At 42.4% G+C, this 144,179-nt stretch overlaps 2 protein-coding genes and 1 long non-coding RNA gene across 3 annotated transcripts; 1 reads left to right on the top strand and 2 right to left on the bottom strand.

The window, feature by feature from the left end:
• Positions 1–75,993: 75,993 nt before the first annotated feature.
• Positions 75,994–110,795, bottom strand: LOC141789323 (meprin A subunit beta-like). Its single transcript, XM_074668702.1, has 15 exons — positions 110,748–110,795; positions 110,642–110,669; positions 110,126–110,176; positions 110,001–110,044; positions 108,200–108,278; positions 107,999–108,116; positions 106,623–106,801; positions 106,322–106,540; positions 103,151–103,300; positions 100,131–100,346; positions 99,784–100,040; positions 95,096–95,306; positions 94,818–94,994; positions 94,497–94,744; positions 75,994–76,260 (listed from the first exon to the last, which is right to left on the bottom strand). The coding sequence occupies exons 1-15, from the start codon at positions 110,793–110,795 to the stop codon at positions 75,994–75,996; spliced, it is 2,292 nt and encodes a 763-aa protein (XP_074524803.1).
• An 8,081-nt stretch (positions 110,796–118,876) lies between these two features.
• On the bottom strand, positions 118,877–131,052 carry s100p (S100 calcium binding protein P). Its single transcript, XM_074668713.1, has 5 exons — positions 130,943–131,052; positions 125,968–126,075; positions 122,351–122,521; positions 121,158–121,353; positions 118,877–119,336 (listed from the first exon to the last, which is right to left on the bottom strand). The coding sequence occupies exons 1-5, from the start codon at positions 131,008–131,010 to the stop codon at positions 119,052–119,054; spliced, it is 828 nt and encodes a 275-aa protein (XP_074524814.1). The 5' UTR covers positions 131,011–131,052; the 3' UTR covers positions 118,877–119,051.
• Positions 119,502–121,196, top strand: LOC141789337 (uncharacterized). Its single transcript, XR_012598199.1, has 4 exons — positions 119,502–119,546; positions 119,621–119,686; positions 119,757–119,842; positions 121,118–121,196. It is a non-coding gene; the product is annotated as an uncharacterized LOC141789337 (long non-coding RNA).
• Positions 131,053–144,179: the final 13,127 nt, after the last annotated feature.

Genomic DNA, 144,179 nt, shown 5'->3' with positions numbered 1-144,179 from the left:
TGGGGCTCAAATAAATTTAGCAGAAGATTTCCCTTCCTAGAATCAAGGCATGGCATTAGTAAACCCAGCTATGGTACCCTTTGAAGGGTTAACCAAGACTCCCTAAACCCAATCTGTTGCAGTTGAAGGACTTCAGGGTTGGATGCCAAAAATGACTTTTCCCTCAAATCCAACAGGTGCAACAGCCCCTCCCTTGCCTCCACCACCACCACCACCTTCGCCCAAGTCAGACAGGTATCATAAACACCTTAACATATTGACTATTGCAATGGGGCTCAAATAAATTTAGCAGAAGATTTCCCTTTCTGGAATCAAGGCATGGCATTAGTAAACCTAGCTATGGTACCCTTTGAAGGGTTAACCAAGACTCCCTAAACCCAATCTGTTGCAGTTGAAGGACTTCAGGGTTGGATGCCAAAAATGACTTTTCCCTCAAATCCAACAAGTGCAACAGCCCCTCCCTTGCCTCCACCACCACCTCCACCACCACCTTCGCCCAAGTCAGACAGGTATCATAAACACCTGAACATATTGACTATTGCAATGGGGCTCAAATAAATTTAGCAGAAGATTTGCCTTTCTGGAATCAAGGCATGGCATTAGTAAACCCAGCTATGGTACCCTTTGAAGGGGTAACCAAGACTCCCTAAACCCAATCTGTTGCAGTTGAAGGACTTCAGGGTTGGATGCCAAAAATGACTTTTCCCTCAAATCCAACAAGTGCAACAGCCCCTCCCTTGCCTCCACCACCACCTCCACCACCACCTTCGCCCAAGTCAGACAGGTATCATAAACACCTGAACATATTGACTATTGCAATGGGGCTCAAATAAATTTAGCAGAAGATTTGCCTTTCTGGAATCAAGGCATTGCATTAGTAAACCCAGCTATGGTACCCTTTAAAGGGTTAACCAAGACTCCCTAAACCCAATCTGTTGCAGTTGTAGGACTTCAGGGTTGGATGCCAAAAATGACTTTTCCCTCAAATCCAACAAGTGCAACAGCCCCTCCCTTGCCTCCACCACCACCTCCACCACCACCTTCGCCCAAGTCAGACAGGTATCATAAACACCTGAACATATTGACTATTGCAATGGGGCTCAAATAAATTTAGCAGAAGATTTCCCTTTCTGGAATCAAGGCATGGCATTAGTAAACCCAGCTATGGTACCCTTTGAAGGGTTAACCAAGACTCCCGAAACCCAATCTGTTGCAGTTGAAGTACTTCAGGGTTGGATGCCAAAAATGACTTTTCCCTCAAATCCAACAAGTGCAACAGCCCCTCCCTTGCCTCCACCACCACCTCCACCACCACCTTCGCCCAAGTCAGACAGGTATCATAAACACCTGAACATATTGACTATTGCAATGGGGCTCAAATAAATTTAGCAGAAGATTTCCCTTTCTGGAATCAAGGCATGGCATTAGTAAACCCAGATATGGTACCCTTTGAAGGGTTAACCAAGACTCTCTAAACCCAATCTGTTGCAGTTGAAGGACTTCAGGGTTGGATGCCAAAAATGACTTTTCCCTCAAATCCAACAAGTGCAACAGCCCCTCCCTTGCCTCCACCACCACCTCCACCACCACCACCACCTTCGCCCAAGTCAGACAGGTATCATAAACACCTTAACATATTGACTATTGCAATGGGGCTCAAATAAATTTAGCAGAAGATTTCCCTTTCTGGAATCAAGGCATGGCATTAGTAAACCCAGCTATGGTACCCTTTGAAGGGTTAACCAAGACTCCCTAAACCCAATCTGTTGCAGTTGAAGGACTTCAGGGTTGGATGCCAAAAATGACTTTTCCCTCAAATCCAACAAGTGCAACAGCCCCTCCCTTGCCTCCACCACCACCTCCACCACCACCTTCGCCCAAGTCAGACAGGTATCATAAACACCTGAACATATTGACTATTGCAATGGGGCTCAAATAAATTTAGCAGAAGATTTCCCTTTCTGGAATCAAGGCATGGCATTAGTAAACCCAGCTATGGTACCCTTTGAAGGGTTAACCAAGACTCCCTAAACCCAATCTGTTGCAGTTGAAGGACTTCAGGGTTGGATGCCAAAAATGACTTTTCCCTCAAATCCAACAAGTGCAACAGCCCCTCCCTCTCCTCCACCACCACCTCCACCACCACCACCACCTTCGCCCAAGTCAGACAGGTATCATAAACACCTGAACATATTGACTATTGCAATGGGGCTCAAATAAATTTAGCAGAAGATTTGCCTTTCTGGAATCAAGGCATGGCATTAGTAAACCTAGCTATGGTACCCTTTGAAGGGTTAACCAAGACTCCCTAAACCCAATCTGTTGCAGTTGAAGGACTTCAGGGTTGGATGCCAAAAATGACTTTTCCCTCAAATCCAACAAGTGCAACAGCCCCTCCCTTGCCTCCACCACCACCTCCACCACCACCTTCGCCCAAGTCAGACAGGTATCATAAACACCTGAACATATTGACTATTGCAATGGGGCTCAAATAAATTTAGCAGAAGATTTGCCTTTCTGGAATCAAGGCATGGCATTAGTAAACCCAGCTATGGTACCCTTTGAAGGGTTAACCAAGACTCCCTAAACCCAATCTGTTGCAGTTGAAGGACTTCAGGGTTGGATGCCAAAAATGACTTTTCCCTCAAATCCAACAAGTGCAACAGCCCCTCCCTTGCCTCCACCACCACCTCCACCACCACCTTCGCCCAAGTCAGACAGGTATCATAAACACCTGAACATATTGACTATTGCAATGGGGCTCAAATAAATTTAGCAGAAGATTTGCCTTTCTAGAATCAAGGCATGGCATTAGTAAACCCAGCTATGGTACCCTTTGAAGGGTTAACCAAGACTCCCTAAACCCAATCTGTTGCAGTTGAAGGACTTCAGGGTTGGATGCCAAAAATGACTTTTCCCTCAAATCCAACAAGTGCAACAGCCCCTCCCTTGCCTCCACCACCACCTCCACCACCACCACCACCTTCGCCCAAGTCAGACAGGTATCATAAACACCTTAACATATTGACTATTGCAATGGGGCTCAAATAAATTTAGCAGAAGATTTGCCTTTCTGGAATCAAGGCATAGCATTAGTAAACCCAGCTATGGTACCCTTTGAAGGGTTAACCAAGACTCCCTAAACCCAATCTGTTGCAGTTGAAGGACTTCAGGGTTGGATGCCAAAAATGACTTTTCCCTCAAATCCAACAAGTGCAACAGCCCCTCCCTTAGCTCCAGCACCACCTCCACCACCACCTTCGCCCAAGTCAGACAGGTATCATAAACACCTGAACATATTGACTATTGCAATGGGGCTCAAATAAATTTAGCAGAAGATTTGCCTTTCTGGAATCAAGGCATGGCATTAGTAAACCTAGCTATGGTACCCTTTGAAGGGTTAACCAAGACTCCCTAAACCCAATCTGTTGCAGTTGAAGGACTTCAGGGTTGGATGCCAAAAATGACTTTTCCCTCAAATCCAACAAGTGCAACAGCCCCTCCCTTGCCTCCACCACCACCACCACCACCACCTTCGCCCAAGTCAGACAGGTATCATAAACACCTGAACATATTGACTATTGCAATGGGCCTCAAAAAAATTTAGCAGAAGATTTGCCTTTCTGGAATCAAGGCATGGCATTAGTAAACCCAGCTATAGTACCCTTTGAAGGGTTAACCAAGACTCCCTAAACCCAATATGTTGAGGTTGAAGGACTTCAGGGTTGGATGCCAAAAATGACTTTTCCCTCAAATCCAACAAGTGCAACAGCCCCTCCCTTGCCTCCACCACCACCTCCACCATCACCTTCACCCAAGTCAGACAGGTATCATAAACACCTGAACATATTGACTATTGCAATGGGGCTCAAATAAATTTAGCAGAAGATTTGCCTTTCTGGAATCAAGGCATGGCATTAGTAAACCCAGCTATGGTACCCTTTGAAGGGTTAACCAAGACTCCCTAAACCCAATCTGTTGAAGTTGAAGGACTTCAGGGTTGGATGCCAAAAATGACTTTTCCCTCAAATCCAACAAGTGCAACAGCCCCTTCCTTGCCTCCACCACCACCTCCACCATCACCTTCGCCCAAGTCAGACAGGTATCATAAACACCTGAACATATTGACTATTGCAATGGGGCTCAAATAAATTTAGCAGAAGATTTGCCTTTCTGGAATCAAGGCATGGCATTAGTAAACCCAGCTATGGTACCCTTTGAAGGGTTAACCAAGACTCCCTAAACCCAATCTGTTGAAGTTGAAGGACTTCAGGGTTGGATGCCAAAAATGACTTTTCCCTCAAATCCAACAAGTGCAACAGCCCCTCCCTCTCCACCACCACCACCTCCACCACCACCACCACCTTCGCCCAAGTCAGACAGGTATCATAAACACCTGAACATATTGACTATTGCAATGGGGCTCAAATAAATTTAGCAGAAGATTTGCCTTTCTGGAATCAAGGCATGGCATTAGTAAACCTAGCTATGGTACCCTTTGAAGGGTTAACCAAGACTCCCTAAACCCAATCTGTTGCAGTTGAAGGACTTCAGGGTTGGATGCCAAAAATGACTTTTCCCTCAAATCCAACAAGTGCAACAGCCCCTCCCTTGCCTCCACCACCACCTCCACCACCACCTTCGCCCAAGTCAGACAGGTATCATAAACACCTGAACATATTGACTATTGCAATGGGGCTCAAATAAATTTAGCAGAAGATTTGCCTTTCTGGAATCAAGGCATGGCATTAGTAAACCTAGCTATGGTACCCTTTGAAGGGTTAACCAAGACTCCCTAAACCCAATCTGTTGCAGTTGAAGGACTTCAGGGTTGGATGCCAAAAATGACTTTTCCCTCAAATCCAACAAGTGCAACAGCCCCTCCCTTGCCTCCACCACCACCTCCACCACCACCTTCGCCCAAGTCAGACAGGTATCATAAACAACTGAACATATTGACTATTGCAGTGGGGCTCAAATAAATTTAGGAAAAGATTTGCCTTTCTGGAATCAAGGCATGGCATTAGTAAACCCAGCTATGGTACCCTTTGAAGGGTTAACCAAGACTCCCTAAACCCAATCTGTTGCAGTTGAAGGACTTCAGGGTTGGATGCCAAAAATGACTTTTCCCTCAAATCCAACAAGTGCAACAGCCCCTCCCTTGCCTCCACCACCACCTCCACCATCACCTTCGCCCAAGTCAGACAGGTATCATAAACACCTGAACATATTGACTATTGCAATGGGGCTCAAATAAATTTAGCAGAAGATTTGCCTTTCTGGAATCAAGGCATGGCATTAGTAAACCCAGCTATGGTACCCTTTGAAGGGTTAACCAAGACTCCCTAAACCCAATCTGTTGCAGTTGAAGGACTTCAGGGTTGGATGCCAAAAATGACTTTTCCCTCAAATCCAACAAGTGCAACAGCCCCTCCCTCTCCTCCACCACCACCTCCACCACCACCACCACCTTCGCCCAAGTCAGACAGGTATCATAAACACCTGAACATATTGACTATTGCAATGGGGCTCAAATAAATTTAGCAGAAGATTTGCCTTTCTGGAATCAAGGCATGGCATTAGTAAACCCAGCTATGGTACCCTTTGAAGGGTTAACCAAGACTCCCTAAACCCAATCTGTTGCAGTTGAAGGACTTCAGGGTTGGATGCCAAAAATGACTTTTCCCTCAAATCCAACAAGTGCAACAGCCCCTCCCTCTCCTCCACCACCACCTCCACCACCACCACCACCTTCGCCCAAGTCAGACAGGTATCATAAACACCTGAACATATTGACTATTGCAATGGGGCTCAAATAAATTTAGCAGAAGATTTGCCTTTCTGGAATCAAGGCATGGCATTAGTAAACCTAGCTATGGTACCCTTTGAAGGGTTAACCAAGACTCCCTAAACCCAATCTGTTGCAGTTGAAGGACTTCAGGGTTGGATGCCAAAAATGACTTTTCCCTCAAATCCAACAAGTGCAACAGCCCCTCCCTTGCCTCCACCACCACCTCCACCACCACCTTCGCCCAAGTCAGACAGGTATCATAAACACCTGAACATATTGACTATTGCAATGGGGCTCAAATAAATTTAGCAGAAGATTTGCCTTTCTGGAATCAAGGCATGGCATTAGTAAACCCAGCTATGGTACCCTTTGAAGGGTTAACCAAGACTCCCTAAACCCAATCTGTTGCAGTTGAAGGACTTCAGGGTTGGATGCCAAAAATGACTTTTCCCTCAAATCCAACAAGTGCAACAGCCCCTCCCTTGCCTCCACCACCACCTCCACCACCACCTTCGCCCAAGTCAGACAGGTTTCATAAACAACTGAACATATTGACTATTGCAGTGGGGCTCAAATAAATTTAGGAAAAGATTTGCCTTTCTGGAATCAAGGCATGGCATTAGTAAACCCAGCTATGGTACCCTTTGAAGGGTTAACCAAGACTCCCTAAACCCAATCTGTTGCAGTTGAAGGACTTCAGGGTTGGATGCCAAAAATGACTTTTCCCTCAAATCCAACAAGTGCAACAGCCCCTCCCTTGCCTCCACCACCACCTCCACCACCACCTTCGCCCAAGTCAGACAGGTATCATAAACACCTGAACATATTGACTATTGCAATGGGGCTCAAATAAATTTAGCAGAAGATTTGCCTTTCTAGAATCAAGGCATGGCATTAGTAAACCCAGCTATGGTACCCTTTGAAGGGTTAACCAAGACTCCCTAAACCCAATCTGTTGCAGTTGAAGGACTTCAGGGTTGGATGCCAAAAATGACTTTTCCCTCAAATCCAACAAGTGCAACAGCCCCTCCCTTGCCTCCACCACCACCTCCACCACCACCACCACCTTCGCCCAAGTCAGACAGGTATCATAAACACCTTAACATATTGACTATTGCAATGGGGCTCAAATAAATTTAGCAGAAGATTTGCCTTTCTGGAATCAAGGCATGGCATTAGTAAACCCAGCTATGGTACCCTTTGAAGGGTTAACCAAGACTCCCTAAACCCAATCTGTTGCAGTTGAAGGACTTCAGGGTTGGATGCCAAAAATGACTTTTCCCTCAAATCCAACAAGTGCAACAGCCCCTCCCTTAGCTCCAGCACCACCTCCACCACCACCTTCGCCCAAGTCAGACAGGTATCATAAACACCTGAACATATTGACTATTGCAATGGGGCTCAAATAAATTTAGCAGAAGATTTGCCTTTCTGGAATCAAGGCATGGCATTAGTAAACCTAGCTATGGTACCCTTTGAAGGGTTAACCAAGACTCCCTAAACCCAATCTGTTGCAGTTGAAGGACTTCAGGGTTGGATGCCAAAAATGACTTTTCCCTCAAATCCAACAAGTGCAACAGCCCCTCCCTTGCCTCCACCACCACCTCCACCACCACCTTCGCCCAAGTCAGACAGGTATCATAAACACCTGAACATATTGACTATTGCAATGGGGCTCAAATAAATTTAGCAGAAGATTTGCCTTTCTGGAATCAAGGCATGGCATTAGTAAACCCAGCAATGGTACCCTTTGAAGGGTTAACCAAGACTCCCTAAACCCAATCTGTTGCAGTTGAAGGACTTCAGGGTTGGATGCCAAAAATGACTTTTCCCTCAAATCCAACAAGTGCAACAGCCCCTCCCTTGCCTCCACCACCACCTCCACCACCACCACCACCTTCGCCCAAGTCAGACAGGTATCATAAACACCTGAACATATTGACTATTGCAGTGGGGCTCAAATAAATTTAGCAAAAGATTTGCCTTTCTGGAATCAAGGCATGGCATTAGTAAACCCAGCTATGGTACCCTTTGAAGGGTTAACCAAGACTCCCTAAACCCAATCTGTTGCAGTTGAAGGACTTCAGGGTTGGATGCCAAAAATGACTTTTCCCTCAAATCCAACAAGTGCAACAGCCCCTCCCTTGCCTCCACCACCACCTCCACCACCACCTTCGCCCAAGTCAGACAGGTATCATAAACACCTGAACATATTGACTATTGCAATGGGGCTCAAATAAATTTAGCAGAAGATTTCCCTTCCTAGAATCAAGGCATGGCATTAGTAAACCCAGCTATGGTACCCTTTGAAGGGTTAACCAAGACTCCCTAAACCCAATCTGTTGCAGTTGAAGGACTTCAGGGTTGGATGCCAAAAATGACTTTTCCCTCAAATCCAACAAGTGCAACAGCCCCTCCCTTGCCTCCACCACCACCACCACCTTCGCCCAAGTCAGACAGGTATCATAAACACCTGAACATATTGACTATTGCAATGGGGCTCAAATAAATTTAGCAGAAGATTTGCCTTTCTGGAATCAAGGCATGGCATTAGTAAACCCAGCTATGGTACCCTTTGAAGGGTTAACCAAGACTCCCTAAACCCAATCTGTTGAAGTTGAAGGACTTCAGGGTTGGATGCCAAAAATGACTTTTCCCTCAAATCCAACAAGTGCAACAGCCCCTCCCTTGCCTCCACCACCACCTCCACCACCTCCACCACCTTCGCCCAAGTCAGACAGGTATCATAAACACCTTAACATATTGACTATTGCAATGGGGCTCAAATAAATTTAGCAGAAGATTTGCCTTTCTGGAATCAAGGCATGGCATTAGTAAACCCAGCTATGGTACCCTTTGAAGGGTTAACCAAGACTCCCTAAACCCAATCTGTTGCAGTTGAAGGACTTCAGGGTTGGATGCCAAAAATGACTTTTCCCTCAAATCCAACAAGTGCAACAGCACCTCCCTTGCCTCCACCACCACCTCCACCACCACCACCACCTTCGCCCAAGTCAGACAGGTATCATAAACACCTGAACATATTGACTATTGCAATGGGGCTCAAATAAATTTAGCAGAAGATTTGCCTTTCTGGAATCAAGGCATGGCATTAGTAAACCCAGCTATGGTACCCTTTGAAGGGTTAACCAAGACTCCCTAAACCCAATCTGTTGCAGTTGAAGGACTTCAGGGTTGGATGCCAAAAATGACTTTTCCCTCAAATCCAACAAGTGCAACAGCCCCTCCCTTGCCTCCACCACCACCTCCACCACCACCTTCGCCCAAGTCAGACAGGTATCATAAACACCTGAACATATTGACTATTGCAATGGGGCTCAAATAAATTTAGCAGAAGATTTGCCTTTCTGGAATCAAGGCATGGCATTAGTAAACCCAGCTATGGTACCCTTTGAAGGGTTAACCAAGACTCCCTAAACCCAATCTGTTGCAGTTGAAGGACTTCAGGGTTGGATGCCAAAAATGACTTTTCCCTCAAATCCAACAAGTGCAACAGCCCCTCCCTTGCCTCCACCACCACCTCCACCACCACCTTCGCCCAAGTCAGACAGGTATCGTAAACACCTGAACATATTGACTATTGCAATGGGGCTCAAATAAATTTAGCAGAAGATTTCCCTTTCTGGAATCAAGGCATGGCATTAGTAAACCCAGCTATGGTACCCTTTGAAGGGTTAACCAAGACTCCCTAAACCCAATCTGTTGCAGTTGAAGGACTTCAGGGTTGGATGCCAAAAATGACTTTTCCCTCAAATCCAACAAGTGCAACAGCCCCTCCCTTGCCTCCACCACCACCTCCACCACCACCTTCGCCCAAGTCAGACAGGTATCATAAACACCTGAACATATTGACTATTGCAATGGGGCTCAAATAAATTTAGCAGAAGATTTGCTTTTCTGGAATCAAGGCATGGCATTAGTAAACCTAGCTATGGTACCCTTTGAAGGGTTAACCAAGACTCCCTAAACCCAATCTGTTGCAGTTGAAGGATTTCAGGGTTGGATGCCAAAAATGACTTTTCCCTCAAATCCAACAAGTGCAACAGCCCCTCCCTTGCCTCCACCTCACCTCCACCACCACCACCACCTTCGCCCAAGTCAGACAGGTATCATAAACACCTGAACATATTGACTATTGCAATGGGGCTCAAATAAATTTAGCAGAAGATTTCCCTTTCTGGAATCAAGGCATGGCATTAGTAAACCCAGCTATGGTACCCTTTGAAGGGTTAACCAAGACTCCCTAAACCCAATCTGTTGCAGTTGAAGGACTTCAGGGTTGGATGCCAAAAATGACTTTCCCTCAAATCCAACAAGTGCAACAGCCCCTCCCTTGCCTCCACCACCACCTCCACCACCACCTTCGCCCAAGTCAGACAGGTATCATAAACACCTGAACATATTGACTATTGCAATGGGGCTCAAATAAATTTAGCAGAAGATTTCCCTTTCTGGAATCAAGGCATGGCATTAGTAAACCCAGCTATGGTACCCTTTGAAGAGTTAACCAAGACTCCCTAAACCCAATCTGTTGCAGTTGAAGGACTTCAGGGTTGGATGCCAAAAATGACTTTTCCCTCAAATCCAACAAGTGCAACAGCCCCTTCCTTGCCTCCACCACCACCTCCACCATCACCTTCGCCCAAGTCAGACAGGTATCATAAACACCTGAACATATTGACTATTGCAATGGGGCTCAAATAAATTTAGCAGAAGATTTGCCTTTCTGGAATCAAGGCATGGCATTAGTAAACCCAGCTATGGTACCCTTTGAAGGGTTAACCAAGACTCCCTAAACCCAATCTGTTGCAGTTGAAGGACTTCAGGGTTGGATGCCAAAAATGACTTTTCCCTCAAATCCAACAAGTGCAACAGCCCCTCCCTCTCCTCCACCACCACCTCCACCACCACCACCACCTTCGCCCAAGTCAGACAGGTATCATAAACACCTGAACATATTGACTATTGCAATGGGGCTCAAATAAATTTAGCAGAAGATTTGCCTTTCTGGAATCAAGGCATGGCATTAGTAAACCTAGCTATGGTACCCTTTGAAGGGTTAACCAAGACTCCCTAAACCCAATCTGTTGCAGTTGAAGGACTTCAGGGTTGGATGCCAAAAATGACTTTTCCCTCAAATCCAACAAGTGCAACAGCCCCTCCCTTGCCTCCACCACCACCTCCACCACCACCTTCGCCCAAGTCAGACAGGTATCATAAACACCTGAACATATTGACTATTGCAATGGGGCTCAAATAAATTTAGCAGAAGATTTGCCTTTCTGGAATCAAGGCATGGCATTAGTAAACCCAGCTATGGTACCCTTTGAAGGGTTAACCAAGACTCCCTAAACCCAATCTGTTGCAGTTGAAGGACTTCAGGGTTGGATGCCAAAAATGACTTTTCCCTCAAATCCAACAAGTGCAACAGCCCCTCCCTTGCCTCCACCACCACCTCCACCACCACCTTCGCCCAAGTCAGACAGGTATCATAAACAACTGAACATATTGACTATTGCAGTGGGGCTCAAATAAATTTAGGAAAAGATTTGCCTTTCTGGAATCAAGGCATGGCATTAGTAAACCCAGCTATGGTACCCTTTGAAGGGTTAACCAAGACTCCCTAAACCCAATCTGTTGCAGTTGAAGGACTTCAGGGTTGGATGCCAAAAATGACTTTTCCCTCAAATCCAACAAGTGCAACAGCCCCTCCCTTGCCTCCACCACCACCTCCACCACCTCCACCACCTTCGCCCAAGTCAGACAGGTATCATAAACACCTTAACATATTGACTATTGCAATGGGGCTCAAATAAATTTAGCAGAAGATTTGCCTTTCTGGAATCAAGGCATGGCATTAGTAAACCCAGCTATGGTACCCTTTGAAGGGTTAACCAAGACTCCCTAAACCCAATCTGTTGCAGTTGAAGGACTTCAGGGTTGGATGCCAAAAATGACTTTTCCCTCAAATCCAACAAGTGCAACAGCACCTCCCTTGCCTCCACCACCACCTCCACCACCACCACCACCTTTGCCCAAGTCAGACAGGTATCATAAACACCTGAACATATTGACTATTGCAATGGGGCTCAAATAAATTTAGCAGAAGATTTGCCTTTCTGGAATCAAGGCATGGCATTAGTAAACCCAGCTATGGTACCCTTTGAAGGGTTAACCAAGACTCCCTAAACCCAATCTGTTGAAGTTGAAGGACTTCAGGGTTGGATGCCAAAAATAACTTTTCCCTCAAATCCAACAAGTGCAACAGCCCCTCCCTTGCCTCCACCACCACCTCCACCATCACCTTCGCCCAAGTCAGACAGGTATCATAAACACCTGAACATATTGACTATTGCAATGGGGCTCAAATAAATTTAGCAGAAGATTTGCCTTTCTGGAATCAAGGCATGGCATTAGTAAACCTAGCTATGGTACCCTTTGAAGGGTTAACCAAGACTCCCTAAACCCAATCTGTTGCAGTTGAAGTACTTCAGGGTTGGATGCCAAAAATGACTTTTCCCTCAAATCCAACAAGTGCAACAGCCCCTCCCTTGCCTCCACCACCACCTCCACCACCACCTTCGCCCAAGTCAGACAGGTATCATAAAAACCTGAACATATTGACTATTGCAATGGGGCTCAAATAAATTTAGCAGAAGATTTCCCTTTCTGGAATCAAGGCATTGCATTAGTAAACCCAGCGATGGTACCCTTTGAAGGGTTAACCAAGACTCCCTAAACCCAATCTGTTGCAGTTGTAGGACTTCAGGGTTGGATGCCAAAAATGACTTTTCCCTCAAATCCAACAAGTGCAACAGCCCCTCCCTTGCCTCCACCACCACCTCCACCACCACCTTCGCCCAAGTCAGACAGGTATCATAAACACCTGAACATATTGACTATTGCAATGGGGCTCAAATAAATTTAGCAGAAGATTTCCCTTTCTGGAATCAAGGCATGGCATTAGTAAACCCAGCTATGGTACCCTTTGAAGGGTTAACCAAGACTCCCTAAACCCAATCTGTTGCAGTTGAAGGACTTCAGGGTTGGATGCCAAAAATGACTTTTCCCTCAAATCCAACAAGTGCAACAGCCCCTTCCTTGCCTCCACCACCACCTCCACCACCACCTTCACCCAAGTCAGACAGGTATCATAAACACCTGAACATATTGACTATTGCAATGGGGCTCAAATGAATTTAGCAGAAGATTTCCCTTTTTAGAATCAAGGCATGCCATTAGTAAACCCAGCTATGGTACCCTTTGAAGGGTTAACCAAGACTCCCTAAACCCAATCTGTTGCAGTTGAAGGACTTCAGGGTTGGATGCCAAAAATGACTTTTCCCTCAAATCCAACAAGTGCAACAGCCCCTCCCTTGCCTCCACCACCACCTCCACCACCTCCACCACCTTCGCCCAAGTCAGACAGGTATCATAAACACCTTAACATATTGACTATTGCAATGGGGCTCAAATAAATTTAGCAGAAGATTTCCCTTTCTGGAATCAAGGCATGGCATTAGTAAACCTAGCTATGGTACCCTTTGAAGGGTTAACCAAGACTCCCTAAACCCAATCTGTTGCAGTTGAAGGACTTCAGGGTTGGATGCCAAAAATGACTTTTCCCTCAAATCCAACAAGTGCAACAGCCCCTCCCTTGCCTCCACCACCACCTCCACCACCACCTTCGCCCAAGTCAGACAGGTATCATAAACACCTGAACATATTGACTATTGCAATGGGGCTCAAATAAATTTAGCAGAAGATTTGCCTTTCTGGAATCAAGGCATGGCATTAGTAAACCCAGCTATGGTACCCTTTGAAGGGTTAACCAAGACTCCCTAAACCCAATCTGTTGCAGTTGAAGGACTTCAGGGTTGGATGCCAAAAATGACTTTTCCCTCAAATCCAACAAGTGCAACAGCCCCTCCCTTGCCTCCACCACCACCTCCACCACCACCTTCGCCCAAGTCAGACAGGTATCATAAACACCTGAACATATTGACTATTGCAATGGGGCTCAAATAAATTTAGCAGAAGATTTCCCTTTCTGGAATCAAGGCATGGCATTAGTAAACCCAGCTATGGTACCCTTTGAAGGGTTAACCAAGACTCCCTAAACCCAATCTGTTGCAGTTGAAGGACTTCAGGGTTGGATGCCAAAAATGACTTTTCCCTCAAATCCAACAAGTGCAACAGCCCCTCCCTTGCCTCCACCACCACCTCCACCACCACCACCACCTTCGCCCAAGTCAGACAGGTATCATACACACCTGAACATATTGACTATTGCAATGGGGCTCAAATAAATTTAGCAGAAGATTTGCCTTTCTGGAATCAAGGCATGGCATTAGTAAACCTAGCTATGGTACCCTTTGAAGGGTTAACCAAGACTCCCTAAACCCAATCTGTTGCAGTTGAAGGACTTCAGGGTTGGATGCCAAAAATGACTTTTCCCTCAAATCCAACAAGTGCAACAGCCCCTCCCTTGCCTCCACCACCACCTCCACCACCACCTTCGCCCAAGTCAGACAGGTATCATAAACACCTGAACATATTGACTATTGCAATGGGGCTCAAATAAATTTAGCAGAAGATTTGCCTTTCTGGAATCAAGGCATGGCATTAGTAAACCCAGCTATGGTACCCTTTGAAGGGTTAACCAAGACTCCCTAAACCCAATCTGTTGCAGTTGAAGGACTTCAGGGTTGGATGCCAAAAATGACTTTTCCCTCAAATCCAACAAGTGCAACAGCCCCTTCCTTGCCTCCACCACCACCTCCACCACCACCTTCACCCAAGTCAGACAGGTATCATAAACACCTGAACATATTGACTATTGCAATGGGGCTCAAATGAATTTAGCAGAAGATTTCCCTTTCTGGAATCAAGGCATGGCATTAGTAAACCCAGCTATGGTACCCTTTGAAGGGTTAACCAAGACTCCCTAAACCCAATATGTTGCAGTTGAAGGACTTCAGGGTTGGATGCCAAAAATGACTTTTCCCTCAAATCCAACAAGTGCAACAGCCCCTCCCTTGCCTCCACCACCACCTCCACCACCACCTTCGCCCAAGTCAGACAGGTATCATAAACACCTGAACATATTGACTATTGCAATGGGGCTCAAATAAATTTAGCAAAAGATTTCCCTTTCTGGAATCAAGGCATGGCATTAGTAAACCCAGCTATGGTACCCTTTGAAGGGTTAACCAAGACTCCCTAAACCCAATCTGTTGCAGTTGAAGGATTTCAGGGTTGGATGCCAAAAATGACTTTTCCCTCAAATCCAACAAGTGCAACAGCCCCTCCCTTGCCTCCACCTCACCTCCACCACCACCACCACCTTCGCCCAAGTCAGACAGGTATCATAAACACCTGAACATATTGACTATTGCAATGGGGCTCAAATAAATTTAGCAGAAGATTTCCCTTTCTGGAATCAAGGCATGGCATTAGTAAACCCAGCTATGGTACCCTTTGAAGGGTTAACCAAGACTCCCTAAACCCAATCTGTTGCAGTTGAAGGACTTCAGGGTTGGATGCCAAAAATGACTTTTCCCTCAAATCCAACAAGTGCAACAGCCCCTCCCTTGCCTCCACCACCACCTCCACCACCACCTTCGCCCAAGTCAGACAGGTATCATAAACACCTGAACATATTGACTATTGCAATGGGGCTCAAATAAATTTAGCAGAAGATTTCCCTTTCTGGAATCAAGGCATGGCATTAGTAAACCCAGCTATGGTACCCTTTGAAGAGTTAACCAAGACTCCCTAAACCCAATCTGTTGCAGTTGAAGGACTTCAGGGTTGGATGCCAAAAATGACTTTTCCCTCAAATCCAACAAGTGCAACAGCCCCTTCCTTGCCTCCACCACCACCTCCACCATCACCTTCGCCCAAGTCAGACAGGTATCATAAACACCTGAACATATTGACTATTGCAATGGGGCTCAAATAAATTTAGCAGAAGATTTGCCTTTCTGGAATCAAGGCATGGCATTAGTAAACCCAGCTATGGTACCCTTTGAAGGGTTAACCAAGACTCCCTAAACCCAATCTGTTGCAGTTGAAGGACTTCAGGGTTGGATGCCAAAAATGACTTTTCCCTCAAATCCAACAAGTGCAACAGCCCCTCCCTCTCCTCCACCACCACCTCCACCACCACCACCACCTTCGCCCAAGTCAGACAGGTATCATAAACACCTGAACATATTGACTATTGCAATGGGGCTCAAATAAATTTAGCAGAAGATTTGCCTTTCTGGAATCAAGGCATGGCATTAGTAAACCTAGCTATGGTACCCTTTGAAGGGTTAACCAAGACTCCCTAAACCCAATCTGTTGCAGTTGAAGGACTTCAGGGTTGGATGCCAAAAATGACTTTTCCCTCAAATCCAACAAGTGCAACAGCCCCTCCCTTGCCTCCACCACCACCTCCACCACCACCTTCGCCCAAGTCAGACAGGTATCATAAACACCTGAACATATTGACTATTGCAATGGGGCTCAAATAAATTTAGCAGAAGATTTGCCTTTCTGGAATCAAGGCATGGCATTAGTAAACCCAGCTATGGTACCCTTTGAAGGGTTAACCAAGACTCCCTAAACCCAATCTGTTGCAGTTGAAGGACTTCAGGGTTGGATGCCAAAAATGACTTTTCCCTCAAATCCAACAAGTGCAACAGCCCCTCCCTTGCCTCCACCACCACCTCCACCACCACCTTCGCCCAAGTCAGACAGGTATCATAAACAACTGAACATATTGACTATTGCAGTGGGGCTCAAATAAATTTAGGAAAAGATTTGCCTTTCTGGAATCAAGGCATGGCATTAGTAAACCCAGCTATGGTACCCTTTGAAGGGTTAACCAAGACTCCCTAAACCCAATCTGTTGCAGTTGAAGGACTTCAGGGTTGGATGCCAAAAATGACTTTTCCCTCAAATCCAACAAGTGCAACAGCCCCTCCCTTGCCTCCACCACCACCTCCACCACCTCCACCACCTTCGCCCAAGTCAGACAGGTATCATAAACACCTTAACATATTGACTATTGCAATGGGGCTCAAATAAATTTAGCAGAAGATTTGCCTTTCTGGAATCAAGGCATGGCATTAGTAAACCCAGCTATGGTACCCTTTGAAGGGTTAACCAAGACTCCCTAAACCCAATCTGTTGCAGTTGAAGGACTTCAGGGTTGGATGCCAAAAATGACTTTTCCCTCAAATCCAACAAGTGCAACAGCACCTCCCTTGCCTCCACCACCACCTCCACCACCACCACCACCTTCGCCCAAGTCAGACAGGTATCATAAACACCTGAACATATTGACTATTGCAATGGGGCTCAAATAAATTTAGCAGAAGATTTGCCTTTCTGGAATCAAGGCATGGCATTAGTAAACCCAGCTATGGTACCCTTTGAAGGGTTAACCAAGACTCCCTAAACCCAATCTGTTGAAGTTGAAGGACTTCAGGGTTGGATGCCAAAAATAACTTTTCCCTCAAATCCAACAAGTGCAACAGCCCCTCCCTTGCCTCCACCACCACCTCCACCATCACCTTCGCCCAAGTCAGACAGGTATCATAAACACCTGAACATATTGACTATTGCAATGGGGCTCAAATAAATTTAGCAGAAGATTTGCCTTTCTGGAATCAAGGCATGGCATTAGTAAACCTAGCTATGGTACCCTTTGAAGGGTTAACCAAGACTCCCTAAACCCAATCTGTTGCAGTTGAAGTACTTCAGGGTTGGATGCCAAAAATGACTTTTCCCTCAAATCCAACAAGTGCAACAGCCCCTCCCTTGCCTCCACCACCACCTCCACCACCACCTTCGCCCAAGTCAGACAGGTATCATAAACACCTGAACATATTGACTATTGCAATGGGGCTCAAATAAATTTAGCAGAAGATTTCCCTTTCTGGAATCAAGGCATGGCATTAGTAAACCCAGCTATGGTACCCTTTGAAGGGTTAACCAAGACTCCCTAAACCCAATCTGTTGCAGTTGAAGGACTTCAGGGTTGGATGCCAAAAATGACTTTTCCCTCAAATCCAACAAGTGCAACAGCCCCTTCCTTGCCTCCACCACCACCTCCACCACCACCTTCACCCAAGTCAGACAGGTATCATAAACACCTGAACATATTGACTATTGCAATGGGGCTCAAATGAATTTAGCAGAAGATTTCCCTTTTTAGAATCAAGGCATGCCATTAGTAAACCCAGCTATGGTACCCTTTGAAGGGTTAACCAAGACTCCCTAAACCCAATCTGTTGCAGTTGAAGGACTTCAGGGTTGGATGCCAAAAATGACTTTTCCCTCAAATCCAACAAGTGCAACAGCCCCTCCCTTGCCTCCACCACCACCTCCACCACCTCCACCACCTTCGCCCAAGTCAGACAGGTATCATAAACACCTTAACATATTGACTATTGCAATGGGGCTCAAATAAATTTAGCAGAAGATTTCCCTTTCTGGAATCAAGGCATGGCATTAGTAAACCTAGCTATGGTACCCTTTGAAGGGTTAACCAAGACTCCCTAAACCCAATCTGTTGCAGTTGAAGGACTTCAGGGTTGGATGCCAAAAATGACTTTTCCCTCAAATCCAACAAGTGCAACAGCCCCTCCCTTGCCTCCACCACCACCTCCACCACCACCTTCGCCCAAGTCAGACAGGTATCATAAACACCTGAACATATTGACTATTGCAATGGGGCTCAAATAAATTTAGCAGAAGATTTGCCTTTCTGGAATCAAGGCATGGCATTAGTAAACCCAGCTATGGTACCCTTTGAAGGGTTAACCAAGACTCCCTAAACCCAATCTGTTGCAGTTGAAGGACTTCAGGGTTGGATGCCAAAAATGACTTTTCCCTCAAATCCAACAAGTGCAACAGCCCCTCCCTTGCCTCCACCACCACCTCCACCACCACCTTCGCCCAAGTCAGACAGGTATCATAAACACCTGAACATATTGACTATTGCAATGGGGCTCAAATAAATTTAGCAGAAGATTTCCCTTTCTGGAATCAAGGCATGGCATTAGTAAACCCAGCTATGGTACCCTTTGAAGGGTTAACCAAGACTCCCTAAACCCAATCTGTTGCAGTTGAAGGACTTCAGGGTTGGATGCCAAAAATGACTTTTCCCTCAAATCCAACAAGTGCAACAGCCCCTCCCTTGCCTCCACCACCACCTCCACCACCACCACCACCTTCGCCCAAGTCAGACAGGTATCATACACACCTGAACATATTGACTATTGCAATGGGGCTCAAATAAATTTAGCAGAAGATTTGCCTTTCTGGAATCAAGGCATGGCATTAGTAAACCTAGCTATGGTACCCTTTGAAGGGTTAACCAAGACTCCCTAAACCCAATCTGTTGCAGTTGAAGGACTTCAGGGTTGGATGCCAAAAATGACTTTTCCCTCAAATCCAACAAGTGCAACAGCCCCTCCCTTGCCTCCACCACCACCTCCACCACCACCTTCGCCCAAGTCAGACAGGTATCATAAACACCTGAACATATTGACTATTGCAATGGGGCTCAAATAAATTTAGCAGAAGATTTGCCTTTCTGGAATCAAGGCATGGCATTAGTAAACCCAGCTATGGTACCCTTTGAAGGGTTAACCAAGACTCCCTAAACCCAATCTGTTGCAGTTGAAGGACTTCAGGGTTGGATGCCAAAAATGACTTTTCCCTCAAATCCAACAAGTGCAACAGCCCCTTCCTTGCCTCCACCACCACCTCCACCACCACCTTCACCCAAGTCAGACAGGTATCATAAACACCTGAACATATTGACTATTGCAATGGGGCTCAAATGAATTTAGCAGAAGATTTCCCTTTCTGGAATCAAGGCATGGCATTAGTAAACCCAGCTATGGTACCCTTTGAAGGGTTAACCAAGACTCCCTAAACCCAATATGTTGCAGTTGAAGGACTTCAGGGTTGGATGCCAAAAATGACTTTTCCCTCAAATCCAACAAGTGCAACAGCCCCTCCCTTGCCTCCACCACCACCTCCACCACCACCTTCGCCCAAGTCAGACAGGTATCATAAACACCTGAACATATTGACTATTGCAATGGGGCTCAAATAAATTTAGCAAAAGATTTCCCTTTCTGGAATCAAGGCATGGCATTAGTAAACCCAGCTATGGTACCCTTTGAAGGGTTAACCAAGACTCCCTAAACCCAATCTGTTGCAGTTGAAGGATTTCAGGGTTGGATGCCAAAAATGACTTTTCCCTCAAATCCAACAAGTGCAACAGCCCCTCCCTTGCCTCCACCTCACCTCCACCACCACCACCACCTTCGCCCAAGTCAGACAGGTATCATAAACACCTGAACATATTGACTATTGCAATGGGGCTCAAATAAATTTAGCAGAAGATTTCCCTTTCTGGAATCAAGGCATGGCATTAGTAAACCCAGCTATGGTACCCTTTGAAGGGTTAACCAAGACTCCCTAAACCCAATCTGTTGCAGTTGAAGGACTTCAGGGTTGGATGCCAAAAATGACTTTCCCTCAAATCCAACAAGTGCAACAGCCCCTCCCTTGCCTCCACCACCACCTCCACCACCACCTTCGCCCAAGTCAGACAGGTATCATAAACACCTGAACATATTGACTATTGCAATGGGGCTCAAATAAATTTAGCAGAAGATTTCCCTTTCTGGAATCAAGGCATGGCATTAGTAAACCCAGCTATGGTACCCTTTGAAGAGTTAACCAAGACTCCCTAAACCCAATCTGTTGCAGTTGAAGGACTTCAGGGTTGGATGCCAAAAATGACTTTTCCCTCAAATCCAACAAGTGCAACAGCCCCTTCCTTGCCTCCACCACCACCTCCACCATCACCTTCGCCCAAGTCAGACAGGTATCATAAACACCTGAACATATTGACTATTGCAATGGGGCTCAAATAAATTTAGCAGAAGATTTGCCTTTCTGGAATCAAGGCATGGCATTAGTAAACCCAGCTATGGTACCCTTTGAAGGGTTAACCAAGACTCCCTAAACCCAATCTGTTGCAGTTGAAGGACTTCAGGGTTGGATGCCAAAAATGACTTTTCCCTCAAATCCAACAAGTGCAACAGCCCCTCCCTCTCCTCCACCACCACCTCCACCACCACCACCACCTTCGCCCAAGTCAGACAGGTATCATAAACACCTGAACATATTGACTATTGCAATGGGGCTCAAATAAATTTAGCAGAAGATTTGCCTTTCTGGAATCAAGGCATGGCATTAGTAAACCTAGCTATGGTACCCTTTGAAGGGTTAACCAAGACTCCCTAAACCCAATCTGTTGCAGTTGAAGGACTTCAGGGTTGGATGCCAAAAATGACTTTTCCCTCAAATCCAACAAGTGCAACAGCCCCTCCCTTGCCTCCACCACCACCTCCACCACCACCTTCGCCCAAGTCAGACAGGTATCATAAACACCTGAACATATTGACTATTGCAATGGGGCTCAAATAAATTTAGCAGAAGATTTGCCTTTCTGGAATCAAGGCATGGCATTAGTAAACCCAGCTATGGTACCCTTTGAAGGGTTAACCAAGACTCCCTAAACCCAATCTGTTGCAGTTGAAGGACTTCAGGGTTGGATGCCAAAAATGACTTTTCCCTCAAATCCAACAAGTGCAACAGCCCCTCCCTTGCCTCCACCACCACCTCCACCACCACCACCACCTTCGCCCAAGTCAGACAGGTATCATAAACACCTTAACATATTGACTATTGCAATGGGGCTCAAATAAATTTAGCAGAAGATTTGCCTTTCTGGAATCAAGGCATGGCATTAGTAAACCCAGCTATGGTACCCTTTGAAGGGTTAACCAAGACTCCCTAAACCCAATCTGTTGCAGTTGAAGGACTTCAGGGTTGGATGCCAAAAATGACTTTTCCCTCAAATCCAACAAGTGCAACAGCCCCTCCCTTGCCTCCACCACCACCTCCACCACCTCCACCACCTTCGCCCAAGTCAGACAGGTATCATAAACACCTTAACATATTGACTATTGCAATGGGGCTCAAATAAATTTAGCAGAAGATTTGCCTTTCTGGAATCAAGGCATGGCATTAGTAAACCCAGCTATGGTACCCTTTGAAGGGTTAACCAAGACTCCCTAAACCCAATCTGTTGCAGTTGAAGGACTTCAGGGTTGGATGCCAAAAATGACTTTTCCCTCAAATCCAACAAGTGCAACAGCACCTCCCTTGCCTCCACCACCACCTCCACCACCACCAGCACCTTCGCCCAAGTCAGACAGGTATCATAAACACCTGAACATATTGACTATTGCAATGGGGCTCAAATAAATTTAGCAGAAGATTTGCCTTTCTGGAATCAAGGCATGGCATTAGTAAACCCAGCTATGGTACCCTTTGAAGGGTTAACCAAGACTCCCTAAACCCAATCTGTTGAAGTTGAAGGACTTCAGGGTTGGATGCCAAAAATAACTTTTCCCTCAAATCCAACAAGTGCAACAGCCCCTCCCTTGCCTCCACCACCACCTCCACCATCACCTTCGCCCAAGTCAGACAGGTATCATAAACACCTGAACATATTGACTATTGCAATGGGGCTCAAATAAATTTAGCAGAAGATTTGCCTTTCTGGAATCAAGGCATGGCATTAGTAAACCTAGCTATGGTACCCTTTGAAGGGTTAACCAAGACTCCCTAAACCCAATCTGTTGCAGTTGAAGTACTTCAGGGTTGGATGCCAAAAATGACTTTTCCCTCAAATCCAACAAGTGCAACAGCCCCTCCCTTGCCTCCACCACCACCTCCACCACCACCTTCGCCCAAGTCAGACAGGTATCATAAAAACCTGAACATATTGACTATTGCAATGGGGCTCAAATAAATTTAGCAGAAGATTTCCCTTTCTGGAATCAAGGCATTGCATTAGTAAACCCAGCGATGGTACCCTTTGAAGGGTTAACCAAGACTCCCTAAACCCAATCTGTTGCAGTTGTAGGACTTCAGGGTTGGATGCCAAAAATGACTTTTCCCTCAAATCCAACAAGTGCAACAGCCCCTCCCTTGCCTCCACCACCACCTCCACCACCACCTTCGCCCAAGTCAGACAGGTATCATAAACACCTGAACATATTGACTATTGCAATGGGGCTCAAATAAATTTAGCAGAAGATTTCCCTTTCTAGAATCAAGGCATGGCATTAGTAAACCCAGCTATGGTACCCTTTGAAGGGTTAACCAAGACTCCCTAAACCCAATCTGTTGCAGTTGAAGGACTTCAGGGTTGGATGCCAAAAATGACTTTTCCCTCAAATCCAACAAGTGCAACAGCCCCTTCCTTGCCTCCACCACCACCTCCACCACCACCTTCACCCAAGTCAGACAGGTATCATAAACACCTGAACATATTGACTATTGCAATGGGGCTCAAATGAATTTAGCAGAAGATTTCCCTTTTTAGAATCAAGGCATGCCATTAGTAAACCCAGCTATGGTACCCTTTGAAGGGTTAACCAAGACTCCCTAAACCCAATCTGTTGCAGTTGAAGGACTTCAGGGTTGGATGCCAAAAATGACTTTTCCCTCAAATCCAACAAGTGCAACAGCCCCTCCCTTGCCTCCACCACCACCTCCACCACCTCCACCACCTTCGCCCAAGTCAGACAGGTATCATAAACACCTTAACATATTGACTATTGCAATGGGGCTCAAATAAATTTAGCAGAAGATTTCCCTTTCTGGAATCAAGGCATGGCATTAGTAAACCTAGCTATGGTACCCTTTGAAGGGTTAACCAAGACTCCCTAAACCCAATCTGTTGCAGTTGAAGGACTTCAGGGTTGGATGCCAAAAATGACTTTTCCCTCAAATCCAACAAGTGCAACAGCCCCTCCCTTGCCTCCACCACCACCTCCACCACCACCTTCGCCCAAGTCAGACAGGTATCATAAACACCTGAACATATTGACTATTGCAATGGGGCTCAAATAAATTTAGCAGAAGATTTGCCTTTCTGGAATCAAGGCATGGCATTAGTAAACCCAGCTATGGTACCCTTTGAAGGGTTAACCAAGACTCCCTAAACCCAATCTGTTGCAGTTGAAGGACTTCAGGGTTGGATGCCAAAAATGACTTTTCCCTCAAATCCAACAAGTGCAACAGCCCCTCCCTTGCCTCCACCACCACCTCCACCACCACCTTCGCCCAAGTCAGACAGGTATCATAAACACCTGAACATATTGACTATTGCAATGGGGCTCAAATAAATTTAGCAGAAGATTTGCCTTTCTGGAATCAAGGCATGGCATTAGTAAACCCAGCTATGGTACCCTTTGAAGGGTTAACCAAGACTCCCTAAACCCAATCTGTTGCAGTTGAAGGACTTCAGGGTTGGATGCCAAAAATGACTTTTCCCTCAAATCCAACAAGTGCAACAGCCCCTCCCTTGCCTCCACCACCACCTCCACCACCACCACCACCTTCGCCCAAGTCAGACAGGTATCATACACACCTGAACATATTGACTATTGCAATGGGGCTCAAATAAATTTAGCAGAAGATTTGCCTTTCTGGAATCAAGGCATGGCATTAGTAAACCTAGCTATGGTACCCTTTGAAGGGTTAACCAAGACTCCCTAAACCCAATCTGTTGCAGTTGAAGGACTTCAGGGTTGGATGCCAAAAATGACTTTTCCCTCAAATCCAACAAGTGCAACAGCCCCTCCCTTGCCTCCACCACCACCTCCACCACCACCTTCGCCCAAGTCAGACAGGTATCATAAACACCTGAACATATTGACTATTGCAATGGGGCTCAAATAAATTTAGCAGAAGATTTGCCTTTCTGGAATCAAGGCATGGCATTAGTAAACCCAGCTATGGTACCCTTTGAAGGGTTAACCAAGACTCCCTAAACCCAATCTGTTGCAGTTGAAGGACTTCAGGGTTGGATGCCAAAAATGACTTTTCCCTCAAATCCAACAAGTGCAACAGCCCCTTCCTTGCCTCCACCACCACCTCCACCACCACCTTCACCCAAGTCAGACAGGTATCATAAACACCTGAACATATTGACTATTGCAATGGGGCTCAAATGAATTTAGCAGAAGATTTCCCTTTCTGGAATCAAGGCATGGCATTAGTAAACCCAGCTATGGTACCCTTTGAAGGGTTAACCAAGACTCCCTAAACCCAATATGTTGCAGTTGAAGGACTTCAGGGTTGGATGCCAAAAATGACTTTTCCCTCAAATCCAACAAGTGCAACAGCCCCTCCCTTGCCTCCACCACCACCTCCACCACCACCTTCGCCCAAGTCAGACAGGTATCATAAACACCTGAACATATTGACTATTGCAATGGGGCTCAAATAAATTTAGCAAAAGATTTCCCTTTCTGGAATCAAGGCATGGCATTAGTAAACCCAGCTATGGTACCCTTTGAAGGGTTAACCAAGACTCCCTAAACCCAATCTGTTGCAGTTGAAGGATTTCAGGGTTGGATGCCAAAAATGACTTTTCCCTCAAATCCAACAAGTGCAACAGCCCCTCCCTTGCCTCCACCTCACCTCCACCACCACCACCACCTTTGCCCAAGTCAGACAGGTATCATAAACACCTGAACATATTGACTATTGCAATGGGGCTCAAATAAATTTAGCAGAAGATTTCCCTTTCTGGAATCAAGGCATGGCATTAGTAAACCCAGCTATGGTACCCTTTGAAGGGTTAACCAAGACTCCCTAAACCCAATCTGTTGCAGTTGAAGGACTTCAGGGTTGGATGCCAAAAATGACTTTCCCTCAAATCCAACAAGTGCAACAGCCCCTCCCTTGCCTCCACCACCACCACCACCACCACCTTCGCCCAAGTCAGACAGGTATCATAAACACCTGAACATATTGACTATTGCAATGGGGCTCAAAAAAATTTAGCAGAAGATTTGCCTTTCTGGAATCAAGGCATGGCATTAGTAAACCCAGCTATAGTACCCTTTGAAGGGTTAACCAAGACTCCCTAAACCCAATATGTTGAAGTTGAAGGACTTCAGGGTTGGATGCCAAAAATGACTTTTCCCTCAAATCCAACAAGTGCAACAGCCCCTCCCTTGCCTCCACCACCACCTCCACCATCACCTTCGCCCAAGTCAGACAGGTATCATAAACACCTGAACATATTGACTATTGCAATGGGGCTCAAATAAATTTAGCAGAAGATTTGCCTTTCTGGAATCAAGGCATGGCATTAGTAAACCCAGCTATGGTACCCTTTGAAGGGTTAACCAAGACTCCCTAAACCCAATCTGTTGAAGTTGAAGGACTTCAGGGTTGGATGCCAAAAATGACTTTTCCCTCAAATCCAACAAGTGCAACAGCCCCTTCCTTGCCTCCACCACCACCTCCACCATCACCTTCGCCCTAGTCAGACAGGTATCAAAAACACCTGAACATATTGACTATTGCAATGGGGCTCAAATAAATTTAGCAGAAGATTTGCCTTTCTGGAATCAAGGCATGGCATTAGTAAACCCAGCTATGGTACCCTTTGAAGGGTTAACCAAGACTCCCTAAACCCAATCTGTTGCAGTTGAAGGATTTCAGGGTTGGATGCCAAAAATGACTTTTCCCTCAAATCCAACAAGTGCAACAGCCCCTCCCTTGCCTCCACCTCACCTCCACCACCACCACCACCTTCGCCCAAGTCAGACAGGTATCATAAACACCTGAACATATTGACTATTGCAATGGGGCTCAAATAAATTTAGCAGAAGATTTCCCTTTCTGGAATCAAGGCATGGCATTAGTAAACCCAGCTATGGTACCCTTTGAAGGGTTAACCAAGACTCCCTAAACCCAATCTGTTGCAGTTGAAGGACTTCAGGGTTGGATGCCAAAAATGACTTTCCCTCAAATCCAACAAGTGCAACAGCCCCTCCCTTGCCTCCACCACCACCTCCACCACCACCTTCGCCCAAGTCAGACAGGTATCATAAACACCTGAACATATTGACTATTGCAATGGGGCTCAAATAAATTTAGCAGAAGATTTCCCTTTCTGGAATCAAGGCATGGCATTAGTAAACCCAGCTATGGTACCCTTTGAAGAGTTAACCAAGACTCCCTAAACCCAATCTGTTGCAGTTGAAGGACTTCAGGGTTGGATGCCAAAAATGACTTTTCCCTCAAATCCAACAAGTGCAACAGCCCCTCCCTTGCCTCCACCACCACCACCACCACCACCTTCGCCCAAGTCAGACAGGTATCATAAACACCTGAACATATTGACTATTGCAATGGGGCTCAAAAAAATTTAGCAGAAGATTTGCCTTTCTGGAATCAAGGCATGGCATTAGTAAACCCAGCTATAGTACCCTTTGAAGGGTTAACCAAGACTCCCTAAACCCAATATGTTGAAGTTGAAGGACTTCAGGGTTGGATGCCAAAAATGACTTTTCCCTCAAATCCAACAAGTGCAACAGCCCCTCCCTTGCCTCCACCACCACCTCCACCATCACCTTCGCCCAAGTCAGTCAGGTATCATAAACACCTGAACATATTGACTATTGCAATGGGGCTCAAATAAATTTAGCAGAAGATTTCCCTTTCTGGAATCAAGGCATGGCATTAGTAAACCCAGCTATGGTACCCTTTGAAGGGTTAACCAAGACTCCCTAAACCCAATCTGTTGAAGTTGAAGGACTTCAGGGTTGGATGCCAAAAATGACTTTTCCCTCAAATCCAACAAGTGCAACAGCCCCTTCCTTGCCTCCACCACCACCTCCACCATCACCTTCGCCCAAGTCAGACAGGTATCATAAACACCTGAACATATTGACTATTGCAATGGGGCTCAAATAAATTTAGCAGAAGATTTGCCTTTCTGGAATCAAGGCATGGCATTAGTAAACCCAGCTATGGTACCCTTTGAAGGGTTAACCAAGACTCCCTAAACCCAATATGTTGAAGTTGAAGGACTTCAGGGTTGGATGCCAAAAATGACTTTTCCCTCAAATCCAACAAGTGCAACAGCCCCTCCCTTAGCTCAACCACCACCTCCACCACCATCACCACCTTCACCCAAGTCAGACAGGTATCATAAACACCTGAACATATTGACTATTGCAATGGGGCTCAAATAAATTTAGCAGAAGATTTCCCTTTCTGGAATCACGGCATGGCATTAGTAAACCCAGCTATGGTACCCTTTGAAGGGTTAACCAAGACTCCCTAAACCCAATCTGTTGCAGTTGAAGGACTTCAGGGTTGGATGCCAAAAATGACTTTTCCCTCAAATCCAACAAGTGCAACAGCCCCTCCCTCTCCTCCACCACCACCTCCACCACCACCACCACCTTCGCCCAAGTCAGACAGGTATCATAAACACCTGAACATATTGACTATTGCAATGGGGCTCAAATAAATTTAGCAGAAGATTTGCCTTTCTGGAATCAAGGCATGGCATTAGTAAACCTAGCTATGGTACCCTTTGAAGGGTTAACCAAGACTCCCTAAACCCAATCTGTTGCAGTTGAAGGACTTCAGGGTTGGATGCCAAAAATGACTTTTCCCTCAAATCCAACAAGTGCAACAGCCCCTCCCTTGCCTCCACCACCACCTCCACCACCACCTTCGCCCAAGTCAGACAGGTATCATAAACACCTGAACATATTGACTATTGCAATGGGGCTCAAATAAATTTAGCAGAAGATTTCCCTTTCTGGAATCAAGGCATGGCATTAGTAAACCCAGATATGGTACCCTTTGAAGGGTTAACCAAGACTCCCTAAACCCAATCTGTTGCAGTTGAAGGACTTCAGGGTTGGATGCCAAAAATGACTTTTCCCTCAAATCCAACAAGTGCAACAGCCCCTCCCTTGCCTCCACCACCACCTCCACCACCACCACCACCTTCGCCCAAGTCAGACAGGTATCATACACACCTGAACATATTGACTATTGCAATGGGGCTCAAATAAATTTAGCAGAAGATTTGCCTTTCTGGAATCAAGGCATGGCATTAGTAAACCTAGCTATGGTACCCTTTGAAGGGTTAACCAAGACTCCATAAACCCAATCTGTTGCAGTTGAAGGACTTCAGGGTTGGATGCCAAAAATGACTTTTCCCTCAAATCCAACAAGTGCAACAGCCCCTCCCTTGCCTCCACCACCACCTCCACCACCACCACCACCTTCGCCCAAGTCAGACAGGTATCATAAACACCTGAACATATTGACTATTGCAATGGGGCTCAAATAAATTTAGCAGAAGATTTCCCTTTCTGGAATCAAGGCATGGCATTAGTAAACCCAGATATGGTACCCTTTGAAGGGTTAACCAAGACTCCCTAAACCCAATCTGTTGCAGTTGAAGGACTTCAGGGTTGGATGCCAAAAATGACTTTTCCCTCAAATCCAACAAGTGCAACAGCCCCTCCCTTGCCTCCACCACCACCTCCACCACCACCTTCGCCCAAGTCAGACAGGTATCATAAACACCTGAACATATTGACTATTGCAGTGGGGCTCAAATAAATTTAGCAAAAGATTTGCCTTTCTGGAATCAAGGCATGGCATTAGTAAACCCAGCTATGGTACCCTTTGAAGGGTTAACCAAGACTCCCTAAACCCAATCTGTTGCAGTTGAAGGACTTCAGGGTTGGATGCCAAAAATGACTTTTCCCTCAAATCCAACAAGTGCAACAGCCCCTCCCTTGCCTCCACCACCACCTCCACCACCACCTTCACCCAAGTCAGACAGGTATCATAAACACCTGAACATATTGACTATTGCAATGGGGCTCAAATAAATTTAGCAGAAGATTTCCCTTTCTAGAATCAAGGCATGGCATTAGTAAACCCAGCTATGGTACCCTTTAAAGGGTTAACCAAGACTCCCTAAACCCAATCTGTTGCAGTTGAAGGACTTCAGGGTTGGATGCCAAAAATGACTTTTCCCTCAAATCCAACAAGTGCAACAGCCCCTCCCTTGCCTCCACCACCACCTCCACCACCACCACCACTTTCGCCCAAGTCAGACAGGTATCATACACACCTGAACATATTGACTATTGCAATGGGGCTCAAATAAATTTAGCAGAAGATTTGCCTTTCTGGAATCAAGGCATGGCATTAGTAAACCTAGCTATGGTACCCTTTGAAGGGTTAACCAAGACTCCCTAAACCCAATCTGTTGCAGTTGAAGGACTTCAGGGTTGGATGCCAAAAATGACTTTTCCCTCAAATCCAACAAGTGCAACAGCCCCTCCCTTGCCTCCACCACCACCTCCACCACCACCTTCGCCCAAGTCAGACAGGTATCATAAACACCTGAACATATTGACTATTGCAGTGGGGCTCAAATAAATTTAGGAAAAGATTTGCCTTTCTGGAATCAAGGCATGGCATTAGTAAACCTAGCTATGGTACCCTTTGAAGGGTTAACCAAGACTCCCTAAACCCAATCTGTTGCAGTTGAAGGACTTCAGGGTTGGATGCCAAAAATCACTTTTCCCTCAAATCCAACAAGTGCAACAGCCCCTCCCTTGCCTCCACCACCACCTCCACCACCACCTTCGCCCAAGTCAGACAGGTATCATAAACACCTGAACATATTGACTATTGCAATGGGGCTCAAATAAATTTAGCAGAAGATTTCCCTTTCTGGAATCAAGGCATGGCATTAGTAAACCCAGATATGGTACCCTTTGAAGGGTTAACCAAGACTCCCTAAACCCAATCTGTTGCAGTTGAAGGACTTCAGGGTTGGATGCCAAAAATGACTTTTCCCTCAAATCCAACAAGTGCAACAGCCCCTCCCTTGCCTCCACCACCACCTCCACCACCACCACCACCTTCGCCCAAGTCAGACAGGTATCATACACACCTGAACATATTGACTTTTGCAATGGGGCTCAAATAAATTTAGCAGAAGATTTGCCTTTCTGGAATCAAGGCATGGCATTAGTAAACCTAGCTATGGTACCCTTTGAAGGGTTAACCAAGACTCCCTAAACCCAATCTGTTGCAGTTGAAGGACTTCAGGGTTGGATGCCAAAAATGACTTTTCCCTCAAATCCAACAAGTGCAACAGCCCCTCCCTTGCCTCCACCACCACCTCCACCACCACCTTCGCCCAAGTCAGACAGGTATCATAAACACCTGAACATATTGACTATTGCAATGGGGCTCAAATAAATTTAGCAGAAGATTTGCCTTTCTGGAATCAAGGCATGGCATTAGTAAACCCAGCTATGGTACCCTTTGAAGGGTTAACCAAGACTCCCTAAACCCAATCTGTTGCAGTTGAAGGACTTCAGGGTTGGATGCCAAAAATGACTTTTCCCTCAAATCCAACAAGTGCAACAGCCCCTCCCTTGCCTCCACCACCACCTCCACCACCACCTTCGCCCAAGTCAGACAGGTATCATAAACACCTGAACATATTGACTATTGCAATGGGGCTCAAATACATTTAGCAAAAGATTTCCCTTTCTGGAATCAAGGCATGGCATTAGTAAACCCAGCTATGGTACCCTTTGAAGGGTTAACCAAGACTCCCTAAACCCAATCTGTTGCAGTTGAAGGATTTCAGGGTTGGATGCCAAAAATGACTTTTCCCTCAAATCCAACAAGTGCAACAGCCCCTCCCTTGCCTCCACCTCACCTCCACCACCACCACCACCTTCGCCCAAGTCAGACAGGTATCATAAACACCTGAACATATTGACTATTGCAATGGGGCTCAAAAAAATTTAGCAGAAGATTTGCCTTTCTGGAATCAAGGCATGGCATTAGTAAACCCAGCTATAGTACCCTTTGAAGGGTTAACCAAGACTCCCTAAACCCAATATGTTGAAGTTCAAGGACTTCAGGGTTGGATGCCAAAAATGACTTTTCCCTCAAATCCAACAAGTGCAACAGCCCCTCCCTTGCCTCCACCACCACCTCCACCATCACCTTCGCCCAAGTCAGACAGGTATCATAAACACCTGAACATATTGACTATTGCAATGGGGCTCAAATAAATTTAGCAGAAGATTTGCCTTTCTGGAATCAAGGCATGGCATTAGTAAACCCAGCTATGGTACCCTTTGAAGGGTTAACCAAGACTCCCTAAACCCAATCTGTTGAAGTTGAAGGACTTCAGGGTTGGATGCCAAAAATGACTTTTCCCTCAAATCCAACAAGTGCAACAGCCCCTTCCTTGCCTCCACCACCACCTCCACCATCACCTTCGCCCAAGTCAGACAGGTATCATAAACACCTGAACATATTGACTATTGCAATGGGGCTCAAATAAATTTAGCAGAAGATTTGCCTTTCTGGAATCAAGGCATGGCATTAGTAAACCCAGCTATGGTACCCTTTGAAGGGTTAACCAAGACTCCCTAAACCCAATCTGTTGCAGTTGAAGGACTTCAGGGTTGGATGCCAAAAATGACTTTTCCCTCAAATCCAACAAGTGCAACAGCCCCTCCCTTGCCTCCACCACCACCTCCACCACCACCACCACCTTCGCCCAAGTCAGACAGGTATCATAAACACCTTAACATATTGACTATTGCAATGGGGCTCAAATAAATTTAGCAGAAGATTTGCCTTTCTGGAATCAAGGCATGGCATTAGTAAACCTAGCTATGGTACCCTTTGAAGGGTTAACCAAGACTCCCTAAACCCAATCTGTTGCAGTTGAAGGACTTCAGGGTTGGATGCCAAAAATGACTTTTCCCTCAAATCCAACAAGTGCAACAGCCCCTCCCTTGCCTCCACCACCACCTCCACCACCACCTTCGCCCAAGTCAGACAGGTATCATAAACACCTGAACATATTGACTATTGCAATGGGGCTCAAATAAATTTAGCAGAAGATTTGCCTTTCTGGAATCAAGGCATGGCATTAGTAAACCCAGCTATGGTACCCTTTGAAGGGTTAACCAAGACTCCCTAAACCCAATCTGTTGCAGTTGAAGGAATTCAGGGTTGGATGCCAAAAATGACTTTCCCTCAAATCTAACAAGTGCAACAGCCCCTCCCTTGCCTCCACCACCACCTCCACCACCACCTTCGCCCAAGTCAGACAGGTATCATAAACACCTGAACATATTGACTATTGCAATGGGGCTCAAATAAATTTAGCAGAAGATTTCCCTTTCTGGAATCAAGGCATGGCATTAGTAAACCCAGCTATGGTACCCTTTGAAGAGTTAACCAAGACTCCCTAAACCCAATCTGTTGCAGTTGAAGGACTTCAGGGTTGGATGCCAAAAATGACTTTTCCCTCAAATCCAACAAGTGCAACAGCCCCTCCCTTGCCTCCACCACCACCACCACCACCACCTTCGCCCAAGTCAGACAGGTATCATAAACACCTGAACATATTGACTATTCCAATGGGGCTCAAAAAAATTTAGCAGAAGATTTGCCTTTCTGGAATCAAGGCATGGCATTAGTAAACCCAGCTATGGTACCCTTTGAAGGGTTAACCAAGACTCCCTAAACCCAATCTGTTGCAGTTGAAGGACTTCAGGGTTGGATGCCAAAAATGACTTTTCCCTCAAATCCAACAAGTGCAACAGCCCCTCCCTTGCCTCCACCACCACCTCCACCACCACCACCACCTTCGCCCAAGTCAGACAGGTATCATAAACAACTGAACATATTGACTATTGCAATGGGGCTCAAATAAATTTAGCAGAAGATTTGCCTTTCTGGAATCAAGGCATGGCATTAGTAAACCCAGCTATGGTACCCTTTGAAGGGTTAACCAAGACTCCCTAAACCCAATCTGTTGCAGTTGAAGGACTTCAGGGTTGGATGCCAAAAATGACTTTTCCCTCAAATCCAACAAGTGCAAAAGCCCCTCCCTCTCCTCCACCACCACCTCCACCACCACCACCACCTCGCCCAAGTCAGACAGGTATCATAAACACCTGAACATATTGACTATTGCAATGGGGCTCAAATAAATTTAGCAGAAGATTTGCCTTTCTGGAATCAAGGCATGGCATTAGTAAACCTAGCTATGGTACCCTTTGAAGGGTTAACCAAGACTCCCTAAACCCAATCTGTTGCAGTTGAAGGACTTCAGGGTTGGATGCCAAAAATGACTTTTCCCTCAAATCCAACAAGTGCAACAGCCCCTCCCTTGCCTCCACCACCACCTCCACCACCACCTTCGCCCAAGTCAGACAGGTATCATAAACCCCTGAACATATTGACTATTGCAATGGGGCTCAAATAAATTTAGCAGAAGATTTGCCTTTCTGGAATCAAGGCATGGCATTAGTAAACCCAGCTATGGTACCCTTTGAAGGGTTAACCAAGACTCCCTAAACCCAATCTGTTGCAGTTGAAGGACTTCAGGGTTGGATGCCAAAAATGACTTTTCCCTCAAATCCAACAAGTGCAACAGCCCCTCCCTTGCCTCCACCACCACCTCCACCACCACCTTCGCCCAAGTCAGACAGGTATCATAAACAACTGAACATATTGACTATTGCAGTGGGGCTCAAATAAATTTAGGAAAAGATTTGCCTTTCTGGAATCAAGGCATGGCATTAGTAAACCCAGCTATGGTACCCTTTGAAGGGTTAACCAAGACTCCCTAAACCCAATCTGTTGCAGTTGAAGGACTTCAGGGTTGGATGCCAAAAATGACTTTTCCCTCAAATCCAACAAGTGCAACAGCCCCTCCCTTGCCTCCACCACCACCTCCACCACCACCTTCGCCCAAGTCAGACAGGTATCATAAACACCTGAACATATTGACTATTGCAATGGGGCTCAAATAAATTTAGAAAAGATTTGCCTTTCTAGAATCAAGGCATGGCATTAGTAAACCCAGCTATGGTACCCTTTGAAGGGTTAACCAAGACTCCCTAAACCCAATCTGTTGCAGTTGAAGGACTTCAGGGTTGGATGCCAAAAATGACTTTTCCCTCAAATCCAACAAGTGCAACAGCCCCTCCCTTGCCTCCACCACCACCTCCACCACCACCACCACCTTCGCCCAAGTCAGACAGGTATCATAAGCACCTGAACATATTGACTATTGCAATGGTGCTCAAATAAATTTAGCAGAAGATTTGCCTTTCTGGAATCAAGGCATGGCATTAGTAAACCCAGCTATGGTACCCTTTGAAGGGTTAACCAAGACTCCCTAAACCCAATCTGTTGCAGTTGAAGGACTTCAGGGTTGGATGCCAAAAATGACTTTTCCCTCAAATCCAACAAGTGCAACAGCCCCTCCCTTGCCTCCACCACCACCTCCACCACCACCTTCGCCCAAGTCAGACAGGTATCATAAACAACTGAACATATTGACTATTGCAGTGGGGCTCAAATAAATTTAGGAAAAGATTTGCCTTTCTGGAATCAAGGCATGGCATTAGTAAACCCAGCTATGGTACCCTTTGAAGGGTTAACCAAGACTCCCTAAACCCAATCTGTTGCAGTTGAAGGACTTCAGGGTTGGATGCCAAAAATGACTTTTCCCTCAAATCCAACAAGTGCAACAGCCCCTCCCTTGCCTCCACCACCACCTCCACCACCACCTTCGCCCAAGTCAGACAGGTATCATAAACACCTGAACATATTGACTATTGCAATGGGGCTCAAATAAATTTAGAAAAGATTTGCCTTTCTAGAATCAAGGCATGGCATTAGTAAACCCAGCTATGGTACCCTTTGAAGGGTTAACCAAGACTCCCTAAACCCAATCTGTTGCAGTTGAAGGACTTCAGGGTTGGATGCCAAAAATGACTTTTCCCTCAAATCCAACAAGTGCAACAGCCCCTCCCTTGCCTCCACCACCACCTCCACCACCACCACCACCTTCGCCCAAGTCAGACAGGTATCATAAGCACCTGAACATATTGACTATTGCAATGGCGCTCAAATAAATTTAGCAGAAGATTTGCCTTTCTGGAATCAAGGCATGGCATTAGTAAACCCAGCTATGGTACCCTTTGAAGGGTTAACCAAGACTCCCTAAACCCAATCTGTTGCTGTTGAAGGACTTCAGGGTTGGATGCCAAAAATGACTTTTCCCTCAAATCCAACAAGTGCAACAGCCCCTCCCTTAGCTCCACCACCACCTCCACCACCACCTTCGCCCAAGTCAGACAGGTATCATAAACACCTGAACATATTGACTATTGCAATGGGGCTCAAATAAATTTAGCAGAAGATTTGCCTTTCTTGAATCAAGGCAGGGCATTAGTAAACCTAGCTATGGTACCCTTTGAAGGGTTAACCAAGACTCCCTAAACCCAATCTGTTGCAGTTGAAGGACTTCAGGGTTGGATGCCAAAAATGACTTTTCCCTCAAATCCAACAAGTGCAACAGCCCCTCCCTTGCCTCCACCACCACCTCCACCACCACCTTCGCCCAAGTCAGACAGGTATCATAAACAACTGAACATATTGACTATTGCAGTGGGGCTCAAATAAATTTAGGAAAAGATTTGCCTTTCTGGAATCAAGGCATGGCATTAGTAAACCCAGCTATGGTACCCTTTGAAGGGTTAACCAAGACTCCCTAAACCCAATCTGTTGCAGTTGAAGGACTTCAGGGTTGGATGCCAAAAATGACTTTTCCCTCAAATCCAACAAGTGCAACAGCCCCTCCCTTGCCTCCACCACCACCTTCGCCCAAGTCAGACAGGTATCATAAACACCTGAACATATTGACTATTGCAATGGGGCTCAAATAAATTTAGCAGAAGATTTGCCTTTCTAGAATCAAGGCATGGCATTAGTAAACCCAGCTATGGTACCCTTTGAAGGGTTAACCAAGACTCCCTAAACCCAATCTGTTGCAGTTGAAGGACTTCAGGGTTGGATGCCAAAAATGACTTTTCCCTCAAATCCAACAAGTGCAACAGCCCCTCCCTTGCCTCCACCACCACCTCCACCACCACCACCACCTTCGCCCAAGTCAGACAGGTATCATAAACACCTGAACATATTGACTATTGCAATGGGGCTCAAATAAATTTAGCAGAAGATTTGCCTTTCTGGAATCAAGGCATGGCATTAGTAAACCCAGCTATGGTACCCTTTGAAGGGTTAACCAAGACTCCCTAAACCCAATCTGTTGCAGTTGAAGGACTTCAGGGTTGGATGCCAAAAATGACTTTTCCCTCAAATCCAACAAGTGCAACAGCCCCTCCCTTAGCTCCACCACCACCTCCACCACCACCTTCGCCCAAGTCAGACAGGTATCATAAACACCTGAACATATTGACTATTGCAATGGGGCTCAAATAAATTTAGCAGAAGATTTGCCTTTCTGGAATCAAGGCATGGCATTAGTAAACCTAGCTATGGTACCCTTTGAAGGGTTAACCAAGACTCCCTAAACCCAATCTGTTGCAGTTGAAGGACTTCAGGGTTGGATGCCAAAAATGACTTTTCCCTCAAATCCAACAAGTGCAACAGCCCCTCCCTTGCCTCCACCACCACCTCCACCACCACCTTCGCCCAAGTCAGACAGGTATCATAAACACCTGAACATATTGACTATTGCAATGGCGCTCAAATAAATTTAGCAGAAGATTTGCCTTTCTGGAATCAAGGCATGGCATTAGTAAACCCAGCTATGGTACCCTTTGAAGGGTTAACCAAGACTCCCTAAACCCAATCTGTTGCAGTTGAAGGACTTCAGGGTTGGATGCCAAAAATGACTTTTCCCTCAAATCCAACAAGTGCAACAGCCCCTCCCTTGCCTCCACCACCACCTCCACCACCACCTTCGCCCAAGTCAGACAGGTATCATAAACACCTGAACATATTGACTATTGCAGTGGGGCTCAAATAAATTTAGGAAAAGATTTGCCTTTCTGGAATCAAGGCATGGCATTAGTAAACCCAGCTATGGTACCCTTTAAAGGGTTAACCAAGACTCCCTAAACCCAATCTGTTGCAGTTGAAGGACTTCAGGGTTGGATGCCAAAGATGACTTTTCCCTCAAATCCAACAAGTGCAACAGCCCCTCCCTTGCCTCCACCACCACCTCCACCACCACCTTTGCCCAAGTCAGACAGGTATCATAAACACCTGAACATATTGACTATTGCAATGGGGCTCAAATAAATTTAGCAGAAGATTTCCCTTTTGGAATCAAGGCATGGCATTAGTAAACCCAGCTATGGTACCCTTTGAAGAGTTAACCAAGACTCCCTAAACCCAATCTGTTGCAGTTGAAGGACTTCAGGGTTGGATGCCAAAAATGACTTTTCCCTCAAATCCAACAAGTGCAACAGCCCCTCCCTTGCCTCCACCACCACCACCACCACCACCTTCGCCCAAGTCAGACAGGTATCATAAACACCTGAACATATTGACTATTGCAATGGGGCTCAAATAAATTCAGCAGAAGATTTCCCTTTCTGGAATCAAGGCATGGCATTAGTAAACCCAGCTATGGTACCCTTTGAAGGGTTAACCAAGACTCCCTAAACCCAATCTGTTGCAGTTGAAGGACTTCAGGGTTGGATGCCAAAAATGACTTTTCCCTCAAATCCAACAAGTGCAACAGCCCCTCCCTTGCCTCCACCACCACCACCACCACCACCTTCGCCCAAGTCAGACAGGTATCATAAACACCTGAACATATTGACTATTGCAGTGGGGCTCAAATAAATTGTAGCAAAAGATTTGCCTTTCTGGAATCAAGGCATGGCATTAGTAAATCTAGCTATGGTACCCTTTGAAGGGTTAACCAAGACTCCCTAAACCCAATCTGTTGCAGTTGAAGGACTTCAGGGTTGGATGCCAAAAATGACTTTTCCCTCAAATCCAACAAGTGCAACAGCCCCTCCCTTGCCTCCACCACCACCACCACCACCACCTTCGCCCAAGTCAGACAGGTATCATAAACACCTGAACATATTGACTATTCCAATGGGGCTCAAAAAAATTTAGCAGAAGATTTGCCTTTCTGGAATCAAGGCATGGCATTAGTAAACCCAGCTATGGTACCCTTTGAAGGGTTAACCAAGACTCCCTAAACCCAATCTGTTGCAGTTGAAGGACTTCAGGGTTGGATGCCAAAAATGACTTTTCCCTCAAATCCAACAAGTGCAACAGCCCCTCCCTTGCCTCCACCACCACCTCCACCACCACCACCACCTTCGCCCAAGTCAGACAGGTATCATAAACAACTGAACATATTGACTATTGCAATGGGGCTCAAATAAATTTAGCAGAAGATTTGCCTTTCTGGAATCAAGGCATGGCATTAGTAAACCCAGCTATGGTACCCTTTGAAGGGTTAACCAAGACTCCCTAAACCCAATCTGTTGCAGTTGAAGGACTTCAGGGTTGGATGCCAAAAATGACTTTTCCCTCAAATCCAACAAGTGCAAAAGCCCCTCCCTCTCCTCCACCACCACCTCCACCACCACCACCACCTCGCCCAAGTCAGACAGGTATCATAAACACCTGAACATATTGACTATTGCAATGGGGCTCAAATAAATTTAGCAGAAGATTTGCCTTTCTGGAATCAAGGCATGGCATTAGTAAACCTAGCTATGGTACCCTTTGAAGGGTTAACCAAGACTCCCTAAACCCAATCTGTTGCAGTTGAAGGACTTCAGGGTTGGATGCCAAAAATGACTTTTCCCTCAAATCCAACAAGTGCAACAGCCCCTCCCTTGCCTCCACCACCACCTCCACCACCACCTTCGCCCAAGTCAGACAGGTATCATAAACCCCTGAACATATTGACTATTGCAATGGGGCTCAAATAAATTTAGCAGAAGATTTGCCTTTCTGGAATCAAGGCATGGCATTAGTAAACCCAGCTATGGTACCCTTTGAAGGGTTAACCAAGACTCCCTAAACCCAATCTGTTGCAGTTGAAGGACTTCAGGGTTGGATGCCAAAAATGACTTTTCCCTCAAATCCAACAAGTGCAACAGCCCCTCCCTTGCCTCCACCACCACCTCCACCACCACCTTCGCCCAAGTCAGACAGGTATCATAAACAACTGAACATATTGACTATTGCAGTGGGGCTCAAATAAATTTAGGAAAAGATTTGCCTTTCTGGAATCAAGGCATGGCATTAGTAAACCCAGCTATGGTACCCTTTGAAGGGTTAACCAAGACTCCCTAAACCCAATCTGTTGCAGTTGAAGGACTTCAGGGTTGGATGCCAAAAATGACTTTTCCCTCAAATCCAACAAGTGCAACAGCCCCTCCCTTGCCTCCACCACCACCTCCACCACCACCTTCGCCCAAGTCAGACAGGTATCATAAACACCTGAACATATTGACTATTGCAATGGGGCTCAAATAAATTTAGAAAAGATTTGCCTTTCTAGAATCAAGGCATGGCATTAGTAAACCCAGCTATGGTACCCTTTGAAGGGTTAACCAAGACTCCCTAAACCCAATCTGTTGCAGTTGAAGGACTTCAGGGTTGGATGCCAAAAATGACTTTTCCCTCAAATCCAACAAGTGCAACAGCCCCTCCCTTGCCTCCACCACCACCTCCACCACCACCACCACCTTCGCCCAAGTCAGACAGGTATCATAAGCACCTGAACATATTGACTATTGCAATGGTGCTCAAATAAATTTAGCAGAAGATTTGCCTTTCTGGAATCAAGGCATGGCATTAGTAAACCCAGCTATGGTACCCTTTGAAGGGTTAACCAAGACTCCCTAAACCCAATCTGTTGCAGTTGAAGGACTTCAGGGTTGGATGCCAAAAATGACTTTTCCCTCAAATCCAACAAGTGCAACAGCCCCTCCCTTGCCTCCACCACCACCTCCACCACCACCTTCGCCCAAGTCAGACAGGTATCATAAACAACTGAACATATTGACTATTGCAGTGGGGCTCAAATAAATTTAGGAAAAGATTTGCCTTTCTGGAATCAAGGCATGGCATTAGTAAACCCAGCTATGGTACCCTTTGAAGGGTTAACCAAGACTCCCTAAACCCAATCTGTTGCAGTTGAAGGACTTCAGGGTTGGATGCCAAAAATGACTTTTCCCTCAAATCCAACAAGTGCAACAGCCCCTCCCTTGCCTCCACCACCACCTCCACCACCACCTTCGCCCAAGTCAGACAGGTATCATAAACACCTGAACATATTGACTATTGCAATGGGGCTCAAATAAATTTAGAAAAGATTTGCCTTTCTAGAATCAAGGCATGGCATTAGTAAACCCAGCTATGGTACCCTTTGAAGGGTTAACCAAGACTCCCTAAACCCAATCTGTTGCAGTTGAAGGACTTCAGGGTTGGATGCCAAAAATGACTTTTCCCTCAAATCCAACAAGTGCAACAGCCCCTCCCTTGCCTCCACCACCACCTCCACCACCACCACCACCTTCGCCCAAGTCAGACAGGTATCATAAGCACCTGAACATATTGACTATTGCAATGGCGCTCAAATAAATTTAGCAGAAGATTTGCCTTTCTGGAATCAAGGCATGGCATTAGTAAACCCAGCTATGGTACCCTTTGAAGGGTTAACCAAGACTCCCTAAACCCAATCTGTTGCTGTTGAAGGACTTCAGGGTTGGATGCCAAAAATGACTTTTCCCTCAAATCCAACAAGTGCAACAGCCCCTCCCTTAGCTCCACCACCACCTCCACCACCACCTTCGCCCAAGTCAGACAGGTATCATAAACACCTGAACATATTGACTATTGCAATGGGGCTCAAATAAATTTAGCAGAAGATTTGCCTTTCTTGAATCAAGGCAGGGCATTAGTAAACCTAGCTATGGTACCCTTTGAAGGGTTAACCAAGACTCCCTAAACCCAATCTGTTGCAGTTGAAGGACTTCAGGGTTGGATGCCAAAAATGACTTTTCCCTCAAATCCAACAAGTGCAACAGCCCCTCCCTTGCCTCCACCACCACCTCCACCACCACCTTCGCCCAAGTCAGACAGGTATCATAAACAACTGAACATATTGACTATTGCAGTGGGGCTCAAATAAATTTAGGAAAAGATTTGCCTTTCTGGAATCAAGGCATGGCATTAGTAAACCCAGCTATGGTACCCTTTGAAGGGTTAACCAAGACTCCCTAAACCCAATCTGTTGCAGTTGAAGGACTTCAGGGTTGGATGCCAAAAATGACTTTTCCCTCAAATCCAACAAGTGCAACAGCCCCTCCCTTGCCTCCACCACCACCTCCACCACCACCTTCGCCCAAGTCAGACAGGTATCATAAACACCTGAACATATTGACTATTGCAATGGGGCTCAAATAAATTTAGCAGAAGATTTGCCTTTCTAGAATCAAGGCATGGCATTAGTAAACCCAGCTATGGTACCCTTTGAAGGGTTAACCAAGACTCCCTAAACCCAATCTGTTGCAGTTGAAGGACTTCAGGGTTGGATGCCAAAAATGACTTTTCCCTCAAATCCAACAAGTGCAACAGCCCCTCCCTTGCCTCCACCACCACCTCCACCACCACCACCACCTTCGCCCAAGTCAGACAGGTATCATAAACACCTGAACATATTGACTATTGCAATGGGGCTCAAATAAATTTAGCAGAAGATTTGCCTTTCTGGAATCAAGGCATGGCATTAGTAAACCCAGCTATGGTACCCTTTGAAGGGTTAACCAAGACTCCCTAAACCCAATCTGTTGCAGTTGAAGGACTTCAGGGTTGGATGCCAAAAATGACTTTTCCCTCAAATCCAACAAGTGCAACAGCCCCTCCCTTAGCTCCACCACCACCTCCACCACCACCTTCGCCCAAGTCAGACAGGTATCATAAACACCTGAACATATTGACTATTGCAATGGGGCTCAAATAAATTTAGCAGAAGATTTGCCTTTCTGGAATCAAGGCATGGCATTAGTAAACCTAGCTATGGTACCCTTTGAAGGGTTAACCAAGACTCCCTAAACCCAATCTGTTGCAGTTGAAGGACTTCAGGGTTGGATGCCAAAAATGACTTTTCCCTCAAATCCAACAAGTGCAACAGCCCCTCCCTTGCCTCCACCACCACCTCCACCACCACCTTCGCCCAAGTCAGACAGGTATCATAAACACCTGAACATATTGACTATTGCAATGGCGCTCAAATAAATTTAGCAGAAGATTTGCCTTTCTGGAATCAAGGCATGGCATTAGTAAACCCAGCTATGGTACCCTTTGAAGGGTTAACCAAGACTCCCTAAACCCAATCTGTTGCAGTTGAAGGACTTCAGGGTTGGATGCCAAAAATGACTTTTCCCTCAAATCCAACAAGTGCAACAGCCCCTCCCTTGCCTCCACCACCACCTCCACCACCACCTTCGCCCAAGTCAGACAGGTATCATAAACACCTGAACATATTGACTATTGCAGTGGGGCTCAAATAAATTTAGGAAAAGATTTGCCTTTCTGGAATCAAGGCATGGCATTAGTAAACCCAGCTATGGTACCCTTTAAAGGGTTAACCAAGACTCCCTAAACCCAATCTGTTGCAGTTGAAGGACTTCAGGGTTGGATGCCAAAGATGACTTTTCCCTCAAATCCAACAAGTGCAACAGCCCCTCCCTTGCCTCCACCACCACCTCCACCACCACCTTTGCCCAAGTCAGACAGGTATCATAAACACCTGAACATATTGACTATTGCAATGGGGCTCAAATAAATTTAGCAGAAGATTTCCCTTTTGGAATCAAGGCATGGCATTAGTAAACCCAGCTATGGTACCCTTTGAAGAGTTAACCAAGACTCCCTAAACCCAATCTGTTGCAGTTGAAGGACTTCAGGGTTGGATGCCAAAAATGACTTTTCCCTCAAATCCAACAAGTGCAACAGCCCCTCCCTTGCCTCCACCACCACCACCACCACCACCTTCGCCCAAGTCAGACAGGTATCATAAACACCTGAACATATTGACTATTGCAATGGGGCTCAAATAAATTCAGCAGAAGATTTCCCTTTCTGGAATCAAGGCATGGCATTAGTAAACCCAGCTATGGTACCCTTTGAAGGGTTAACCAAGACTCCCTAAACCCAATCTGTTGCAGTTGAAGGACTTCAGGGTTGGATGCCAAAAATGACTTTTCCCTCAAATCCAACAAGTGCAACAGCCCCTCCCTTGCCTCCACCACCACCACCACCACCACCTTCGCCCAAGTCAGACAGGTATCATAAACACCTGAACATATTGACTATTGCAGTGGGGCTCAAATAAATTGTAGCAAAAGATTTGCCTTTCTGGAATCAAGGCATGGCATTAGTAAATCTAGCTATGGTACCCTTTGAAGGGTTAACCAAGACTCCCTAAACCCAATCTGTTGCAGTTGAAGGACTTCAGGGTTGGATGCCAAAAATGACTTTTCCCTCAAATCCAACAAGTGCAACAGCCCCTCCCTTGCCTCCACCACCACCTCCACCACCACCACCACCTTCGCCCAAGTCAGACAGGTATCATAAACACCTGAACATATTGACTATTGCAATGGGGCTCAAATAAATTTAGCGGAAGATTTGCCTTTCTGGAATCAAGGCATGGCATTAGTAAACCCAGCTATGGTACCCTTTGAAGGGTTAACCAAGACTCCCTAAACCCAATCTGTTGCAGTTGAAGGACTTCAGGGTTGGATGCCAAAAATGACTTTTCCCTCAAATCCAACAAGTGCAACAGCCCCTCCCTTGCCTCCACCACCACCTGGCCCAAGTCAGACAGGTATCATAAACACCTGAACATATTGACTATTGCAATGGGGCTCAAATAAATTCAGCAGAAGATTTGCCTTTCTGGAATCAAGGCATGGCATTAGTAAACCCAGCTATGGTACCCTTTGAAGGGTTAACCAAGACTCCCTAAACCCAATCTGTTGAAGTTGAAGGACTTCAGGGTTGGATGCCAAAAATGACTTTTCCCTCAAATCCAACCAGTGCAACAGCCCCTCCCTTGCCTCCACCACCACCTCCACCATCACCTTCGCCCAAGTCAGACAGGTATCATAAACACCTGAACATATTGACTATTGCAATGGGGCTCAAATAAATTTAGCAGAAGATTTGCCTTTCTGGAATCAAGGCATGGCATTAGTAAACCCAGCTATGGTGTCCTTTGAAGGGTTAACCAAGACTCCCTTAACCCAATCTGTTGCAGTTGAAGGACTTCAGGGTTGGATGCCAAAAATGACTTTTCCCTCAAATCCAACAAGTGCAACAGCCCCTCCCTTGCCTCCACCACCACCTCCACCACCACCTTGTCCAAGTCAGACAGGTATCATAAACACCTGAACATATTGACTATTGCAGTGGGGCTCAAATAAATTTAGCAAAAGATTTGCCTTTCTGGAATCAAGGCATGGCATTAGTAAACCCAGCTATGGTACCCTTTAAAGGGTTAACCAAGACTCCCTAAACCCAATCTGTTGCAGTTGAAGGACTTCAGGGTTGGATGCCAAAAATGACTTTTCCCTCAAATCCAACAAGTGCAACAGCCCCTCCCTTGCCTCCACCACCACCTCCACCACCACCTTCGCCCAAGTCAGACAGGTATCATAAACACCTGAACATATTGACTATTGCAATGGGGCTCAAATAATTTTAGCAGAAGATTTCCCTTTCTGGAATCAAGGCATGGCATTAGTAAACCCAGCTATGGTACCCTTTGAAGGGTTAACCAAGACTCCCTAAACCCAATCTGTTGAAGTTGAAGGACTTCAGGGTTGGATGCCAAAAATGACTTTTCCCTCAAATCCAACAAGTGCAACAGCCCCTCCCTTGCCTCCACCACCACCTCCACCATCACCTTCGCCCAAGTCAGACAGGTATCATTAACACCTGAACATATTGACTATTGCAATGGGGCTCAAATAAATTTAGCAGAAGATTTCCCTTTCTGGAATCAAGGCATGGCATTAGTAAACCCAGCTATGGTACCCTTTGAAGGGTTAACCAAGACTCCCTAAACCCAATCTGTTGCAGTTGAAGGACTTCAGGGTTGGATGCCAAAAATGACTTTTCCCTCAAATCCAACAAGTGCAACAGCCCCTCCCTTGCCTCCACCACCACCTTCACCACTACCTTCGCCCAAGTCAGACAGGTATCATAAACACCTGAACATATTGACTATTGCAATGGGGCTCATATAAATTACGCAAAAGATTTGCCTTTCTGGAATCAAGGCATGGCATTAGTAAACCCAGCTATGGTACCCTTTGAAGGGTTAACCAAGACTCCCTAAACCCAATCTGTTGCAGTTGAAGGACTTCAGGGTTGGATGCCAAAAATGACTTTTCCCTCAAATCCAACAAGTGCAACAGCCCCTCCCTTGCCTCCACCACCACCTCCACCACCACCTTCGCCCAAGTCAGACAGGTATCATAAACACCTGAACATATTGACTATTGCAATGGGGCTCAAATAAATTTAGCAGAAGATTTGCCTTTCTGGAATCAAGGCATGGCATTAGTAAACCCAGCTATGGTGTCCTTTGAAGGGTTAACCAAGACTCCCTTAACCCAATCTGTTGCAGTTGAAGGACTTCAGGGTTGGATGCCAAAAATGACTTTTCCCTCAAATCCAACAAGTGCAACAGCCCCTCCCTTGCCTCCACCACCACCTCCACCACCACCACCACCTTCGCCCAAGTCAGACAGGTATCATAAACACCTGAACATATTGACTATTGCAATGGGGCTCAAATAAATTTAGCGGAAGATTTGCCTTTCTGGAATCAAGGCATGGCATTAGTAAACCCAGCTATGGTACCCTTTGAAGGGTTAACCAAGACTCCCTAAACCCAATCTGTTGCAGTTGAAGGACTTCAGGGTTGGATGCCAAAAATGACTTTTCCCTCAAATCCAACAAGTGCAACAGCCCCTCCCTTGCCTCCACCACCACCTCCACCACCACCTGGCCCAAGTCAGACAGGTATCATAAACACCTGAACATATTGACTATTGCAATGGGGCTCAAATAAATTTAGCAGAAGATTTCCCTTTCTGGAATCAAGGCATGGCATTAGTAAACCCAGCTATGGTGTCCTTTGAAGGGTTAACCAAGACTCCCTTAACCCAATCTGTTGCAGTTGAAGGACTTCAGGGTTGGATGCCAAAAATGACTTTTCCCTCAAATCCAACAAGTGCAACAGCCCCTCCCTTGCCTCCACCACCACCTCCACCACCACCACCACCTTCGCCCAAGTCAGACAGGTATCATAAACACCTGAACATATTGACTATTGCAATGGGGCTCAAATAAATTTAGCGGAAGATTTCCCTTTCTGGAATCAAGGCATGGCATTAGTAAACCCAGCTATGGTACCCTTTGAAGGGTTAACCAAGACTCCCTAAACCCAATCTGTTGCAGTTGAAGGACTTCAGGGTTGGATGCCAAAAATGACTTTTCCCTCAAATCCAACAAGTGCAACAGCCCCTCCCTTGCCTCCACCACCACCTCCACCATCACCACCACCTTCGCCCAAGTCAGACAGGTATCATAAACACCTGAACATATTGACTATTGCAATGGGGCTCAAATAAATTTAGCAGAAGATTTCCCTTTTTGGAATCAAGGCATGGCATTAGTAAACCCAGCTATGGTACCCTTTGAAGGGTTAACCAAGACTTCCTAAACCCAATCTGTTGCAGTTGAAGGACTTCAGGGTTGGATGCCAAAAATGACTTTTCCCTCAAATCCAACGAGTGCAACAGCCCCTCCCTTGCCTCCACCACCACCTCCACCACCACCTTCGCCCAAGTCAGACAGGTATCATAAACACCTGAACATATTGACTATTGCAGTGGGGCTCAAATAAATTTAGCAAAAGATTTGCCTTTCTGGAATCAAGGCATGGCATTAGTAAACCCAGCTATGGTACCCTTTAAAGGGTTAACCAAGACTCCCTAAACCCAATCTGTTGCAGTTGAAGGACTTCAGGGTTGGATGCCAAAAATGACTTTTCCCTCAAATCCAACAAGTGCAACAGCCCCTCCCTTGCCTCCACCACCACCTCCACCACCACCTTCGCCCAAGTCAGACAGGTATCATAAACACCTGAACATATTGACTATTGCAGTGGGGCTCAAATAAATTTAGGAAAAGATTTGCCTTTCTGGAATCAAGGCATGGCATTAGTAAACCCAGCTATGGTACCCTTTAAAGGGTTAACCCAGACTCCCTAAACCCAATCTGTTGCAGTTGAAGGACTTCAGGGTTGGATGCCAAAAATGACTTTTCCCTCAAATCCAACAAGTGCAACAGCCCCTCCCTTGCCTCCACCACCACCTCCACCATCACCACCACCTTCGCCCAAGTCAGACAGGTATCATAAACACCTGAACATATTGACTATTGCAGTGGGGCTCAAATAAATTTAGGAAAAGATTTGCCTTTCTGGAATCAAGGCATGGCATTAGTAAACCCAGCTATGGTACCCTTTGAAGGGTTAACCAAGACTTCCTAAACCCAATCTGTTGCAGTTGAAGGACTTCAGGGTTGGATGCCAAAAATGACTTTTCCCTCAAATCCAACGAGTGCAACAGCCCCTCCCTTGCCTCCACCACCACCTCCACCACCACCTTCGCCCAAGTCAGACAGGTATCATAAACACCTGAACATATTGACTATTGCAGTGGGGCTCAAATAAATTTAGCAAAAGATTTGCCTTTCTGGAATCAAGGCATGGCATTAGTAAACCCAGCTATGGTACCCTTTAAAGGGTTAACCAAGACTCCCCAAACCCAATCTGTTGCAGTTGAAGGACTTCAGGGTTGGATGCCAAAAATGACTTTTCCCTCAAATCCAACAAGTGCAACAGCCCCTCCCTTGCCTCCACCACCACCTCCACCACCACCTTCGCCCAAGTCAGACAGGAATCATAAACACCTGAACAGATTGACTATTGCAGTGGGGCTCAAATAAATTTAGGAAAAGATTTGCCTTTCTGGAATCAAGGCATGGCATTAGTAAACCCAGCTATGGTACCCTTTAAAGGGTTAACCCAGACTCCCTAAACCCAATCTGTTGCAGTTGAAGGACTTCAGGGTTGGATGCCAAAAATGACTTTTCCCTCAAATCCAACAAGTGCAACAGCCCCTCCCTTGCCTCCACCACCACCTCCACCACCACCTTCGCCCAAGTCAGACAGGTATCATAAACACCTGAACATATTGACTATTGCAGTGGGGCTCAAATAAATTTAGGAAAAGATTTGCCTTTCTGGAATCAAGGCATGGCATTAGTAAACCCAGCTATGGTACCCTTTAAAGGGTTAACCCAGACTCCCTAAACCCAATCTGTTGCAGTTGAAGGACTTCAGGGTTGGATGCCAAAAATGACTTTTCCCTCAAATCCAACAAGTGCAACAGCCCCTCCCTTGCCTCCACCACAACCTCCACCACCACCACCACCTTCGCCCGAGTCAGACAGGTATCATAAACACCTGAACATATTGACTATTGCAATGGGGCTCAAATAAATTTAGCAGAAGATTTCCCTTTCTGGAATCAAGGCATGGCATTAGTAAACCCAGCTATGGTACCCTTTGAAGGGTTAACCAAGACTTCCTAAACCCAATCTGTTGCAGTTGAAGGACTTCAGGGTTGGATGCCAAAAATGACTTTTCCCTCAAATCCAACGAGTGCAACAGCCCCTCCCTTGCCTCCACCACCACCTCCACCACCACCTTCGCCCAAGTCAGACAGGTATCATAAACACCTGAACATATTGACTATTGCAGTTGGGCTCAAATAAATTTAGCAAAAGATTCGCCTTTCTGGAATCAAGGCATGGCATTAGTAAACCCAGCTATGGTACCCTTTAAAGGGTTAACCAAGACTCCCTAAACCCAATCTGTTGCAGTTGAAGGACTTCAGGGTTGGATGCCAAAAATGACTTTTCCCTCAAATCCAACAAGTGCAACAGCCCCTCCCTTGCCTCCACCACCACCTCCACCACCACCTTCGCCCAAGTCAGACAGGTATCATAAACACCTGAACATATTGACTATTGCAGTGGGGCTCAAATAAATTTAGGAAAAGATTTGCCTTTCTGGAATCAAGGCATGGCATTAGTAAACCCAGCTATGGTACCCTTTAAAGGGTTAACCCAGACTCCCTAAACCCAATCTGTTGCAGTTGAAGGACTTCAGGGTTGGATGCCAAAAATGACTTTTCCCTCAAATCCAACAAGTGCAACAGCCCCTCCCTTGCCTCCACTACCACCTCCACCACCACCTTCGCCCAAGTCAGACAGGTATCATAAACACCTGAACATATTGACTATTGCAGTGGGGCTCAAATAAATTTAGCAAAAGATTTGCCTTTCTGGAATCAAGGCATGGCATTAGTAAACCCAGCTATGGTACCCTTTAAAGGGTTAACCAAGACTCCCTAAACCCAATCTGTTGCAGTTGAAGGACTTCAGGGTTGGATGCCAAAAATGACTTTTCCCTCAAATCCAACAAGTGCAACAGCCCCTCCCTTGCCTCCACCACCACCTCCACCACCACCTTCGCCCAAGTCAGACAGGTATCATAAACACCTGAACAGATTGACTATTGCAGTGGGGCTCAAATAAATTTAGGAAAAGATTTGCCTTTCTGGAATCAAGGCATGGTATTAGTAAACCCAGCTATGGTACCCTTTAAAGGGTTAACCCAGACTCCCTAAACCCAATCTGTTGCAGTTGAAGGACTTCAGGGTTGGATGCCAAAAATGACTTTTCCCTCAAATCCAACAAGTGCAACAGCCCCTCCCTTGCCTCCACCACCACCTCCACCACCACCTTCGCCCAAGTCAGACAGGTATCATAAACACCTGAACATATTGACTATTGCAGTGGGGCTCAAATAAATTTAGGAAAAGATTTGCCTTTCTGGAATCAAGGCATGGCATTAGTAAACCCAGCTATGGTACCCTTTAAAGGGTTAACCCAGACTCCCTAAACCCAATCTGTTGCAGTTGAAGGACTTCAGGGTTGGATGCCAAAAATGACTTTTCCCTCAAATCCAACAAGTGCAACAGCCCCTCCCTTGCCTCCACCACAACCTCCACCACCACCACCACCTTCGCCCGAGTCAGACAGGTATCATAAACACCTGAACATATTGACTATTGCAGTTGGGCTCAAATAAATTTAGCAAAAGATTCGCCTTTCTGGAATCAAGGCATGGCATTAGTAAACCCAGCTATGGTACCCTTTAAAGGGTTAACCAAGACTCCCTAAACCCAATCTGTTGCAGTTGAAGGACTTCAGGGTTGGATGCCAAAAATGACTTTTCCCTCAAATCCAACAAGTGCAACAGCCCCTCCCTTGCCTCCACCACCACCTCCACCACCACCTTCGCCCAAGTCAGACAGGTATCATAAACACCTGAACATATTGACTATTGCAGTGGGGCTCAAATAAATTTAGGAAAAGATTTGCCTTTCTGGAATCAAGGCATGGCATTAGTAAACCCAGCTATGGTACCCTTTAAAGGGTTAACCCAGACTCCCTAAACCCAATCTGTTGCAGTTGAAGGACTTCAGGGTTGGATGCCAAAAATGACTTTTCCCTCAAATCCAACAAGTGCAACAGCCCCTCCCTTGCCTCCACTACCACCTCCACCACCACCTTCGCCCAAGTCAGACAGGTATCATAAACACCTGAACATATTGACTATTGCAGTGGGGCTCAAATAAATTTAGCAAAAGATTTGCCTTTCTGGAATCAAGGCATGGCATTAGTAAACCCAGCTATGGTACCCTTTAAAGGGTTAACCAAGACTCCCTAAACCCAATCTGTTGCAGTTGAAGGACTTCAGGGTTGGATGCCAAAAATGACTTTTCCCTCAAATCCAACAAGTGCAACAGCCCCTCCCTTGCCTCCACCACCACCTCCACCACCACCTTCGCCCAAGTCAGACAGGTATCATAAACACCTGAACAGATTGACTATTGCAGTGGGGCTCAAATAAATTTAGGAAAAGATTTGCCTTTCTGGAATCAAGGCATGGCATTAGTAAACCCAGCTATGGTACCCTTTAAAGGGTTAACCCAGACTCCCTAAACCCAATCTGTTGCAGTTGAAGGACTTCAGGGTTGGATGCCAAAAATGACTTTTCCCTCAAATCCAACAAGTGCAACAGCCCCTCCCTTGCCTCCACCACCACCTCCACCACCACCTTCGCCCAAGTCAGACAGGTATCATAAACACCTGAACATATTGACTATTGCAGTGGGGCTCAAATAAATTTAGGAAAAGATTTGCCTTTCTGGAATCAAGGCATGGCATTAGTAAACCCAGCTATGGTACCCTTTAAAGGGTTAACCCAGACTCCCTAAACCCAATCTGTTGCAGTTGAAGGACTTCAGGGTTGGATGCCAAAAATGACTTTTCCCTCAAATCCAACAAGTGCAACAGCCCCTCCCTTGCCTCCACCACAACCTCCACCACCACCACCACCTTCGCCCGAGTCAGACAGGTATCATAAACACCTGAACATATTGACTATTGCAATGGGGCTCAAATAAATTTAGCAGAAGATTTCCCTTTCTGGAATCAAGGCATGGCATTAGTAAACCCAGCTATGGTACCCTTTGAAGGGTTAACCAAGACTTCCTAAACCCAATCTGTTGCAGTTGAAGGACTTCAGGGTTGGATGCCAAAAATGACTTTTCCCTCAAATCCAACGAGTGCAACAGCCCCTCCCTTGCCTCCACCACCACCTCCACCACCACCTTCGCCCAAGTCAGACAGGTATCATAAACACCTGAACATATTGACTATTGCAGTTGGGCTCAAATAAATTTAGCAAAAGATTTGCCTTTCTGGAATCAAGGCATGGCATTAGTAAACCCAGCTATGGTACCCTTTAAAGGGTTAACCAAGACTCCCTAAACCCAATCTGTTGCAGTTGAAGGACTTCAGGGTTGGATGCCAAAAATGACTTTTCCCTCAAATCCAACAAGTGCAACAGCCCCTCCCTTGCCTCCACCACCACCTCCACCACCACCTTCGCCCAAGTCAGACAGGTATCATAAACACCTGAACATATTGACTATTGCAGTGGGGCTCAAATAAATTTAGGAAAAGATTTGCCTTTCTGGAATCAAGGCATGGCATTAGTAAACCCAGCTATGGTACCCTTTAAAGGGTTAACCCAGACTCCCTAAACCCAATCTGTTGCAGTTGAAGGACTTCAGGGTTGGATGCCAAAAATGACTTTTCCCTCAAATCCAACAAGTGCAACAGCCCCTCCCTTGCCTCCACCACAACCTCCACCACCACCACCACCTTCGCCCGAGTCAGACAGGTATCATAAACACCTGAACATATTGACTATTGCAATGGGGCTCAAATAAATTTAGCAGAAGGTTTCCCTTTCTGGAATCAAGGCATGGCATTAGTAAACCCAGCTATGGTACCCTTTGAAGGGTTAACCAAGACTCCCTAAACCCAATCTGTTGCAGTTGAAGGACTTCAGGGTTGGATGCCAAAAATGACTTTTCCCTCAAATCCAACAAGTGCAACAGCCCCTCCCTTGCCTCCACCACCACCTCCACCACCACCTTCGCCCAAGTCAGACAGGTATCATAAACACCTGAACATATTGACTATTGCAGTGGGGCTCAAATAAATTTAGCAGAAGATTTGCCTTTCTGGAATCAAGGCATGGCATTAGTAAACCCAGCTATGGTACCCTTTGAAGGGTTAACCAAGACTCCCTAAACCCAATCTGTTGCAGTTGAAGGACTTCAGGGTTGGATGCCAAAAATGACTTTTCCCTCAAATCCAACAAGTGCAACAGCCCCTCCCTTGCCTCCACCACCACCTCCACCACCACCACCACCTTCGCCCAAGTCAGACAGGTATCATAAACACCTGAACATATTGACTATTGCAATGGGGCTCAAATAAATTTAGCAGAAGATTTGCCTTTCTGGAATCAAGGCATGGCATTAGTAAACCCAGCTATGGTACCCTTTGAAGGGTTAACCAAGACTCCCTAAACCCAATCTGTTGCAGTTGAAGGACTTCAGGGTTGGATGCCAAAAATGACTTTTCCCTCAAATCCAACAAGTGCAACAGCCCCTCCCTTGCCTCCACCACCACCTCCACCACCACCTTCGCCCAAGTCAGACAGGTATCATAAACACCTGAACATATTGACTATTGCAGTGGGGCTCAAATAAATTTAGCAAAAGATTTTCCTTTCTGGAATCAAGGCATGGCATTAGTAAACCCAGCTATGGTACCCTTTAAAGGGTTAACCAAGACTCCCTAAACCCAATCTGTTGCAGTTGAAGGACTTCAGGGTTGGATGCCAAAAATGACTTTTCCCTCAAATCCAACAAGTGCAACAGCCCCTCCCTTGCCTCCACCACCACCTCCACCACCACCACCACCTTCGCCCAAGTCAGACAGGTATCATAAACACCTGAACATATTGACTATTGCAATGGGGCTCAAATAAATTTAGCAGAAGATTTCCCTTTCTGGAATCAAGGCATGGCATTAGTAAACCCAGCTATGGTACCCTTTGAAGGGTTAACCAAGACTCCCTAAACCCAATCTGTTGCAGTTGAAGGACTTCAGGGTTGGATGCCAAAAATGACTTTTCCCTCAAATCCAACAAGTGCAACAGCCCCTCCCTTGCCTCCACCACCACCTCCACCACCACCTTCGCCCAAGTCAGACAGGTATCATAAACACCTGAACATATTGACTATTGCAATGGGGCTCAAATAAATTTAGCAGAAGATTTGCCTTTCTGGAATCAAGGCATGGCATTAGTAAACCCAGCTATGGTACCCTTTGAAGGGTTAACCAAGACTCCCTAAACCCAATCTGTTGCAGTTGAAGGACTTCAGGGTTGGATGCCAAAAATGACTTTTCCCTCAAATCCAACAAGTGCAACAGCCCCTCCCTTGCCTCCACCACCACCTCCACCACCACCTTCGCCCAAGTCAGACAGGTATCATAAACACCTGAACATATTGACTATTGCAATGGGGCTCAAATAAATTGAGGAGAAGAATTGCCTTTCCGGAATCAAGGCATGGCATTAGTAAACCCAGCTATGGTAACCTTTGAAGGGTTAACCAAGACTCCCTAAACCCAATCTGTTGCAGTTGAAGGACTTCAGGGTTGGATGCTAAAAATGACTTTTCCCTCAAATCCAACAAGTGCAACAGCCCCTCCCTTGCCTCCACCACCACCTCCACCACTACCTTCGCCCAAGTCAGACAGGTATCATAAACACCTGAACATATTAACTATTGCAATGGGGCTCAAATAAATTTAGCAGAAGATTTGCCTTTCTGGAATCAAGGCATGGCATTAGTAAACCCAGCTATGGTACCCTTTGAAGGGTTAACCAAGACTCCCTAAACCCAATCTGTTGCAGTTGAAGGACTTCAGGGTTGGATGCCAAAAATGACTTTTCCCTCAAATCCAACAAGTGCAACAGCCCCTCCCTTGCCTCCACCACCACCTCCACCACCACCACCACCTTCGCCCAAGTCAGACAGGTATCATAAACACCTGAACATATTGACTATTGCAATGGGGCTCAAATAAATTTAGCAGAAGATTTCCCTTTCTGGAATCAAGGCATGGCATTAGTAAACCCAGCTATGGTACCCTTTGAAGGGTTAACCAAGACTCCCTAAACCCAATCTGTTGCAGTTGAAGGACTTCAGGGTTGGATGCCAAAAATGACTTTTCCCTCAAATCCAACAAGTGCAACAGCCCCTCCCTTGCCTCCACCACCACCTCCACCACCACCTTCGCCCAAGTCAGACAGGTATCATAAACACCTGAACATATTGACTATTGCAATGGGGCTCAAATAAATTTAGGAGAAGATTTGCCTTTCCGGAATCAAGGCATGGCATTAGTAAACCCAGCTATGGTAACCTTTGAAGGGTTAACCAAGACTCCCTAAACCCAATCTGTTGCAGTTGAAGGACTTCAGGGTTGGATGCCAAAAATGACTTTTCCCTCAAATCCAACAAGTGCAACAGCCCCTCCCTTGCCTCCATCACCACCTCCACCACTACCTTCGCCCAAGTCAGACAGGTATCATAAACACCTGAACATATTGACTATTGCAATGGGGTTCAAATAACTATAGGAGAAGATTTCCCTATCTGGAATCAAGGCATGGTTTTAGTAAATCCAGCTATGGTACCCTTTGAAGGGTTAACCAAGACTCCCTAAACTCAATCTGTTGCAGTTGAAGGACTTCAGGGTTGGATGCTAAAAATGACTTTTCCCTCAAATCCAACAAGTGCAACAGCCCCTCCCTTGCCTCCACCACCACCTCCACCTTCACCACCACCTTCGCCCAAGTCAGACAGGTATCATAAACACCTGAACATATTGACTATTGCAATGGGGCTCAAATAAATTTAGGAGAAGATTTGCCTTTTGGAATCAAGGCATGGCATTAGTAAACCCAGCTATGGTACCCTTTGAAGGGTTAACCAAGACTCCCTAAACCCAATCTGTTGCAGTTGAAGGACTTCAGGGTTGGATGCCAAAAATGACTTTTCCCTCAAATCCAACAAGTGCAACAGCCCCTCCCTTGCCTCCACCACCACCTCCACCACCACCACCACCTTCGCCCAAGTCAGACAGGTATCATAAACACCTGAACATATTGACTATTGCAATGGGGCTCAAATAAATTTAGCAGAAGATTTGCCTTTCTGGAATCAAGGCATGGCATTAGTAAACCCAGCTATGGTACCCTTTGAAGGGTTAACCAAGACTCCCTAAACCCAATCTGTTGCAGTTGAAGGACTTCAGGGTTGGATGCTAAAAATGACTTTTCCCTCAAATCCAACAAGTGCAACAGCCCCTCCCTTGCCTCCACTACCACCTCCACCACCACCACCACCTTCGCCCAAGTCAGACAGGTATCATAAACACCTGAACATATTGACTATTGCAATGGGGCTCAAATAAATTTAGCAGAAGATTTGCCTTTCTGGAATCAAGGCATGGCATTAGTAAACCCAGCTATGGTACCCTTTGAAGGGTTAACCAAGACTCCCTAAACCCAATCTGTTGCAGTTGAAGGACTTCAGGGTTGGATGCCAAAAATGACTTTTCCCTCAAATCCAACAAGTGCAACAGCCCCTCCCTTGCCTCCACCACCACCTCCACCACCACCTTCGCCCAAGTCAGACAGGTATCATAAACACCTGAACATATTGACTATTGCAGTGGGGCTCAAATAAATTTAGCAGAAGATTTGCCTTTCTGGAATCAAGGCATGGCATTAGTAAACCCAGCTATGGTACCCTTTGAAGGGTTAACCAAGACTCCCTAAACCCAATCTGTTGCAGTTGAAGGACTTCAGGGTTGGATGCCAAAAATGACTTTTCCCTCAAATCCAACAAGTGCAACAGCCCCTCCCTTGCCTCCACCACCACCTCCACCACTACCTTCGCCCAAGTCAGACAGGTATCATATACACCTGAACATATTGACTATTGCAATGGGGTTCAAATAAATTTAGCAGAAGATTTGCCTTTCTGGAATCAAGGCATGGCTTTAGTAAATCCAGCTATGGTACCCTTTGAAGGGTTAACCAAGACTCCCTAAACCCAATCTGTTGCAGTTGAAGGACTTCAGGGTTGGATGCTAAAAATGACTTTTCCCTCAAATCCAACAAGTGCAACAGCCCCTCCCTTGCCTCCACTACCACCTCCACCACCACCACCACCTTCGCCCAAGTCAGACAGGTATCATAAACACCTGAACATATTGACTATTGCAATGGTGCTCAAATAAATTTAGCAGAAGATTTGCCTTTCTGGAATCAAGGCATGGCATTAGTAAACCCAGCTATGGTACCCTTTGAAGGGTTAACCAAGACTCCCTAAACCCAATCTGTTGCAGTTGAAGGACTTCAGGGTTGGATGCTAAAAATGACTTTTCCCTCAAATCCAACAAGTGCAACAGCCCCTCCCTTGCCTCCACCACCACCTCCACCACCACCACCACCTTCGCCCAAGTCAGACAGGTATCATAAACACCTGAACATATTGACTATTGCAATGGTGCTCAAATAAATTTAGCAGAAGATTTGCCTTTCTGGAATCAAGGCATGGCATTAGTAAACCCAGCTATGGTACCCTTTGAAGGGTTAACCAAGACTCCCTAAACCCAATCTGTTGCAGTTGAAGGACTTCAGGGTTGGATGCCAAAAATGACTTTTCCCTCAAATCCAACAAGTGCAACAGCCCCTCCCTTGCCTCCACCACCACCTCCACCACTACCTTCGCCCAAGTCAGACAGGTATCATAAACACCTGAACATATTGACTATTGCAATGGGGCTCAAATAAATTTAGGAGAAGATTTGCCTTTCCGGAATCAAGGCATGGCATTAGTAAACCCAGCTGTGGTAACCTTTGAAGGGTTAACCAAGACTCCCTAAACCCAATCTGTTGCAGTTGAAGGACTTCAGGGTTGGATGCCAAAAATGACTTTTCCCTCAAATCCAACAAGTGCAACAGCCCCTCCCTTGCCTCCACCACCACCACCACCACCACCTTCGCCCAAGTCAGACAGGTATCATAAACACCTGAACATATTGACTATTGCAATGGGGCTCAAATAAATTTAGGAGAAGATTTGCCTTTCCGGAATCAAGGCATGGCATTAGTAAACCCAGCTATGGTAACCTTTGAAGGGTTAACCAAGACTCCCTAAACCCAATCTGTTGCAGTTGAAGGACTTCAGGGTTGGATGCCAAAAATGACTTTTCCCTCAAATCAAACAAGTGCAACAGCCCCTCCCTTGCCTCCACCACCACCTCCACCACTACCTCCGCCCAAGTCAGACAGGTATCATAAACACCTGAACATATTGACTATTGCAATGGGGCTCAAATAAATTTAGCAGAAGATTTGCTTTTCTGGAATCAAGGCATGGCATTAGTCAACACAGCTATGGTACCCTTTGAAGGGTTAACCAAGACTCCCTAAACCCAATCTGTTGCAGTTGAAGGACTTCAGGGTTGGATGCCAAAAATGACTTTTCCCTCAAATCCAACAAGTGCAACAGCCCCTCCCTTGCCTCCACCACCACCTCCACCACCACCACCACCTTCGCCCAAGTCAGACAGGTATCATAAACACCTGAACATATTGACTATTGCAATGGTGCTCAAATAAATTTAACAAAAGATTTGCCTTTCTGGAATCAAGGCATGGCATTAGTAAACCCAGCTATGGTACCCTTTGAAGGGTTAACCCAGACTCCCTAAACCCAATCTGTTGCAGTTGAAGGACTTCAGGGTTGGATGCCAAAAATGACTTTTCCCTCAAATCCAACAAGTGCAACAACCCCTTCCTTGCCTCCACCACCACCTCCACCACCACCTTCGCCCAAGTCAGACAGGTATCATAAACACCTGAACATATTGACTATTGCAATGGGGCTCAAATAACTATGGGAGGAGATTTGCCTTTCTGGAATCATGGCATGGCATTAGTAAACCAAGCTATGGTACCCTTTGAAGGGTTAACCAAGTATCCCTAAACCCAATCTGTTGCAGTTGAAGGACTTCAGGGTTGGATGCCAAAAATGACTTTTCCCTCAAATCCAACAAGTGCAACAGCCCTTCCCTTGCCTCCACCACCACCTCCACCACCACCACCACCTTCGCCCAAGTCAGACAGGTATCATAAACACCTGAACCTATTGACTATTGCAATGGGGCTCAAATAACTATAGAGGGAGATTTGCCTTTCTGGAATCAAGGCATGGCATTAGTAAACCCAGCTATGGTACCCTTTGAAGGGTTAACCAAGACTCCCTAAACCCAATCTGTTGCAGTTGAAGGACTTCAGGGTTGGATGCCAAAAATGACTTTTCCCTCAAACCCAACAAGTGCAACAGCCCTTCCCTTGCCTCCACCACCACCTCCACCACCACCACCACCACCTTTGCCCAAGTCAGACAGGTATCATAAACACCTGAACCTATTGACTATTGCAATGGGGCTCAAATAAATATAGAAGCATATTTTCTTTCTGGAATCAAGGCATGGCATTAGTGAACCCAGCTTTGGTACCCATAAAAGGGTTAACAAAACACCTTAAATGACCCAATCTGTTGCAGTTGAAGGACTTCAGGGTTGGAGGCCAAAAATGACTTCACCCTCAAATCCAACACGTGCAATAGCCCCTCCCTTGCCACCACCACCATCTCCCCTGCCACCACCACCGCAGCCTCAACCAAACCTGAATCATTCAACTATTTGATTGCACTTAGGCTCATAGAGGTGGCAGCCAAAATGCACTCTTCCGTCAAATCCAGCAAGTGCAACAGGCCCTCCTTGCCACCATTACCAACTCCAACCCCACCATTAACTCTGCTTCAATTAACATGTTTCATAAACACCTGAACCTATCTGACTATTTCAGATGGGCTCAAAAAAGCTAACTTGATTTCCCTTTCTGATGTAAAGGCACTGCAATTGTTAATCCCCCTGTGGTACCCTAGATAGGGTTAACTATTACCCCTCAACTACCTAACCGTTTGTAGTTGCTGAGTCTCAGGGACAATAACCAAAACAGACTTTTCACTCACATCAAGCAAGTGAAACAGCCCTTCCTTGCCTCCACCATCACCACCTCTGCCCCAATCAAACAGGTTTAATGAACACCTAATCATATTTAAGTATTGCAGTTGCCCTCAAAAAAAGTCACGAGGAAATTTACCTTTCTGATATAAAGGCACTGCAAAACTAAAACCCTCTACGGGACCCTATAAAAGTGTTAACCAAAATACCTTAAAATAACCCAATCTGTAGCAGTTGCTGGATCTCAGGGAAGTCTGCCAAAATGGACTTTTGCATCAGATCCAGCAAGTGCAACAGCCCTTCCTTAACCCCACCACCTTCATGTCTACCCCAATCAAACATTAACACATACAACTATTTGACTATTGCAGTTGCCAATTTGCCATCCTTATGTCAAGGAACTTCACTACAGGACCCCCCATATGGTACCCTTAAAAGTGTAATCCAAAACATCTTGAATAACCCAATCTGTATCAGTTGCAGGATCTCAGTGTTGGATGCCAAAAATAACTTTTCCCTCAATTCCAGCAAGTGCAAAAGTCCCTCCCTTGCCTCCAACAACACCACCACCACCACCACCACCACCACCTTCCCCCAAATCAATCATGTTTTAAAAACAGCTAATCCTATTTGACTATTGCAGTTGCACTCAAAAAGGATACCAGGGATTTTGACTTTCTTATATCAAGGCACTGCAATAGTGAATTCCCCTATTGTACCTTTTATAGGGTTAATCAAAAACCCTTAAACGTTCTATATCTGTTGCAGTTGCTGGATCTCAGGGGTGTCAACCACTTCTGACTTTTCCATCAGGTCCAGCAAGTGCAACAGCCCCTTCCTTGCCTCCACCACCACCACCACCACCTCAGCCCCAACCAAACAGGTATCATAAACCCCTTAGCTTGTTTGACTTTTGCAGTCCGGCCCAAATTATTATACCAGCAAATTTACCTTTCTGGTGTCAAGGAACTGCAGTAATGAACACTTTGTCGTACCCTTCAAAGGGTTAACCATGAACACTTAAATTACCCAATCTGTTGCAGTTGCTGAATCTCAGGGACAATAATCAAAATTGGCTTTTTCCATCAGATACAGCTAGTGCAAGAGCCCTTCCTCGCACCCGCCATCACCGCCTCCACCGCCTCCACCGCCTCCACCGCCTCCACCGCCTCCACCGCCTCCACCGCCTCAACCACCTCTGCCCCAATTAAACATGTCTCAAAAACACCTGAACTTGTTTGACTATTGCAATTGCCCTTGAAAAATTTTACCAGGAAATTTGCCTTCCTTATATCAAGGCACTGCATTACTGGACCCCCTTTGGTAGCCTTACTGTGCGGCCACACCAAACGCGAATTTGCGGCGTGATTACATACAAAGTCAATGCAAAGACGCATTTAGCCGCCGATTCGCCTCGGGCGGCGCGATTAGAGCGTTTGGCGCGGCGCGGCGCGGTAGACGCGAATTCGCTCGAGTTCAAAATATTCCCCCACGACGTCATTGTCTTGACGACGTTGGGGGGCAACTGCCGCCTGCTCCGGCTCCAACTCCGCCGGAGGAGGGAGGAGAAAACAATCTGTGTGGTGTGTCATCATCCAGAGTTATACGATACGACGTGTGTACTCAACAGAGACCGGAAAAACAGGAGCAGGCTTGGTTGAAAGTCTCTGAGGAGACAGGTTTTGAATGTAAGTTCTGAAAACATTCGTTCCCAGCTGGATCTGCCTGCACGGGCTATCACTGAGTCCGACTGTGTTTTCCTCAGTGGAGTTTTGAGCCTGATAGAGAGGAGGGAGAAGTGGGGCAGGGGCAGAGCCAGGGAAAAGATGGAAGTTCTCTGTGCTCCTCTCTTTCCTCAACCCCTTCATTATCCCCAGGGAGACCTCCGGGAACATGGGTCAGGGGTTCGAGTGGTCGGGGGTACGGGGGGTCGGAGGATCGGGGATCGGGGATGAGATCGCAGGGAACAGCCAAGCAGGACTGGTGGATTACCAGGAGGAGGAAGCAGGCATTGATTGTGATCTCCAAAGCTTTCACACACTCTCCTGTCATGCTTTGGAAACCACAGCTCATTGTTTTTCAGCTGCTCTTTTGGACTTTTCGGTCTTTAAATGAACGAGCTCTCTACTCCACATGCGCAGTACCGCGCGTTCACGTGTTCGCGCCTCAGCTTGTCAAAAAAGTCCAGCGGCAAGACTCGGGTGTTCACGCGGCGCGTGACAGTCCATTCGCGTGAGTAAATTCGCGTTTTCGCGTTTGGTGTGGCCGCGGCATTAAAGGGTGAACCAAAACACCTTTAATGACCCAATCAATAGCATTCGCTGGATCTCAGGGGTGCCTGCCAATTTGTACTTTTCATTAGATCCAGAAAGAGCAACAGCCCTTCCTTGCCCTCACCACCTCCAATACCACCACCTCCACCCAAATCAGACAGGTATCATAAGCACCTGAACCAATTTGAGTATTGCAGTTGGCCTCAGCGAATGTACTTGCAAATTTTCTTTTCCTGATAAACACCAACTGCATCAGTGAATCCTCCTTTGGTACCCTTAAATAGGTAAACCAGTAACCATCTCATTTCCCAATCACTGGCAGTTGCTGGATCTCAGGGATGTCTGCTGAAATAGACTTTTCTGTCAGCAAGTGCAAGAGCCCATCCCTTGCCACCAATACCACCTCAGTCCCAATCAATCAGGTATCATAAACACCTGAACCTTTTTGACTACTGCAGTTGGCCTCTGGGAAATATAACAGCCAATTTGTCTTCCTGATATCCAGCAACTGCAAAAGTGAGCCCCCTTATGGTACAATTAAATGGGTAAACCAATACCCCTCAACTTTCCCCAGAAATAATGACTATGTGATAAAATGTGAAAATCTGGGTTGAATTACCTTTCTGATTCATTTCTACCCAGAATGACGTGCTGTTACCCAGTAATGAGAACTGCAACGTTTCAGAATCCTCATGTATAAGATACTGGTAAGCTGGGACGCTCACATGCACAAAAATACATTCACACACTATTCATGTCCACAACTGATAAACACTGTGACTTTCACAGGCTAGACTTACAACAGTCCCAGGTAATGAAACAGCATAGCAGCTAAAAGCAGGATTTCAAAGAAGGATTGCTATGGACATATGCAGCTTCACACACAACTGAAAAAAGCCAGCACATACTGAACATCACGTTCCTCAACTCAAAGCCCTATAGCAGCATCACTCCACATTGATGCATTACACATTATGCTAAAACAAACAGCATCAGATAAAATCACAAAATTAACCACAGCACACAAACACAACAGATAAATGCTCAATGCACACTCATAGCCAGCATAATCCAATTTCTCTTACCTTTAGAAGTTCTTCCGTCTAGTCTCTTTCTTTGCAAAGCCTGTGATGTTCTCCTTAAAATCCAGCTCCTTCACGAGCTCAGACTCCATGAACATCATAGACAGGGCTGACAGTCTTTTCTGTGCCATGGTTGTTCTGAGTTCATTTTGTATCTGTTCCATTTGTGAAAACACCCTCCTTCACAGTTGGATGCAGTCAGTGTGAGACAAAGTCTCAATGCAACAAAGATGTTGGAGAAAGTTTTCTGGAGTCCATTCCTCAGCAGAACTTGCAATACATTTCTCTGAGTCCCATCTTACTCAGTGCTGACAAAAGCCCAGGACTGGATCAGCTATCAGCTCCGGTCTTGTCCAATTCAGTTTGATACAAAAAGTAGAAAGATTCAGCCCCAAGAAAATTATGCTGATGATCTATATGTTGAGAGTTCACGCTGTTTTCCAAAAAGTGTTTACTTCTCAATAATTTCTACAACTTCTGCATCTACTACAACTTGTAACAACTTTCTTTATACATCTTCCCTTTACTTCAACTTCTTTTTCGCTCTTTTTTCAGCTCCAACTGCTACCTCTGGAAGATACAAATGTCTGACTGAAAGGAGAGCCGCTCTTCTGTGTTTGTGTGAAGGCATTATGATGTCATAGTGGATTGACACAGAGTGTTCCACTGAATGGAGCAACTTACCCCTGCTTGTTTACATTCAAATTAAAAATCTGTGATTTAGTGAAAACACAAAGAGAGCTCAGCTCCATTCACAATCATGGCCAAGTAGCTTTTACATTATGAGGAATTTGTCTTTGTCTGTGGTGCAATAGTTAATCATACATAAATATGATGTATGTATGATGTATACATATGTATGTATGTATCTCTTGTTCCTGGGCGCTGCTCAAGTTGCTGCCTGTTGCAGCAGCTCTCTCTTCTTTGTCTGTTTCAGGGTAAATTTTTTTCTGTCTCTTTTTCGTCATCTTTGTATTTGGAGTGGATCATCACTTTGTATGGTTCATTGTTGGTCATGGACACCAAACTTTTTGTGGCTTCAGCGGAATTTTTACTACTTTTCTCCTGTGTTTGTCTGGAGATCCTACATGTAACCATGGCTGCATTGTTTACATGTGAAATTAGCTGTTAGCAGCCTGTAGCATGTCAATGCTAACTAGTGTAAAAGGTCTTTGCACACCAGACGCGAAATTTTCGCGCAAATATTTCCGCGCATTTTTTTTTTTTTTTCGAATACAATGTTTTTCAATGCAAGCTTTCACACCAGCGACGTTATTTTGCAAAGCGAAATTAAGGCTTTTATTTTTTCTGACCGTGGTCGAATTTTACAAACTTCCGCTCGCGATGAGTACACAACCGACTAATCAAAGCACTCGTTGGCACGTCACACACAGAGGAACATTCACCATGGCGGAACAGCTGATCATCTTTGTGTCCCAGCACCTGGTTCTTTTCGACAAAAGACACAAAAGCTACAAAGACAACGATTTTAAAGACAATGTATGGAGGAGAATAGCTGCGGAGATGGAGTATGATGATGGTGTGTGTATAATCAACCTCTTAGCGAGTTAAATTGTGTTTGTTTTAGCGATAGCCGACACAAGCTAAATTGTGTTTGTTGTAAACCGTTAATGCCGTTATTGTCGGCTGTTTAAACTGTCATAAACTACTACTTTTCTCCTGTGTTTGTCTGGAGATCCTACATGTAACCATGGCTGCATTGTTTACATGCAAAATTAGCTGTTAGCAGCCTGTAGCATGTCAATGCTAACTAGTGTAGGGCTTGATGATTTCTCTCGAGCTGAGGAGGAGGAGGTGAGGACGACGTGCTGGTTCTCGGATGTGAGCTGGGAGGTGACGACGTGGACCTGTCCTTCCATCCATTGTTGTTGGGAACGTGGGATCTAGCCCCGGGGGATGGACGTGCTAGCTGTGCTAACCCAGCGGCATCGTGCTGTTCACGGACGTGGATGACGGAGCTGACATCGGACGCCGGCGCCACATTGGAGGAGCTTCGCCTGCTGTGAGCAGACAGGATCCAGGAGACAGAGACTGAACAGACTTCTGGGGAGGCTCAGTCCTGGACCCTGTGGAGGTGGAGACTGGCTGGGCTGGAGAGTCAATTTCTTATGGACTGTTTTGCACTTTCTATACTCTTTCTTACTTTTGTTTTCTTAAATGCTGCGGTGACTCCTGAATTTCCCCTCGGGGATAAATAAAGTATTTTCTATTCTCTATTCTATTCTATTCTATTCTAAAGATACATTATACTTCTGTATTCCCTTTTTTACTTGTCGTATGATCTAAGTTTGATCTAAACCGGATAATGCAGCAATGTAATGACAGTAGTGTTGTCTATTATTAGACAGTGAAGTGATCTAAACAAGCGAGTGTCTAATCAGAGCTAAACATGATATAACTCTGTTACTTTTTAGTTGAGGAAGTGAAAAAGTTATGGAAGAATCTGAGGGACACCTATGTGAGAAAGAAGAGAGAGGAGGGAGATGTTAAGAGTGGTCAGGCAGGTGGAAAGCAGAAGAAGAGATGGAAGTTTATGGATGCCATGTCTTTTTTAGATGAATCAACATCTTTCAGAAGGTGGGCTGTATCTTGTAACATACTAAACTAAAATTAGCTAGGCATAGTACTAACCATTTGCTTTATTTTGTATAGCACCCAGAGTAATGTAGAAATTGAGGAGACCCAGGAGGAAGGTGCAGGGCCAGCTCAGCTCCTCAACCCGGCAGAAAGTGAGGGAGAGTGTGTGGCTGCAGCTCCTAGGCCAGCTAAAAGAAAGAGCACTGACAGCATGCTGGAGGAATATTTGAAGAAAAAAGAAGCAAGAGAGGCAGAGAGGGATAAAGAGAGAGCACAGAAGGATGATGTCACGCTATTTCTTTTGAGTTTGGCTCCTGCAGAGGCGCCTGCCAATAGAAAAACAATTCTGGGTCAAAATGAAGATGACAGAGTTGTGCCACGAGGCAGAGTTTGGTGTTGTTTTTGCACCGCAGCAATTCCCAAATTCAACTTATTATTAACATATTATAATTAACTTTTTATTATCTATTAAATGCTAATTGACTGAAATAATATCCTGTGTGTGTGTGTGTGTGTGTGTGTGTGTGTGTGTGTGTGTGTGTGTGTGTGTGTGTGTGTGCATTGACTAAAAACAAGCGGTGAGGTAAACATAAAATTTATTATTTCTTCACAGTATAAACAAAAGATTATAAGTATATTTACAGAAAAGTATACACACATGAGGAAAACAAAAAAGAAATTATATAACATATCATATAACATATTATTATTTCATATTACTATTTTATAACTTGTATGAGTCTTGTTTATTTTTTTTATTATTATTATTTATAATATTATATTAATACTATATTAGTAATTTATTATTATTTTTATATTATATCAAAATATTCATAAATTATATACATATAATTGCTATCATTATACTATGCCGATAATATTTAAGAGTTTCAAGGAGCAGAACCACGACGAATATGTCCATATTGCCAAGGAACTTCCCCGGCTGGAGAGTTGAAGTAAGGGCGAAAGGTCTCCCGTACTCTCAGTGCCTCTGCAGATGCTCTGTTCCCTCGCAGGTACCTGATTGGTGTCAGGATGCTCTCTCCAGCATCATCATCACCCTGCTCTCCATCATCGCAGTTGTGATCTCCATCATCAGGCCGCAGAAAGTTGGAGAGGATACAAGTGGCCTTTATAATACTGTCTGCCGCATCAGGACAGACCTGCAGCCGTTGACAGTAGACCCCCCAGCGTTGTGTGAGGATCCCAAAGCAGTTCTCCACAATTCGACGGGCTCTGGAGAGACGGTAATTGAAGATGCGGGCATCCTCCTGAAGGTGACGCCCTGGATAAGGCCTGATGAGGTTAGGCTTCACAGGGAAGGCCTCATCAGCCACAACCACATATGGCAACGGTCCCAGATCTGGTGCAGAGGGGAGGGGGGATGGTGGTGGGACATCCAGCTCACCTGCCTGGAGGGCTTTGCCAAGATTTGAATTGGCAAAGATCCCTCCATCACTGTTGCTGCCAAAGCCTTCAATATCCACAGCCAGAAACCTGTAGTCTGCGTCAACCAAGGCAAGTAGCACGATGGAGAAGGTCCCCTTGTAGTTGTGGAACTGGGACCCGGAGTTGGGAGGTGCCTGGATGACGATGTGTTTCCCGTCCAGGGCACCTATACAGTGTGGGAAGTTCCACCGCTCTTCAAACCTCTTTGCCGTCTTCAACCACCCCTCCTTGTCAGAAGATGGCATCTGAGACTCCTTCAGCTCCTCCCAGATGGCATCACATGTCTCCCTCACAATTTTCCCAACTGTTGAAATTTCAAGTCGGAAACTTGCAGCAATTGTTGTGTAGCTGTCACCAGTGCTTAGAAATCTGTAAAGACAAAACAAATGAAGAATTACTAATTCTAATAATACCACAACGCAAAACCTAAATTCATGACATGCTACATTTGCTTTTTCATCCTTGTACTTAATAGAACAATTCGTGCCACAGCTACCCTTGGCCAAGGATATATCAGGGTAGTAGTTTCAGATGCTTTTATGCTCTTATGGAATCAATATAAATGACGAAACAGTGACTGTCTAGTTTGCTTGCAAATAAAATCCATATTGTGTTGAACAGGCTGACTGATTATCCTGGGCTCTGTGATATGGTAACAAATAACTTAAGCCAAGGTGATTCTGTTTACGAATAAATAACTATTTTTAATGCAGGTTACCTATATCTCAAAAAGATATGGTAATTATCTAATATGGAATAAGAGTTCATAAATGACCATTTTCATTCCATATTTTAATACAGTAACTTTAATAAGTATATAAATATGTTCAATTAATATTAACATTATATTAATGTTGTTAGATGTATGAATTGTTGTTTTTCAATGTGACAGGGGCAGCCGTTAGAGCCGCCATTAGAGAAGAACAAAAGTGTCCTCCTCATGTCAACTTTTCCAACTTTTAAAACAGTTTTTGGAGCTAGTGCTAAGGTAATTTTGTATTTAATATTATAGTAGTTATCCTAGTAAAAGCTCACGGCAGTAAACAGGCACCCTATCTCATAAATGAACCAGTTGCGCAATGCACTCAGCTGGGGGCGCTTACTAACAGACTAGACGTGACACAGATTATGCTTTTGACAACAATGTATCCTCTTACCTCAGACATACGGCTAATCGCTGCTCCGGGTCAATCGGCTCCCTGAAATTGTTCCTCTGCCTCCTCAGTCTTGGAGCTAGTTGTTGGAGCAGCGTTTCAAACTGTCCCACAGACATCCTGAAGTAGGTCCTGAAGCGGCTGTGGTACAGTTTCAGCTCCTGAACCAGGCAGTGAAACTCGCCAAGTTCTCCTCTCCTTTTCAAGATAGGATGCACCCAGTTGTCACATTTTTTTCTCTTATTTAACAAAACAAGCACCAGGTCGTCGTCACTTGATGTCGACTCCATATTTGCTTTCTGTAACTGGCAAGGCAGTCGTTTTTTTTCGAGAATGTATTAAATCGCATCGCAACCGGTGTGCATATACACGCGAATCAAAATTTGCCTCCGAATTATTTGCAATTTCGTGCCGTTTAATCGCATTGCCACTGGTGTGCAAGGACCTTAAGGCTTGATGATTTCCCTCAAGGTGAGGAGGAGGAGGTGAGGACAACGTGCTAGTTCTCAGGTGTGAGCTGGGAGGTGGCGATTAGGACCCTTCTATCCATCGTTGATGGAGACGTGGGATCTATCTCCGGTGGGATGGACGAGCTAGCTGTGCTAGCCCAGCGGCAGAGGGGCTGCCGGAGGGCAGAGTGGCATCGTGCTGTTCACGGACGTGGCTGATGGAGCTGACATCGGACGCCGGCGCCACATTGGAGGAGCTTCACCTGCTGTGAGCAGACAGGATCCAGGAGACAGAGACTGAACAGACTGCTGGGGAGGCTCAGTCCTGGACCTTGTGGAGGTGGAGACTGGCTGGGCTGGAGAGTGGTGGACGGGCTGTCGTCATCTATTTTCTTGTGGACCTTTTTGCATTTTCTATACACTTTCTTACTTTTGTTTTCCTAAATGCTGCTGTGACTCCTGAATTTCCCCTCAGGGATAAATAAGTATTTCTCTATTCTATTCTATATGTCATGAATAAATTATCAAGAATAAATAGTAACACGAGTCTTTGTATGTATAGGTAAAGTGTTTCAAACAGTTTGTGTTTTTAGTCGGATGAGTCAGCCACAAACCTCCTTGTTTGCCTCAGGGTTCTGGTGGTGTACAGGTCAAGGAAGGATGGGATATTGTAACCAATCGCCTTCTCTGCGGAGCAAAACATACGCTGCAGCCTGCTCCTGTCCCTGACTGTGGAAGCAGCATACCAGATGGTGATGGAGGAGGGGAGGACAGACTCCTTGATGGAGGTGTAGAAGAGCACCATCATATGCTGCATCCCAAATTGTGAACCTATTCGCTTATACTTAAAATTTTGAGTGCAAAAGTGCATTTACCCTGACAGCGGGGGTAAAAGCTGTGCATTTTAATTTCTCAGCTGGTAAACTCAAACCAGGGCTGAGCAGTACCAAAAAAAATATGGTGATCACAGTATTTTGAAGATCGCAACAATATCACAGTATGTCACGATCTTTGTGTGTGTGTGTGTGTGTGTGTGTGTGTGTGTGTGTGTGTGTGTGTGTGTGTGTGTGTGTAAATGGCTCGTAATATGGTAGTTTTATGATAACCACCCCCCTGTTGCCACCATCACCATGACCACCCTCACCCCCACCAAACAGGTATCCAAAATACCTCAACAAACTTCAACCATTACATTTGGCATCTGGGATATATACCAGCTCAGTAGCCTTTCTGACATCCAATACCTGACACACCCCTCAAACTTGTTTGCCAAAACACCTCAACTTAATCCAACATGGCAGTTGACCTCATTGGTGAAATGGTTAGAGTGGCCTTACTGAGATCCAGCAACAGAGTCAAAGATAAATAAGTATTTTGAAATTAAAATATTAAAAGAAGCTAAAAGTTCCCATTTAGCCACTCACTAATGGAGATTTGTTTTGAATATGCAATTATAATTTTAGAGTGATTTTCTTTCTTTTTTTCTCATTTGAAAAACCCTTTCTGCGTAACGTAAGAGGATTTAAAAATTATTCAAATGTCAGTCATTGTGAGCATTTCAAGTTAAAACATAACTACAGTTAGAGCTCAGTGAACAGTTACTGATTAGAAAACAACAATTTTGTCACAATTTTAAAAATATATTCAGACCTTATACTGAAATGGCTTCATCAGTTCCTATTCATTTGACATTATTCAATATCAAAAAAAAGAAAAGAAAAAACAATGTAAAGCTTTTAAAAATGTTAAACAGTAAAGGTAAAAGGGTTGTCAATCTATCCACAACTCAAAAAATCATAAATATGTGATGAAATGTGAAAATCTGGGTTGAATTACCTTTCTGATTCATTTCTACCCAGAATGACGTGCTGTTACCCAGTAATGAGAACTGCAACATTTCAGAATCATCAAGTATAAGATACTGGTACGCTGGGACGCTCACATGCACAAAAATACATTCACACACTATTCATGTCCACAACTGATAAACACTGTGACTTTCACAGGCTAGACTTACAACAGTCCCAGGTAATGAAACAGCATAGCAGCTAAAAGCAGGATTTCAAAGAAGGATCGCTATGGACATATGCAGCTTCACATACAACTGAAAAAAGCCAGCACATACTGAACATCACGTTCCAAGTTCAACACAAAGCCCTATAGCAGCATCACTCCACATTGATGCATTACACATTATGCTTAAACAAACAGCATCAGATAAAATCACAAAATTAACCACAGCACACAAACACAACAGATAAATGCTCAATGCACACTCATAGCCAGCATAATCCAATTTCTCTTACCTTTAGAAGTTCTTCTGTCTAGTCTCTTTCTTTGCAAAGCCTGTGATGTTGTCCTTAAAATCCAGCTCCTTCACGAGCTCAGGCTCCATGAACATCATAGACAGGGCTGACAGTCTTTTCTGTGCCATTTCTACAACTTCTGCATCTACTACAACTTGTAACAACTTTCTTTATACATCTTCCCTTTACTTCAACTTCTTTTTCGCTCTTTTTTCAGCTCCAACTGCTACCTCTGGAAGATACAAATGTCTGACTGAAAGGAGAGCTGCTCCTCTGTGTTTGTGTGAAGGCATTATGATGTCATAGTGGATTGACACAGAGTGTTCCACTGAATGGAGCAACTTACCCCTGCTTGTTTACATTCAAATTAAAAATCTGTGATTCAGTGAAAACACAAAGAGAGCTCAGCTCCATTCACATCATGGCCAAGTAGCTTTTACATTATGATGAATTTGTCTTTGTCTATTGGTGCAATAGTTAATCATACATACATATGATGTATGTTTGATGTATACCAGTGGGGAACCTTCAGGGACTTCTAGGCCTTCAGAGAAGGCCTTAAAAAAGTCTGGACCAAAAAATATATCTCTTTATATATAATTTCTAATTTAGTTGAATAAAATACATTTAATACATCATGTAACTTTTAAAATTAAGTGTACTGCAAAGTTCACTTCAGCAATGAAAGGGTTACTGTCTTGAAACATGTTATCTCTATCGGAGCCCGGTGTGCTGGCTCGTTTAGTGGTTAGGACTTCACGAAGGCCAGGCTGTGTGTTTTGGTTTGGAGAGAGACAGGAAAATTGACCAATCACGATTTGATTTTTTGGGGGGCGGGACAAAAACAGAAGGGCATAGGCCTTTGTGAAGTCCGAACAGTGGGCAGAGTGATGAGAGCGGTGAAAGGAATGGCAGAAGACAAGAGCGAAGTTGTGGCTAGCTTGTTAGCATTTTTTCAGCGTGTGCGAGTAAAAATTTCAACTGGTCTCGCTCGTGCGAGTGGATATGTCATAATACTTCGTCTATCACGGGCACTGTAAGGGACATTGTGGATTGAACTCTCCCTCTCTTTCACTGGCTCAGTCAGTCTCCTCCACCTGAACTCTCCCCTGTTTTAAAGAGAGAGCGCTGTCGCATACACACACAGCGCGTATGTGCATCACGCACCGAAGACAGACAGAACTTCACAAAGACACACGTTTCACTATTTTAGAGTCAGCCTTCTAACTATATGATTCACGCTGCTCTAAGCTCTCCTGATTGAAGAGGATGCTATGTTAGAGCAGAGCTACGTTAGTTTAACTCACGACATGTCATGACAACTCCAAAAAAGAAAGAAAGAAAACAGCTAAGGCTCTGATGAACTCTTCATCAACAAGTGCAGCACAGTTATCTGTCTCTGTCTCTGAGGTCTCCTGCAGCGTCTTTGGATCAAACCAACTTAGAGGGAGGGGGTGGATGGTTTTTAAATTTTTGATATGACGCCCAAGTACGGGACTTGATTCACTTTCAAAAAATATTTGCGATCACAGGAGCAAACTTAAAGTTGGGGGACAATCAGGAGAAATCACAAGCCAGGAGAACAGCCAGAGAAGGGGTTTAAAAAAATGGGAGACTCCCTCCATATTCAGGAGTGTTGGCAGCCTGCCAGTACTCTCCATGGGTAAAAGTAACGAGTTTATGTTTGACACAGATTGACAAAGATAAAAACTAAAGACATTTTCTTCATCATTTTAGGTTATTTTAGTAATTTTTGTAAACTCACTTAATAATGTTAGTCATTGTTTTATGTAAAGCCTCTTATTTATTTTTATTTTATTTATTCAATGAAAATGGTTTTTGTTAACTACTTTTTTCCGTGATGATTTCTTTTCTGGGCTGTGAGGGCTGAGGTGAAGGCCCAGCTGTAGTACTCACGGTTCGCCACTGATGTATACATATGTATGTATGTATCTCTCGTTGCTAGGCGCTGCTCAATTAGCTGCCTTTTGCAGCAGCTTTCTCTTCTTTGTCTGTTTCAGGTAATTTTTTTCGTCTCTTTTTCGTCATCTTTGTATTTGGAGTGGATCATCACTTTGTATAGTTCATTGTTGGTCATGGACACCAAACTTTTTGTGGCTTCAGCGGAATTTTTACTACTTTTCTCCAGTGTTTGTCTGGAGATCCTTCATGTAACCATGGCTGCATTGTTTACATGTGAAATTAGCTGTTAGCAGCCTGTAGCATGTCAATGCTAACTAGTGTAAGGCTTGATGATGATTCTCAAGGTGAGGAGGAGGAGGTGAGGACAACGTGCTGGTTCTCAGGTGTGAGCTGGGAGGTGGCGATGTGGACCTGTCCTTCCATCCATCGTTGTTGGGAACGTGGGATCTATCTCCGGTGGGATGGAAGAGCTAGCTGTGCTAGCCCAGCAGCAGAGGGGCTGCCGGAGGGCAGAGTGGCATTGTGCTGTTCACGGACGTGGCTGACGGAGCTGACATCGGGCGCCACATTGGAGGAGCTTCACCTGCTGTGGGCAGACAGGATTCAGGAGACAGAGGCTGTGTCCGAAATGGCATACTAACGTACTACATACTACATGGTCGTTGTTTATATACTGTATACTACGTACTATAAGTGTGATTAGAGTGCCAACCGTTTACACAGTAGTATACTACTCGGTTTCCCATGATGCATTTCAAAACCTCCGACAACAAAAACGAAAGCACACATAAGTCTATGGAAGCACACCAGGCTATCAAATATCTCTGTTGATTCGCCACATTTGAAAGTTCTAAGAACATTTTAGGCGAGAAAGTCATCACGTAGAATACCAAAATGTGGTCATTTGGGCCATAAAACGCACGGATACAAATTTAATTTCGACATTTTGGACATTCTGTTAAGCGCCAATATGCTAATGAAGAAACTTCCGGTTGGCTCCAAAACAAGAGCCCAATTTACAAAAGCGTTAAAGAACTTAAAGGAGATAATAAAAGATGCTTTTATTTTGAAAACGGGAAGTTCGCTAGTGGCTGATTTTTAGCTAACACCGGTGTCAAGACAAATTCATTTCTTCATCACTCTTCAAAAAATTAAAAAAATGTTTACTGCCGGCAGACAACGAAGACGATCCGTCTGACGCCTCCGGCACTTTATTTCTTTGTACTTGCGTTTTGGTTTCCATGTAAAGGTAAGTCCATTTTAGTTGCTTCTCATCTTGTCATCTCATTCACTATTTATGTCTTCTTTGATGCCACAGCTGTGCTAGTTAACCACATTTTAATTTTATAGCAAGGTTTAATAATTTAAGGATGATTTAATATAGATATAATAAATAATTACAATATTATTGATAAACAAGATAAATATTTTATAAAAACGTCAGGGTTGAACCCCAAATCCTTAGGTTGACATATGTAGGTGTAGTTTAGAACATGATAATCATCATTGGAGTGTGTGTGTGTGTGTGTGTGTGTGTGTGTGTGTGTGTGTGTGTGTGTGTGTGTGTGTGCTTGTGATTTTCACCCGTGTTACAATACAAAACATCATTTGTGCTTCTGAGTGGCATGGGGACGTTCAGACACATGAACAATTGACTGTTTACAAACTATGTACAATTTTTTACAAAAAAATTTCAATAAATATTTCAATAAATATTTCAATAAATATTCAAAGAGTTGAAAAATGCAAATACCAATTAATAGTTTAATAAATAATTAAAAACCAAGACATATTTGATGGTATGTTTTCTCTACAGGTTGGTGTGAGAGGACCATACAGCAGAGTGAACCCCAGTGTTCCCCTGCTGTCTCTGTATTTTGAGGGAGGTGACCTCAGGAAGGACTTTAGGTTGTCAGGACCAACCCTGGACCACCTGATAAACATCCTGGGACACACAGATCATGGATGGGGGAGAGCGCTTGAAGTTCTTGTCTTTGTCTATTGGTTGGCAAGCGCCACATCCTACCGGGTTGTGTCGGAGGCTTTTGGCATTCCCCAGAGCACATGCCACGACATGGTCCACAAGACCAGCAAGGCCATCCAGGGCATTTTTTGGAGGGCTGTGTGCTTCCCCAATATGGATGAGCTGGAGGCACTTGGGGCTGGGTTCGCTCATCTGTCCGGTTCCCCAGCATTTGGGAAGGTGGCAGGGAGCATTGATGGGTGCCATGTGCGCATAGTGCCACCTGGAAGGTTTCCTGCTGATTATTTCAACAGGAAACTCTTCCACTACATACAGTTCCAGGTGATTTGTGACCACACAGGCCACTTTTTGGACATTATTGTGGGCTTTCCTGGCAGTGTCCATGATGCCCGAGTCCTGAAAAGCAGCCCTTTTTTATCTCCGCCAGCTCTATCCACCGCCAGGCTGGCATCTTATTGGCGACAGCGGGTACCCATGCCTGTCGCAGCCAATAGCACTGCTCACTCCATTCCGAGAGCCTGTCCGGAATGCTTTGGAGGACAGGTTTAACGCCAGGCTGTCCAGGGCCAGGTGTGTGGTGGAGAGGGCCTTCAGTGTCCTGAAGACCAGGTGGAGGTCCATCTTCTTGAAGGCCCTGGAGGTGAAGGTGGACTTCGTGCCAGAGGTCATCGTTGCCTGCCTTTTTCTCCACAACCTCTGCATCAGAAATAGAGACATTTTAGAGCCAGAAGATGTGGAGGAACATGATGATGATGGAGTGGACTTGAAGGCTCCTGTGCCAGTCCAACAATCTGGGTATGGTCTCAGAGACTGCCTTGCTGCTGTAGTGTCTGCCCCAGAATACACCCTGCATTAACTGCAAGACCATGATTATTGTTAAACCTTGAGTGAAGTTTTGATCAATGCCTGTAAATAGTTTTATGTTTGTTCCAGTTATTCCTGACAATCTCTGTAAATAGTTTTAAGTTTGTTCCAGTTATTCCTGACAATCTCTGTAAATAGTTTTAAGTTTGTTCCAGTTATTACTCACAATCTCTGTAAATAGTTTTAAGTTTGTTCCAGTTATTTCTCACAATCTCTGTAAATAGTTTTAAGTTTGTTCCAGTTATTCCTCACAATCTCTATAAATAGTTTTATGTTTGTTTCAGTTATTCCTCACAATCTCTGTAAATAGTTTTATGTTTGTTCCAGTTATTCCTCACAATCTCTGTAAATAGTTTTAAGGTTGATCAAGATATTTTCCACAATCTCTGTAAATAGTTTTTAGTTTGTTCCAGTTATTCCTCACAATCTCTGTAAATAGTTTTAAGTTTGTTCAAGTTATTCCTCACAATCTCTGTAAATAGTTTTGTTTGATCCAGTTATTTCTCACAATCTCTGTAAATAGTTTAAAGTTTGTTCCAGTTATTCCTCACAATCTCTGTAAATAGTTTTAAGTTTGTTCCAGTTATTCCTCACAATCTCTGTAAATAGTTTCACGTTAGTTCCAGTTATTCCTCACAATCTCTGTAAATAGTTTTGTTTGATCCAGTTATTTCTCACAATCTCTGTAAATAGTTTTGTTTGTTCCAGTCATTTCTCACAATCTCTGTAAATAGTTTTGTTTGTTCCAGTTATTCCTCACAATCTCTGTAAATAGTTTTATGTTTTTTCCAGTTATTCCTCACAATCTCTGTAAATAGTTTTAAGGTTGATCAAGTTATTTTCCACAATCTCTGTAAATAGTTTTTAGTTTGTTCCAGTTATTCCTCACAATCTCTGTAAATAGTTTTTTGTTTGTTCCAGTTATTCCTCACAATCTCTGTAAATAGTTTTATGTTTGTTCCAGTTATTCCTCACAATCTCTGTAAATAGTTTTATGTTTTTTCCAGTAATTCCTCACAATCTCTGTAAATAGTTTTAAGGTTGATTAAGTTATTTTCCACAATCTCTGTAAATAGTTTTAAGTTTGTTCCAGTTATTCCTCACAATCTCTGTAAATAGTTTTAAGTTTGTTCCAGTTATTTCTCACAATCTCTGTAAATAGTTTTAAGTTTGTTCCAGTTATTCCTCACAATCTCTGTAAATAGTTTTAAGGTTGTTCAAGTTATTCCTCACAATCTCTGTAAAAAGTTTTGTTTGATCCAGTTATTTCTCACAATCTCTGTAAATAGTTTTTTGTTTGTTCCAGTTATTCCTCACAATCTCTGTAAATAGTTTTGTATTTTTTCAAGTTATTCCTCACAATCTCTGTAAATAGTTTTAAGTTTGTTCCAGTTATTCCCCACAATCTCTGTAAATAGTTTTAAGTTTGTTCCAGTTATTCCTCACAATCTCTGTAAATAGTTTTAAGTTTGTTCCAGTTATTTCTCACAATCTCTGTAAATAGTTTTGTTTGTTCCAGTTATTCCTCACAATCTCTGTAAATAGTTTTAAGGTTGATCAAGATATTTTCCACAATCTCTGTAAATAGTTTTTTATTTTTTCAAGTTATTCCTCACAATCTCTGTAAATAGTTTTAAGTTTGTTTCAGTTATTCCTCACAATCTCTGTAAATAGTTTTATGTTTTTTCCAGTTATTCCTCACAATCTCTGTAAATAGTTTTAAGGTTGATCAAGTTATTTTCCACAATCTCTGTAAATTGTTTTTAGTTTGTTCCAGTTTTTCCTGACAATCTCTGTAAATAGTTTTGTTTGTTCCAGTTATTCCTCACAATCTCTGTAAATAGTGTTTTATTTTTTCAAGTTATTCCTCACAATCTCTGTAAATAGTTTTTTATTTTTTCAAGTTATTCCTCACAATCTCTGTAAATAGTTTTAAGTTTGTTTCAGTTATTCCTCACAATCTCTGTAAATAGTTTTAAGTTTGTTCCAGTTATTCTTCACAATCTCTGTAAATAGTTTTTTTTTTTGTTCCAGTTATTTCTCACAATCTCTGTAAATAGTTTTGTTTGTTCCAGTTATTCCTCACAATCTCTGTAAATAGTTTTATGTTTTTTCCAGTTATTCCTCACAATCTCTGTAAATAGTTTTGAGGTTGATCAAGTTATTTTCCACAATCTCTGTAAATAGTTTTTAGTTTGTTCCAGTTATTCCTCACAATCTCTGTAAATATTTTTAAGTCTGTTCCAGTTATTTCTCACAATCTCTGTAAATAGTTTTAAGTTTGTTCCAGTTATTTCTCACAATCTCTGTAAATAGTTTTAAGTTTGTTCCAGTTATTCCTCAAAATCTCTGTAAATATTTTTCTTTTTTCCAGTTATTCCTCACAATCTCTGTAAATAGTTTTGTTTGTTCCAGTAATTCCTCACAATCTCTCTAAATAGTTCAAAGTTTGTCCAAGTTATTCCTCACAATCTCTGTGAATAGTCTTTAGTTTGTTCCGGTTATTCCTCACAATCTCTGTAAATAGTCTTTAGTTTGTTCCGGTTATTCCTCACAATCCCTGTAAATAGTTTTACGTTTGTTCCAGTTATTCCTCACAATCTCTGTAAATAGTTTTACGTTTGTTCCAGTTATTCCTCACAATCTCTGTAAATAGTTTTGTTTTTTTTCCAGTTATTCCTCACAATCTCTGTAAATAGTTTTTTTTTTTCCAGTTATTTCTCACAATCTCTGTAAATAGTTTTTTTTTTTTGTTCCAGTCATTTCTCACAATCTCTGTAAATAGTTCTGTTTGTTCCAGTTATTCCTCACAATCTCTGTAAATAGTTTTATGTTTTTTCCAGTTATTCCTCACAATCTCTGTAAATAGTTTTAAGGTTGATCAAGTTATTTTCCACAATCTCTGTAAATAGTTTTTAGTTTGTTCCAGTTATTCCTGACAATCTCTGTAAATAGTTTTATGTTTTTTCCAGTTATTCCTCACAATCTCTGTAAATAGTTTTACGTTTTTTCCAGTTATTCCTCACAATCTCTGTAAATAGTTTTAAGGTTGATCAAGTTATTTTCCACAATCTCTGTAAATAGTTTTTAGTTTGTTCCAGTTATTCCTGACAATCTCTGTAAATAGTTTTATGTTTGTTTCAGTTATTCCTCACAATCTCTGTAAATAGTTTTATGTTTGTTCCAGTTATTCCTCACAATCTCTGTAAATAGTTTTAAGGTTGATCAAGATATTTTCCACAATCTCTGTAAATAGTTTTTAGTTTGTTTCAGTTATTCCTCACAATCTCTGTAAATAGTTTTAAGTTTGTTCAAGTTATTCCTCACAATCTCTGTAAATAGTTTTGTTTGATCCAGTTATTTCTCACAATCTCTGTAAATAGTTTAAAGTTTGTTCCAGTTATTCCTCACAATCTCTGTAAATAGTTTTAAGTTTGTTCCAGTTATTCCTCACAATCTCTGTAAATAGTTTCACGTTAGTTCCAGTTATTCCTCACAATCTCTGTAAATAGTTTTGTTTGATCCAGTTATTTCTCACAATCTCTGTAAATAGTTTTGTTTGTTCCAGTCATTTCTCACAATCTCTGTAAATAGTTTTGTTTGTTCCAGTTATTCCTCACAATCTCTGTAAATAGTTTTATGTTTTTTCCAGTTATTCCTCACAATCTCTGTAAATAGTTTTAAGGTTGATCAAGTTATTTTCCACAATCTCTGTAAATAGTTTTTAGTTTGTTCCAGTTATTCCTCACAATCTCTGTAAATAGTTTTTTGTTTGTTCCAGTTATTCCTCACAATCTCTGTAAATAGTTTTATGTTTGTTCCAGTTATTCCTCACAATCTCTGTAAATAGTTTTATGTTTTTTCCAGTAATTCCTCACAATCTCTGTAAATAGTTTTAAGGTTGATTAAGTTATTTTCCACAATCTCTGTAAATAGTTTTAAGTTTGTTCCAGTTATTCCTCACAATCTCTGTAAATAGTTTTAAGTTTGTTCCAGTTATTTCTCACAATCTCTGTAAATAGTTTTAAGTTTGTTCCAGTTATTCCTCACAATCTCTGTAAATAGTTTTAAGGTTGTTCAAGTTATTCCTCACAATCTCTGTAAATAGTTTTGTTTGATCCAGTTATTTCTCACAATCTCTGTAAATAGTTTTTTGTTTGTTCCAGTTATTCCTCACAATCTCTGTAAATAGTTTTGTATTTTTTCAAGTTATTCCTCACAATCTCTGTAAATAGTTTTAAGTTTGTTCCAGTTATTCCCCACAATCTCTGTAAATAGTTTTAAGTTTGTTCCAGTTATTCCTGACAATCTCTGTAAATAGTTTTAAGTTTGTTCCAGTTATTTCTCACAATCTCTGTAAATAGTTTTGTTTGTTCCAGTTATTCCTCACAATCTCTGTAAATAGTGTTTTATTTTTTCAAGTTATTCCTCACAATCTCTGTAAATAGTTTTTTATTTTTTCAAGTTATTCCTCACAATCTCTGTAAATAGTTTTAAGTTTGTTTCAGTTATTCCTCACAATCTCTGTAAATAGTTTTATGTTTTTTCCAGTTATTCCTCACAATCTCTGTAAATAGTTTTAAGGTTGATCAAGTTATTTTCCACAATCTCTGTAAATTGTTTTTAGTTTGTTCCAGTTATTCCTGACAATCTCTGTAAATAGTTTTGTTTGTTCCAGTTATTCCTCACAATCTCTGTAAATAGTGTTTTATTTTTTCAAGTTATTCCTCACAATCTCTGTAAATAGTTTTTTATTTTTTCAAGTTATTCCTCACCATCTCTGTAAATAGTTTTAAGTTTGTTTCAGTTATTCCTCACAATCTCTGTAAATAGTTTTAAGTTTGTTCCAGTTATTCTTCACAATCTCTGTAAATAGTTTTTTTTTTTTGTTCCAGTTATTTCTCACAATCTCTGTAAATAGTTTTGTTTGTTCCAGTTATTCCTCACAATCTCTGTAAATAGTTTTATGTTTTTTCCAGTTATTCCTCACAATCTCTGTAAATAGTTTTGAGGTTGATCAAGTTATTTTCCACAATCTCTGTAAATAGTTTTTAGTTTGTTCCAGTTATTCCTCACAATCTCTGTAAATATTTTTAAGTCTGTTCCAGTTATTTCTCACAATCTCTGTAAATAGTTTTAAGTTTGTTCCAGTTATTTCTCACAATCTCTGTAAATAGTTTTAAGTTTGTTCCAGTTATTCCTCAAAATCTCTGTAAATATTTTTCTTTTTTCCAGTTATTCCTCACAATCTCTGTAAATAGTTTTGTTTGTTCCAGTTATTTCTCACAATCTCTCTAAATAGTTCAAAGTTTGTCCAAGTTATTCCTCACAATCTCTGTGAATAGTCTTTAGTTTGTTCCGGTTATTCCTCACAATCTCTGTAAATAGTCTTTAGTTTGTTCCGGTTATTCCTCACAATCTCTGTAAATAGTTTTACGTTTGTTCCAGTTATTCCTCACAATCTCTGTAAATAGTTTTACGTTTGTTCCAGTTATTCCTCACAATCTCTGTAAATAGTTTTGTTTTTTTTCCAGTTATTCCTCACAATCTCTGTAAATAGTTTTTTTTTTTCCAGTTATTTCTCACAATCTCTGTAAATAGTTTTTTTTTTTTGTTCCAGTCATTTCTCACAATCTCTGTAAATAGTTTTGTTTGTTCCAGTTATTCCTCACAATCTCTGTAAATAGTTTTATGTTTTTTCCAGTTATTCCTCACAATCTCTGTAAATAGTTTTAAGGTTGATCAAGTTATTTTCCACAATCTCTGTAAATAGTTTTTAGTTTGTTCCAGTTATTCCTGACAATCTCTGTAAATAGTTTTATGTTTTTTCCAGTTATTCCTCACAATCTCTGTAAATAGTTTTGTTTTTTTTCCAGTTATTCCTCACAATCTCTGTAAATAGTTTTTTTTTTTCCAGTTATTTCTCACAATCTCTGTAAATAGTTTTTTTTTTTGTTCCAGTCATTTCTCACAATCTCTGTAAATAGTTTTGTTTGTTCCAGTTATTCCTCACAATCTCTGTAAATAGTTTTATGTTTTTTCCAGTTATTCCTCACAATCTCTGTAAATAGTTTTAAGGTTGATCAAGTTATTTTCCACAATCTCTGTAAATAGTTTTTAGTTTGTTCCAGTTATTTCTGACAATCTCTGTAAATAGTTTTAAGTTTGTTCCAGTTATTTCTCACAATCTCTGTAAATAGTTTTAAGTTTGTTCCAGTTATTCCTCACAATCTCTGTAAATAGTTTTAAGTTTGTTCCAGTTATTTCTCACAATCTCTGTAAATAGTTTTAAGTTTGTTCCAGTTATTCCTCACAATCTCTGTAAATAGTTTTTTGTTTGTTCCAGTTATTTCTCACAATCTCTGTAAATAGTTTTATGTTTGTTCCAGTTATTCCTCACAATCTCTGTAAATATTTTTCTTTTTTCCAGTTATTCCTCACAATCTCTGTAAATAGTTTTGTTTGTTCCAGTTATTCCTCACAATCTCTGTAAATAGTTTTTTGTTTGTTCCAGTTATTTCTCACAATCTCTGTAAATAGTTTTATGTTTGTTCCAGTTATTCCTCACAATCTCTGTAAATATTTTTCTTTTTTCCAGTTATTCCTCACAATCTCTCTAAATAGTTCAAAGTTTGTCCCAGTTATTCCTCACAATCTCTGTGAATAGTCTTTAGTTTGTTCCGGTTATTCCTTACAATCTCTGTAAATAGTCTCTAGTTTGTTCCGGTTATTCCTCACAATCTCTGTAAATAGTTTTACGTTTGTTCCAGTTATTCCTCACAATCTCTGTAAATAGTTTTACGTTTGTTCCAGTTATTCCTCACAATCTCTGTAAATAGTTTTGTTTTTTTTTTCCAGTTATTCCTCACAATCTCTGTAAATAGTTTTGTTTTTTTTTCCAGTTATTCCTCACAATCTCTGTAAATAGTTTTAAGTTTGTTCCAGTTATTCTTCACAATCTCTGTAAATAGTTTGTTCATTTCTGTATTTCTTTCTGTTTCTAACTTTTAACTGTTTCATAATTAAAACTGTATACAACTGTATTGAGATACTGTACATTACACAAAAAACATGAACAAAACTGAAGTTTTCATGAACATTCTTTATTTCATTTAATCAACAAAACTATTTATTTAAAAATCTTTCCAAAAGCCTTAACAATCTCTCCTCTCTTGCTCTGCCTTTTCCCTCTCTCGCCCCTCTCTCTCTCCTCTCCTCCCTGGCCCTGCTTTCCATCCACTCTCTCTACTCCTGCTCTCTTTGTCTTCTCTCTTCTCTCTCTTCTGCTCTTCTTTCTCTCTCTCTTCTCTCTCCTCTGCTCTCCTTTCTCATTATTCCTCTCTCTCCTCCATCTCCCTCAAAAACTGTATCATTTCCATCTCTCTCTTCCTTTTACCTCTGCCTTCTTCTGGAGGACAGACAGCTGCTGCCACAGGTTCTGCCATGGCTGAGGTGATGAGATTTGGCGGGGTTATACTTGGCCTTTGCCCCATCACCTCATCCATGGCCTAAAACCACTTCCATGAGGCAGCAGTTGTCTCTCCTCCCTCTGTACTGATGCCTGTCCTGGGGGCCCTCAGTTCCTACCAAACAGCATGGAGGTTATTTGTTATTGGTCATTGTGGTCACATGTCAACTGTGTTTGTATTCTGTGGATAAACTGAAAGACTAACTAACCTTGTATTTTTGTTTGAGGTTTTCCCATTTTTTTTAACCCACCCTGCCTCCACCTTGCCCTCCAGACTCTGGTCCTTGATGAACATTCTAAACATAGATTGAATCAGAAAAAGTGGTCTTTGTTACAACATTTCTTTTCAGTTGTTAATGAGAAAAGTCAACCAAAATTGTGACCTTACACTGACCAGAAGCCTTATCTCTCTGATCTGTTAATTATTTTACAACAGAGTAAAAAAGAAAACATGTGGGTGACATGAGTTATTAGGGGTAAGCTTTAGGTTTCTCTCCAGAATTTTGATTCAAGCTCAGGAAGGTAGCAAACAACTCCCCACCATCCTTTACTGATCCAAATGCAGCTTCAAGATGTTCGAGATAAGCTCTGGGGGTGCTCTAGTGCCAACGGGCTTAACAATATCAGCTGCAGGACTAAGTAAACTCTCAAGTATTCTTTGAGCCTTCTGAAGTTCAGATTGGGAGGGGTCACAAATTAGGAGGTCAACTTGAGAGCACCAAGCATCACAATCCACCTCCCCATTAGGCTTCGGCAGTCTGCCAGAAAAGGTTCAGATTCTGCTCTAACTGTAACTGGATGGAAGAGTGTCACTGCACATGGCGTGTTCAACCACTAGTTTTTGGATTTGTGGGGGGTTGAAGACGCTCTCATCAATGTGAAGGAGTTCTCTTATACCAGAAAGAGGAGGCTCTGAGGTTAAATGGGTTGCATCATCCACTGGGCCTTCAGGATCATTTCTGTCTTGAGGTCTTTTCCCATTACTGTTGCTGGGGTCATGTGGCATTTTTGTGGCGCCATGGTGACAGTCAGTGGTCTGGTTTGCTTCCAGAAGTTCAGAGCTGGGCTGCTCACCTTCGGTGAGGGGGGCATATCAGACTGTAAAGTTTTCAGCTCATGATGCAGCATGTCTAAGAAACCCGCTCTGCTGCTGCTATGAAGGGCTTGTAACTCACTTAGGTATTTCTGCGCTAGTTCTCTGCCTAGTTCATGTTGGCATATTTCTCTGATAGTCCTGACATGCCATGTCACACTGGGATCTTTGGGACTAGCAAGATCCCCTAGCTTTGAAGGATCTGTCCTTGTGATAGCCTGATCAGAGGAATACTCTATAGCCGCGTTTCCACCAAGCAGTCCGGGTCGGTTCGTCTCGGTACGGTGCGCTTTTAGCAGCGTTTCCACTGACTTATCCCGGAACGGATCCCTAAAAACCGAGACGAGCCGTCCCACTTTTTTGGGACCCTTTCGTATGGGTGCCAGACTGAACCGCTCCGCTCTCAGAAGATGGAGCAACACACTGCAGACTGGTCAAAAGAATCGTCACTCACCCCGACAGCGGCTGCATTTCTCCTGGCGGCTCAGAGACTTCTCTGAAACAAAGCTTGATTGCACTTTGTAACAGAGAGTTACATGAAAATCACAGAGAGGACGAAATGCTGCATGTCCTCCATCCGTGCTCTTTGTTTACTGTGTCGCGTTTTCTTCTTTGTTGGATTTATTTGCGGGTAAGCTGCTACGGCGTTGCGCTATTGTTTACCAGCTGCGGCTTCCGGCATCCAGCTTACACACCGCCCACCACGAGAGGGCACAGTTTGCTGTGGAAACGCAAACGGGATCAGACTTAACTGTCCCAAACCGTCCCAAACCGTACTGAACCGACCCAGGCTGCTTGGTGGAAACGCAGCTTATGAGAGCCCTACCAGTTTGTGCACCTTCTTCATTTGGGATTTTTACGTTTTTTACTTGTCCATTAACTTCAAAGAAGTCTGAAACCTCTTGGGTGGTAAACGAGTCATCTATGACAGTAACATAGAGGCAGTTCTGACTAGAAAGATCATACTTGTTACAAATATCCATTTTACCAGAAACATTCTTCTAGTTATGATTAAAGTTTAATAAAAATCAGTGTTGGCTTTGATCTAATATTAATCTTTGTATCTGGAAAGTCTACAAGGGAGGAAACTACAGTTAAACACCACCAATAAACTCCTGGCTGGCCCGCCACATGTGTTACCCACCTCAGGCGCTCAGACTGAGGTTTGATGGGCGGATCTAAGTTCTAGGTTCTATGAGGAGTATTAGCAGGTTTTTAAGTGGTGAAGCATTAAATTAAACTTAAGCCTCTTGAAATAACTCACACCAACACTGACTTTGTTTTCCTTCCGATATTCTGTCAGATCTTTTTTTCTTTATGAAGTTTGTATGTTTTTACACATCAACAATCTTTAACATTTCACACAATATAGATTCAGTGTAACGTAACCAAAATTCTCAGCCTTTTCCAGGATAAACATAAAAATAAACTGTTTGACAGTCTTTCTTCAGCAAAAACAAAATAAAATGACAAAATTAAATGTTCCCTATTCCTTTGGTTTTGATTCAGTCTATAGTGTTCTTTGAGGTACCCAACCATTTCCCTGCTGATTGCCCATGCAAAGAATTGCTGCTGGTGATAGGCAGCGCTAGGAATGAGTTGGGAAGAAATGATGATAGTCCAGAAATGGGGATGCAGATGTGGACCAATAGGATGAATGAAGATGAGAACCAGAGCAGAAAATGGCAGGAACTTGAATAATCTCACAATGTTATTTAAACACAACATCTCTTTCCTGTTTACCACATCTGTTTAAACAATTAAGCTCCATATTAACACATTTACAACAACAAAATCATGTTATCTTTACTCAACATAATGAAATCAGCCCATCATAATATTTGCATTAATAACTTCTTTTCACTTAGTAAAATAAAATGCCTAGCCAGTTATTTATTGCTTTTAAGCTTGCTAAGTTAGTTCACTCACCAGGAAAATCAAGTAGTGTGCACAACTCTCAACAAAGGACTCCTTCATGAGGCGTAGCTTTCCACTTTTCTAACGTCTTTAATCGACAGTCTTCTTTCTGATATCACCAGTTTATCACTTTTTTGTAATCTCAATGTCTTCTAGAAAAGTCTCTGGTCAAAAAATCTAGCACACGCTCTCTCATCAGGCTCCCAAGATCGAGCGAACCTAAACAGATGCACTCTCATTCTTGTTTTTAGGTTACACCAGCAGGGGGTGCTGTGCTCTCAACATTAACATTGAATTTATTCTAATACAGACCTTTTTTTTTTCTTAACTCTGGCTCTTAAACCTATTTTATTTGAGAAAAAATACAAATAAACCATGAAGTTGAATATCTGGACTGTTTAACTGCTCTTTTTTTGCTCTTGTTTTATTTTTAAATGAATTTTAGGACTTTCAGTGCTTTTTATCTGTATTTATAGAAAGAAAATGACATTTTAACAGATTTCTAAGATCTGGCTTGAACTCATAGGCTACAAGTAGCATAGATCCAGAGTCCTATTTTTCCTGGTGGGACAGTCAACAAATTGATAGTATGTAGACAGGTTTTTTTTTTTTATATGTATTTTTTTTTTTTTTTTTTCTGGACAGTTGTTAAAATCTCCTAGAATGAACTTGGGTGAATCAGGGTGGAGTGATTCAAGTTTCTGGGTGAGGTTAAAATAGACTCTGAAGATTTGGTAAAATTTGCTTCAAGGTTCAAGGTTCAAGGTGTCTTTATTGTCCCCGTGGGGCAAATTTCTCTACAGTCAGCAGTACAACACACACAGTCACAGCAACATCTCACACAGAGGACAATAATAAATAGAATACAAAAAACAGAGTGGTAAGTCACTTATTAAGAAGACCTGTGGCAACAGGGACAAAAGAATGCTTAAGTCTGTTAGTCCTGCATCTTGGCAGGATGTACCTGCGGCCTGATGGAAGCAGCACAGACTCACTAACCAAGGGGTGGCTCTGGTCAGTGAGGAGTGAGCGGGCTTTACTTAGGGTCCTGAGCTTGTGCACATCAAAGAGATCATTTAGGTCAGTACCTGCAATTTTGCTGCACACTCTCACTATGCCCTGCAGTCTGTTTTTGTTCTTGAGGGACAGCAAGCTATACCAACAAATAAAAGAAAAGGTCAGAACGGACTCAATAAAACAGGAATAAAACATTTTCATGAAAGTGCTGTCAACATTAAAACTCCGCAATTTCCTAAGAAAATACATGCGCTGATGCGCCTTCTTACAAACACCATCAACATGGAAATCAAAGGACAGCTTGTCATCAATGTTAGTGCCAAGATATTTGTAGTTATGGACCAGCTCGACGGCTTGATCCTCAATAACAAGGGAAGGGATAACCGACAGTTGTTTTCGAAAGTCTATCACCATTTCCTTAGTCTTCGACACATTGATGCACATAAAAGATGAAGAACACCAGTCTGTGAACTCCTTCACTACAGGGCCATGGTCAGGGTCGTCACTACTCAGCAGGGACACGATTACTGAGTCATCTGCAAATTTCAGAATGTGACGCCCCACATGTCGGCTACGACACTCGTTCGTGTACAAGACAAACAAAAGAGGTGAGAGGACGCAGCCCTGAGGTGATCCAGTGGAGGAGACGAGAGTGTCTGACAGAACACCATTGACCCTCACACGTTGTGGTCTTTCAGTTAAAAAGTCCATTAGCCAGGCAATTAGACCAGGATCTAAGCTGTGGAAGTCCCTCAATCTTTCTGCTAAAATGTGTGGCTGTATGCAGTTAAAAGCAGATGAAAAATCAATAAATAAAAGACGGGCAAAAGTCTTGGCTCCCTCAAGATGAGTTAAGACAAGATTTAAAAGAGTGGCTGAAGCATCTTCAACACCTCTGCCTGATCTATAAGCGAATTGCAGTGGGTCCAGGTTGTCTTGAACACAGGTCAGAAGCATTTCCTTGACAATTTTTTCGAATGATTTCATAACTAAAGAAGTAAAAGCCACAGGTCTGAAATCATTTAGTGATTTAGGGGATGCAGATCAGAGTCAGAAATCAGAATCAGAATCAGAATCACCTTTATTGGCCAAGTATTTTCAAGAATACAAGGAACTTGACTCCGGTTTAAACTGCACTCTCTCAGTACAAATGTGGATAGAATTACAAGAGTAGAAAAAATAGAGTTTGAGTAGTAGAAAAAGAATAATAATTATTACAATATTAAATAAAGAACTCTGCACAGAGTAAATACAAAATATATACACAATTTATGTTAGGAAAATAGTGCACTGAATAAATGTTCATTAAAAAAAAAAGATTTGGGAATTATTATTTACTATTGTCCCAGACTTGGGAACTGGGACAATAATGGAGTCCTTCCAAAGTGAGGGGACCTTATGAAGCTGAAGGGACATTGAAAAAATAAAAGTAAATATGTCTGCCAGCTGATCAGCACAGTTCTTGAGAACACGCCCTCCAGTCCTATCCGGGCCAGGGCTTTTTCTTTCCTTGACTCCCCGGAAAAGCTTACACACTTTGCCCCTGTCAACAACATTATTCTGTGAGGAGACAACACATCTAAAAACTGACAGTTCCTCACTAAAATTACAGTTGTTAAAACGGTATAAAAATTGTTCAATTCATTTGAGAACACCAGATCGGGCATTCTATCAAGGGAGACATGGCTCTTCCTAGATTGCATCCCCATCATTGATCTGACCCCCTCCCATGCAGGCTGAGAGCTACCTGCTCTTAGCATGCTCTCAACCTTGTCCTTGTATCTGCATTTAGCAATTTTAAGCTCCTTCTTAAGCTGTTTTTGAAGCTCCCTATATCTAGAAGTGTCACCCTGATTAAAGCAAATGTTCCTTTGATTAATCACAGTTTTGACACTTTTAGTCACCCACGGCTTATTATTGAAATAGAGGAAAATTTCCTTCTTTGGGATGATGGAGGTCTCACAAAAAGAAACATATGATGAGACAACATCAGTTAAATCATCAATATCCTCGCAAACATTTATGAACTAATCCCAGTCTGTATTTTGGAAACAGTCCTGGAGGCAGTGGATTGATTCCGCCGACCAAACCGGAACCAATCTTCTCTCCGGCTTGTTCCTCTTCAGGACGGATTTGTAAGACGAAACCAAATAAACCATGTTGTGATCGGACATACCGAGTGGAGCTCTGCTGAAAGACTTATATGCTCCTTTAATGGATCCGAGGCAAAGATCCAGACACTTTCTATGTCGAGTGGGACACGTCACATATTGGTAAAAGTTACCCAAGGACTTTGACAGTTTGCAGTGATTGAAATCACCCAAAATAAGATGCGGTGCATCCGGTGCTAACCCCTGCAGCCGCTGCACTGTTTTTAGCATAGCCTGAGTGGCTACATCAGCATTAGCCTTAGGGTGAACATAAACAACAGCAATAAATAACTGTGGAAATTTCCTGGGGAGATAGAACAGTCGCAGTGACACGGACAATAGTTCAATGTCTTTAGTGCACCGTGTCTCCCTGACAATCACCGTATTACACCAGTTTTTACTGACGTAGAGGCACACACCCCGGCTCTCCGTAAGGGGATTCAGCCGATTGATGTCCGGGGGAATAGCTGTCGAGGGATCTACGGTGCCCATCCAGGACTCACGAAGCAGGAGTAAGAAGTTGCGGCTATACTGGTAAGGTCTACCACTCTCACATACTCCAAGTAAAAGGTGGAATAAAAGTATTAAAATGAAAATAATGCCCCCCACACTGGGGTGATTCCCTGCTGCCGTTGTCTTCCACAAGTAGTTAAAAGAATTAGTAAAAGGAGTAAATAAAACACTTAAAACACAGCCCAACAAACAAGCGTCTCACACACTGCTGCTGCGTGTCGCCATAACCAGCGCCACCAGTCACTCACCCATTAAAAAAAGTTTCCATCCCCAGAAAACCTGCATGGTATCAAGCAAAGCAGATACAATTAGTTAAAAACACATCACAATTCTGGTTAACAATATTTTCACAAAGTGGTCTGTATGTTAGAAACTTTAACTCAGAGTTAAGAACAACTTCCTCTCCAAGAACACTGTATAATCTTGTTCTTCATTTAGTCCAGGATATTTTGTGGCTAATGTTTGGCCATGGAGTAGTTAATGTTTCCAGTTCCTATTGCATATTTGTGTTCTGCAAGTCTGTCCTGTAACCGTCTTTTTGTTCTACCAACGTAAAAAACTTTGCAAATGGAGCATTCCAGCATGTATATGACAAAGGTGGTCTTGCAGTTAATGTTCCATAGGGAATATTTCCTTCAGATGGAAACTGTTGGCATGTAGAATTGTATTTCTGTCTTTCGGTTTCCTAAAAATGGATGTATGTAATGTCCCTTGAGTGTCTTTATGGGTAGTGAGGTCCAGAAAATGAATACTGTCTTTATTGTTCTCTCGTGACAACTTGATATTCGGGTTAGTATTGTTTAAGAAGGCATGGAGTTCCAATAAATCTACTTCCGTACCAGACCAAAACAATTTGTGGCATTTCGTCAATATTCTTTGATTTATTTTTTGCACTTGATCTGTTAAACTAGTAAAGTGATAAAGTAAACAAAGGCTTCAAATTAAGCCTTTCAGTATATATATATATATATATATATATATAAACAACTAAAATGATCTTGTACCCATGAAATAATCCCCTGAACAGGTTAAATAACAAACAAAAATAATGAATCGAATTTTTCTGTCATTCATCTCTGTGTAGTAATGTCAAAACAATTACCAAAGATGAACCTAGTCAGGGATCATTTGTGTCAGTGTCATCCCTAACTACACGTCCAGTCAGTTTCTCACTGACTGAACCAGAGGTTGGTCTGGTTCTTCAACAGGTTCGGGATCAGAAACATCAGCACAGAGAGGGACAACGAGCCTGGTAGAGATGATGCTGAGGACAGGACATGCAACTGTCACATGTATTGTTTTCCCCTGAACATCCTTTAGACGTTTTCAAAATATCCACAATATATTTATTGATATATATTTGTTTTATTAGTTGTGGCTCAGATGAGGGCTCTTCAAATAAATGGTAAATTAAAGTCTATGTTTATGTTATTTTTGTACTTTTCTTAAAGTCAGAAACTCTTCAAGTGAGTCTCGGCTCTTCTAGCTGTTCTTCTCAGAGCTGGTAGCCCACACTGTGATATGTCGTCTCATTTAGAGCACTGGTGATCTGGATTTGCCCTTACAAAAAAGAAGCATATTTCAAGTTCATTTTATTAAGTAAACTGAAGTAAAGGAAAAGTGTATTTTTCAAGTACACTTTTTACAGCAAGTGTACTAATATTAATATACTAGTAGTTTACTTGCCAGTGTACTTTTTCAATACTTATTGGGACTAAATTGGCCCATTATAGTTTAAAAAGTATACTATAAGTATTTTTTTTAGGTTAAAAGAAGTAAACTTTGAGTACACTACTAGTTTGTATTCAAATTTTATTTTGTACTGCAAGTATACTACAACAAAACTTATACGTATACTTTAAATTTACTAGTTATATACTTCTAGCACACTTTTCAGTTTTATGAAAGTATACTGTGAAATGTACTGCTGGTACACTTTAAGTCCATGAATTATATGATAGTATTCTACTTTAAGTTCATAAACGTGTACTAAGAGAATACTAGAAGTATGTTGTCAAGTTAAGAGTAGCAAACTTTGAGTACATAGCTAGGTCATATTAAAGTTTTATTTAGTACTGCAACAATACTTCAAGTATTCTGCAAGTATACAACTTCTAAACTTCCAAACCACTTTGTAGTCTATGAAAGTGCACTCTTAAGTATACTTCAAGTCTCAATATAGTAAAAAAAAAAAATGCAATACCCTGCTAGTTTAATAGGTTTTAAACTGTGAGTATTGTGTCGGTTTGTAACCAGCAGGGTTTTCTAGGACCCAAGAGGAGTCGGAGGCAACAGCAGGTTTGAGGGATTTTATTGTTTAGTTGAGTTTTGGTTGGTGAGAGAGAGAGGCCGTTTTCGAATTTGCATACTATACTAGCAGTGCCTACTGATTCGACCAAAATGTAGTATGGAGTATGCAGTATGTGAATAAATGTCAGAGTTGTAGTATGAGAAAAACACCCGGATGACATACTGAATCTGGAAAAATCCACAGTATGCATTGGACCAGTCTGCTTCCCCTACTGTTACCCACAATGCAACGAGCCTGGTCCCATATCAGAAGTGAAAATGGCAGAGAGCGGAGCAACAACAACCGGAGTAGCAGAGGAATATAAATGTAAGAGCCATTTCTTTTTCACTCATGGTTTGTTTATTTTGTACATTTTAAATAAAGTTTTTTGGGGAAAAAATCAGCCGTAGCCAACTTCCGTTTTCTTCCAACTGAAGACCAGTGTAGCATACTACAAAAATTAACCAAACTGAACAGTAATACTACATACTGCTTATGAAATTAGTATGTAGTAGGCAATGCCTCACTGCAGCTAGGATCACCACAAGTATACTCTGAAGTTCTTCTTAAGTGAACTTAACATCATACTTATATTTCAGTTTTTATTTATTGTTTTCGAACCTAAAAATAAAAGAATAGAATAAGCACAGAATAGAATAGGCACAGCTACAACCCAAATTCACTTGAACGTTAGGCATGTAAGTTTGAGTACTTACTATACTTTTACTTTGTATGTCTTGATCAAAAGGTTAAGTATTTGCCAAATACACAGACTTTTCCTTATACTTCTCAGTTAAAGCCAAGTATACTTAGACTTCCTTTATACTTTTAACTATAAGCTAAGTATACTTAGACTTTTAAATATACTTTTAAGTATAATCTAAGTATGCTTACGCATTACATTGTTAAGTATACCTGGGATAAGTACATCAAAAGTAAACTGAAAGTGTACTGTCTTGAAAATAAGTAAACTAATAGCATACTTAAATAAGCTTCTTTTTTGTAAGGGTGGTAATCCTCAAAACTGTGTACCTGGATCAGGGTGATCCAACCCAATGTTGCTTTGAAAAAAAACGGATCAAAACAAAGCCAGATGACCTGATCCTAGATAGTAGAAAATGAGATTTTTAAATTCTGATCATTTTGATCCAGGTTAGATTCTTTTTAAATAACTGGCCCTACATCTTGACCTTTTCTTTCCGAACCTCAAGATGAAGTTGATGCATAAATAGATAACGCATTTATAGGTGGTGTGAAAACAAGTGCTAGGGGGTAGTTTTAGTATAAACAAAGAATCACTGCACCTTTAGCATTATCATGTTTTGATATGAGTACTGATACCACACTTTGAATATTCCTCTTTCCAATGTGTGATGAAGGAAACACTTGGTTTAATGCTATAAAAGATTTTATTTGTATCAAGTGAAGAGTTGTAGAGATGTTCTCTCCTGATTTTGGTCTTCATGGAGTGTGTGAGGAGGGGAAACCCTTTGCTGAATGTTCCTAGAATAAATCAAATGAATGAATAAATATGAAATATAATGAAAAATAAAATGAATAAACACGACATGTTAAGTTTGACATTATTTTACATTTCTTTGATGTTGAACTCCCGCTCACCTCCATGAACCCAGGCATGTTCTCTATGATCACCCCCTGGTTTCTCTCCTCCTGCTGTCTCCTTCTCCTGCTCCTCCAGGTGATTCCTACAGCCAGCATGCACAGCACCAACACAGCTGCTCCCACACTCCCTGCTATGGCTGAGACCACTGTGGGGTTAGGATCAGGACTCTGTGGACCACCATGACCTGCAGCCTTCACCATACTGGGATCAGGAAGGGGCTGAGCCTCCAGCAGGTGAGATATATCTGAGCACAGAGGGAGACTGTGAGGAGGGGGGCTGTGTTTGACATCCTGCTGAGTGTCTGAACGACTCCTCACCTTCCAGACTGAAGAGGAAGAAGGCGTTGTCTCCTTTGATGTATTTCCTGCTCTTCAGTCTGCTGTGGGTGATGTAGGTGCTGGTTCCATAACCTGGACCGCGGTAGAAATAGCTGCCGTCTGATGACATCACTTTGGAGCCCACATTCCTGGGGTTGTCCCAGTAGTGCTCAGTGCCTGTGGGCATGAACATCCCATACAGAAAACACTTCAACACATAAAAAATTCAGGTTTAATAAACCATCAGGATCTGGGTTTAGATATTGAGCCTCTCGTACCATCAGAGGACATCTTCTCAGGGTCTGTGGTGACCATCCGGTGCATGTTCATCTGCTGCCTGACGTCAGACTGCTGATCCATCAGGGCCATGGTGGCCATTTGCCAAGGGCACGGCCACTTCAGGCGGTGATCGTTGGGGCCTGAGGTCAGGTGGAAGTAGGTCCCCATGTAGCCTGGACGGTCACTCCGTCCATTGAGATACACACCGACCTGCTCTCCAGAGTGTACAATGGAGAAGAAAACTTTAGATCATAAGTAACTGTCAGAAAAATGTTGACTTTCACTCAGATAAATGCTCAAATTTAAAGTGTTCAGCTATTTGTAGGAAAATGACTTTATATTAGTCTTTTGAAGGAAACTCTAAAAACAATAAACCACTGGGTCTTCTGGAGACATTTAAGTACATTTGTTTCTACATCCACTTTAAAAACTGGTATTTGAAAGTGATGTCACCATAGACCATCTCTGGGGTTGAGGTCGCCGAGGTGGTTAAAAAGCTCCTTGGTGGCAGGGCCTGGATGCTGTGGGTCTGTCGTGGCTGACACAACTTTGCAACATCGCATGGACATCGGGGGCAGTGCCTCTGGATTGGCAGACTGGGGTGGTGGTCCCCCTTTTTAAGAAGGGGGGCCGGAGGGTGTGTTCCAACTACAGGGGGATCACACTCCTCAGCCTCCCTGGTAAGGTCTATTCGGGGGTACTGGAGAGGAGGGTCCGTAGGATAGTCCAACCTTGGATTCAGGAGGAGCAATGTGGTTTTCGTCCTGGTCGTGGAACTGTGGACCAGCTCCGTACCCTCAGCAGGGTCCTCAAGGGTGCATGGGAGTTTGCCCAACCTGTCCACATGTGTTTTGTGGACTTGGAAAGGGCATTCAACCGTGTCCCTCGGGGACTCCTGTGGGGGGTTCTTCGGGAGTATGGGGTGTCGGGCTGCTTGTTACAAGCCGTCCGTTCCCTGTACGACCGGTGCCAGAGCTTGGTCCGCATCGCTGGCAGTAAGTCGGACTCGTTTCCAGTGAGGGTTGGACTCCGCCAGGGCTGCCCTTTGTCACCGATTCTGTTCATAACTTTTATGGACAGAATTTCTAGGTGCAGTCAGGGTGTCGAGGGGGTCCGGTTTAGTGACCTCAGGATTGGATCGCTGCTTTTTGTAGATGATGTGGTCCTGTTGGCTTCATCAAGCCATGACTTTCAACTCTCTCTGGATCGGTTCGCAGCCCAGTGTGAAACGGCTGGGATGAGAATCAGCACCTCCAATCCGAAGGAGTGCCCTCTCCGGGTCGGGGATGAGATCCTGCCCCAAGTGGAGGAGTTTAAGTATCTTGGGGTCTTGTTCACGAGTGAGGGAAGGATGGAGCGAGAGATCCACAGGTGGATCGGTGCGGCGTCTGCAGTAATGCCGGCTCTGCACAGGTCTGTCGTGGTGAAGAGGGAGCTGAGCCGGAAGGCAAAGCTCTCTGTTTACCGGGATCCCCCGGGAAGAGCTGGACGAAGTGGCTAGGGAGAGGGAAGTCTGGGCTTCCCTGCTTAGGCTGCTGCCCCCGCGACCCGACCCCGGATAAGCGGTAGAAAATGGATGGATGGATGGATGGTCACCATAGATTTTTATATAAAATGGCTTCGCCTTTTACCATTGTATGGTTTTGGAGCCATAATACCCCCTTCAGAGGCTCCGCTGTTGTGTAACCAGAGTCTGCTCAGTTGAGACTATGAAGGACTCTGAGAGAATCTGGTGACTAATTATTTTTCAATCTTTCAAGAGTCTAATCTCATCTTGGCTCTTCCTCTAAATGTTTCTTACCATTACCCCCCAAAATTATGCAAGAACTGCAGCTGTCAATCATCGCTAAACGTGATGCAAAGCCTCGTTTTAACCTCTTATAACTAATGAAAAAGAAACTTTTCAGAAAAGAGAGGACTGAAACACAACACAGCCAAATAATATCTTCATATCACCACAGGATAGGGATGTGAGAAACATTTCTACCAGTTTCTTTTTGTTTTGTTTTTAAGTCTGACCACAGCTCATCTGGAATGAATGGGGGTACAAAGGTTTTGACCTATACTGCAGCCAGCCCCCAGGGGAGCAGTTTTTGAAGCTCACACTTCCACTTGGCTGAACCTCTGACAAATCCTTGTTTCCATCTACCATAGAGAGCCAGGCTAGGGGCTGCTGCTGCTGCAGGTGAACCTGCAGTAGTTTGTAATGACTTCACAGCACCCACGTCAGTCTCACCTGGGCCTGGCTCCTGTATCCCATCCTGAACTCCATGAACAACTGTTTTGTGTGACTGGTGCAAAAAATACAATACCGTCTTGTCACCAGCACAAAATAAACCCAAGCATAAAGATAGCTCCACTTTAACTCCTATGAGGGAAAAAGAAGACTCAGTGTCCTGTTAAGCTTGTATTTCTGCATCAAACAGAAACCCAATATATAATCATCTTAATGAACGGTCAAATTAGATAAAACTCTGTGTGGTAGCCTCATGTTAGAACATATTTGTGTTTGGGGTCAACACAGAAGTTTGTTTATTTAGAAAAATCACATTGCACACTTTTTTTTGTTGAAATAAAGTTACTTTTATTACATGGGTACTTGTTTTCTAATTTAGGTGCACACAATTTAGTGAACAAGCTGTCCCATGGTTTAATTTTCTACATCCTGATTCAGTTTGCAGTTATGGTTTCTTCATAGTAGTGATGGGTCCGGCAACACCGATGCGTCGGCACATGCGTCGAGCTCATAGAGCAAAACCCGTGTCGGTGCGCGTATCGCTTTAAGAAGGTCACGTGACCTATACTAGAACCATTTCGAAGTGACACTGACGCGCCAAACTGTCTTTAAGCTCATCTGTCAACGAGATGTGTCAGCCAAACAAATTTCTGATCCGATCTGACGTGATAATCGTAAAACCCGTCAATAATTACGGCACAGCCTCCGTCAAAGAGAAAGGTTTCTGCTGTGTGGGACCATTTTGATGTCATGACGGAAACTAAGGTATTTGTTTTAACATCCTTGTTTCATCCTGTTTCTCTCAGAGTTTCCACTTGATCTATCTGAATTCAAAAAAATTTCAAAGGGACTCTTAGTTAACTATTTATATTATTTTCTGCAGGTTGAATGTCGCATTTGTTGGACAGAACTATCTTATTTAAATAAAAGCACATCTTCAATGCTGAGGCATAAGGCCAGGCATGAGAGTGAAGTCCCTGATACACCCGGGATAAACTCAGGTATACAGCCACTCTAAAACGTACACAGTTGCTTTATTGTGAGTAATTACTATCAATGTATTATTGACTTCTTTTTTAACCATCAAGCCTCCAGAAAGCAGATGCTTGATGAGGCTGTTTTGAACTTCATCCTGAAGGACTGCCAGCCCCTCAGCATTGTAGAGTGTGAAGGGTTCAGGGAACTGGTTCAGGTCCTTGAGCCCTCATATGACTGAATTTCAAGACTTTATAAGAAAATATTTTTTTGGATAAAAATTTGTAAATAAAAAACTCCCAGTCCACAAGCATCCTCATTCACAACACGTTCACTGAGATTTTCACGTTATGACACATGTTCACATTATTCATTGACTGTACAAATATCAGAGATAATCCAAACTTAAATGAAGAAAGGAAATAATACAATATTAAATACAATGACTTAAATTATATTATTGTATATACTAGGTCATCATATCAGTGTCAGTTGAGTATGTTTACTAGGTTGCCTGTAGGGATTTTTAAGGTCCAGCAGGTGTCAGTATTCAGTGACACAGTATCAACACAGTATCAATACAGTTTGGCAATGTGTCGAAACGCTTCATGACGCCTCATCTACCCATCACTACTTCAAAGTGACACTTCCCTTTTTTTTTTTTTTTTTTTTTTTTGTCCAAGCTCTCTTGGCAAAAGGCTGGCCGAGGTTTCAAGATGGCCTCCATAGTCTCTCCCGGTTCCACAGGAACCAGGAGAGACCATCATGGGGGGAGTCAGGAGAAGCTTGGACTTTTTGATTCATCAGGAAATCTCTGTAATTTCATTAGTTGTTGAAGACACCTTAGCTTATGTAAATAGTTTATTTGGATAATTTAATGGAGTTTTGCTGAGTTTGTAAGATGTTCAGCTTTTGTTACCTATGTTCCTCCCCTTCTGTTTGTGTTGGACTAGTCCTTTGTCTATTTCAACCCCCCTTTGTGTCTCATTTAGGTTAGGTCTGTTTGATTATGTTGCTAAGGTTGTAACTTTTGTTCCTTTCTGCTGAGCTGACCTCTTTCAAAGTGGTTCCAGGATTTGTTCATTTTCAACTACATTTAGTTGGAAATTTTGTCACTAATTTTTTTGTTTTTTGAGTTTAAAGGGTTAAGATTTTTTTCCCCTTCACCTTTGTCTTGTGCCTGATTGAGTCCCTCACGCTCTGGAAGGAACACAATAAACACGACCACAAATCCCCAATCTCATTCACTACCACTGATTTTACATGTTGGACCAGAGCTGAGTTAGAGAAAGAATCCCTCTGCTTCGTCATGTATCGCCATGTTGAAAAAAATGTGTGCCTTTTGTGTTGTGTAAAATAAAATCATCGACTGAATTATTCTACAGCCATTATCAGATGATGTTAAGTGTTAATTCACGAAAAGGTTAAACCTGTAATACACTCTTTAAGTAGAATGAATCATGGGTTTGATGTTACCTGGAAGGAGTATCCTGCTGGTGACAGGAAGCGGGGGCTGTACAGTTTCCTCCCCTCTGGAGTGGTGGCCATCAGACCAGTAATGTTGCGTATGTGCCAGATGTGCTGAGGACACTTTGAGGAGGACAGGTTGATGTCATCCAGAGAAAAACCTCCTGTGGATGGACTGTTTCCACGCACGCCTTCAAACACCACCCGGGACTTCTGCGTCACGTTCAGATTGATGTTGTGCATCTCCCAGGTGCCCATGACGCCTCCTGTGGAGACAGCAGATGGGTTGCTGATATTCACAGTCACACACACAGACACATGAGTGTTTCCATTCTCACTTCAGGAAGATTTATTACCTGAGATACTCTTGAAGAGCTTCATGCGACCACTGGGGCTCTCCTCTTTATACTCTTGTACCCAGATGTTGAGGACATCGTCGGCTGCTCCGCTGTTGTGGAGAAAGAACTGCAGACACTGAGCTCCAGGTTTGGGGAAAAGCCAACGAGTCTTCAGGAGAGCACGTTCACCAGGTTTAGCAGAGGCTGTGCTGAAGTGCATGAAGTAACCTTTCTCTAAAGACAGGGGGAGACAAACAGGGGCGTATTTAGTCGTTTGGGGGCCCAAGGCAAACCCACTCAGTGGGGCCCTCCATGTCCTTGTAACTCATCTTCCTCAGAGCTAGACTGGCCTTCCCTGGGTCCACTGTCTCTTTCCCAGAATCAAGGCATGAGACAGTGCTAATCTTGTACATGCTAACTTAAGGCAACTAAATGCATGTCCTCAAGTTCTTTACTTTAGTTTGACTTAGAAAAAAAATGAAAACATAATTTAGTCCACTTTGTCCTGGATTTGAAATCTTTTATGGTCAGTTGACAGCTTATTTGTCCCACAGTGGGGAATTTACTGAGTAACAGTAACAAACAAGAAAGTATGAAGTGAAAAATATTACAATAGGTAAATATTGAAAAAAAATAATTTAGGAAAAAAAAACATGTACATATCAAGCAAAACATAAAACTTGGAAAAAAAAAATGAAAGAGGTGATATTTACAGTTAGCATACTTTTTGGTTCTATTATTTTAAAGTTATTGTATTTTTATTTGACCCCCTGTTCAGTGAGTTATGTTTCCAAAAAAGAGATTCTGTACAATAATGTTTATCACCAACTCAAAAAGTTTGATTTTCTGGGCTAGATAAAGTCCTTAAAATCCTATAAGTCTTATATGTTTATCTCAGATCTCAGAGCAACATTGTTTTTATTTCTGACTTGATTGAAAATAAGAAAAAAATGGGGGGAAAAGTGTTTTTTACCACTTTCTTCCTGAATCAAATTTTCAGATGTGTTGTAACATGGAATAGCCCATTGAATAAGAAGGGAGGGGGAGTACCCAAAACCATCATTAAAGATTAAGCCTTTTGATGTATTTTGAAGCATGTGAAGTAAGATTTAGAAAAAAAGAAATGCTTTCAATTGAAGAGAACTTCATAAATCAGTTTTAAAGAGATGCTTTGGGGGCCCCTGGAAATCTTGGGGCCCCAGGCAACTGCCTGTGTTTGCCTAATTGTAGATACGCCCCTGGAGACAAAACAAAGAAGGTTGCAGAAGGTTGGTGCTTCATATCAGCCTGCGTCAAGGTGTTTCCCAAAGTGTCTTTATTCATCTTAAGGCATAAAAAAGGTTTTCAGATCATTTTCAAATATTTGATTTTTTCAGAAAGTCACAGACCTGCATCAGAAGGTGAAGTGGTGTGTCTTACATCCAGAAGAAGTGTTGAATCCTCCATATCAGTGAATATGAGCCATAATTTCTATTTAATCAGCCAACGCAGAGGCTGATTATTTATTTGCTGAATATCAGAAGTGATGATAAAGTCATGTCTGAGCTTTTATCTCAGAGCATGGAGTAAACCTTCAGTGAGCTGTGTTTCATAAATCACTAGTTAATAAGTCTTCATCATAAAACTTCAAACATGAACCAGTATTTTACTGCTGCTCTGTACTTTGTTCAGGAACCTTTGTTTTTAAATGATATACAGATAGATAAGGTGAATACTAGTTTAATATCTAATTTGACAGATACTGTGACTCAGGGATTTTTTTTGTGTTGTCAAGGGAAACCATTTGTACTTTATTATTATTATTATTATTATTATTATTATTATTATTATTATTATTATTATTATTATTTGCTGTGCATTGTTTCTTAATGCTGTTAGATTATTGCTTAAAGATGCTGTGAGAAGGATCTGTTTTAATTAGACTGCAGTGACACCTTTTGGCCCGGAGTCTCACGCACACTGTCATGAAGACGTGACTCTAAACAAGATGTGTGTCTATTTTGGAAATAAATGGAGATCAGATCTTTTTTTTTAACTCTACTTTGTTCGAGACAACTTTTGTCTGGCTACAACCATAGACTGTGTACAACATGGACGTAGTCTCTGTGATGTCATCTGTCTGTTCCTGAAACAGTGAAATCAAGGCAATTTGGTCCTGCTCAACCCGATTAAGAAGCTAGTCAGTAGCGTAGGAATAACCTCTATTGGCACTGATCATCTCATTTTAAGGTGTGGATTATAATCAGGCATATATCTAGAAGGGAGACTTTTTCAAGATCACTTAGAAACTCCTCACAGCCCCTTGAACATTCTTTATTGTGCCAATTCAACCTTTTCATGAGGCCTATAATAATAATTGTAAATTCGTGCTTTTTTTCTTTCTTCAGTGAAACTCACATATTTAACCCTAGACATCTCTTTATGTCTAAAATGAAAATGTCCATGGTCATTGAAATAAAGTGAATATCTGGAATCTTTATGCTCTTTTATTTCTGGCTCCCTCTACGTCTTCCTTCAAGCACCACCTGAGGATGTTGCTTCAGACAAAAGCATCTGCTGAATGAAATTGTTGAATTGTAAGGCAACACTAAGTCAGGTAAGTTTGATAAAAGACCTAAGATAACTTCCAAATTTCTCAGGCTTAACTTCCTTGTGATAACTTTCTGAAAATCTTTCTGCTCCTTTGCAACCATTGATCACTCCATCCTTTTCTGTCTTCTCCATTCCTCGATTTAAATATTCTCTTGCAGACAGAGCTCAATACATCCCAATCTATAGCAAGGTGACCCCCAAGGATCAATGCTTGGTCCCCTCCTGTTCAATGCTCCTCCTCAGCCACATATTACACTGCCTGGACTTAACTTCAACTGCTATGCCGATGATACCAAGCTCTGCATTGCCACATAAACCCTCACCCTTCACAAACTGCCTCTCTGACATCAATAACTACATGAAACAGACACCTGACAATGATAAATCTGATCTCATTCTCAGTGGCCTCAAACAGCGATAGCATCTATTAAGTTAGCCGTTGTTACCTTTGCATTGCCCCAAGTTGGAGAAGTCGGTCTGAGGGCCTCCGCTCACAGACCTCTGTTGTTCCCATGGTCTGTTTCCAGGACCCTGTATCATCCCACATATGTTGTCTTCCTCAAAGTCACAGCTGTCCACAAAGGTGGATGACTTGGCTGTGGAAAAAAAAAACAAGAAGTGGTAAAAACATTTTTATTCAGAGTCTTTGATCAAGTCTCATCAGTTCCCATTAATAACTGTGAAATGCTTTGCAATGCGTCACATTTGTTCATAACATACTGATTATCATTATTATTGAGTATTTAATAAGTTGTACCTGCTTCTGCTTGAGGTGTCACCTAAAATATGACTTGCTACAGAAATGGATATCTATATTTCAACATTTGACAGCATATCTTTGTCTCTGATCATTTGTGCATTTTTATTTCACTTTCAAAGAATAAACTTTAAAGTTTGAACAAAAAAGAAAAATATTCCCACACTCTGTAATCAGAGAATTTAAAGTCAGCACAGGTTTTTATTCATTTAAAGGTAACTCTAAATTTAGGAAAAATATGAAGGAGAAAGAGAATCTCTGAGTGAAATATTTGTACACCATGAGGGTTATATAATATCTCAGGGTTTATAATATCAGTTATCATCCAAAGAGACTTACTTATGTAATAGATATCAGTCAGAAAACATTTGATCAAGAATGTTATCAAAGAGATTTATTAGCATTTATGATTTGATAGCTCAGGGGTAATGTTCTCTGAGGAACAGGTGTTCCATAGAGTCTGGACATTGATTTAAGAGAGGTCATACTCCTGTCTGACATTCAGAAGAAACTTGTAGAGATTGCCAGTTGAAATATGCGTCTCCTTTTCAAGTTTTGCTTATGACTTGCATATGACGCTTTAGATACTTCTGACACAGAATTTATTTGGGGTAAGAAAGGAAGTACTTATGTCATGAATGAATGCTTCTATGTGGAATGAAACGTACACACGTTTAATTTATACCAGAGTGAAGAAACCTGACATTTACATTTGTATTTATTTTGTAACAAACCATGAAATATTTCTTCCTGAATTTTGGTGGGTCACCCTTAATTTTAACCTCAGGTGTAAATTGTCTTTTCATAACTTGAAATGAGACATTTTTCTGCACTTATCAGGTGAATTTTGCTCAGACTTAGTCTAATGAAACTATGTTTTTATGAATAAGATATACACACTTGATAGATATCAGTTTTTGCAGTGTACTGTTTCCCCCAAAATATGATTTTGAAAGATTAAAAAACAAAAAACATTTCCCTTTGTCCACAAGTCAGCCGTTGTTGTGTAAAAAGTATTGTTAATATTTTGGTACAGAAAGTTTGCGACATTATTATTGTTTTTCATTATTTCTCCACTGTATAGTACGGACGCGTATTGCATTCACTTGAAGAAAAAAAAAAAAACTCAGGTTTTTCAGAGTAATTTATTCTTCAGTTTGTTTTTTTGTGGTAATTAATTTTGTTTTGTTATAATTATTTCTGTTTTTATGAGCAATTTTTTTTCTGTTTTCAGATTACTTTTTTACTGGTTTTCAGAGTAATTTTTTCCTGAAGTATCGAGATATTTGGAAATCCCGCGAGAACCTCAACCTGCTGTTTTTCGTGGTAATTTTTTCCTCCTGTTTTTAGGAGTAATTTTTTTTCCTGAACTATTGATCTACTTCGAAATCCCACAAAAATTTCCAACATGCTGTTTTTTGTGGTATTATTTTCCTCTTGTGTTAAGGAGTAATTTTTTTTCCTGAAGTATCGGATTTAGAAGAAGCTCGATACTTCAGGAAAAAAATTACTCAGAAAAACAAGAAAAAAGTATCTGAAAAACAGGAAAAAAATTATCATAAAAGCAGAAATAATTATAACAAAAAAAAAACCAATATAGTAATCATAACAAAAAACAAACCAATTAAAAAATATTAATCAGAAAAACAAAATTAATTACCACAAAGAACAAACGGAAGAATAAATTACTCTGAAAAGCAAGAGTTGTTTTTTTCTTCAAGTGAATGCAATACGCTACCATAGTTTAGCCCTGTTTCCACCAAGCGGTTCAGTTTGGTTCATCTTGCCACACATTTAATGATGTTTCCACTGACTAATCCTGGGACAGATCCCCCAATAACCGAGACAAGCCGTCCCACTTTTGATTGATCTGATCCGGGAAGGTGGAGCTACAACACTTGCAGTCTGTTGATTGGTCGAAAGAATTGTCACTTACCGTGTGACCGCATCTGTATTTTTCCTCGCGGCACACAGCCTTCTCCAAGACAAAGCTTGATCACACTTAGAAACAAAGAGCATGCCATGCCAATCACAAAGAAGATGAAATGCTGGATGTCTCCCATATTTGATCTTTGTTTACTGTGTCACATTCTTTTTCTTATTGTTGGATTTATTAGCCGGGTACACTGTGCTGTGCTGCTATGACATCACGCTATAATTCAACTGATGCTGCAAAGAGGACCAGGCTCAACCCAGCCAACCCGTACCAAACAAGACTGATCCAAACCGGTCTGCTTGGTGAAAGTAGGGCTTTTGCTTCGTATTTGAAGGATAAAGTCACATTATATTATGATTCACCATTTGAGTTCTTAGTTTATGGTTTACAACACTGTCTTAACACCAGCTAAGTCCTTAGCACACCGGCTGCATATTTTTCACGCAAATATCTTGCACATTATTTGTCATTTTTGAACCTACCGTTTTTCAATGCAAGCTTTCACACCAGCAACGCTCTTTTGCTGAGCAAAATTGCAGCTTTTATTTATCAGACAGATGTTGATTTTTCCATAGTTTTGCTTGTGATGAGTACACATCTGACCAATTAAAATGCTTGTTGTTAACAAGTCATACGCCAAAACATTTAACATTGATTGTGTTGGTGTCCCAGCACCCGTTTCTTTTTAACAAAAGACATAAAAACGACAAAGACATCGTTTGGAGGAGAATAGCTGTGGAGTTTGAATATGAGGCCTCCAAACTTGGTGCTGTTTATTTGCCGTCGCCGTTGGTGTGCAAAGGCCTTTAGGAGGTGATATTCAGAATCAGAATCAGAATCAGATGTTTGATGTTTTCTAAACATTTGCCTAGTTTACTTTGATAGACTTCTGTAAAGACCAAATGAAAGGTTGAGGTGACTCACTGCAGTTGTAGAGATGGTTTAGCTTTGTAAGGTCACTGGCGCTAAAGCCCATTCTCTGACCAATCACGTCCATGAATTTGGGGATCTTGGTGACAATGGTTGGCTCAGAGCCAATGTTGAAGGAAGACTTGCTGTAATGCATCACTGATCCGTAGTCATAGGGAACACCCAGAGCACTGGACACCTTGTCGTCACGGGTTTTAAAGTTGTGCTCTTTGCCTGAAGGAAGCAGAAAGAGTTCTGGTGAGAAACCAGCCCTTTTTGGCTCGTTACAGTTCAAGCTTCTACAGGTGAATATTACCAGGTTCAATCTGATCCCACACAATGTCGACGTAGTCGTCCCGGTCAGCTCTGGACTGCTCATGCCAGAAGCCCAAAGCGTGCAGAAACTCATGCTCCACAGTCCCTAGACGATCACAGTTGTTACCAATGGACAGACGCTGCTTCCCCATGTGCTGGTTTCCAACAGAGGACGAGCATCTACCGAAAGGGGGGCAGGATGTGTGTCACTCTGATCTTTACAACCATGGTGAAGAGGTTTGTTCAAGTGAGCTGAGAGTACTTCGTGAGAACTGACACAGTTGATGTCGAACGCTAAACCAGGTTTGTACCCATTGATACACATTTTAATCTTTCCATCGTATTTTGACTTTGCCTCTGGTATGCTGCTGTCAAGGAATTCCAACAACCAACATTCAACAACAAACAACCAACACCCAAGAACAAACATCCAACAACCAAGATCAAACAACCAACAACCAACATCCAGTGACCCTCCAACACCCAACAACCAACATCCAATGTTCAGAAACCACTTTCAGATAATCGAAAAACCAATCACAAACCAACATCCAACAACCAAAAACCAACAATCAACATCCAATAACCAGCATCTAACTACCAACATCCAACAACCAACATCCAACAACAAACATCAAACAACCAACAACTAATATCCAACTACCAGTATCCAGTAAAAAGGGACTTATCCCCTCTCCTCATCCCTCCACCTCTCCATTTTACAACCTCACCCTTTTCCCTTCCATCTTTTCATCCCTCTATCTCCTGACCCTTGTTTCTTTATCCCTCCATCCCTATAAATGTACCATTATCTCCTCATCCCCTAACTTCTGTTCCTTAGGATCCATTTGTCCATCCCTGGACCCTTACTATCATCCCTTCATATCTTAACTCTTACCTTCGTCCTGCCATGCCCCTATCCCCCGATTCTTATCCCTTTATCCCTTTCATCTCTTCCTCTTTTACTTCCTCCCCTTGAGTCCTCAACTTTCCCTATATCCTCAACCCCTGGACACTTACTTTCATCACTCCATCTATTCCCTTAAATGTAGCATCATCACTACATCTTTAAACTACTGACAACACCCTTTTATCCACCTTTTGACCTTTATCCTCATCTCTTTATCCCTACAAACCTCAGCTTCTATCTTCATCAAGTTATCTTTCCTCCTCATCCTCTGGTCATCAATCCAACCAACTCTTCCTCTGATCCCCTCTGCCTTCATTTATCCATCCAAGCATCTTTACCTTCATCCTTTTAACCCTAAAGCTCTGAATTCAGTAACTGCCATTAGTTCACTGGTGAGGGTAAGATTCGGAAGCTTACCTCTCCCTTCTTATCGACCAGGAAGATGTGAAAGTGTAACATGTTCTCACCCGCTTCCTTTGTACACAGAGATATAGTTCTTCTCTCCTCTCCATGGTGTGAAATCAATGCAGGTCTTCAACCTGTACTGCTCGAAGGCCTTAATGATCACTCCCTTTGCATTCATTTCTATGATAGTAATAGAGATTCAGGGTTAAAGGTCATGATCACACTGTGAGAGGTGTCTGTGACTCTATAACACAGGGTCTTACCCAGGTTGCTCTCCAGGTAGTAAGGGATGGTGGTTGGCCAGCGATACTGATCACCCAGGATGGAGTTTTTGCTGGATGCCTGATGGAGCAAAGAGTTGAAGTCATATCATCCCCCCAAAAAACAGGACACAAAATTAAAGTCACAGATAAATCAACCTACACTGTAAAAAAAAAAAAAAAAAAATCATCACTTTAGAATAATGGTAAAATGCTGGCAGCAGAAATGGCCACTTATTTCAGATCATTTTCCAGGGCTTGTACTGCAATTTATTTTTATAGTATAATACTATATTGGATTACAGTATATGAATGTCAGATGTAATCTGTTCCTTTGTCATTACTAGGAGTACAAAATGAAGAGACAGTTACACAGCTGGCTTATCCATTCAGAATACTTTTGATCCACCTGCACTCCTGGTTTGTCATCACCAAATAGCAGAACCTTTGGTGATACACTGTATACTCTCCCGGTGTCTCCGCCTCATCCTCCTTACAATAATGTACTCCATCTTTTTAGGTCAGGTTAAAAATAAAGACTAAAACAGAGAAATATGGGAAATCACGGGTAAATCCTGAGTGACAAACATTTATTTTGTCTCTTTTTACTTTGTCTTTTCTCTCCCTCTTTTCTTTGAATTAAATGAAATGAGAGAACCAGATATATACTCAGTATCAGATGTTAAGGCTGTTTATTGTTTAATTGTAAGATGTGCATCAAACTTCCAGCTGCCGTCAGGTTAACTTTCCATTATGACAAACGGCTTTAATCTGACATCAGATGTGACGGGACAGTTAATTTAGATACAAATGTATATGCTGGTTCAGACAGTTACATTAAATAGTGATTGCTGTGATTGTTTATTGCATTAAAATGTGCCTGACACTCTGGAAACCTGCCTCTGAGGCTTTGTTGACATGTGCGCACATGAGCGCCTTTCGCCAAATTACAGCTGTGGAGGGTGCACTCCACTTTGCGCCGAGAATAGACCAGGTTGGAGCTGGCGAGATTTCAGCGCACTTTTTGCACTGTTTTTGGCACAAAATTGTCACTGCGCCAACATGAATCTGCCCCTGGCGCGCTGTCAACTCCCCCTGGCACACCGTCACACCCGTCTCTGTGCAGACGGTCTGCCAAATTGCCAAATTGGCAGTGCACGGTGGTGCGCCGCACGAAATTAACAATGCACAGGGTGCACCAGGCTTGCATCCCCCTGCGCTGGGCCACAAAATTAGAACCCAGGATGTCTATGCTCCAATTAAACTATTGCCCTTATAGTGGTATTTTTAAAGTTAACTGAAAAAAACTAAGTCTGTCTTTTTTTATTCTTCGTTTCAAAATTGGCAGCAGACTGTGAAAATCATCAGGTAAAAGGTATATGCTGAGTTAAGTACACATTTCTGCTTCATGCCATATAGAGCACAGACAGCTTGTATGTGTCATGTGGAGCACAGACGGCCTGTCTATGGCATGTGGAGCACAGACTGCCAGTTCATGCCATGTGGAGCACAGACAGTCTGAGCTTTCCTCAGTGTAACATTTCAATGTACAGAAGGGTTTCATATTCACTGTGTTCTCTCTATCACTCACGGTTATAAAACACAGTCACAATAAAAATTAATTTTCTGCAAAATAACGGTGAAATACTGGCAGCTGAATTGATATTGACTGAATTTTTTAATTAGTTTTGTACTTAAACATAACTAGGTTTAATAGTTGAGCTTTACTCGTAAATTTACAGTAATATTCTACAGTGGAAGTATGCAGAAAACAGGAAAAAAGAGTCTGTTCAAACCAGCTCACCTCATCCTGTTCAATGTCTCCCTCCAGTAAATCCAGCCCAGCAGCTGCAAAGGAGAGTGTGGTTGGCTGATGCAGTTACTTTAATGTTGGATAATTGTACAAACAAGCAAAGTGAAGCCACCTACCTTCATTCACATTAAAGATGTCCCAGTCGTTGCCTCCATCAGCATCAGTCTCTGCAGACAAGAGATCAGAAATATGTCATTGAAGCTGTTGTTACAGGAAAACTAAACTCTGCCTCAGCGACATGATGCAGTGTGTTCATATGAGACATTTCCCATGAAATGTTATGTATATTTAACTGTTCTCATTTTCTAATTCATCAATCCTGCTGTCTGACTGTCCAGTGACTGCGTGCCGAATGCTCAAAATTGATCTGAGATATGGAATTTAGTCTGCAGGTGTGGAACTAAATCTAAACCCTTGCAAGTGATTAAGCGTGAAAACCTGAGGTAGAACTCTGCTAAAAGCAAAGAATAAGATCATACACAGAGCAAAACAGATTAGAGCAAGGATACTTTGAGGACATGCAGTGTCAAAAAGTCAAGTGATCAAAATCATATTGCAGAGAAGTTTATGAATTATGTTTTTATGCCTGTTGACAGAATTTTAAACACAGAAGAGGAACAATTGTGTCTTACCTGTATCACCTGACAGCTTTGCTGTTACCTGGTGAATATGTTTAGGAGCATCATGTTAATGTTTTAAAATAACTGTAATGAAAGGCTTGTAAGAGTTTGTGCTCACCAGTCCCAGGCCCAGGCTGAAGACCAGGAGGATCCACCTGAACTCCATGTTTCCAGCTGCAGACACACAACCAGCCTCAAACCAGCTGTGACTGGAGAACTGCTGCAGATAACTTTATATATCAAAGAAACATGTAACATTCACACAATCTGACCTTTTTTATGACTCGGGTTTGGAGAGATTGTACAGCTATCAAATCAGTTATTCATTAATAATGATTTCTTTATCTTATCTCTAATAAACATTGGCCTGTGCAGGTACAGGCTAGTTACAAACACAGAGGACACCAAGGCAGTGAGTTGAAGAGAACAACAGAATTTTTTTTTTAGAGAGGTATTGATGATCACAAATTTGCCAATACTATCAAGGACGTAGACCTTAAAGTTTAAAAAGAAAATGTAAACTATTTAAGGAGAATTTTTTATTTTACCACGTTGAGAATTCTTTACATTCTGACTGAAATCAAGTTTCTGCTGCTGTGTCAGGCCTCTGATAAGTCCTTGTAATATCATTCAAATGGGTGACTGCTGCTCTACCTCATACACTGTATAAAACATGGTGGTTGTCTCACCCACATCACCTGTCTGTTTCTGAAACGGAAAATGCAGCACACCAGCTATAGGGGCCATATTAATAGTGGCAAGGGTTTAGCGTACAGCTATAGGGGGCCTGTCGGTCACGTGACCCTGAGCTGTGCCTCTGATTGGGGGAGCTTGCAATCTTAATATCCTCCGAACGGCTGAGTTAGAAGGAAATTAACCCCCTGTACAGTGGGTGCCAATAATAAAATCAACGACTCAGACAGGAGACGTTTTTTGAACCAGGCAGTAGGTTTATTTCTGCTTTGAAAACAGCTTTTTTGGCTTGGTGTGTATGTGACTTCCTGTACTTCCAGAGCCAGCCACAAGAGGACACTCAAGATACAGCAGATTTTAGTACTTCAGCATTGTCTCATATTCTTAGACTGGAGGTTGCCGCTTGGTCTACGTGCACATGGTCAGCCTTAATTGTGGTAGTTAATGTGTTCATTTGTATGTGAGCCACAGTTAAAGAAGATGTATTGTGCTTTTTTTCAGAGTATATCTTGTTCCTCTTGTACCCTTTTGTAGTTGTTTTACATTCATTAAAGCTAAAAACCTCTATTTTACTATTTATTTTTATTTTTATTTTTTTTCTTTGAAATTTCTTTTTTCAGCCTCTGTCTGGAACGCTTTGTTTTAGCCGCTGTCTCTTTTATGGTGCATTCCATTTGTACTCAGAACTGGGGAGTCGGGAGTGGAAATGACGCCATCTCCGAGTTCAGCGTTCCAGTTGCTAAGTCAGAAAAACTTACCATAACAGCAGTATTTGTAAACCGTTGAATAATACTATATATAAGGCCGACTTATTGCAAGAGTCACCAGTCAGAAATTCTAAAATAAACGGAATCTAACAGGATTGATTACTGTTTACCTCTCAACTCAGAATTTCCTACTGGAAACTCAGGGGTGGTGTCAGTGCTCCGACTTACAAAATTCTGACCTCATGGGCGTTCCAGTTGGGGGTTTCCACTCAGAACTCGGAAATTCCGACCTCCGAGGACAAATGGAACACAGCGTAAGGCTCCCCAATCCACAAACCCCCTTCACTCTGGCTGGCCAACCATCTGGAGGCCTGTCGGGGGAAGAGCCATGGGCAGACACTGGTATTTGAGGCCCTGTTTTACAACGTTTTATCCAAAAACGCTAAAAAAAAAATCTGTGTTTACACGGAAATGCTGACGGACTGTAAATGCTGTAGTGAGCATGCCAGGCCTGTAGGTGGTGCTATAACTGTCCAGAAGCCGCTTTTGGCAGATCTTTACCAAGAAGAGTTGAGGCGATCTTCTGGTGTATTGGTGAATACTTAGGGCCTTTTTCAAACTGCCCTCCCTACCCACTTCCCCTCCGTTTGCGCGTTCTCGTGGAGGGTCCACCGCATTAGGGGCCATCCCAAACTGATCCGCTGGGAGGGGTAGTGGGGTAGTTGTCATGCAGATGTTCACAACTTAAGATGTACATGTCATTGGTTAAGGCCTGCCTTGCATTTGTTCAGACAGTTCGTGTTTATTTGAGTGTTCAATATTTACAAAAAACAATAATTCATTCAAGCGAGAGTGAAACATGAAAAAATCTTCAATAAAAAAATAGAAATGCAGCCAAAGAAGCGTGGGAGAAAGTTTCTTTTGTATTTTCTACGTTATATTTTCTTTCTTTTTCTTTGTTTATCTGTTTCCGCCTGAGATCTAGTGAAGTTTCTGTCCCAAAGCTGTATTTATACCCTACACCCTGATGAAGTGAACTTCATTCAGCTGCGAGTGTGACTCCATGACCGAGTGCACTCCGTCATGGAGGGGGAGTGTGTAGGGGGCGGTTTGAAATAGGCCCTAAGGGTGCGTTCGAAAACTCCTTCCTAACTCCTTTCCTTTCGACTTTACCTTAACCCCGATGGAAAACGTCACAGGGTCAAGGAAAGGAGGGAGTAAGAGGAAAGGAAAGGAGAACTGTGGTAAAAGAGGAATTCAACTGCACTTTCACTTTGATGTCATATTTATGCGATGACGGCTTCTTGTGACGCTGTAAGCCATGACGAACTACAATGTTCCGAAAAAGAGAACTACAACAACCGCCCTTGAGATCTGCTTCACCTCACTGCGATGTTTTGTGACCTGTTAACATCAACAATAGGTGTTTTTTCTATGACCATGCATTGTCTTATGTGCTCACAGCTGCAAGGTTAGGGTAAATAATGTCAAATGTTTACATATTAAAACCTTAAGCCTGCTAATACATGTTTATCTTTATTTATTTACACATTATCATTGAGAACGATTGTAAAATACCAAATATGTCTTTCTTTTATTGATTGTTTCATAATAAACATTACTGGAGACCCCATTGTTCTGTCTTATTATTGGAATGATTCACTTCATATATTAAAACAGATGAAAATATGGTAATTAGTACATAATATTCATATATTTATAATTTCATATATATATATATATTTATGCCCAAGTAGCTGTCTGTTGTAGCAGCTCTCTCGTCTTTGTCCGTTTCTTGTAATTTTTTTGTCTCTTTTTCGTCATCTTTGTATTTGGAGTGGATCATCACTTTGTATGGTTCATTGTTGGTCATGGACACCAAACTTTTTGTGGCTTCAGTGACATTTTTACTACTTTTCTCCTGTGTTTGTCTGGAGATCCTACATGTAACCATGGCTGCATTGTTTACATGTGAAATTAGCTGTTAGCAGCCTGTAGCTTGTCAATGCTAACTAGTGTAGGGCTTGATGATTTCCCTCGAGCTGAGGAGGAGGAGGTGAGAACGACGTGCTGGTTCTCAGATGTGGTGACGACGTGGACCTGTCCTTCCATCCATCGTTGCTGGGAACGTGGGATCTAGCTCCGGGAGATGGACGAGCTAGCTGTGCTAACCCAGCGGCATCGTGCTGTTCGGGGTTGTGGCTGACGGAGCTGACATCGGACGCCGGCGCCACATTGGAGGAGCTTCACCTGCTGTGAGCAGACAGGATCCAGGAGACAGAGACTGAACAGACTTCTGGGGAGGCTCAGTCCTGGACCCTGTGGAGGTGGAGACTGGCTGGGCTGGAGAGTGGTGCACGGGATGTCGTCATCTAATTTCTTGTGGACCTTTTTGTATTTTCTATACACTTTCTTAATTTTGTTTTCTTAAATGCTGCTGTGACTCCTGAATTTCCCCTCGGGGATAAATAAAGTATTTTCGATTCTATTCTGTTCTATTCTATAGGAAACAAGTAGCACAATTGTTTGATATTCATCAACATTATGGGTAATTATTGAGAAAAGTAAATGCTTGAAAGTAACTGCTTTATAAATAATAACATGCAATTATCTATCTGTCCACCAGTAAATTAAATGTTAAAGATATGAACAGAAGGTTATCTTTGAAGCACATATTTTTCTTTATGCCTGCCCAAATGTTTACTCTGTATTGTCTACATATCTTCATTGTCCCTCAAAACTAAAACAGAAACAAAGTATATAAATACAAGTGACGTATTTACGTCAGCTGCTGCAATGCATTATGGGGCGTCCTTTCTCCTTTCCTTTCATAAAGGATGGTCCAGTGTTTCCTAAGCTAAAAGAGCTAATAAAGGAAGCAACAACCTTCCTTTCCTTGACGTTTGGAGAATTCGAACAGCCTTTATCATGGCTGATGCTGAAATACTTCCGGGTCATTCCTTCAGTAAGGAAGGTTCCTTACCAAAAAGGAGTTTTTGAATGCACCCTATGTCCATAAGTGGAGCAACAGATGAACATTTTGTTGGAAGACAGTCAGCAGATTCAGCAGATTAAGCAGCACAAACACAACATGGTAGTCTGAGATGATCTTAACAACAGTGCTATTGTACTGTTGTATGCACTTGCGCGAAGAGAGGCGTGACGTCAGCGACACGGCAATGGTGTCAGCAGGGTTTCAGAAAAATTTCCCTCCAAAGGCCATTTTCAAAAGTTTGTGTTTTAGGTCAGCTAAAATGCTGTTTCTGTGTAAGCGTGAGGCTGAAACGCTACAAAACTTTTGCGTTTCACCCTCTAACTGTCGTCGTATAAAAGGCCCCTGACGCCTTTTCCTATAAGAAGATAGACTCTGACTTTTACCATTGTACAGTTTTACCATCGTATGGTACAATCTATGGTCATGAACCAGTGAGAAGATTTGATGACCTCATCAGTGCAGAAGATCTTGTGAAGATCATCTCAACATGTGAACATGTAGGGCTTGGGGCAATTGTGTGGGGGGCAATTGTTGACATACATATGCTTAAGTGCCCACTGGGAGCCAAATCATGTGCTGAAGTGCTCTTGAAAACATGCAGAACTTGGTGCCCTCTTCAGTGCTGTAGGTGCCTTTTATTCCATTTTGCTCCTGTCTTTCAAAAGGTCTGTGCACGCCACTGATGTAGAAGCTTTAAAATCTGCACATGCTCAGTCTGAACATCCAGTATTATCACTTATTATCCATGACTGAAACATGAGAAAGCAGAATAACCCCTCTTTAAATACAGGACTTCATATTTTACATGAGTTGAGGTTTAAACTGGACTTGACTGATGGAAGTTAAGGCACCAAAACAAAAACTGGATCTCTTAAAGTCAATGTGCCCTGACCTGCCACACCTATTGAAAGACTTTGACCATCTGATCAAAAACCTGTATTCTGTGTCCAGGAGAGCTCTTAGAGTTGCTTTGTCCCTCTGCTGGTTACTACAGACCTATAAGGTTGGTCCTCCTCAGACAGTGATCGTGTTAGCCAGTCACATGGTTATAGTGATGAAACACACAAGTCTGCTTGGAGTTTCAGAGCATGTAGATGATAATAACTGTAGAAGAGTCACACTTTGATATCAAGGGGTTAAAGGCACATTGTATTTATTTCACAGTGCAGCTGGACAATAGTTCAGGTATAACTCAAAAGGTTTGAGAGGTAAATCTTCACTGACAGCAGCACTGACCCATTGTCACAGCTGAGTGTCAGTAGTGTTCAGCCTTTCTGCTCAGCAGTAGATCCAGGGTTTGTTGGTTTTAATCTTATGAAGGCTGGTGTCTATATGAAAACACTCAACATGCTGCACCATCTGCTAAACACTAATGTTAAATTTAAATTGTAATACTCTGGCATTTCAAAGCCACAAATGAACAAAAAGACTGTAAATGCTTTAAAAAAAAAATCCCAAGGGTTGAGAGTCTGGATTGAAGAAACTTCTCTCTTTACAGCAGAAGACAGTGAAGGGTCTACACTACAGCAATGTCCACATGTAGCCGGGTATCTACCAAATATTTTTATGGAGGGATTATCAGTCTGTGTCATCATAAAGATGTGCACGCATTTTACTGCAGAAGCAGCGTTTAGCCCATTCATTCAGATGAGTTAGCATTTTTTAAACACTAAATTCAACCTGTTAGAAGCAACAAATGTACAGTTGTTCTGTGATCAGCTGTCAGAAATGATAATATATAACAGACAGGGGCGTAGCTACAATGAGGCACACAGGCAGTTGCCTGGGGCCCCAAGATTCCCAGGGGCCCCCAAAGCATCTCTTAAAAACTGATTTATGAAGTTCTCCTCAATTGAAAGCTTTTCTTTTTTCTAAATCTTACTTCACATGCTTCACAATACATCAAAAGGTTTAATCTTCAATGATGGTTTTGGGTCCTCCCCCTCCCTTCTTATTCAATGGGCTATTCCATGTTACAACACATCTGAAAATTTGATTCAGAAAGAAAGTGGCAAAAAACATTTTTTTTTTTCCATTTTTTCTTATTTTCAACCAAGTCAGAAATAAAAACAATGATGCTCTGAGATCTGGGATAAACATACAAGAGTTTTAAGATTTTAAGGACTTTATCTAGCCCAGGAAACAGGATCATTTTCTCAAAATCAAACTTTTTGAGTTGGTGATAAACATTATTGTACAAAATCTCTTTTTTGGATACATAACTCACTGGACAGGGGGTCAAATAAAAATACATTAACTTTAGAATAATAGTACCAAAAAGTATGGTAACTGTAAATATCACCTCTTTCAGTAGATTTTTTTCCAGTTTTATGTTGTGCTTGATATTTACATATTTTTTCTTTACTAAATTATTTTTTTCAATATTTACTGATTGTAATGTTTTTCACTTCATACTTTCTTGTTTGTTACTGTTACTCTGTAAATTCCCCACTGTGGGACAAATAAGCTGTCAATTGACCATAAAAGATTTCAAATCCAGGACAAAGTGGACTAAATTATGTATTCACTTTTTTCAAAATCAAACTAAAGTACAGAACTTGAGGAAATACATTTAGTTGCGTTAAGTTACCATGTACAAGATTAGCACTGTCTCATGCCTTGATTCTCTGAAAGAGACAGTGGACCCAGGGAAGGTCAGTCTAGCTCTGAGGAAGATGAGTTACAAGGACATGGAGGGCCCCATTGACTGGGTTTGCCTTGGGCCCCCAAACGACTAAATACGTCCCTGTGCAGTCCTTAGCTGAGTGTGATAGCTGTGTGTTTAAAGTCCTCTGTGGGTCTACGCTGGATTTCTCCTCTAAAAGCATTTGTCCACCTAATATCTTTCCACTTGCTGATCTCTTCTATCCACTCACTGCTATTTCCCAAACCTGGGAGCTGTTTACCATCTGTCAAAGTGATGATATTAAGTTAAAAAAATATGTTATCTGGTTATTAAATCCCCCCCGTCAGTTGACAAACTACTACTCTGGAATACTTCTATGTTGTTATCCACATCAAACAGCAGTTTTAAGGCTCTAAATCTTTTTTTTCTGAAAACTCTGGCCAAAGTGAAGATTTTGGAAAACTATAGTTCTTTTGTTCAACGTAAACAGAGTTTTTGGTTCCTAAACATCACAGCTGAATGACGGGGGTTCAATCTGATTGGCTGGCACGGGTTTCACATGTGAAAAACACTAACAAATATGGGTTTCGCCTGCTCTGAGCTGGACTTGGCAGCAGATTTGCCTGCTGTGTGTGGACGAAAGTACTTTCAAAATTGAATAAGGGGGATGTTCATTTTTTAAAATACCCGGCAACATGTGGACAAGGCATAATTCTTGGACATATACACAGTAAAGCTAAGCAGGTCTTATTATAAGAGGTTACAAAGCCTTAAAAGGACTAACGGAACCAGTTATAAGTGTATAAAAAAATTAAAAAAAAGTTAATCCACTTTTGAAAGAATACATTCCAGACTTTTATGTCTTATGTGCTCTCTTAAAACCATGTTTTTATGCTACATTAGCAGAGCTGGAGGCAGTGGCATGTTAGTGAGCCAGGAGGAGGATTGTCACCTTTCAACAGATCTAGACCAATGATTTCCCCTTCCTTCAACTTTTTGTCAGTTAAGCTAAACTAGATAGCTGTTAGCTAGCGAGAGGGCTTATTTAACTCTCACTGAAAAAGTCTTTTACCTGTAAAATTTAGCCAAGCATCAGTAAAACACAGAGAGGAACTCAAAAACATGTTCTCACATTTGTACACAATGGTGACTGGCCAACAAAGTTAACGGAAATGATAATTTCATGGATTATTTCCCAGAATCGAACTTATGCTCATATGCTTTAAACATGGAGTCCAACCTGACTCAGTAAACTCCCCTGAATCTGCTTTGAGATTGTTCTTGAGTCCTGGTGTCCCAGCAGTGTCAGGCAGACTGTTTTCTTCACTATGTGTCTGTTTGCTTTGGACCCGACAAGCTGCTTTAGTTATCCACGCTGCGTCCACGTGACGAGAGCCTCTTTCACCTCTTAAGGCGGCTCAGTCTCTCACACATGATGGACAGAGACTGAGTCAGCTTCACCATGGCAATGATGATGGCTCCTCCAGCCAGGGTGCAGGTCGGCCAGAACAGGGAGTGGAAGACGGCGACACGACCGTAGATCTGAGTCAGGATGGCGCTGTCCATTTTGTCTGTGGGGTCCACAAAACACTGGATGGTGTGCTGAGACCTAAGGCGCTCCGAGATGTTCTGGACCACGGCGTGTGTGGCTGAGTAATCCTTACGGCACTTAGGTATGTAGAAGCACTGAGGGAGAGAAAGACAGTGAGGAATATCAATGCTTTTGGTTTAAAAATGGAACTACTTGTGAGGCCTGAAACCAAAAGGTTAAACAATCCCCTCTGTAGGTAGGGCCAGGTACGGTTTCCCATCTTTATAAGGCCAGGTGGGAGCAATCAGTGCCTCCCTTTGTCTGAATCCTGGTAGCAGTGTGGCAGGACTGCTTGTTGTGTGCAGGTAAGGGAAAGCTGGGGAGAAACTCTAAATAATGATATTCCAGTCTGAAACCTAATGTGTTGCTGTAAATCTAGATGATGGGAAGCCGTTTGCTGATGAATCTCAACTGTTAAGCACCTGGTAGACTTATGTACTGTAAGGTAGGCTATAAATGAGGATTTCATGTTTGTCATTACAGGCTGAACACTAATAATGCCATTCATTCTCTAGGAGTTCTGCTATCGCCTCCCCCCTTCCTGTTGAGCCAGAGTAGCCATCTTGTTGGTTTTCCTTAATCAGGGCCCAGATCAAGCCAGGTAATATAGCTAGGTATGGTAAAGTAGGAGGGTTATCAACCTCTGAGGTATTTTAGCTGTTTGATTATGATTTTCACTTTATATCTTCAGATTTAATTGCCAGACTGCTGTTTTGCCTTTGTCGTCCTTGTGTTGCAGTACTCTGCTTTGTTCTGCTTGGCTCAGTTTAGCCAGGCTTAGCTTTGGGCCTAAGCCAGTCCATTCAGACTGTTTGTTTGCTTGTTACGATACTGCACAAGATTTAGATATTTGCTTCTAGGCCAATCCATATCAGGATTCTAGTTTCTCAGAGTAGAGTATTTTTATATCGTCTGTGTATTTACAACCTGCATCTGTTGGAACACTTGATTTTCAGTCCACAACAAACCAGTGTAGCCTACGCTACCTTTTTGTAATACTGGACCAACTGATATTTTCATTGTTTTATTCTTTCCCTTAACAGAGGCACAAGCTGTGGGGAGTACCCGTGGGGTCCACCTAGTGGTGTGCAGTGTGGTAGGTCTGGTGGTGGTCACCTGGATGCAGTGGATATTTCACAGTGTAGGTTTGTAGTGAGTATTGCAGTGCCTAATTACAGTGGGTATCTACAGTGAGTTTGCAGTGAGTATTACAGTACCTAATTGCAGTAAGTATTTACAGTGTGGGTTTGTAGTGAGTATTACAGTACCTAATTGCAGTAAGTATTTACAGTGTGGGTTTGTAGTGAGTATTACAGTACCTAATTGCAGTAAGTATTTACAGTGTGGGTTTGCAGTGAGTATTACAGTACCTTATTGCAGTAAGTATTTACGGTGAGTTTGCAGTGATTATTACAGTACCTAATTACAGTGGGTATCTACAGTGTGGGTTTGCAGTGAGTATTACAGTGCCTGATTGCTGTAAGTATTTACAGTGTGGGTTTGCAGTGAGTATTACAGTGCCTGATTGCAGTAAGTATTTACAGTGCCTTATTGTAGTGATAATTCTGTGTGAGTTCATGAGGTGCTCACTGGGTGTTCTTGTGGGTTTACATAGGACCTCCCCATTGTAAGTACCATGTCTAGGTTTTGCAATTTAATTGAATTTCCTACTCTCTTTCTAATTAGCGAGCGTTTTTACTTATTTTATCAACTCTTTGGAAATAAATCATCGTTCATTGAGACATCAAATCATTGAGACCCTGTGTGTATCTAACAGTGTGTCTGGTCACATACTGTTTAAATATTCAATATGTGACCACCAGGGGTGCAGATTTCTCTCTCTAAACATCAACATTCCCTTTTTTTAAACACAAAGCCATTCAGGAATTATCAGCAGAGCCCTCGGCTGTGTTTACCTCAGGACTGCTGTCTTGCGTCTCCTCGTTGTGAAACAGTCGCACCACCTTCCCTGAGGAGTTGAGGCTGACGTAGACCTGCAGACAGGGGTAACGGGAACTCTTCCAGCACTCTGCTCCACAGCTGTACGAACAATTCACATCCCACACGATGGTGGAGTTCACAATGGTGCAGCTGGCTTCACCTGTCCACAAGCTGGGGAGAGATCGGTAAGTTTCAATACAAGCTTGAAACAGTTTTAGAGGATGAACGTCTGCTTTGTGAAACTGAACCAACCCATATAGTTGGGTCATTTTGGAGCGAAATGTGACAAAATAAACTACAAAATAAACCAAACAGAACAGTCAAAGTACATACTACATTCAAGTGAAGTAGGCAGTGTGCAGTGCCTACTACATAATACTTTCATACACAGTATGTAGTCGGTGAATTCAAAAACAGCCTGCAGTTTCCTTGTGACATCACACATATGTCTTTGCTCCAGTGGTTTCCATGATGATGATAAATCTCCATTCACTTAAATGGGAGCGAAATAAATGAGTCTTTTCATTTCCATTGGTCTGAAACTGCACAAAAATTTAATATAGCCCAAAAATATTGTGATATAGACCTGAAAACTCATTTCTACATAGTCCTTTTAAATGGGAAATTGTCAATCAACAAGGGTTGTTTACACATAAACATCCACTTGATTGACTTCAGATGTTATATCTGTGAACTTTAACTACATATTATTTAACTCATCATGAGCAGAGCTTCCATTTTAACCCTATAGAGACTCTGTAACAATACTGAAAAAATATGTCCCAAAAATGGCAAAAACTCCCCCCAAAACCCTAAAAAAAACACCAAAAGTGGCAGCCATCTTGAATTTGAAGATCAAAATAAGGTCAAATCATTATGTAACCCTGAAATATGTATTTCTCAACAAAAATAAGGTCTGAAAACATGTATTGTCCATCATTGTCGGTCGAGCCTTTAAAGAGATTATTTCCATGACAGCCATTTTGGATTTTGGCCTCTAAAAAATTTTCCCCGCCATTTTTAAAAAATATACCCTGGCTAAATTTGTTTTTTAGCCCTCCTAGATGACAAATCCATTGAAAAACGGACCTTTGCTCACTGCGGTCACGTTTTGCTCCAAAATGACTCAACCCATAAGTGACTGAGTGACCCAGTCACCTGTTCTGACCTGTCAGAGTAGGAGCGCAGGATTGTGATTCCCACAACGAAGTACATCATGACAGAGAGCAGCACCATGCTGAGGCCTAGAAGGATGGCTCTGTCCTCTCCTGCCCTCAGCGCCGTCACCGTCTTCCTCTTGTCCAGGACATCATAATCACGAATCGCTTGATAGATGGATCTGAGGGGAGATCAGCATCAAAGAAAGAGAATAAAATGTTTTTGAGAGTCCCAAATGATGTTTCTGATCATTTCCCATGACCCTCTTTGACCTTATTTCTTAGCCAACGATTTAAATCTTACTGTTAAAGATGAAAATGATTTTAAATTGGAAATAAATAAATTCAGTTGTCAAATCCAGTTTAACCTCAGGCTTTTGTCCAAGATTAAATCAGTTTTATCTTTTGACGGTTGGACTGTAACACTCTCTACATTGGTGTTAATCAGGCTTCTCTCACACGCTTACAGTTAGTCCAAAATGCTGCTGCTCGTCTCTTAACAGGCGCACCGAAACAAAACCACATCACCCGACCCTGGTGTCCCTCCATTGGCTCCCCATTTATTTTAGGATTCATTTCAGAATTTTATTTTATTTTATTTTTTCAGCTTTAACTGGATCAGCACCTCAGTACATGTGTGACCTGTTAAGTGTCTACACTCCCTCTCAGTCCTTGAGGTCTGCTGAGCATCTTCACCTCTGGTCCCAATAACCTGTTTAAAAACCTGAGATGATAAAGCCTTCTCCGTAGTGGCTCTATAATTATGGAACGATCAGCTGCTCAAAATAAAAACATCCCCCACCCTACCAACTTTTAAATTGCGTCTTCAAACTTATTTTTATTCTTTGGTTTTTAATTCAGCATGAGAGTTGTGTGATTTCTGTCCTTTTATGGCCTCAACCCCTGTGTTTTTATGGCCCTGACTGGCTTCTGTGTATTATTATATTTTAAATTATTAGTTTTATCGATGTTCTCATTTGATTTTTACTGTGCAGCACTTTGGTAAACTTGATTGTTTTCAAAGTGTGCTGTGTAAATGAAGTGGATTGGATTGGATGACTTGATGACTTTGTCGGCAGTTCTTTTCACAATGAGCTGAAATTGTGTTTTTAGTTCAGCAATGCTGGTTTATCATTACATAAAAGAAATACCTTCAGATTCAACAGCTTACATGTGGAGAGGGGTGACTGTTATGTTGGCTGGTTCACCACCAGGTGTCACTGAATCTCACTTACTGGCAATAAAAATGCTGAGTTGATGGGAATCTCTGAAACTTCTCTGCTTTACTTTTAGCCAGACATGTTTTTGTATAAATAAAACTGACTGAAGCAACAGAGTCATTCTGATGAAATATGAAACAGAGCTACTCAACCCTGGTAGATTTGAGCACTTCTTGTAAGATCATCTCTCTGGTTTTGTACTGACACATCAACAGTCTCTTTTTCAGATGGTTCTTAATTTTATATTAAGATGTTTCTCTGGTGTGAGGTGATATTTTGACTTCTTCAATTAATCCAAGTAAAACTTTTCAATCTCATTCATTTCTGTCTCAGTGCAGCCAATAAATATGATTTAAGCTATTTCAGTGCAAAATCAAAAAAGAGCAAATCAAACTGCGCATAGGCCTAATCTGTAAGTATAATATCAGATGAAATCTCAGCAGGTCTTAGAGTCCTTTTCACTGCTCACACATCAACTCAAGCAACAGCTATTCATCTGTTTCAACCAATGATTTTGCGTTTTTTTCTAATTGAAAAACAAACACACGCACAGTAAAGGGCACAAAAAAAAAATCTTTGTAAGCAGGACCACAGGTATTTATATGACTTTCTATGCTGAAAAAACACCATCAGGTTGTCTTTTGTGTTCCTGTAGTCTGAGGTTTCAACTTAAGAGTTTGGAAAAATTCATTTCTTTATTTCTTTATTTAATTTTCAGTTGGACTTTTTTATTGTGAGCATGGTTTGGTGCATACAATTTATGTGCTCATAGGTGTCAGGTACTCTGACAAATTTGATTGCACTGTGGTAAATATTCATTAATTAGTTTATTCATTTGTTTGTTTGTTTTACACAGAAGAGTATTAGGGCCACCCGTGAGAAAAATAAAGAAAAAAGTCGAAATGTTTAAAAAAAAAGTCTAAAAGTTGAGAAAAAAGTCGACATGTTTAAAAATAAAGTAAGAATTAAATGTTGAGAATAAAGTTGAAATAGGATGTCGAGAAAAAATTTGAAATGTCAAGAATAAAGTCGGAATATAATGTCGAGAATAAAGTTGAAATAGTATGTTGAGAAAAAAGTGGAAATGTCGAGAATAAAGTCGGAATATAATGTTGAGAATAAAGTTGAAATATGATGTCGAGACAAAAGTCTAAATGCTGAGAAAAAAGTCGAAATGTCGAGAAAAAAGTCGGAATATAATGTCGAGAATAAAGTTGAAATATGATGTTGAGAATAAAGTCTACATACAATGTCGAGCAAAAAAAAAATCAACATACAATGTCTAGAAAAAAGTTGATGTCTCCTTTGTTCCGTCCCAGTTCTTGATAAATCCAGTGAGGAGAACGACAGAGATGCATCCTGTAACATTATATGCCATTATATGTCAACTTTATTCTTGACATTTCAACTTTATTCCCGACATTTCGACTTTCTTCTCGACATTTCAACATTATTCTCGCCATTATATAACAACTTTAGTCTTGACATTTCGACTTTATTCTCAACATTTTGACTTTATTCCCGACATTTCGACTTCATTCTCGACATTTTGACTTTATTCCCGACATTTCAACTTTATTCTCGACATTTCAACTTTATTCTCGCCATTATATGCCAACTTTATTCTTGACATTTCGACTTTTTTCTCAAAGTGCATGATGAAAAAAAAAAATTCTGCCCCCTCTAATTTTATTTGTCTCACGGGTGGTTCTAATACTCTTCTGTAGTTTTATCTATTTTTTGTTTGTTTGTGATTATTTTACTGGTTCCTGTGGTTGCAAAGAAAATTGTTCAGCTTGTTTTCCATCAATAAGTTTGTGTGATGGAGCTGTGCAGTTTCTGTATTTTAGATTATATTTGGAAAAAAAGGGGTTTTCCCTTTTTCCATGTTAATTGCACTTTTAATAAATTTATCGTAGAAGTTAAGACACAAGCATATCCCATATTAATAAAATTTGGGATTTTAAGGGTTACATTGATGTAAAAGACAAAAAATGCTCTAAAACCAGTGTTACAGTATGTAGAAATGTAATGTAATGTAATAGAATGTAATGTAATAGAATGTAATAGAATAGAATAGAATAGAATAGAATAGAATAGAATAGAATAGAATATTCTTTATTGATCCCTCTTGGGGGAAAATTTTTTTGCCACAGCAGCTCACAAATAAAAGTGCAGTAATGCAATAACAATAAAGATAGAATATTGATAATAGAATATAAAATTAAAAAATTGAAGAAATAAAAAGAATATAAGAAGTATGGAAAAGTAGAAAAATATTACTATTTACATATCTATTTATTTATTAAGACTGTGTCTTAGCAGATTTACACAATGTTAAAGGGTTAAAGTTCCTTTTATTTATTTGTTGAAGCCATTGAGGGAAACTGCACTGACAGTCTTCATACCTGCGTTCACTTCTTCCATCTGCTGCTTTACTTCCCGCCCACAGAAACATCCTCTCTGAGGAATGAGGGAGTTGTAGTCCACCGCTGCTGCTGGGGGCAACGATCCAGCTGGAAAATAAACAGGAATTGTTATTTTTCAATATTGTACAATCACCACAGGATCAGACTTAAGCTGTAAGAAATATCTGTAAATTTGCAAACAATTCATTAATACCTTGATTTATTTATTTATTTTACATCGTGCTGAATAAAACAGAACCATGGAGTTCCTCACCCTATAACAGTTAGGAAGTGACTCTGTGGCTGTGTGTGTGTGTGTGTGTTTTCTCGCCTGTCTTGAGATAGAGCTGCTTTGTTTGATGACTGATGAACATGCTGACTGGCTGCATGCCTCGCTGTGTGTCTGTGGCTGTTATATTTGTCCAAACAGAGTTATCCACATTAACCGACGGAACATTCTAGTGGCAGACACATACGTGAAATGGCATGTGGTCGACCTGTCTTGAATACATAACGGTCATTCCTCCACAGTCTCAGACCTCCTGCACATGACAAACGTGCTGTCCTATAGAAGGTGACACTGTGAAGGTCAAACTGTCACTGACACACAACATGAAAACCAGCTTTGTGTGGTGATAAACATCACACTGAGTCTCTGATGTGTTCATCAGACAGTAAAACAGGAGTCAGTAAAAAAGACAAACACACCACACTCCCGAAGATCTTTTATCACAACCCAGCCATTAACGTGGAAATCAAGACAACAACCAGTGGATCAAACCTCCAGGGCCAAACGCGCTGCAACAGCTGAAATGACGTGCAAAAAGATAAACACCTCTCATATTTAGAAGCACTGCACGTTCAAAAGCAAATGCAACAGCTGTAACACGCTGCAAAGGAGACAAACTAGTGGTGGTAAACTGGATTATTTTTACTGAATCAAGTTCTAATGATTTACTCACCACAGTACATCAGGTTTATAGAGTCATTTAAGTCACTGAGTCAGTTACCCAGACAGTGCTCAGAAATCTTCATGTGCCTCAAGGTTAACACCGTTTTAGTCCCACACTAAACACATAGAAGTTCAGTATGGGCACACAAATAAAATAAAATGAAATAAAAACATTCAAATTTCACTTTTTTTCACTAATTACTTTGATAATTCAGATTATTTTTATTTTTGTTTTTTGGAATGAAAGGGCAGAACTAAACAGTGAGTTTCTAAGGAGTTCCACCTTTTTTTACATTTCTAACTGCAGCAGCAAAAAGTTGTGAGTCAGACACTGAAGTTATCATAGATGAGTGGACTGACTTTCCTCCCATGGCGTCACCTGGACTATCAGAGCAGAGCAGCACACTGCAAAAAACAGAAATCTGAACAACTGACTTTGTCTTATTTTCATTAGAAAATGTGTTTTTGACTTAATATGGGTCACATTTATCTGACCAGTCCAGAGAAATGTCTTATTTCAAATTATTTAAAGACTAAAAAAATAAGCTTTGAATTGCTTGGAACAAGTTAAAAAAAAATCTGCCAATGGAACACGAGAAAAGTTACTTGTACGAAGTCGTTATTCTAGTGTCAAGCAAATTTACGAGCAAATTTTTCTTATTTCATTGGCTGACTTTTGTTTTACTTTTAAATAGGGCTGTCATTTAATGCGTTAATTAGATAAATTAATTACACCACAAATTTACACATTATAAAAATGAACGCAGATTAATCTGGATCCCAAATCCGCGGGGCGTTCAAAATTTTCTTTGATCCAAGGCTTGAATTAAGTGTTTTGTACATAGTTCCTCACAGTTTTTAGCCTTTAGCCCTGGTTCTCCTGACCTCATAGAAGTATAGAAGTTCATATTGCAGTGAAAATTGAGTCCACATCGAGTAAAAATGTGAACAGAAGCAAAAAAACGTCCTAAAAATCAAATCAGCTTATCTCAGGTGCAGGACTGTGTAGATTTTGTAAAGATAGAACCATAAAACTTTTTTCATGTGTTCCTTATGCCTCAGGGTACCTAAAAATGTGTTGTGTATATTACCACCTTATTTTTTATTTTTTTTAATGTCTTTTAATGTAATTTTAATGTCCTGGAATTCAAACTCTTTATTTTGGGACCTTAAGCAGATATGAGATGAAAATGCGATTAATTAGATTAATTGATTACAAATCCTGTAATTAATTAGATTAATTGTTTTAATCCCCTGACAGAACTACTTTTAAACAATTAAGATCTGAGTTTTGTCTTTAAACAGCTTGAAACAAGACATTTTTTCTGGACTGATAAGTTGAATGTGGCTCATAACAAGTGTATCAAGACAATTTTAACTTAAATTACGACAAAGACACTTGATGAGATTTTAGTTTTTTGCAGTGCAGACCTTCAGCTCAAGTGAGGAAGTGTCTCACCCGGCGGTCAGAGAGCTCCGGTGTTTTTCAGTTCCTCCTCAAGAAGAAGCTAAGTTTAAGTTTTAAGTTTTTACTCTTTTTATGACATGGATTGGTAACTGTTGAATCTATCAAGTATTATCCATGGTTTTTTTCTAGAAAAAAATTGTTGAAATATAGATAAAAACTCTTTTTTTCATTACTAACCATTATGGTACAGTGTTGCCTCAAGGCAACCACCCCCCCATCAAAAGAAGATATTAATTTAAAAAAAGTATTTACCGTATTGACCTGACTACGGGACGATATTTCATTCTAGAAATCGTATTCTCATAAATGGGGTCATATTATTATCGAGGACTAGATTTTTAGGCTGAATTAATTACACATCTGTGCCAATAGATGGAGCTAAAGGACCTGTGACCTGTGACCCAATCGAGTGCCACAGTGCTATAGCAGGATGTGATGAAATATGGAGGAACGTGACTATCTAGAACAAAGGGGCTCAAAATCCAGGCAAGTGAGCAAACAACAGAGGTGAGGTTTTGATGCCAACTTTAAATTGATGGTAATCAACGCAGCAGAGTCAACAAACAACTGCCAAGTGGCCAAGATATGTGGTGTGACAGAGTGCCACAATCGAAAATGGCGAGCACAGAAAGAACGCCAAAAGAACGCCAACTCTATGAGAAAAGCTTTCCATGGTCCCAAGAGCGGACGCTTCAGAGAGATTGATGGTTAATGCAGTTCATTGCACTGTTGTTACCATCAATGATTTGCACTACTGTGTTTTTGTAGTCTAGAATTTGTTTTTCATACTGAATTAATGTTCATGAGTTAAAGTTAATCTTGACGAAATTGAATAGGACATGAATTTGATGGTTATAAAGTTATTTACATCATTAATGCAGTTCAGTCAGACAACTCACGTTTGAATTGTTTATTTAGCAGCAAATATATTTAATGTTTGGCGTCCAGGCTCCGGCCTCATCACCCCTCACAATAAATTTACATGGTGACATTGAGGAGTGATGAGCAAAACATAGTGAACATAATCCCCCCGGAGCCTGCAGGTGGTTGCTGGGGTGGTGGTGGGGGCAAAGAAACATGCAGCATTACAAACGCAGGGCAGCCAAGGCATTGACAGGCAGAGAGGGATGGGAGACTCCCAGTTTAAATAGTCCGCTCAATTGAGAGAATGTGATTGCAAGATGGTTATGACGTGTGAGACACGTGGTATGGGCATAGCAGTGCTGCTCGAGTTGACTGCCTGAACTAGCTTGCGGGCTCGCCCCATTTATTGAACATTTGAGGTTACTTATTTGTTGCTTATTCACTGAGTCATAACCTCAGATTTTAAGAAAGAGAACAGCTTTTTATTAAGTACTACAGAAATATTCCATGATCTTAAATAACATGAAATGTTATCTCTGTTGTGAGTTTTTCTAGAATAATTTCACAATAAAAAGTTGTTTTATGAGTAACCTAATTTGCTTTTATTTTCACAAAATGGTATTTGAAAAATATGGGTCGTCTTACAACCAGAGTCGTCCTGTAGTCAGGCCAATACGGTATTATTTATTCGATCTATTTTATGACAAAATAACACTTAATTTTTTTTTTTCTGGCTGGTATCACTATGCCTACCATGGAGGGATGTATCACCAGAAAGCACAAATATGTTTGCAATGCCATTTGAATTATTCTGATCAAACAAATGGTGAGACAGTTACAGAAATAACACTAGAGGTAAACATAGTGCTGGTGCTCTGTGGCAGAGCTGTAAGAATGACCTGAAGCATCAGACGGCTTTGACAGAACCACCTGGAGACTAAAGAAGCAGACGTAGCATGACACGGCTAAATATTGACTGAGGCACACTCTACTACTACACGCACACACACACACACACACACACACACACACACACACACAGTTATATTTTTAAAAAGGAGCCATGATTGATGGACCACCTGACCCACACTGGAGTCAATATTTACTTTTCCTGTGTGTAGGATAATGAACTGAGGTAAGCCGCCGGGTTTCTCATCCTGAGTGTTCAGACTTTGAGCCTTCGAGCTGTGCCGGGCTCTTAGCCGCGGCTTAGTCACAGCTTGACTGAGCTGAACGCTTCGGTGGTGATAAGATGGTGAGGGAAGGCAAATGTCAACACAGGTAGTGAAGGATCAGAGTTCAAGAGCAGCGGTTTGGCACCTGTGGGAGAGGGGGTGCACGAGGAGGGACAAAACATCTGAAGAGTGTTCAGTAGGCTGCTTGGTTCAGTCCAGACATAAAGCTCAATTTGTTTTCCATCCATCCATTCATCCATCCATCCATCCATCCATCCATCCATCCATCCATCCATCCATCCATCCATCCATCCACATACTCAATCTTCTTTCTCCCACTCTTCAAATCTTTGCAAACACACCGCTAAAAAGAAGCACTGGTTCAATGGCTCATCTTATTTGAAAGAAGTTAGTTTTATGTTTAAAATCTTTTCCAATGTGAAAGATCCTGAACACCAAACAATCTCACTTTCTATGATGTCTGAATGGCTGATGAGGTGAGGGAAAGGAACTCACCCAGTGTCTGATGATGGTGTTGAACAGGAGTCTATGGTCAGACTGTAGGAACAGCTGTCCCCGAGCATGGCACCTTGCTCATCTCAACACCTCCACCCATCGGTTTGAGCTGCTTTTAATCCTAAACTTTCACACGACTTCACAGCTAAAACTTCATGAAAAGATGTTTACTCGCAGTGTGTCCTTGTCTTCCATCACAAATGTTACATTTACCAGGAAAAAGAGTATCTACAAAAATCTTCAGCAACAGTTGTTGAAAAATTCAAAGCAGATGCAGCTTCTGACAAATTTTATGAATAGATTCTTTATCCACAGTAACCAGGGACAAAAAAAAGAAAAACTTGTTCATAATGATCCAGAGTCCAAAGGCAGTCCGCAAATAATAACACGCTGCTCTTTGTGGCTGAGATAAGCCTGGTAGCTTTGAGCTGCTCTTCTGTTTGAGGTGTCAGGTCTCTGTAACAGCAGTGGATCTGAGGTCAGCATCTGTATCTGATCCTGTGGACGTGGGAGGAGGCTGTGCCAGGTGGGAATGGTTTGAGAGTGTGACAGAGTCATTCAGGGTTTTTTCACATGAACATAAAACAAACAAACAAAAACTTCGAACAATGTAACATAAAAAACAGCCACAGGGGTTGTGTAGTGTTTCTGAAGCCAGCTTTAAACTCTTCAGATAAAGTTGATCATAAGCCCTGCTTCACCTGAGAAATTCAGTTAAAGGGCTCTAATTTTGTGGCGCAGCGCAGGGGGCGTTGTCTTAATTTCGTGCTGCGCACTGCCGTGCACTGCCAATTTGACAATTTGGTAGACTGTCTGCGCAGAGATGGGTGTGACGGCACGCCAGGGGGAGTTGACGGCGCACCAGGGGGAGGTGTCAGCAGATTCATGTTGGTGCAGTGACAATTTTGTGCCAAAAACAGCGCAGAAAGTGCGCTGAAAGCTCGCCAGCTCCAACCTGGTCTATTCTCGGCGCAAAGTGGAGCGCACCCTCCACAGCTGTAATTTGGTGACAGGCACATGTGCACACACGTCATCAAAGCCTCAGAGGCAGGTTTCCAGAGTGTCAGGCACATTTTAATGCAATAAACAATCACAGCAATCACTATTTAATGTAACCGTCTGAACCAGCATATACATTTGTATCTATATTAACTGTCCCGTCACATCTGATGTCAGATTAAAGCCGTTTGTCATAATGGAAAGTTAACCAGACGGCAGCTGGAAGTTTGATGCACATCTTACAATTAAACAATAAACAGCCTTAACATCTGATACTGAGTATATATCTGGCTTCTCTCATTTCATTTAATTCAAAGAAAAGAGGGAGAGAAAATACGAAGAAAAAAGAGACAAAATAAATGTATGTCACTCAGGATTTACCCGTGATTTCCCATATTTCTCTGTTTTAGTCTTTATTTTTAACCTGATCTAAAAAGATGGAGTACATTATTGTAAGGAGGATGAGGTGGAGACACTGGGAGAGTATACAGTATATCACCAAAGGTTCTGCTATTTGGCGATGACAAACCAGGAGTGCAGGTGGATCAAAAGTATTCTGAATGGATAAGCCAGCTGTGTAACTGTCTCTTCATTTTGTTCTCCTATTAATGACAAAGGAACAGATTACATCTGTCCTGGGAGCTGGCCCACACAGTGACGCACTTCGTGTCCTCCGATGCGCCCCGCTGTCCATTCTCCTGCTGCAGAGACAGCGGCTCTGACCGTCTCCCCTACTGGGTCTTTCCAGCATACTGTTTTTGCGGTGCTGGAGATCACTCAGACCAATCAGATGCTGCGCCTCGGCCGCAGGGCATTTAAAGGCGAGGAGAGACGCTCATTTGATTGGTGTAAACAGTGCTTGGCTGTGTTAAACCCACTCACGGCTTTTCCCCTCCCTCTCTGCCATTTGCGCAGAGGGAGGCGTGGACGCACAGCTCTGCGCTCCTCTGCGCCTTGACTGTACCTCTCTTGGCACTGCAGGAAACTTGCAAAGTGCGCCGGTCACGCCCTGTCCGCGTGGCAAAGGCCGGTGCGGGGCAGGTGTGCGCTTGCGCCTGGTCTACGAAATTAGAGCCCAAAGACTCTGTGAGGACGTGTCACTCCAGACAACTTTTCCCAGGATGCAAAGCAACAAGGTAGGTACAAAGAGCTGTTGTTTGAAAGGTAACAACAATCAAGCTTTGAACATAATTTGTAGTTGACTGTTCGGGGCCTGTATGCGAGTTTAGTCATTAAACAAGCAGGACCATTAGTCCTAACATTCTGTTATGGAACAGCCTATTTAGCTGCAGCGTTAGCCACATACACAACTGACATTAATCGCCCAGTTAACTTATTACACCATGACAGAGACACATGTGCAAATACGCCATAATTCAGGGGAACCTCCTGGAAAACCCCATCAAACAAATTCAAACTTCACATGCCTACCACTCATAAACAGCAATAAACGTGGAAATCTAACGATGTGACTGAGAGAAGAACAAGAAAAACATTTTTCAGAGGAAGGAATTGACATTTGATTACAAGAATGTACGAACAGCTGTTATCAGTGAGTCAATCAGGTAAACAAAGAGAAAGTTTAGCGATCTTGAACGGAGTAAATGGGTGTGGTGTTTTTACAAGCGCACAGTAGAAAACCTCAATAATAAAATCAGTAATATGAAAGCTGCTTTGAGGAACAATGCAGCAGCAATGCCCCAGTACTTCAATGAATAACTTGGTAACGCTTTATATTAAGGTCATGTAATAAGCACTAATAAGACCTTTGTAAATACTTATAAGATGCTTTTTAACATTATTTGTTTAAAAGACTATATAACTGCTTCATAATGTTTCATAAGGTCATTGTAATAGCTATTACAAGACAAATTAATCTATAAGCTATATGGGACCTAACCCTAACCCTCTTTGTTTTTTGTCTTCTGTTTTTGTCTCTCATGAGCCCTACCCCAGCCCTTCCCCTTAACCTAACCATTCGGGGCCCCATGCCTATACCTAACCTGTGGGGCCTCACGCCTAACCCTTACAATGACCAGAAGCACTGTAGGCTATTAGAACAAGATTTTCTTCTGCTAAAACATTGTTTTGTAATGTACTAGGCTCTGCTAAGGATCTGTTCATATACTCTAACAAAGTCCATGTAATTCATCTGACACATCATTTGGATAACATCCTCAGGTAACCGGGATACTGCTCCCCTATTGTCGGGTTATTCCACTTCGTGGACGTGCTGCAGGGGGGAGATCAGCCGTCCTGTACAAGTCGGGCCCAGCAGTGGCACCGGCCCAGAGGAAAGCACATCACCAGCCAACCAGTCGCCTCTGTCATTGTTGCTAAAGCAAAGGCTAAACGTAAAAAGAAGCCTGTCATCTGCTCTTACAATCCAAACAGGTGGGTTAATGTCGTGTACAGCACACAGTAGTCAATGACTGAGATCCTCTTCTTAGATCTACTGCCAGTCATTTAAAGCCCCCTTTAAAGCAGAATTATCTTAAATCATCAAAGTATAAGCACTTATTTTGAAGTTAAACAGTCCTTATGTTTTACTTCCATATACAGATGTTGTATAACCATTTTTCTCTATGTACTCAGAAAAAAAAGTGTTTTCAGCTTTATAATTTTGTGTGTACTGCATCTAAGTATCAATGTAACATTTTGTGATTACGATGACTCTCATGTTTTGCAGAACATTAACTAAAACAACCTTGTCGCCCTTTTTAGAAAAGGGAAGAAAAGTCAGGTGTAAGAGCAGAGGTGTAGCTGGATGCTCTTTGTTTACTGTGTTGCGTTATTCTTCTTCGTTGGATTTATTAGCAGTTGGCTGCAGGGCAGGACATGCAAACGGGATCAGGCTTTACCGATCCAGTACGTATCAAAGTGAACTAATTCAAACATGACTGCTGGTGAAAATAGGGCTAAAGGAACTTTTGTGTCTGAATGCTGTAAATGGATTCTTGTTCTCCTGTGAAAATCCAACCAGACCACAGAAACTGAGAAAACAGGTGTGGTTATAATAACCTTATGGTTCATTCATTCTCAGTGTCTGTAAGCTGCATTTCTTACACTGATAAATAATGATAAAAAGGCACATTTTTAACGTGCTGAACTTCCTACCACCTCTCTTTAGTGGATATGCCAGAATCTGGGTCTCAATGCCAGCGGTTATCTAATGCCTGGCTCCTGTGCTGGCAGTAGTCAGAAACACTTTCCCTTTGACCTTTAGAGGGATGACAGACATCTGAAGCAAGAGGTTTGTCTGTGTATGTATCTGTTTGTGTGTATGTGACTGAGGCTTTTTATGTGTCTGCACGAAAGACGGTTTCAAAGTGGATGAAATGCAGCATCAGAGGTAGCATCACATTAACACAGGGATCTCAAACTCGTGCCATGGAGGGCCAAGAGGCTGCAGGTTTTCTTTCCAACCAAAAATTCCACCAGCTGATTTCACTGACTAGTCCCTGCTTTCTGCCTAAATAGGACATATCATGCTGATCCCTGATTTAATACTTACATATAATATAATAAATTGGAAAACAAGACCTTTCACCCTCTGAATTTTCAAAAAAATGAGATATTGTATTTTTTCTGATATACTAGAACGAGATTTGATGCCTCTGAAAATAGGTCATTGCCATTTGGCCGCGAGATTTTGACCGTTGTGACAACACAAGGATCCTTTCTTTTTATTGGAGTAATCTGATAAAGCAGCTCCTCCTCTGTGATGTCAGTTAGTCACACAACCGCCACCGAGGGATACACCCACCAAAAGCCGAGTATAAATACAGCTCCCTACCAGCTCTGGCTAACTTGACTGAGTGCTGGATGCAGGGACTCTGCTCTGCAGAGCAGCTTGGCTTTACATGGTGAATTAGTAGTTAAAACACTGTAGTTTTAGCAGACGTGGTAATACTTGTGAGACTGTGATATTTGCATGCTTGTTCTGACATGCACTGTGAACCTGGACCACAATAATGCTGCGGCAATAACATAGTGAGGAACTGACGGTAGAGACGATCTTTAGACTGCACTTTCAGCATGATGGATAAAACAGACAGAGAAAAGTGAAGGAGCAGGATGGAGCCCTGTTATAGACATAGTTTATTGGTGAAGTCTGCCTATATTTCCACGTATAAACTATACATGTTACAGTACCGGTTTGACTCATCACACTGAAGCGTCCTGAGATGATCTGTGTCCAGGTGGATTTTCTTCCTCCTGAGCTGCAGAACCGTCCGGGTCTGACTCGGGGTCCAATACAAAAGGACGTATCCTACACTCTGCCATTTTATTAGTGCTATCAATGCCTTACAGTGAAGTTTTGGCAAACAGCAAACTCGCTCGGTCTGCCCCATCCAATATAGAGATTTTGTAAATACTGCCATGCTGCAAAAACCGCCCCCTGGCTCTACCCCCTCCGCCCCTCTGATAGAACAGACCAATCAGAGCACAAAGGGCTGTGACGTTGCGAGGTTACTGGAGGTCATTCTGGAAACGGAGCGTTTCAACAAGAATGGCCTAAACTGAGGATATTGAGAACGCTATTGTGGGGCAATGAAGGAACTAAATGACTTGTATTGAGGGCAGAAATGCTTTACAGGCATCCTAGTCTGGCATAGTGAAAAGGAGAAACAAGCATGATATGCCCCCTTTAAAGGTGAGGTAATCAGTAAAATCAGCTGGTGGAGTTTTTGGTTAGAAAGAAAACCTGCAGCCTCTTCACCCTCCATAGCACGAGTTTGAGATCCCTAATTTAACAAGAATATGAAATGGAAAAATCAATTGTGACCCCTCTCTGTTTGAGAGCCGTTGTGTGTCGTCTTCAGCTGACCTGACAGGAGACTTGAGCCTATACATGTTCTATAAAAAGCTTATGAGGTGGTTAGTGGACAGATATGTGTACATGCATTTATATATAGTGAGCTCTAATAAAAATCAATTCCTTGGATTTTTATTGTTGCTCCAAAGGTCATGGGCAGCACATCTTGTTCCTTTGACACAAGCAGAGGATTGTCCTGTTGTGGTCAACATCCTATCCCCCTGTCCTACCCTATATCCCCATACTGCATCTTTAGATATCAATGCCACATGCCAAACCTCCTAGATGCATTCACACACACTTGCACACACACATGTACACACACACACACACTTGCTGGCTCCATCTCAAGCAGTCCACGGGCTAAGCCACTTGTCTGTCTTTGACAACATAAATCAAACAGCTTTCCTGGAAGGTGGGGCGGTGCAGCGTGGTGAGGGCACAGGTGCAGCCATTCTCTGTGGCTCACAGACCCACTGGCATGCCTGACACACACACACATACACACACACATACACACACACACACACACACACACACACACACACACACACACACACACACACACACACACACACACACACACACACACAGTGTATCCCAGCAGTGATGTCATGGTTCAGTTTCTGAAAGGTTATTTGGTCGGTATGCGTTCGACCGTGTGTTGTCAGCAGTTGTCTTTTGCCACCTTACTGACGACAGAGCAGACAGTGAAAGTCTGACACAGCTGTTCAGCCTCCTCCAGGATCAAAGAGCTCACAGAGTAAAGCTGTAGTTAAGAACAATCAATTAAAGCCATGATATGACTGTGGTGAAACATCTAAAAATGCTGATTGAACTTCAATAGCTCTGTTTTGGACTTGAGACTATTCAAAAAGCTATAACACAACATCACATGAAACTGTTCCCTTAGCTCAAAAAGTAATTAATCTGTGTTTGGGAGGTTATTTCTTTGTTGTAACCATAGACTGTAAAAAAAATCAATGTTTGCTTTCTCGGCTCGGAGTGAGGTCTCCACAAAAACTGCTCCCCCTGGTGGCTGCAGTATAGGTTAAAAAATACGGCTTTCCAGCCATTCCAGATGGGCTGTGGTCAAACTTTAAAAAATTAATACACCTCGTAGAAAAGTTTCTTGTGTCCGATTGTTGTGGTGATTTGAAGTTATTATTTGGCTGTCTTGTATCCAGGTCCTCTTTTTTCTGAAAAGTTTCGTTTTCATTAGTTATTCGAGGTTAAAAACAAGGCTTTACGCAACGTTTAACGGTGATTGACAGCTGCCGTTCTTGTGTATTTTTTTCATGGATTGTAAAATATGTCGGGAGGTAGAGTCAAGAAGTGATTAGACTCTCGAAAGAAAAAAAATATATATTTATTTTTGTCACCCAGCTCCACTAAGATTCTCCCAGAATCCCTCAGCGTCTCTACTGTGCAGAATCTGGCTCCAAACTGCTACAATGGTGGCACCTGAGACGGCAGTATTTTGGCTTCAAAACCGTACAATGATAAATGGCGGAGCCACGCTGTCCACTCTATATACAGTTCCACTCTATATACTATAACATTATTATTGGTGATAAATCTGTTAATTTCTATTTGAAATGGTGTAACATTTGTAGTTACTGTTTAGCTGCTGTAGGCAGAATCTGGACTCATCACCACATGTTCAGGTCCCAGTGCACGAGTTTCTGATACCAGAGCAAAAAGGCCTGACAACCACTCTGACTGCATATCATTGTGTCTTGGCTGCGTTCGTCAACTTACACCGCCTGTGTGTTCAGTCCAACCCACACAGACCAAGGAGTTCCCACGCTTCCCACTCCATTGACAAGTCTCTCTTCATCCATGTTGGGCTGTAAAAGCTCAAACCTGTTGACTCCTGGTCTCCACTCATTATGTTGGTTCATCATTGTAGTCAAGCTAAATATAAACTGATTTTGACATGGTTTGTTTTATTTTGAAAGTCTCTGGGTGTTTTAGGTAGTTTCCAGTCATGACTTCCTGTCTCACTCAATATTACCTACGCTGAATTTATGCGTCCCAGTTCAACGTCCGGCAAAAAAAAGGATGGCTGAGGATTACCTGCACTATGACAGACCAGCCTCACAGACGCACTGCAACAGAATGGATCCAGTGTAAGACACATGGACTTGAATGGAAACCTATCTGATCTGTCGCCATGACAGAGCGGAGACAGACTGCAGATGCATCTTGTTTATTTCAGCTGTTAGGGGGGGACCCAGCTGAAACACACTCCTCCACTGCAGAATCATAACAGCTGATGGCCATCCAGTTATCAGGTATCATGCAGTAAAATCATTAATCCTCTGAATGTTAAGTAGTTAATGCCATCCGTGGACTTTATGACAAGTTTATGACAGAGCAGCTCACTCAAAAGGAAAGCCAAAACTTTTAGAGCTTCATGAGTGACTGGCAGCAGATTGAGGCTTTAAACTTCTACGTGTCAAGAGTGGGGACATGGGTCAAAGAAGTGGAAGTTTCTTCTTCACAAGTTGACACAGTCCAAAGTTTGTCATTTTGATCAGGCATTTAAGATAGTTACCTGTGTACTACCTTACGTATATATCTGCTGTCTAATAGGTCTGTAGTTCTTCAAAACCTTTCGTTGTCTGGCTAAATGTTTTAAAGTCACTTCACCACTAAGTAAATGGGTGCAGAAAGCGTATTTTTTAGTAAAAAATGGATTTGCGAGGTGTTTGGATAGTAAACAAATGGGTCCTTCAAAGGCACGCCCCCTTCACATCTGCCTGGACTGTCACCAGCTAATTCAACGCCAGTTAATACGGCACACCAGAACAATCCCAAAGCTTTGAGATGCCTACGCAATGTAGACATACTAATCGTCAAACCATTCTCGTTTTTTCAGAAACATTAGCATTTCCCCGTGTCTCAAACCGAGAAGGTGGTAAAAACATATCAACTGGGACAGCTCCATCACTGCAGTAGGAGTTACGCTTCTGTACTTCCGTAGAATACATTCCACGAAGAAGAAACTTCCACTTCCTTCTTTTCTCGTAATTACGAGATCCTGATGTCGTAATTACGAGATCCTGATCTTTTCTCATTATTACGAGATCTTTTCTCATAATTACAACATCAGGATCTCATAATTACAAGATCCTTTCTCGTAATTACGAGATAAGGTGTCTATTTTTTTTTTTTGATCCAGTGAATGCAATGCGCTTCCGTATGTAAGCGCCCAATTAGCTGAGCTGTTTTGGCTTCACTTTTTTTTGCAATGGAAGGAAATGGAGGCATAATGTTTATATTTATGTACAGTGGATGCTGAGGAAGAATCCCTCAAAGGACACAGTGATAATCAACAAAATCCATTATCACACATGTGTAAGAAGCCAAAGTTTTTGCGATAGTGTTAACTTCATTATACACTTAAATCTAAACCATTATAAACAAAGTGGGGTATGATCTGTGTGGATTTGTCTCACTAATGAGGTAAAGCAGGTGTTCACTCACAGGATATCCAGATATAAAGATATTTACTCAGATGTCTGTTCTAATAATCCTAGATGTGTTTCCAAGAGTAAAGTGACATCATTCCATATGAATTTAACAGGGGAGTACTTCCACTTTTACTTTATTTTATTATTTATCTACTCTCATTCAGGTTCAGACTCTGGGTTGGAACTTTTTCACATTTCAAAGTTAGAGTGAAATGAAGCGGCACAGGCAGAGAGAAGTGATAGGGAGAGCTGTAAAGCAGTGTGTCACACACTGGGAAGGGTTAGTTTGTCCTCTCTCAGATGTATTTTGTTGTGAGTGTTAGAATGAGTGCTAATGGAGGAGGGCAGGAGACAGCTGCTGTTAATGGTCTCCACCAGACTTCCTGGCTCCCTGCAGCGGAGTGCTGTAAACAGAATGATACAGACTGTTGGAGATACATTTAATACTTGTCATCAAGTTAGCAACAAACAATGGCCACAATACAAATGCAAAAGCCAAAACACGGGTGCAAAAGCCCCAGCATGGGTGCAAAAGCCACAACACAAATGCAAAAGCCACAACACAACACAAGTACAGGCACAACGGAAGTTAAGAGGACAGTTATCCTAACAGATGCAAAAAAGGATTGAAAGTAAGTGAATGATTGTTTTCTTTTTTATCTTCAGCTATGACAAATATAGCTTTAATGCTAAATTTACTGATTCATAAAGCTAAATATAAGATGACATATTTTTCTGGTAAATAAAGAAATATAAGTACTATGAAGCATATTACAACACCCATATGAAGCGATATTATGAAGTTAAAAAAAGATAATCATTTAATTACTTTTACAACTTTTCTGTGTCAATTGGGATAACTAACCTCTTCTAAATTCCCTTGTAGCTGTACTTCTGTTGTGTTGTCTCTTTTTTGCATTTGTGTTTTTGCTCTTGCATTTGTGTTGTGGCTTTTGCAAACTGTCTGACACCCACAAGCCACCATAGCAATAAGATTAAATCACATCAGTTCACTGCTGTTAAACTGAATTCACACTTGGACTCAGTGTATGAATCAATTATTCTGTGCTGTTTGGAATCACTCGTGTGATTTATTTTGTAGTAATGTTGGCAGTGATACAACAGGGGCTAAAACAGTCAGCAGTTATTCTGCAGTGGTCTGTTCAAACTTTAGATTCCATCAGTAAAATGAAGAGTGAGGTTATGTTTGCTCTGCTTGGTGAGGTTGGAGTTTGTAGATGAGCACTGGTAGCACACAACCAGTATTCACTAATGTTAGAGACACGTCTCAGAGCACTGGGTTGTGAGGATCACTGAACAGATAACGGGCTCTAATTTCGTAGACCAGGCGCAAGCACAGGCGCACCTGCCCCGCGCCAGCCTTCGCCGCACGGACAGGGCGTGACCGGCGCACTTTGCAAGTTTCCTGCAGTGCCAAGAGAGGCGCAGAGGTGCGCATCCATGCCTCCCTCCGCACAAATGGCAGAGAGGGAGGAGAAAAGCCGTGAGTGAGTTTAACACAGCAGAGTGCTGTTTTCACCAATCAAATGAGCGCCTCTCCTCGCCTTTAAATGCTCTGCGGCAGAGGCGCAGCGTCTGATTGGTCTGACTGATCCCCACCACCGAGGAAACGGTGTGCTGAAAAGACCCGGTAGCAGAGACTAAATAGCAGAACCTTTGGTGATATACTGTATACTCTCCCAGTGTCTCCGCCTCATCCTCCTTACAATAATGTACTCTATCTTTTTAGATCACGTTAAAAATAAAGACTAAAACAGAGAAATATGGGAAATAACAGGTAAATCCTGAGTGACATACATTTATTTTGTCTCTTTTTTCTTCGTCTTTTCTCTCCCTCTTTTCTTTGAATTAAATGAAATACCAGCTTTATTTACAGAGCACTTTTAAAAACGAAATGAGAGAAGCCAGATATACTCAGATATACTCAGTATCAGATGTTAAGGCTGATTATTGTTTAATTGTAAGATGTGCATCAAACTTCCAGCTGCCGTCAGGTTAACTTTCCATTATGACAAACAGCTTTAATCTGACATCAGACGTGACGGGACAGTTAATATAGATACAAATGTATATGCTGGTTCAGACGGTTACATGAAATAGTGATTGCTGTGATTGTTTGTTGCATTAAAATGTGACTGACACTCTGGAAACCTGCCTCTGAGGCTTTGTTGACATGTGCGCACATGTGCACCTGTCACCAAATTACAGCTGCGTGGGGTGCGCTTCGCTTTGTGCTGAGGATAGACCAGGTTGGAGCTGGCGAGCTTTCATTGCACTTTTTTGGCACAAAACTGTCACTGCACCAACATGAATCTGCTGACACCTCCCCCTGGTGCGCCGTCACACCCATCTCTGCGCAAATGGTCTACCAAATTGGCAGTGCACGGCGGTGCACCGCACATAATTAACACTGCGTGGGTTGTGCCAGGCTTGCGCCCCCTGCGCTGCGTCACGAAATTAGAGCACAATGTGCTCAACTTCTTGACACTAAATTACAAACTGAAGAAACGGAACAGGGAGCTGAAGTCCTGGGAACAGTTATCCTAACCAAAGAAAAGTAGTATTAGAAAGAAGATCCATGCTGTTGATCTGCCCCAAATGCCTTGGCAAGGGTCATGTCTTTATCACTGTGGGCGATGGTGCTCATGGGAAACAGAGGCTTCACCCCAGAAAGGCACAATTTGTTCAAACTAAAAGTGTCCCATTAATCACAAAAACCTCACTGAGCCTTTAATTTATGTCCAATAATACGCTCCCCTTTCCAGGAGCTCTACATAAAAGTAAGGCTGCACGATTAATCGATTTTAAATCGTAACCGACTTTTTGGATCAAGACAATGTTAAAAACTTTGAAATCGTACATGAACGATTTCGGCTTTTCACATGAACGCGCCCTTTTTCTCCGGCCCGTGTCACTGCCTCTCATGACAGATGTACTGCGTGCCTGCCTTCGCTCAGCGTCTGGTAACAACAACAAGCATGGCTGCTGCTGGAGAAGTTACATTTGCTCAGGGAAGTGAAGTTTTAGTTCCTAAATTGGGGTCAACTAAATCTGTAGTGTGGAAATGGTATGGTTTCGACATGGCAGACACAGACCAAAAATATCCTCAATGCAAACTGTGCATGAAATCAGTTGCAATGAAAGATTCAAGCACAAGCAACTTATTTCAACATCTCCACAAGAACCACGAGCGGGAAAACGAACTGTGTGTAGCAGAGAGGACTGCACAAGAGAGATCTACTCCACCACCACCACCTAAAAGTAGCAGGCAGCTAACTCTTACTGCCTTGTTTTCACATGGTGTTCTGTATGACAAGAAAGACCCCAGGTGGATAGCAATTACAAATGCAGTGGCGTATCATATCCCAACCGACATGGTGCTGATATAAACTGTGGGAAAGGAGGGGTTTCAGTATTTGATAAACGTGCTGGTGTACACTTAATTTTGTGTTTTAAGTAAGAACAGGGACCTGAAGTGTGTTAAGATAAGGTGCTTTTAATCCTAAGGGATTCTTGTGTCTATTTGTAAGAGTTAAATTCACTGTCTGGCACTAAGGATGCATATTTGAGATTGATTGTTCACTTTTGATTTTATAATTGACAGTTTTTCACTATTCAATCACTTACGTGATTGTAACTTTTAGATTTGGGATTTGTTGAATCCAAACAAAGAGAAAATAAGGTTCAATAAAACACATTCTAAGTACTTTTTTCTTTCTTTTTTTTTAAAATCGTAATCGTAATAGAAAAAATGTAGATTATAGTTTTTGTAAACTGTAAGTTTTTGTGAAATTTCGCTGAGTTCACACAGTTTGCTTCACAAGGTTTTATATTCACATAGCTTGTTTCACAAGTTTGAGTGTAGATGTTTCCACTGTGCAGAGGCAAGGTCAATTCTACTGATCAGAGACAATAGCCA

The sequence above is a fragment of the Halichoeres trimaculatus genome, unplaced genomic scaffold (assembly GCF_033239565.1).
Source record: "Halichoeres trimaculatus isolate MK-OKI-2021-1 unplaced genomic scaffold, fHalTri1.1 fHalTri1_scaffold_4, whole genome shotgun sequence".
NCBI classification, from domain to species: Eukaryota; Metazoa; Chordata; class Actinopteri; order Labriformes; family Labridae; genus Halichoeres; species Halichoeres trimaculatus.
This window is presented reverse-complemented; position numbering and strand designations above follow the sequence as displayed.

What these genes read in the sequence shown, in the direction of transcription:
- LOC141789323 (XM_074668702.1), bottom strand. Translation starts at nt 110,795, where the DNA reads ATGGAGTTCAGGTGGATCCTCCTGGTCTTCAGCCTGGGCCTGGGACTG. An exon ending in TCAGCCTGGGCCTGGGACTG is followed by an intron (nt 110,670 to 110,747) that starts GTGAGCACAAAC and finishes CATATTCACCAG; the next exon opens with GTAACAGCAAAGCTGTCAGG. An exon ending in CAGCAGGATACTCCTTCCAG is followed by an intron (nt 95,307 to 99,783) that starts GTAACATCAAAC and finishes TCTGGAGAGCAG; the next exon opens with GTCGGTGTGTATCTCAATGG.
- s100p (XM_074668713.1), bottom strand. Translation starts at nt 131,010, where the DNA reads ATGCTCGGGGACAGCTGTTCCTACAGTCTGACCATAGACTCCTGTTCA. An exon ending in GATGGAAGAAGTGAACGCAG is followed by an intron (nt 122,522 to 125,967) that starts GTATGAAGACTG and finishes ATCTCCCCTCAG; the next exon opens with ATCCATCTATCAAGCGATTC. An exon ending in CGCAAGACAGCAGTCCTGAG is followed by an intron (nt 119,337 to 121,157) that starts GTAAACACAGCC and finishes TCTCTCCCTCAG; the next exon opens with TGCTTCTACATACCTAAGTG.